Source organism: Mchenga conophoros, linkage group LG9, assembly GCF_057382185.1.
Source record: "Mchenga conophoros isolate Kocher_MC1m ecotype Shallow Benthic linkage group LG9, M_conophoros_male_GT1.1, whole genome shotgun sequence".
Lineage (NCBI taxonomy): Eukaryota > Metazoa > Chordata > Actinopteri > Cichliformes > Cichlidae > Mchenga > Mchenga conophoros.
The window spans coordinates 17,972,265-18,092,598 of NC_140534.1; the positions used below are offsets into that span (position 1 = coordinate 17,972,265).

Below are 120,334 nucleotides of genomic sequence, written 5' to 3' on the forward strand. Positions count from 1 at the left end.
TGGTGATGCTGTTGGAGAAGCACCTGCCCACCCTCACCACCTGAGTTCTGCCAGTGAGGAAGTCCAACACCCATGCACACAGACGGCTGTTAAGTCCCAGATCCCTCAGCTTTGTGAACAGTCTGCAGGGCACTATTGTGTTAAACGCTGAACTGTAATCAACAAACAGCATTCGCACATAGTTACCCTGTTTCTTGTCCACGTGGCTGAGAGTGGTGTGTAGGACGTGGGCGATGGCATCCTCTGTGGATCTGTTGGATCTGTAGGCGAACTGCAGCGGATCTGTGGTGTCTGGGATGGAGGAGGAGATGATGTTCTTCAGCAGCCTCTCAAACACCTTCATTACTACCGAGGTCAGTGCAACTGGCCGGTAATCGTTCAGGGATGAGGGTTTGCTGTTCTTGGGCACAGAGATGATGGTGGATCTTTTGAAGCATGTGGGGACCACAGACTTCGCCAGGGACTCGTTGAAGATGTAAGTGAACACACCTGCTAGCTGGTCAGCACAGCAGCGCAGCAGACGGCCGGTGATGCCGTCTGGCCCCGCCGCTTTCCTTGTGTTCACTCTCCTCAGTGCCGCTCGGACGTCATGCTCCGCGATGCTGGTCACCGGTCTCTCGCTGATGACGTCACTGTCCTCGGTAGTCAGGCGGTAGATAGCATTAGCCGCCTGGCTAACCTCGAAACGGGCGTAGAACCGATTCAGCTCGTTGGTGAATGCAGAGTCGGCGTTGATCGGCGCAGTGTCCCTGGCTTTGTAGTCCATAATGGTGCGTAGTCCGTGCCACATACTCCGTGTGTCGCCCTGGTGGAAGCGGGACTCCACACGTTCCCGGTACCGGCGTTTGCATCTCTCACCGTGCGCCGCACGCCGTATGAGGCCGCTTTGTAGGCGCTCATATCGCCAGTGGCGAGACCCGCGTTGTAGGAGGCAGTCCTGGCGTTTACTGCAGTGCGGATCGATCTGTCCATCCACGGTTTCTGGTTTGGGAATGTGGTGACTCTCGCAGTGGGGATAATCTCCTCCGCTAGCATATTGACGAAGCATACTGCTACTTCCGTAAACTCGTTGATGTTGACTGCGCATGCTCTGAACATGTCCCAGTCTACGTCGTTGAGTGCGTCCTGTAGCGTAGCTTCTGATTGGGCAGTCCACCGTTTTACCTCCCTCTTGGTCACGTCTTCCCTCCGTATGCTTTGTTTATACTGGGAAATGAGGAAGATGGCGTTGTGGTCAGACTTCCCAAAAGCCGGGTGTGAGACAGCTTTGTAGCCCTGCTTGTATGGCGTGTAGCAGTGATCCAAAATCCGATCCCCTCTCGTTGGACACGAGACATGCTGGTAAAAGTTTGGCATGACTTGTCTGAGGTTCGCTTTGTTAAAGTCTCCTGCTACAATGAGGGCTGCGCCCGGGTCCTTGTTTTGAAGCGAGCTCAGCACATCATGTAATTCGGACAAAGCCATACCTGTGTCCGCTTGGGGTGGGATGTAGACCGCCGTGGCGATGACTGAGGTGAACTCACGGGGCAGATAGAAAGGGCGGCACTTAATGCTCAGGAACTCCAGATGTGGCGAGCAGCTGCTGGAGAGAGTAGAAATGCTCCTGGCATCACACCACTTTCTGTTTATCATGAAACACACTCCCCCACCTTTGGTTTTGTTCGACTCTGCCGTTCTGTCCGCGCGGAGCACAAAGAATGAATCCGACGGAGTTACGGCCTGGTCCGGCACGGTGGGGGTCAGCCATGTCTCCGTGAAGCACAGAATGTTGCAGTCCCTCATGTCACGTTGGAAGGTGACCCTTGCTCTTAGGTCATCGAGCTTGTTCTCCATGGATTGTACATTGGCCAGTAGGATACTGGGCAGTGGTACGCGATGCGCCTGCTGTCTCAGTCTGTTCCTAATACCAGCGCGTTTTCCCCGGCGCTTCTTTGTTCTGTGCCTCGGATGAGCGGCCCGTCCTTTGTTGTTCTCCGCGCCGCGTAGAATCTCTGGCGGCCAGGAAGGGTCAGGTTTAAAAGTGTCCAAGATTAGATGTGCAACCTTGGCACCGATGTTTACAAGTGATCCGCTGTCATATACTATAAGACTAGAGGATTTTGGGATGTAAACCAGAGCAAAAAATAGGTAAAAAACAAGAAAAGTGGATAGTCGGAGCGGAGCGGTCAGGAAGGCGTCTGGATGTGGCCGCGCCATCTTGTGTTATTAGGCAGCAGAAACCCAAGAAAGAGGAGGGAGGGAGACGAGGAACCCTACCACTTAAATCACAATAAGAAATGTTTTCGTTGGTTTCTTTGTTTTTTTTAAATCAGTATCAGAGTCAGAATGCTGCTGATTCTGTAGTATCTGCAGCATGTTGGTTCTGTTTGTAAAACTGCTTCTAACATTTTGATGTTTTTTGTTCTAAAAATCCTTTTAAAACTTCTTACTATATCTAAGTGTACTAAAAGAAATTGGAAAAGTTCACTAAATATGTTGCTTCCTGCAGCTACCATTTATTTCACAAAAAAAAAATAAAACTATTAGTGCAGTTGCTTTGCACTGTTGACCTTTTAATTCAATATTCACAGGACTCTATGCAATCCTTAAGTGCCTTCCATGATTCAGTAGCTTGTAGAACTGCCTCTAGCAGCAATATTTTGAAGAATTCATTTTCTGTTTGACTTTATCAGTCTCCAATGTCCTTGTGGAGGAATTTTGGCCCACTCTTCTTTACAATGTTGCTTCATTTCATTGAAGTGTGTCGTTATACAAACCTCAACTCATTGTATTAATAGGAGAGTGGTAAAATGAACTAAAGCATTTTAATTAGGTCTGAGTATAGGCTTTGACTGATCCATTGCAAGACCTTGATTCCTTTCTTTTTTTTACCCATTCTGATGTAAATTTGCTGTTTGGGATCATTGTCCTGCTGGATGCCCCAGTTTCAGCCAAGCTTTAGCTGTCAGACAGATGGCCTCACATTTGACTGTAGAACAGGGGTGCGGAACTCCAGGCCTCAAGGGCCGGTGTCCTGCAGGTTTTAGATGTGTCCTTGATCCAACACAGCTAATTTAGATGGCTAAATTACCTACTCAACATGTCTTGAAGTTTTGCAAAGGCCTGGTAATGAACTACTCATTTGATTCAGGTGTGTTGACCCACAGTGATATCTAAAACCTGCAGGACACCGGCCCTTGAGGCCTGGAGTTCCCCACCTCTGCTCTAGAATATACAGCGGAGTGATATACAGAAGAGTTCATGTTCAAATCGGTGACAGCAAGTTGCCTACGTCCTGTGACCGCAAAACAAATCAACCCTCCACCACCATGTCTGAGAGTTATATTAATAGGGTTCTTTAAAGCTCTTCAAATTTTCATAAATATCTGAGAGTGTTTTTTAAATAGCACATTTGTTATGAGAAAGACTTTTAGTTGTATAACATGTCATGCAGGTTGATAATATCAATGGCTTGTTCAGTTTGGCTATAGGTTCAAAGCTGTAACTGTGCGCTAAATGAAAAAAAAAAATCAATTCTGAGGCTTGTGGAGGAATGTTTTCTTATCTTAAACTGCATCTTCACAACACCTACAGAAAACATTTAATAGTTATATTTATTTGCTCAAGCCATCATTGGAAAAAAAATTATATAAGTCAAGTCAGTTGCAGTATGTTTACATTTTACGAAAACTTAAGTTCGTACCGTAATAGGTATGTTCTTTAGTACTTAAAAAATGTATTACTCTTTACTACTTTCTGAAAATCCCGAAGAAAATTATCCTATCATTGAACATTAGGAGCACTTTCAGATTATAGGAATGGTTGAATACAGCCATTTTGGTACAGCCAGGTTTTCACTTTGATCCGCCTTCTTCCAGTCATCCCAAATACCCACTGCCTTACAGATACAGGACTTGAGGTTCAAGGATACCTGAATTTGGTACAAAGTTGGAAAAATTGATATACCCTATGACATTTGCAGCTAAGTTAATCAATACTTAACTCAGGGTATCTCACGGTATATCTCAATGTATGAGGTAAAAAGTGTGATGCAAGTTGAGATATTGCAATCTAAAGTCCGCAAGCTGCAACATCTCAGATTTACCAATGTTAGTCAAGTTAAAAGCTACAAATTTGAAAAGTAATGCACACCTCTCCCATGTTTAAAAGTACAATTAAAGAAAGGGATAGAGGGCTTAAGAGAACAGAAATAATACATACAGTTTCATTTGTAGTTCTTTCTGCCAAAGGGCCGATAAGCTCATGCCATGGTGAGCCATCCATCTTCCATCCATCCATCCACAATTCACTGGAATCACTTCTCTGCTTTAGTGAAACTTGCAAACAGTGATCACCTAATAGGGCTTCACCCAAACTGTGCTCAAGGCAAAATCTGTCATTTTACAGCAATAACCTGTGAATTATGGTGAACTATGAGTGGTTTTGTTTTTGCAGGTTTATATCGTAGTAACATACCTTTCTGCTAGTAACGAGGATGTCCGAGTACCATGAGTGAATTCGATTTTGGGCTCATGAGCTGCTTCTTTTATGCAAGTTTGCCCTCCTGTTAACGCTGTTGCTAATGTTTAGTTATTTGCTGACAAGCATCATAAACAGGTTTAGCTCCATTTACACCTGTTCACTGAGGGCAAAAGACCACAGCAAAAGACGGGAAGGAAAGTTGCTGCATAGAGTACAGTTTTGTAAGGAGTAAACCCTCACATTAGCCCAAAAATCAGAGTGAATTACATCTCCTTAACTGCAAAAAGATTAACTATTCACTATTAAACACAAGCAGGCTGTCTCAGTTCTTACACTTTAAAATACATAAAAATAATTTGAAAAAATACACAGAGAGACCTGTGTAAAAAAAAAAAGATTTTTCACATCCTTGTAGGATTTTATACCTGCAAATAAAGCACTGCGGGTATGGAATGAATGAAAATGCTATTAAAGTGTTAAGCTGCAACCCTAAGAGAGGCATGGGCCTTTCTTCAGCTGGGGGAAATATGGATGGCCTTTGTAAATTAATAGTGTTTGTTTATATTTTCCCTGAAATTAACAATAAAACATCCAATTAGAAATGAAATGTTTTATCAGTTTCAGTGGTTTCATTTCTCCCTTTACCTTTTCCCACATTGCTACTGTTAGTCTGTTTGTGAAAGCACGTAGGCCACACTTGCACAGCAGCAGTAAAAATTAACCTTCAAATCTAATTAAAACTTCAGATGAGGAGAAAAAAACGGCCCCCTTGGCTGATGTGTGATTAGTTTGTTAAATCTGCAAACAAATTAGCCGAGTGAACCTGTCACGTTTATTTTGCATCCATGGCACTTTTTTTTTTTTTTTTTTAGCAAAGTGGAATATAGAATTTGACAGAATGACATCAGCCAGACAGAAAGGATTCTCATGCATGTATGAATTATATGATGGGAAATGAGAATTTAAGGTTCTTGGAAGTCCTTGCTGAATTTTTGTCATTCAGAAATTGTATTGTTTTATAGTGGTTGTAACAGGATTATAACTGTAATATTATCCTGGTTAAAGCTGGGGGATTTTTATTTCACTTAGAAGCTATAATTAAGATTTGCCTCGGTAATAATAACCTGCCAAATAGCTGTAATAAAACTGCACACTTGCCAACAGGCCATCATCATATCAGAGTTAAAGGTAGTGCAAAGTGATGGGATTATACTGACATCTGGTGGAAGATGGTGGCACTTGAAGAGTTTTTATGGAAAACAAGCTCCCAGAAGATACTTGAATGACTCTTAACACCAACTGATTTTGATTTGTCTTTATTTACATTTAATACTGTCAATGCAAACTCTTCTGCCTGAGGCTGAAGAGCACAAGTGGGTGTATAGAAAACGATACATAAACAGATATGATTTAATGAAATGTACTGAAGCTGAAATTTGCCCATCTATAGAAGTGCTTTAAAATAAAAACTTTATTCTCTGTAGAACATTGTGAGAACACACACCCTATTAGTTTTGACTTTTATTCATTATAGCCAGGGTTCATAAGCCTTAATAAAAGTGCTTTACACCACAATATGCGAATAATTATTGAAACTACGATACTAAGATAGCTTTGTACCATAAGACAAATCTTACCAAGTACCCAAATGGTACCATGACTACATTACCATTAGCAATTACAAATGCCATTAATACAGAAAATATATAAATATAAACGTTTTTATTTATTTAATGATTTATATGTGCACAAATTCATACACATTTTGTTTGGCAATAAAGTATGGCACCTGGCGTGACAGCCTTTTTAGCTTCATTCCATGTGAACCGGAAAGCATTAACTCCTGAGCTCCAGTTTGGAGTTTTCTGCATGTGAGGGTTGAACAGAGACAAAAGACATGACATCAAGGATCTTTAAGACCGCAGTGGAGTCACAAAGTCAAAAATGAAAACATAAAAAGGTAAAACAAAGGTGATAAGGTATAATGGCATTGCATAACATGACTGTCAATACCACAAATAAAGACTGTTTAAACTGCATCAGTATATGCCCTTAAAATTTTGAGTGAACTTAAAATGACTCTAACTAGAAGGCATTTTGAAGAAGCTGGTAAACAAAACATTTGGTTTACAAAAAAACAGTGATTATGATTTCAAGCAGAATTAGGATTGATTGGCATTGGGCATTCAGGATTAAATGTAATTTATGGTATTCATGCTCATCAGTGTAACATCTGTGCCTCCAGCTCTTCATTTTTCTCCCAGCATCTCTCACTCATGGGCTTAACATTAGAGGTCGCCCTGTTCTGAGGTTGGAAATCATGTAAAACTTTTAATAGCTAACTGGTGCCGACCTCTGAGGCTAACCTTGACAGGCTGCAATTGAACTGGCGCTGGGTGGGCGTGAGATGCTCTGCTGAAGGTTACTCAACACGGTGATGAGAGGGTTGTCTGCTGGGATCATAATTGTAGTTTTTTTCCCCCTCCTGTTGAAAGGGTTTGATTAAAGATGTAAAGATGTGGAGTAGATGTGAAAGTCTGATGCAAAAAGAGAGAGAGCAGCTGGGCAGGTAACAAGTTTAAGTTAATTTTTTCTTTTTTATTTCATCTTTCATGGCATGCAAATGGCCTTCCAAGGACATTTAGCAAAATGTGTCCTTGTTAAAAAGGACAGGACATAAATCCCATATTTTGATTGTGCTTCAGTTCGCCACATTAAAATATTTCAAATCTTTTTTCTTTTTCATAAAAAGCATGTCTGAACCAAATTTAAAAAAAAACCTCTATAATGTAGTGAATAATACAATATTTAACACAGAACTGCACCCTTAGATAATCTTGCAGATATCAACTTTTATCTGATATGATCAAGCAGTTGAGTTTGGCATGTGCACATTTTGCATCAATCAACCTTGTCTCTGTAGGTAGCTAAATACATCCAAAGTGCCATTTGACACTGCCAGAATAAACTTAGAATTTGGCAAAGGCACTGAAATGTAGAGTTGAGACTGGAAATTCCGTCATTTGTCTGTTCAAGAAATGAATATAGCCTCAAAGAAATAGCCAGATAATAATCTATACAATACTGACAGCATCTGTTCTCGGCTACCAAGTAAATGCAGTTCAATATAATGTTTCAGTTTCAGTAGTACACCTTATCTCTGCTAACAAGACTCTTTCATTATCTATACTATTAGTGTAGAATTGAAAACATTCTCCACTTTTTGATTTCTTCTTCTCTAAAGGTATTTAGACAAAGGTTTCCTTTGTCCCTGATCCTCTTTAGTCCTTCATCGAACCTTCATTTTTTTGGAACATTAAGGCTTTCTTAAGGAAAACTACTCCTCCAATTTGCATCTTGTAAACTCCCAGAGATCATTTCTTGGAATTGGCTGTAATCACAAAAGAAAGCTCAGGTAGAGTCATTTGGTAGTTTTGCCTTGTTTCAGATTTCCTCTGTGAATCTCGTTGAGGACGACATCATTGTTGGAGCTGTCAGATATCCCGCTGTCCGCGAACACAGAGCCTGCAGGCAATGAGAACAATGTGTTATGAAGAATATATTCAAATATGCGATGTTTGAAAAGGACTATCTGCCACCGCATCACATACCACTGCTATTGGTGCCATAACTGACAACAGAGGAGCTTCGAGAAGTGAACTTTGGATCCAAGGTGATTGCACTGGAGCGAGAGATATTCTTCTTGTTTTGTGTGAATGTTCGACTCCAATCTGTAGAATACATGACTGTTTAACCAAAAATAGGCTGAAAATTGACACGTTTGTTTGCTTTCAAACTATCTGCTTTTTTAAAAGGCAGGGTAATACGACAAGATTTCACTTTGATTTTCCTGTCACATTCTTTAAAATCTCTGCCAAATCTCTTGTTAGGTCAAAGCAACCCAGCAACACTTTTAAGCCATTCATATTTATGCTTATCTAAAGGCTTAAATCTAGAACATTAGCACTAATTAGCAGTTATCTATCAGGTATGTAGCTAATATTTAACAAATGTTTTTTGGCTTTAAAGCAGTCAATCCTCAAAAAATCTGAAAGCCTTCCCAGAAAACAAGAAAACAAACCAAGTACTGCGAAGTACTGTAGGAGTGGTCTACTAGTTTTATGTCAATTCTAGAGTTCAGCAGTTGGTGAGAGGCAAGTTCAACCCATTAGTCGGGGCATTAGTTTCAGAAAGATAGAGAATTCAACTGTAATTAGCTGGTTTATGATAAGCAGTAAACTATGTGGATTTAACAAGTTTAGCTTTGGATTTAAACCTGAGCTCTCCTCACACATGGATGTGAATGACATACTACATCCATATATCATATCTTTATTTAGATTACTTTAAGTTTTTATTTAAATGAGTTCTTATTTTGGTGGAAATTAAGAACAAAATTTGAAGACAAAGGTTCTAAAGCAACCACTGTTTACTCTGTTGTAACCAACTGAACTACTATAAAGTGCTTCTAAAGAAATCTTCGGGAACATTTAGTAATTTCACCTGAGTTCTCAGCCAGTCGCAGTTTTCCACAGCAAAGGTAAGTTCTCCACTGCCTGCGGACATTCTCTTTTATGGCGCAGTGGAAAACAAAGACAAAGAAACCTACACAGGAACAGTAAGGAAGTAGCTTATAGTATACATCCATGCATTTTATAGTGTTATTATTGTGTTATTATATATTTGTGTTATTATGATAAAAAATAATCAATCCTATTTAGAAATTCAAGGTGTTTATACATATGTCACCTTGCAGAGAGTTGAATATAGAAAAAAGGTAAACAAAGGGTAAGTAGAGGGGTCCCCATGCAAACAGAGCAAACCCCCAGGTAAGGCCGAGGATGATGACGAGGCCGGTGACACTGCGCAGATCAGTCATAACACTTCTTTTGGGAGACTGGTTGTGGGGGTTCTGCTTCTTGATACGTGAAAGCTGTCCCATAACAACGATGAAGGCCAGCAGGCACAGGATAAAGATCAGGAGGAAATAGGCCACCACACCCACATAGAAGGCTATGTTATTACTCAGCCAGCAGCTACAGAAAGAAAACAAAGGAGAAATGACCAAGGGAACATTTTAGCTTCAAAACAGTGATAACTTGTTTTCTTTCTCTTCACTTAGGTTGCTTAAAAATTATTAGATGCTGTGGTGACACAACTAAAGCAGTGTGATTAATCAAAGGTTAAGTTCTTTGCTAAGGTGGCTGGACCGTCTAATTTGTTGATGTGTATGGCAAAATCCATTTACAGTAGTTGAACAGACCTTTCCCACAGGGATATTTTGACTCCTCACTTGGAAAAATCACTCTAAAATTCATAATGGCTCTGTTTCAATATGTGCATCAGAATCAATAATCCATGCCATAAAGCAGCCTCATGGAATGTGAGAATCCTGGCAGTTGCATAGTGTTTTTAAATCATCATCTCTGATCAGTGTTGGGAGAATCAAGTTGGGACATTTTTCCACAGTTGCCACTCCTGGGAAATACTTTGGTTTAGGAATGGTGACATTAGTTCAACTGGTTATTGCACAGTTTCATACTCAGAAGCTGAAAAATGGAAATGGCTGATTTCCTGACATTGCACTACACTCTTACGGTCCCACCAGAGCATCTCAGTGGGGATGAGGACTGGACTTTCACTGGGCCAGTTCAGCACCTTAATTCTTTCCTTTGCTACTGTTTTTGGGATCTTTGGGATTTTCATCAAGGTTTAGCTGTGGGACTGATGGACACATATTTGCCTTTAGAATACTAGTATGTATAGGTCCTATGGTTTAAAAACAAGCCTAAATCATCAGCCTTTAATCATTGTGCTTGACAGTTTGTATGCAGTGTTTATGCTGATAAACTGTTTTTTGCCAAAAATAGAGCTGTGCATTTTGTCCAAAGATCTCTGCCTTGGTCTCCTCTATCCAAAGGGAATTGTTCTAAAATTATTGTGTTTTTTCAGTTGTAATTTTGCAAATATAAGCCATGCTGCCATGTCCCTTTGAAGAGAACAGGTTTTCTCCTGGCAGCCCTTCCAAATAAGCTATATTTTCTCTGTCTTTTTCTAATTGTACTTTAATGAACCTAAACATTTAATATGTTACCGCTGACTTCTCTATGATTGCTGCTGATGTCTTTTCTGCTTGGCATTGTGTTAACACACACCTGAATGCTCCAGAGCAGCAAACTGCCAACACTTGCTGATGATTAGTTAATTCAGTGTATTTTATTAAGAGAACCAGGCTGCTGTTTACCCTCTTAATTCTAATGGAAGCAGTAATGGTATACTTAGTTTTTCACATGGTGCTTGTACATTTTGGCTTATTTCTGGTTAAATAATGCCACTGTGTAAAATCGTGTGGTATTTAAATAGATAACCTTTATTATATTTTTTCAAGAAATATGTTTAACCAACATTATGGGAATGCTGCTTACTCTCAAATGCCGTTTAGGAAAAGCACAGACTGCACTTTCCAAAATGTTATTAACCATTCAAAATATTTTACACTACAAGCCTTATTCATCTCATTTACTATTCACATACACGATCAGAATTCAGTATCTTGCCCAAGTAAGTGTTCTATCTACAGTACTTAGCCATAGCTTCTTGGTGAGTTTAATCAAGAAAATGGATCTAAAGCTTTGACATACAAAACAAAATATTAAAAAATAACTCACAAGTTATCTGAAGTGTCATTTGTGTGTTTTCCATAATTAATCAAACCATAGTTGTTTTTGTCCACGGATATCACAATAATTACAATGACAAGAGGAATACCTGCAAAAAACCCAAGGTTAATCAAAGGAAATTTATGAACATATTTAAAATATTGATATAATGAAAAATTAATAATTGATCATCTAGTAAAAGTTTGAAGATTCCTACCCCAACCCGTCAAAGTGAACTTCAGCATGTACTGGCTCAGGTAGGGTGTAAAAACTCGCACAATGCTGAGATACATATGCAGGGCCTCAAGCCCCGCCCATGTAAATGATGTCAGCAGGAAGTAGTGCAGGAAGAAGGCAGTACAAATACAGAGGCCTGTATTGTTGTGGCTCGCCAGCCAGCTGTCCAGCAGGAACACCAAGTTCAGGAAGAGCAGAGATAAACAGAGTTGGACCAAGATCTTGGCTGGTATATCCCTTAGCAATTTTCTACAAAGACAGAGTTTAATAAAGAACGTTAAGAAATTTATAAGACTAAACAGTAATGATTGATGTGCACCAAAATAGATCCTTACGGAAAAGAAAGATACGTCAGCAATGTGATAGCAAGAAAAATAGCAGAGATTCCACAGCCAATGTAGGTGATGAAAGTAAGAATTTGTGTGTTCTTCTGGTCAGGAAGTTCCTGTCTGGACAAATCCTGCATGGAGAAGTGGCATACACAACAAACAGAGAGTGAACACAAACTGAGGCAATTTGTTTCCGTTGCTGGTTGTTATAAATTATACATGAAACAGAAACAGGTGCACAAATTCACACTAACCAGCAGTACTGCAAAGGATGTAAGATGGCTGCAGCTGCAGATTGTATATTCAGGGGTGCTGTTGACCACAAAGCAGCCAACAGAGCTCCAGCCTCCTCCACCACCTGAAAAATAACATCAAGGGCAGGAATATTTACACCTGGGGCTTTCTGGCTCTTCACAGACACTGTTTGAAATGTGCAAACTCACTATTCAGCGTGAAATCCCAAAATGTACATTTGGCTGTGTAGTTTTCCTACAAACCAAAAACAATTTGTTATTACAGTTTATCTTTTTGTGAGCCTATATTGTTTATAATTGCAGTGATATAATGTTATGATCATAAGTGAACAATACAAAACTACTAACGTGCTGCACATGACACTCACATGAACCGGGTTTCTGTTTCGGATGGTGAACTTAATGTTTTCACTCAGGTTGCTAATTGACAGATTAGCCACACTTGAGCCTAGAACTGCGCTGACAAGAGTTTTGTTATCTAATGATGCATCCTGCAAAAATGAAGAAATATACAGAGGTCAGTTACAGGAGAATGAGATTCGCTTTAAATTTAACCCCTTTCATATAGATCATAATCAATTAGATAAATCAAAACAGAAAATAAATAAATACATTCTGATATGACAGTGAGAAAGCACCTTAAAGAATGAATTTTTTGCATAGAAAGTAAACTGGACGCTCTTGGCCTGCTTCTGCTCTTCAGGTCTGATACCAGATGTGAGGGAGGCAGGCAAGTATACAGACGCCAAAGCAGGCTCTGAACTTTTCATGGTCCTTTTTGGGCCACTGAACTGAAAACACGCAATAAATAAAAAATTAAGTGGTAGGTTTGGGTTTAGGTGTGGTTGAGCCCTTAAATATGTTTATTTAAAAAAAGGCTCTCATGTGAGGACCAATGTCTCTTGATGAGCAGATGACTACCTGGACATGATCAGTGTTAAAAACATCAAAAAGGATTGTTGTGAAGTTGCTCCCATTCACTGTTTTCACAGCAACAACTAAGGAACTGGTTGACAGAATTCCATCGCCACCAGTGACAGCCAGTTTAACACCCAGATCATCCACCAAGTGAATCAGCCTGTCGCCAAGAAATACAACACAAACATCAGGGGGAAAAAATCACATTTGCATGTGTATATGTTATTTTCTTTGTTTGTTTTAAGACAGACGTGTGTGTTGAACCTGTTTGCAGATTTAGAGAGTGCCTCAGGGTTACTGTCCATCAAGTTACTGACAACTTTGATTACCACTGATGGTGAAACAGAGGGACTGCCCAGATGCTTCTCCAGCGTCTCAACCAACACTGACACCTTAAAATTCCCAAATGAGACATTAAAATAAACAAACACAGTCGTTATCCATTTAAATGTTAGTTGCACAACAGAGCAGCAGAGTGACATTTACTTGAGAGGCGTTGAGCAGAGATATAGCCTGTGTTTGATTCAACAGGTAGACTGCTTCATCAGTTGTTTGTACATCAGTTGTGGAAGTTCCTGTGTTCTCTACAGGAACAAATCATCAAATCAGTAGATCTATTTTTTTGTTCTGTAGCTTAAAACTAGATAGTAATAACTTTTTAAAAAGGTTAAACTGCAGTATCTACATACCAGCCACTGTGGTGGTTGTAGTAGTTTTGGTGAGCGGTGTTGTATAAGTCAAAGAAACCTCAGCAGTTGTGCCATTTAAATCTTGTGGACCATGACCTGTTATAGTAGTTGCAGTGGTTGCGGGTGAGATAATAACAACAGATGCATTTTCTGTTGTTGTTGTCGTTGTTGTCGTTGTTGTCGTTAAACCGGCCTCTGGTCTGTCATCTGTTTGGACGGTGCTAGCAGCTGTGGTGGACATGGTTTCATTTTTGCTTATTGTTGTGACATGAGTCAAACTCACTGTGGTGAAATTTGCAGTCTGGTTCTTCAGTGGAGCTGAAGTAGGTTTAGTACTGTGAGACACTGCAGCAGTTGTGCTTTTCTCTGTGGTTCCAATAATTGCAGTTGTTTTATTTTGAGATAGAATAGTCGGAGTAATGATCACTGGTGTTGTGTAATTGTTAGAGGCTGTAGTTGTGCTCTTTATCATTGTGTAGTTGGGAGATATTGTTGTTGTACTAACTGTTGTGTTACTGGTTGTCGCCACACCATTGTGTAAAGTTGTGCCAGCTGTTGTTACATTGTACATTGCTGTGTAATTGTTGTCAGCTGTGGTTGCAGCATACACAAGGGTGTAATTACTACCAGATCCAGTTGCATTATAAACTATTGTGTAGTTGTTGTTAGTTGCAGTTACATTAAAATTGTTGCCAGATGTAATTGCATTATACACTACTGTGTAATTGATGACAGCTGTGGATGCATTATACATTGCTGTATAATTATTACCAGGTGTAGTTGCTGTGGAACTATTCATAGTTGTAGCTGTACTAAAGTTGCTGGACACTAATGTGGAATTACTGCCAGGTGTAGTTGCATAATTAAGTGTTGTGTAATTTTGGTTAGTTGTATTTTCATTCAAATTGGTCCCAGATGTAGTGGCATTATGAACTACTGTGTCATTGTTGTTCACTGTGGTTGCATCGTAAACCTTTGTGTAACTGTGCCCACCTGTAGTTGTATAATTATTGCTACCTGAAGTTGTATTTTGTGGGATTATGTAATTGTTACCAGCTGTGGTTGTGCCATCGACTGTTGTATAATTGTTTCTCTCTATAGTAGCACTGTGAACTGTTGTAGAATTATTGTTGGCTGTGGTTGCGTTGTAGCTGTTGCCAGGTTGTCTGTCATTGTTTCTGACCGTAGTTGCATTGTACGCTGTTGTAAAATTATTGCTGGACATAGCTGTATTGTACAATGTTGTAGAATTATTGCTGGCTGTAGTTGTGTTGTAATTGTTTTCTGACATAGCTGAATTGTAGGTTGTTGCGTAAATGTTGCTGGCTGTAGAATTATTGTTGGCTGTAGTTGTATTATAACTGTTGCTAGTTTGTCTGTCATTATTGCCAGAAGTAAATGAATTGTACAGTGATGTATTGTTCAAAGTTGTTAGAAATGGGCTCACTGTTGTGTAATTGTTGTTTGCAGTTGTTGTATTGTAAATATTGCCAGTTTCTATGTAACTGTTACCAGCCGTGGTTTCACTGTACATTGTTGTGTAATTGCTACCATCTATAGTTGTATTATACACTGTACTGTCATTTTTGCTTGTTGTAGTTTGAGTGTATACTGTTGGATAACTGTCGGCAGCTATAGTTGTATTGTATGTTGTGTAATTGTCATCAGTTGTTGTTGCACTGTTGACTGTTGTATAATTGTTTCTGACTGTAGCTGCATTGTGTGCTGTTGTAAGATTATTGCTTGACATATCTGTATTGTACAATGTTGTAGAATTATTGATGGCTGTAGTTGTGTTGTAATTGTTGTCTGACATAGTTGCATTGTACGCTGTTGTATAATTGTTGTTGGACACAGCTGTATTATACACTGTTGTAGAAGAAATGTTGGTTGTAGTTGTGTTGTAATTGTTGTCAGTTTCTCTGTCATTGTTGCCAGATGTAATTGAATTGTACACTGTTGTACTGTTCGGAGTTGTTAAAAATGGGCTCACTGTTGTGTAATTGTTGCTGGCTGTTGTTGTATTGTAAATATTGCCAGTTTCTATGTAACTGTTACCAGCTGTGGTTTCACTGTACACTGTTGTGTAATTTCTACCAGCTACAGTTGCATTATACACTGTACTGTCATTTTTGCTTGATGTAGTTTGAGTGTATGCTGTTGGATGACTGTCGGCAGCTATAGTTGTATTGTATGTTGTGTAAGTGTCACCAGTTGTTGTTGCGCTGTTGACTGTCGTATAATTGTTTCTGGCTGTAGTTGCATTGTATGCTGTTGTAAAATTATTGCTCAACATAGCTGTATTGTACAGTGTTGTAGAATTATTGTTGGCTGTAGTTGTATTGTAACTGTTGCCAGTTTGTCTGTCATTATTGCCAGAAGTAATTGAATTGTACAGTGACAGTGTTGTTGCGCTGTTGACTGTTGTATAATTGTTTCTGACTGTAATTGCATTATTGTCAGAAGTAACTGAATTGTACACTGTTGTACTGTTCAGAGTTGTTAGAAATGGGCTCACTGTTGTAGAATTATTGATGGCTGTAGTTGTGTTATAATTGTTGTCCGACATAGCTGAATTGTAAGTTGTTGCGTAAATGTTGCTGGCTGTAGTTGCATTGTGTGCTGTTGTATAATTATTGCTATCTGTAGTTGGTGGTATTTTGTAATTGTTACCAGCTGTGGTTGTGCCATTGACTGTTGTATAATTGTTTCTCTCTGTAGTTGCACTGTGAACTGTTGTAGAATTATTGTTGGCTGTGGCTGTGTTGTAACTGTTTCCAGGTTGTCTGTCATTGGTGCCAGATGTAAATGAATTGTACACTGTTGTATTGTTTAGAGTTGTTAGAAATGGGCTCATTGTTGTGTTATTGTTGTTTGCTGTAGTTGTATTGTATGCTGTTGTTGAATTTTTGGCACTTGTATTTGCACTGAGCACTGTTGTGTAATTGTCTGTAGTGTAATTGTTGCTGGCTGTAGTTGTATTGTAAATATTACCAGTTTCTATGTAACTGTTACCAGCTGTGGTTTCACTGTACACTGTTGTGTAATTTCTACCATCTATAGTTGTATTATACACTGTAGTGTCATTTTTGCTTGTTGTAGTTTGAGTGTATGCTGTTGGGTGACTGTCGGCAGCTATAGTTGTATTGTATGTTGTGTAATTGTCATCAGTTGTTGTTGCACTGTTGACTGTTGTATAATTGTTTCTGGCTGTAGTTGCATTGTATGCTGTTGTAAAATTATTGCTCAACATAGCTGTATTGTACAGTGTTGTAGAATTATTGTTGGCTGTAGTTGTATTGTAACTGTTGCCAGTTTGTCTGTCATTATTGCCAGAAGTAATTGAATTGTACAGTGACAGTGTTGTTGCGCTGTTGACTGTTGTATAATTGTTTCTGACTGTAATTGCATTATTGTCAGAAGTAACTGAATTGTACACTGTTGTACTGTTCAGAGTTGTTAGAAATGGGCTCACTGTTGTAGAATTATTGATGGCTGTAGTTGTGTTATAATTGTTGTCCGACATAGCTGAATTGTAAGTTGTTGCGTAAATGTTGCTGGCTGTAGTTGCATTGTGTGCTGTTGTATAATTATTGCTATCTGTAGTTGGTGGTATTTTGTAATTGTTACCAGCTGTGGTTGTGCCATTGACTGTTGTATAATTGTTTCTCTCTGTAGTTGCACTGTGAACTGTTGTAGAATTATTGTTGGCTGTGGCTGTGTTGTAACTGTTTCCAGGTTGTCTGTCATTGGTGCCAGATGTAAATGAATTGTACACTGTTGTATTGTTTAGAGTTGTTAGAAATGGGCTCATTGTTGTGTTATTGTTGTTTGCTGTAGTTGCATTGTATGCTGTTGTAAAATTATTGCTCAACATAGCTGTATTGTACAGTGTTGTAGAATTATTGTTGGCTGTAGTTGTATTGTAACTGTTGCCAGTTTGTCTGTCATTATTGCCAGAAGTAATTGAATTGTACAGTGACAGTGTTGTTGCGCTGTTGACTGTTGTATAATTGTTTCTGACTGTAATTGCATTATTGTCAGAAGTAACTGAATTGTACACTGTTGTACTGTTCAGAGTTGTTAGAAATGGGCTCACTGTTGTAGAATTATTGATGGCTGTAGTTGTGTTATAATTGTTGTCCGACATAGCTGAATTGTAAGTTGTTGCGTAAATGTTGCTGGCTGTAGTTGCATTGTGTGCTGTTGTATAATTATTGCTATCTGTAGTTGGTGGTATTTTGTAATTGTTACCAGCTGTGGTTGTGCCATTGACTGTTGTATAATTGTTTCTCTCTGTAGTTGCACTGTGAACTGTTGTAGAATTATTGTTGGCTGTGGCTGTGTTGTAACTGTTTCCAGGTTGTCTGTCATTGGTGCCAGATGTAAATGAATTGTACACTGTTGTATTGTTTAGAGTTGTTAGAAATGGGCTCATTGTTGTGTTATTGTTGTTTGCTGTAGTTGCATTGTATGCTGTTGTAAAATTATTGCTCAACATAGCTGTATTGTACAGTGTTGTAGAATTATTGTTGGCTGTAGTTGTATTGTAACTGTTGCCAGTTTGTCTGTCATTATTGCCAGAAGTAATTGAATTGTACAGTGACAGTGTTGTTGCGCTGTTGACTGTTGTATAATTGTTTCTGACTGTAATTGCATTATTGTCAGAAGTAACTGAATTGTACACTGTTGTACTGTTCAGAGTTGTTAGAAATGGGCTCACTGTTGTAGAATTATTGATGGCTGTAGTTGTGTTATAATTGTTGTCCGACATAGCTGAATTGTAAGTTGTTGCGTAAATGTTGCTGGCTGTAGTTGCATTGTGTGCTGTTGTATAATTATTGCTATCTGTAGTTGGTGGTATTTTGTAATTGTTACCAGCTGTGGTTGTGCCATTGACTGTTGTATAATTGTTTCTCTCTGTAGTTGCACTGTGAACTGTTGTAGAATTATTGTTGGCTGTGGCTGTGTTGTAACTGTTTCCAGGTTGTCTGTCATTGGTGCCAGATGTAAATGAATTGTACACTGTTGTATTGTTTAGAGTTGTTAGAAATGGGCTCATTGTTGTGTTATTGTTGTTTGCTGTAGTTGCATTGTATGCTGTTGTAAAATTATTGCTCAACATAGCTGTATTGTACAGTGTTGTAGAATTATTGTTGGCTGTAGTTGTATTGTAACTGTTGCCAGTTTGTCTGTCATTATTGCCAGAAGTAATTGAATTGTACAGTGACGTATTGCTCAAAGTTGTTAGAAATGGGCTCACTGTTGTGTTATTGTTGTTTGCTGTAGTTGTATTGTATGCTGTTGTTGAATTTTTGGCACTTGTATTTGCACTGAGCACTGTTGTGTAATTGTCTGTAGTGTAATTGTTGCTGGCTGTAGTTGTATTGTAAATATTACCAGTTTCTATGTAACTGTTACCAGCTGTGGTTTCACTGTACACTGTTGTGTAATCGCTACCAGCTACAGTTGCATTATACACTGTACTGTCATTTTTGCTTGTTGTAGTTTGAGTGTATGCTGTTGGATAACTGTCGGCAGCTATAGTTGTATTGTATGTTGTGTAATTGTCACCAGTTGTTGTTGCGCTGTTGACTGTTGTATAATTGTTTCTGACTGTAATTGCATTATTGTCAGAAGTAACTGAATTGTACACTGTTGTACTGTTTAGAGTTGTTAGAAATGGGCTCACTGTTGGGTAATTGTTGTTTGCTGTAGTTGTATTGTATGCTGTTGTTGAATTTTTGGCACTTGTATTTGCACTGTGCACTGTGTAACTGTTATCAGCTGTGGTTTCACTGTACACTGTTGTGTAATTGCTACCAGCTATAGTTGCATTATACGCTGTACTGCCATTTTTGCTTGTTGTAGTTTGATTGTATGCTGTTGAATAACTATCGCCAGCTATAGTTGTATTGTATGTTGTGTGACTGTCACCTGTTAGGGTTGCGCTGTTGACTGTTGTATAATTGTTTCTGGCCGTAGTTGCATTGTACGCTGTTGTAAAATTATTGTTGGACATAGCTGTATTGTACAATGTTGTAGAATTATTGCTGGCTGTGGTTGTGTTGTAATTGTTGTCTGACATAGCTGAATTGTAGGTTGTTGCGTAAATGTTGCTGGCTGTAGTTGCGTTGTAACTGTTGCCAGTTTCTCTGTCACTGGTGCCAGATGTAATTGAATTGTATGGTGTTCTATTGTTCAGAGATGTTAAAAATGGGCTCACTGTTGTGTAATTATTGTTTACTGTAGTTGTATTGTTTGCTTTTGTTACATTTTCTCTGTAACTGTAACCAGCTGTAGTTTCACTGTACACTGTTGTAGAATTATTTTTAGCTGTAGTTGTATTGTAATTATTACCTGATACAACTGAATTGTAGGCTGTTGTGTTAATGTTGCTGGTTTCAGTTTTATTGTAAGCAACTGCATTTGAAATGTACATTGTAGTACTGCTAACTGAACTTTCTGAACTATTATATACTGCCTTGTTTTTGCTTTCTGTGGTTACATTATACACATTGTTTAGAGTCCCTGTTGTGTCATTACTGTCAGATGCTGTTACATTGCTAACAAATGTGTGTTTGCCAGTGGGAGTAAATGCTCCAGTTGTGGTTACATTGTACACTGTTGTGCCACTGGGAGATGGTGTAACCGTTGCAAGACCTGGAGATGTTACATTGTCAGTGGGAAATGGTGTAACTGCAACTACATTGTTCTTTGTTGTATAATCTTTGGCATATGCTGTGGCTGTAGTTACATTGTATATTGTTGTAAGATCTGGAGATGTTGCTGTTGTAGTTGCTTTGTGTACAGTTTGATTAGGAGATGGTGTAGATGCATTTGTTATTTTAGAGAGTGTAGTACTCTTAAGCACTGAATCAGGCATAACAGTTGTGGTGTTGTGTACTGCTATGAAAGTGCTGGTTATGGTGTTGGTTAGTTGGGTTTCATTAGGTAAAGTATTTTGCACTGTTGTTTTATTAAACACAGTTGAAGGAACTATTTGTGAGCTATTCTGAAGAATAGGTTGTGCTAATGGGGACTTTGCACTGGCAGTTGTTTGAAAAAATGTTGTGTTTTCTTTTTTTTGCACTGTATTTTCAATTGTTGCATAAACATCTCCACTTGTATTGGTCAACGATTTGGTGGTATCAGTCAAAGATTGCATAGCTGCAGTAATGCCGTTGGCCAGAGTTGAAAGTTCTGTTGTGGTTGGAACAGCTGAAGTGTCTGAAGGGCAGCTGTCAGTCAGAAGAACAGCAAGTGTCTCACTTGCTTCACTGTGGAAAAAAAATATGATAAATAGGTTAGAAATTATATCCTATTAGAGTCTACTGGACATAAAACATATCTCCTCTAACAGATTGTATACAATTTTGGGAAAAATGAACAACTTTCACAATATAGTAAGTGACATCAACATATGTATAAAAACACTTTCTTACACAGAGCTCTTCTGTCTTAAACAAAAAATAAATAAATAAAAAATAATAAAAAATAATAGTAGATAGGAAAGTAATCTAATATTGAAGGAGAGTAATAAAAATAATTCAGCAAAACTTGTAAATGAAGAATGACAAAATAAAAAACTTATGTAAAAGTGTAAATGATGTTGAAACAAAAAATGTAGTACTTCCTATTATTATCATAAACATACAATGGTTTGGTTATGTTGTATTTGTTATGTCATGTTGAAGAAACAGAGTACATCCCCAATAACCTTGCACTTTTTTGTGTATTTACAGAAAATATGAAAAAAAAACACTCTTAAATTTCCTACTTACAGTTAATGTACATGACTATGAAGCCATGTGGGCATAATTTTCAAAGGCTGCATTTTATATAAGCCTATATTTTATACTCTTGTTACCATGCAAGTCGTGTAGGATCAGGTTGACAAACATCTGAGCTCCGCAGGTCACTGGCAACCCAGGTCAGGTTGGATTCCAACAGTCTCTGGACAGGCAAATCAGGAGCACCACACACCACTGACAAAGCACAGAGTACCATGAGTAACAGTGACAAATTATTATATCATGTAAAGCAGTTGGTAGGAAAATAACAAAATAAGCATGCAAACTAACTCAGGCGAGTAAGGGAACTTTCAGCTGTAAATAAATTGTTGCTCGCAATGATCTGTTGCAAAAGTTTTTTTAAGGAGCAAACATTGATGGGTCCAGACATCTCCAATATCACCATACAGCTGTACAACCTAGAGACCAAAAGACAACAGGGCAAAGAGGAAAAAGTTGGATTGACATTACACTCTGTCAGTGGAATTTCTTTTTTCTTTCTACCATTAGCATACGTGCAGGTAAAATGCAAAAACAAAAACCCAAAACAAAACATGATTACCTCTGGTTTGTCCCATGACATTCTATATGAGCACCCTGAGTAATGAAAGTCAAAACATGATTCACATTATAGAAGTATGATCAATAATTATAGACCTACACAAGAAATCATTATACAAGTTTACAGTAAGGTTTACCTGATATTGCTTTGTAATATTATAATTACTGCACCTGGTAAGAAAGAATTTTTAATATGTGTAAATTATTAACAGATTTTGTTAAAAGCAATCACATTTAACATCCTGGAGACCTTTAAATGACAATTCTTATTCTCTCTATTGTAAAAACAGACAGACAAACCCAGAACCATGTTCCCAGGTAGGCCTTAGTTACACAGGCCCAAAGACCAACGCCATGGCAACAACCGGTTGTCAAAATGTGTATTTCCCAAATGGTTGGTGAGTGGCTTCTTGAGGTGACTGACAGTCACTAGGACTGTCAACCGCTGGTTGGGCAATATAGATTTTTCCCTAACAACCAGAGGTTTGCAGGGGGTCTCTAAGCCTGCATGACTGAGGCAGAAAACCAGGACAGTTTAGTTTAACAGCAGAACTTTTTACTGCTCACTGTTGCTTTGTCTGCTGTTGTGACCAACATACTGATACTAACAAATGCATAGTAAATATCTTTTTTTTTTTTTTTTTTTTTTTTTTTAAATGACATCAGAAACAGCAGTATGCGACATTACGTGATGGCAGAGCTTCAGTTCATCCTTTGTCATTTTTTTTTTTTTTAAATAAATAGGACAGGGGGAATGAATGAGAGAAAGAGGGGGAGAGAAAGAAAGAAAACCAAAGGGGAGAAGAGACGGTGAGAAGGGGGGGGAAGAGAGAGAGAAAAAAAAAAAAAGAACTCCTGGGTCACCTGTATGGAGAAAAAAAACAAAAAAAAAAAAACAAACAAACAGAGGAGACAGCAAACAACAAAGAGCAACATAATAATAGAGAAAACAAAGCACCATCACAATAAACTAGCTAGCCATAGATATTAATATTTACTAAATAATAAACGATATTGTGCAGCACGCAAGATAGACAGCGCACAGTGTGCTTTGAGGCAGCAGCCAAGAAAGCTTTAGTCCGCGTCTGTGAATACCCATGTGTGCATACCTGTGTGGATCAGCATGCTTGCATTCCAAAGGTTTCTCCATGTAATGATCTGCTAGGGAGTGTGGGGGGGCCACAGCCCCGTCCTCCAGGGTGTGAAGCGGGTATGGAGGAGATCAAAACTCCAGACATCCAGAGGCCCCCAGAACACAACAGACCAAGGAAGACCAACAGAGGGGCAGCCGCGCCACTGTTCCAGTAAGAGCTGAGGAGAGTCCCAGATGAGGGCTCGCCCAGCAGCCGCGGAGCAGAAGTCAGGGGGAGTTGCAGTGACGCGCCCGTGAGCTCCGCCGGCCCCCAGCTGCGCCTGAGTGACCGAGCCCCAGGCCGAGAGGCCGGGGGCACCCCACCTCCAAAGGGGCCCGAGCGAGCCCCAGGCCCCAGGCCCCGACAAGCGGCCGCCAAGGAGTGAGCCGGTGTGTACCCGGACGCCCACCCCCAGACACAAAGAACCACCAACACACCGACACCTGAGGGAGTCCGCCACCGGCAGGGGAAGTGGTGGTGGGTGGAGATAGGCCTCCAAACCTTGGAGGGCCTGAGGTGTCCCCAGAGAGGTGGCGTCTGATACCCAACCTGACATATAGACACAGACATACAGGCACACACAGACACAAACATCCATTCCCACCCTCATGCTCTCATATGCACTCACTCCACACTCAACCAACGTGGAGACAGACATAAAGAGACGCTGTACACACGATCACACTCCCCAAGCGTACTCTACAAACCGGGTCTAGGTACCCTTGCCCCTGGAGGGGGGAATTGCACCCAGACCCAGGTGGTGTTACCCTTTTCCCTGCGGTGGGGAGAGGCAGACCACCCCGACTCCGCAGCAGCAGGGAGGCCCCACACCCCAGACCGCAGTCGGACGGCCAACTCCTCCTACTAGCCCTCCCGCTCCAGCAGGCCGGAGAAAATGGGGGTGGGAGAAGACTCCAAACCTCCCTCCACCCGCTCATTGTAGTGTTGATGCATATGTGTTCTAAGGTGCAATTAAAACCCAGGAGGGCATGGAGCTACCTGCCATGGAGCAGCAGGTAAGCGCATAGTCCCTCCTGCTAGCCCTCAATGACTAAGTGTATTTAAAATTGAGAGGTGGGCAACGACGTCAGGGGTGAGGTATACACCCTGATGGTAAATTGGACTCCGTGATTATGCCCACCCCCAAGATCCTATATGTATGTGTAATGAGAGTGTGAATAATGTGAATGTCTAAGTTGTGGGATAAAATTGAGGCAGAGGCAGCCAGAAGGGGACAGGGGGGGGGTAGCCTCCTCTGCACCCTGGTGACATACCCCCACTCCAAGGCCCTGCATGTGTGGGTGGTTGTGGAGGAGCGGGAAGAGGGAGGCAGCTGGAGATGGGGAGGGAAGGAAGGGAGGGGCAGGTAACCCCTCCCTGGGGCCAGCTCCCCCGCTGACCCCAGTAGGCACTCCCACCCTCCGCGACCCGCCAGGGAAGGGGGGCCCAGGCCCATCAGACTGGGGCCCAGTGCAGTAGCGCCCTCCGGCTCCACAGAGCCCTGGACAGTCCACCCAACCCCACCACAGAGAAAACTGCACCCACCCCACCATCCACACATCTTCCAGACTACATAAGACGGTAAACGCCCAGGCTGAGATCTTCCTCCACCTCTCCTGTATCTCCCCCTCCCGCAGAGAGTTCCTGAAGAGAAGAAAGCTCCTGCAAGATGTGACCATCCCCCCCACCAGATGAAGAGCCCCCCAGGCGGCTCGACGCACCGGCGGCACCCTGCTCCAGGGCCGGGCCCCCATGCACCCACCCGCCCACAACCCCGGCAACACACCAACCAGGACCCAAGCCCCCGAGGCCCGGCCCGGGCCCCAGCCCAGAGACGGAGCGCCCCCAGAACCTCACGCCCATCCCGGACCCACCCAGGGGCAGTCAGGTTGCCAGGTCAGTAACCCACGTCCGTCAGCACAGACCCTCCCCTAGCCCCGCTGCACGCAGCTGCGAGGAAACAGTCACCGGAGAGCCAACAGAGCCCCCAACCGGACGTGACCGCTACCCCGGTTTGAGCCCCCCAAGGAAGATGCCTCCGGGGAACCCCCCGACGCCCTAAGCCTGTCCCTACCCCCTCACCAATCACAACAGTGAAGGCGGGACCAAACTATGACCCCCCACCCCCACTAGGTGATGGAGCTGATAAAAGGGGCCCAGAGCAATTGATCTAATGTGGTGGCAGAGGCTGTGTCAAGACTAATGTAATCTAATAGATAATTTCTATATTGGTTAGAATTAAGATTATTTTTATTTTTCCAGTTCATGAGGACTGTTTTCTTGGCTATGCATAGGGCAGTGAAGATCATATGCATAGTAAATATCAACACAATCTACACTTACTGTATGTAATGTAATTGGATCAAGACTTACTGTTGCTTTGTGGGACATGTGAGGAGTGCAGCAGGACTTAGTAACTGTCAAATAGGGTTACAAAGTTACAAAGTTGCATTATATATATATATATAGTAATTATATATTAATGAAGCATACTATAAGCATACAGTGTGGTACATACCAAGCTTTTTAGGTACTGAATGTTAACAGCTTCACTAGTAACATTGATTCTAAAAGCATAAAATTGGCCTGAGAAAGCGATAAAGAAAAGGGATGGTTAGCATGTGGGTGAAGTTTCTGAGACGCCATAAAAATACTTATTAACTGAGAAGTTCTCTTCTCAGATAGCTTGCTTCATAGAAGCAACGTTCTGTTTTCCAAAAGCCTAAATATTTTCTTTAAATTTGAATAACAATGGTGCATTCACTCATCACATATTGCAGCAGCAGCCTGGATTCTAAAAATGTCAATGCAATATTGTGATTATTTTTCTTACGTGTAGAATTACAGAAAGCTGTGCAATCACAGAAGCGAGGCATTTCCCCTGAGGATCAGACAAACATGGTTACAGCAGCAAAACCCTTGATAAACAGGGGTGAATATAAAAAGCATCTGTGTTTGTGATACTCACTGCTACAAGAGTCTGTCTTCAATTTAGGAGCCGGGTTGGAGTTGGGCTCTAAGAGGAAGCTGTAGATTAAACATGTATAAGTTACAGGGTGTACAGACACACATCCAGTGGACATAAAAAAAAGTGTGTTGCTCACCATGTTAGTGGGGAGGATTTATTTAACTGACATATATCGTCAAGAGAAGACGTGGAATTGCATCTCACAAAACCGCCACTAGAGGGCTCTGCATCCTTACACAGATTTCGACCTGATGTGGAGAAAATCCAAAGAGAGTATTGGATCTGTCAATGTCTGATTTTGCACTTATTTTGGTTATTTAATATACTTTTTTCAAGAAAGAGCTGAAAATATCACACACGTACACAATGCAAATTTTCTATGACAGGCACAGATATTATCAGAAATCCTATTTACTGATATACCTGTTAGGTTCATCTGCTTGTTAACAACAAGATCTAAACAGCCAATAGCACGGCAGAAACCCAACAAAGTAAAGCACGTAGCCATGATCAAGACAACCTGCTGGAGTTCAATCTGAGCATCAGAATGGGGAAGAAAGTTTATTTAGGCCTCTGTGATGGGGCTAGATGGCTAGTGTGAGTATTTGAGAAATGACTAATCTAATGGGATTTTCACTCACAGATCATTTCAATTTGAAAAAAAAAAAAAAGAAAACATCCATTGAGCCAGACTATTTCAAGCTGATAAGAAGGCAAGACCAATCGCAATGTCTTGGAACAGGAGATTCACATAGTTGCTGAGTGATGTTGTATGATGGCATCATGCCAATTTGGATCAAAATCTCTGAAGAATGTTTGCAGCACCTTGTTGAATCTGTGCCACAAAGAATTAAGGCCGTTCTGAGCCAAAAAGGGCTCCGACCAAGTGCTAGGTGTACCTATCAAAGTGGACACTGAGTGTAAAAATCTAAAGCAATCTCCAACTCCAAGCTGATGTTCAGCCCATTCCATTGCATTATATCAGAAACTAGTCAGTTCAGAGTTGTTATGAGGAACTCTAATCCAATCTTCTAATCCATCTCCTGTGGTTATAACAATTCTGTTAATCTTGATAAATATCGGTAAGTAAAGTTGAACAGGTATGCCTGAATAGATATGAAAACACAGAGATGAAGATAAATGTATATTTGGTGGGTGAGTGAACAGTGTGAGTCAAAAAGTCCAGTGACGATTAGTGGATTCTGAGAGGTCTGTCAGCCTACTCCTGTTTGCTGTAATATCACTGGTTAAGTTGACTGATTACAACAGGTCTAATATTTCCATGTGTACACTTAATTCAAAAATGAATGCAGGTTGCATGTTTGTAAAAAAAAACTTAGTTAGAAACTTGGAAAAAAATAGTTATATTATTGGGTGTGATTTTTAGGATGGTTCACATGATTCCATTTAATGAGTTAAATATTTGTTTTGATATGATTAATCATCTAGCTGATGATTCACAGCTAGAAGGTCCTGGACTTTAAGCCTTGAAACTGGAGCCTTTCTGTGTGGAATTTGCATGTGCAAATAGTTTAAATGGTGATTCTAAACTGGTCGTAGGTCTGAATGTGAGTGTGAATGTCTGTCACATGGCTAACATGTGACAGACATTCACACTCCACAGTGTACCACACCTCTCAACTTGTTAGGTGGGAAGCACTCCTTTACCATAATTCACTTTTCATTAGCTAGGTCTATTGCTGTATTTTCAGCCTCAAGTATTATCAAGCATAAATTTTACTTAAGTCACACAAGTATTAACAAGAGATTAACAAGGCGATTCTGTTCTCAGACATGTGAAGCTAGAGACACCGGCAACCATAGTCAATTGTCTTCCAGGGGCCAGAGCAGGCGACATTGAAGGAAATTTAAAACTGCTGGCTAAGGGTAAACGTAAATTCAGTAAAATCATAATTCACGTCGGCAGTAATGACACCCGGTTACGCCAATCGGAGGTCACTAAAATCAATATTGAATCGGTGTGCAACTTTGCCAAAACAATGTCGGACTCTGTAGTTTTCTCTGGTCCCCTCCCCAATCAGACCAGGAGTGACATGTTTAGCCGCATGTTCTCCTTAAATTGCTGGCTGTCTGAGTGGTGTCCCAGAAACGATGTGGGCTTCATAGATAATTGGCAAACCTTCTGGAGGAAACCTGGTCTTGTTAGGAGAGACGGCATCCATCCCACTTTGGATGGAGCAGCTCTCATTTCTAGAAATATGGACAAATTTATTAAACCCCCCAAAATATGACTATCCAGAGTTGGGACCAGGAAGCAGAGTTGCAGTCTTACACGCTTCTCTGCAGCTTCTCTCCTCCTGCTACCCCCCCAAAAACCCATCTCCATAGAGACTGTGTCAGCTTCCAAACAGACAAAAAACAAACTAAAAACCAGCAACAAACAACTTAAACATAAACAATCACAAAGAAAGAACAATACAGTATCCACATCTGAACCAAAGAGTAAAACAGTGAAATGTGGATTATTAAATATTAGGTCTCTCTCCTCCAAGTCTCTGTTAGTACATGACTTAATAATTGATCAACAAATTGATTTACTCTGCCTTACAGAAACCTGGTTGCAGCAGGATGATTATGTTAGTTTAAATGAATCAACACCCCCGAGCCATTCTAACTACCAGAAATCTCGAAGCACAGGCCGGGGGGGCGGTGTGGCAGCAATTTTTCACACCAGCCTATTAATTAATGAAAGACCAAGACAGACTTTTAATTCATTTGAAAGCCTGATGCTTAACATTGTCCACCCCAGCTGTGAAACTCAGAAACCAGTCTTACTTGTTATCATCTATCGTCCACCTGGGCCTTACACAGAGTTTCTGTCTGATTTCTCAGACTTTATATCTAATTTAGTTCTGAGCTCAGATAAAATAATTATTGTGGGTGATTTTAACATCCATGTAGATGCTAAAAATGACAGCCTCAACATGGCATTTAGTCTGTTATTAGACTCAATTGGCTTCTCTCAAAATGTAAAAGAACCCACCCACCACTTTAATCACACTCTAGATCTTGTTTTAACATATGGCATCGAACCTGAACATTTAACAGTGTTTCCTGAAAACCCTCTCCTGTCTGATCATTTCCTGATAACATTTACTTTTACAATAATTGATTACACAGCGGTGAAGAGTAGACTTTATCAAAGTAGATGTCTTTCTGAAAGCACTGTAACTAAGTTTAAGAATATAATCCACCCACTGTTATCATCTCCAATGCCCTGTACCAACACAGAGCAAAGCAGCTATCTGAACGCTACCCCAACAGAGGTCGATTATCTTGTTAATAATTTCACCTCCTCACTACGTACGACTCTGGATACTGTAGCTCCTGTGAAAACTAAGGCCTCAAATCAGAAGTACCTGACTCCGTGGTATAATTCTGAAACACGTACCCTAAAGCAGATGACTCGTAATCTGGAGAGGAAATGGCGTGTCACAAATCTAGAGGATCATCATTTAGCCTGGAGAAATAGTTTGCTGCTTTATAAGAAAGCCCTCCGCAAAGCCAGAACATCTTACTATTCATCACTGATTGAAGAAAATAAGAACAACCCTAGGTTTCTCTTCAGCACTGTAGCCAGGCTGACAAAAAGTCAGAGCTCTTTTGAGCCAACCATCCCTTTAACGTTAACTAGTAATGACTTCATGAACTTCTTCACAAATAAAATTTTTATCATTAGAGAAAAAATTACCAATAATCATCCCACAGATGTAATATTATCTACAGCTACTCTTAGTACCATTGATATTAAGTTAGACTCTTTTTCTCCAATTGATCTTTCTGAGTTAACTTCAATAATTACTTCCTCCAAACCATCAACGTGTCTTTTAGACCCCATTCCTACAAAACTGCTCAAAGAAGTCCTGCCATTAATTAATTCTTCGATCTTAAATATGATCAACCTATCTCTAATAATCGGCTATGTACCACAGGCCTTCAAGCTGGCTGTAGTTAAACCTTTACTCAAAAAGCCATCTCTAGACCCAGCAGTCTTAGCTAATTATAGGCCAATCTCCAACCTTCCTTTCATATCAAAAATCCTTGAAAGAGTAGTTGTCAAACAGCTAACAGATCATCTGCAGAGGAATGGTTTATTTGAAGAGTTTCAGTCAGGTTTCAGAGCTCAGCACAGCACAGAAACAGCTTTAGTGAAGGTTACAAATGATCTTCTTATGGCCTCTGACAGTGGACTCATCTCTGTGCTTGTCCTGCTAGACCTCAGTGCAGCGTTCGATACTGTTGATCATAATATCCTATTAGAGCGATTAGAACATGCTGTAGGTATTACAAGTACTGCGCTGCAGTGGTTTGTATCATATCTATCTAACAGACTCCAATTCGTGCATGTAAATGGAGAGTCCTCTTCACACACTGAGGTTAATTATGGAGTTCCACAGGGTTCAGTGCTAGGACCAATTCTGTTTACATTATACATGCTTCCCTTAGGCAGTATCATTAGAAGACATAGCATACATTTTCACTGCTATGCAGATGACACCCAGCTCTATCTGTCCATGAAGCCAGATAACACACACCAATTAGTTAAACTGCAGGAATGTCTTAAAGACATAAAGACCTGGATGGCCGCTAACTTTCTGCTTCTTAATTCAGATAAAACTGAGGTTATTGTACTCGGCCCTGAAAATCTTAGAAATATGGTATCTAATCAGATTCTTACTCTGGATGGCATTACCTTGGCCTCCAGTAACGCTGTGAGGAACCTTGGAGTCATTTTTGACCAGGACATGTCCTTCAACGCACATATTAAACAAATATGTAAGACTGCTTTCTTCCATTTGCGCAACATCTCTAAAATTAGAAATATCCTGTCTCAGAGTGACGCTGAAAAACTAGTTCATGCATTTATTACTTCCAGGCTGGACTACTGTAATTCATTATTATCAGGATGTCCAAAAAACTCACTGAAAAGCCTTCAGCTAATCCAAAATGCTGCAGCAAGAGTCCTGACAGGGACTAGAAAGAGAGAGCATATTTCTCCTGTTTTGGCTTCCCTTCATTGGCTTCCTGTTAAATCCAGAATTGAATTCAAAATCCTGCTCCTCACATACAAGGTCTTAAATAATCAGGCCCCATCTTATCTTAATGACCTTGTAGTACCATATCACCCTATTAGAGCGCTCCGCTCTCGCTCTGCAGGCCTACTTGTTGTTCCTAGAGTATTTAAAAGTAGAATGGGAGGGAGAGCCTTCAGTTTTCAGGCCCCTCTTCTGTGGAACCAGCTTCCAGTTTGGATTCGGGAGACAGACACTATCTCTACTTTTAAGATTAGGCTTAAAACTTTCCTTTTTTCTAAAGCATATAGTTAGGGCTGGACCAGGTGACCCTGAATCCTCCCTTTGTTATGCTGCAATAGATGTAGGCTGCCGGGGGATTCCCATGATGCATTGAGTTTTTCCTTTCCAGTCACCTTTCTCACTCACTATGTATTAATAGACCTCTCTGCATTGAATCATATCTGTTATTAACCTCTGTCTCTCTTCCACAGCATGTCTTTATCCTGTCTTCCTTCTCTCACCCCAACCGGTCGCAGCAGATGGCCGCCCCTCCCTGAGCCTGGTTCTGCCGGAGGTTTCTTCCTGTTAAAAGGGAGTTTTTCCTTCCCACTGTCGCCAAAGTGCTTGCTCATAGGGGGTCATATGATTGTTGGGTTTTTCTCTGTATCTATGAAGCGCCTTGAGGCGACTTTTGTTGTGATTTGGCGCTATATAAATAAAATTGAATTGAATTGAATTGAATCATCTCTTTAACGGGGAGAGAAAATTAGAGCACATATCTCAATGTGTCACCCCTTTGATTTGATACTATTTATTGATTTTCAGTAATGAACTTATACATATTAACTTAAGTCACCACCTGGATTTACCTAAGTAAATAGTGTAAGAGCATTTATTTTAAAATTTGTATTTTTTTAAACTTTTTCTTTCTTTTTTTTTGCTTGGCCGTATATTTTTAACTGGTTGTTCTCTTTGGCATGATACAACTTTGTAAGAAGACACTGGGCAAAGCATCTAAGATGAGCTTTTTATAATCCATCTTCAGGACACTGCGGTTTTCAACACAACAAAGCCACATCAGCAACATTATCAGGAGCTTTGTGCAAGTACTGAATAAGTGCAATCCGATACCCTGGGTACTGTGGTCCTCTTTTCCTTTTAAATCCACACTTTTCCTTGACACCATTATGTTTTCTATCAAGAAGATAGGAAGTCATATTTTGAACTATTTTACTGCAGTTGGGAACAGGGAAGGAAGCAGCACACAAGAAAGAGCAGTTGCCAAAGTAAAACGGGAAGATGGACAAAGAAGACCGGGAAACTAATTCACAGACAAAACAGAGTGAAGCAAATGCAAGGAAACAAGTGCTCACCCACTCTCTCCATCTCTCCTATGATTCTCGCTTGCATTGGTGCTCCAGCTTGCTGCAGTGCAGCGTCTCCAGCTTGTTGAAGTTCACACACTGAGACAGCATGGTTGAGCAGCAGCACCACATTGCAGGCAGTTTGGCTGGAAACAAAAGAGTTTCATGTGAGCGCGCACGATCTGCTGCACATGTAACAGCTGTACAAAGCAGCTCCTCATATCCTTTTTACCTTACATTCCTTTTTGCACTACAGGACACTTCAACTACCTGCAAAGAGAAAAAGGAGAGTTAAAGCCATGAGCCAGGCTTACAGGAGAAATTTGATTCTGTAAAGTATATAAGGTGTTGTCGTTTTCTGTACTGACCTGAAGTTGTCTGTCACCCTGACAGAAATTCAAAGAGCCTGCATCAACACTGTCATTGTGACAACCCAATGCTTTTGACACCTGAGTGATAGATGGAGAGAGGGAAGCAGACAGATAGAGATGTTTGAGGGAGGTGATGGGAGTTTGACGTATAAAGTTTAAGGAAAGTAGCACGTTTTGTTAGTTTCTGCAGTCTTAGACGTCAGGATGAGAGCTATAAAGACCACTCAGGTTTAACTGTAAAAGCACTTTGTTCTTTTATATACATATTATGAAACCATAATGTATTTCAGTCAAATTATAGTTTTTAAATATAGGAATTTAAGCCATTAGAACAATTTGACACAAAGTTTCCATGATGTATAACGAAATATCCCATGGAAACTGTTTTTTGTTTTTTGATTGATCAGATTACAAGTGCCACAGTTATGTATAGTGGCTTCAGTAGGATACAATTTGGATATTGACTCATATGTTTACTGACGCATTCTAGATATGTTAAGCACATGGTCAAACTAAGGATACTGAATCATTTATAGTAGCTTTGTGTATTGGGACTCCTCTGGCTTGAAAGGACTATTTGTCAGCTCAGCCGTGGTAAACAGTGTGTTACTTCCTGGACAAAAACGTATGGGAAAAGAAAGACACAGCTCACTGCTATTCCCGGGATGTTGTTTTGTTCCAAGTGGGACACAACTCATACTCTCCTGGGCAACAAAACTTCAGAGCTGAGACTTTTATCTCTGAGCTGTCAGTGCATCAACACAGCACTATTAGACAGCCTTGCATGAGAATTCACTGAACAACCTTTGCTTACATGCTATTTCCTTGCAATGGACCTTAAAAATATGACTAGATTTGTGTCAAAATGATCAAGCATTAAAAGTGAACCAAAGACTTAATATAGCAGGATTGATTTATGATCCATGTTGAGAATTGTAATGGTTATGTACAAATTTATTCTTCAGTAATATATATTAATAACCATAACAATAATTTAAAAAGAAAGAAATGGTCAAAGGAAGCTGGGACTATGATACCGTATAGTATAATCTCAAGACAAAGCTGGAAGTGGACAGGAAGGGTTAAAGAATCATAACTGGACATTTTATATATTTAAATCAGGTAAGGTTGTTGCTTTTATGGGTAGAAACATAGTGGACAATATCTTGATCACATAACTTTGTTGTTTGGTAATGAGTTTCTTTCTGCAACACAAAGCTGAAGGAGAGGAGAAAAATGGTACAAAGCAAAAAGGGTTATTGGGAGGAAATGACTAGTCGAAATAACTGTGAATATATCTACAGTGTCTAATAATTTGCATATCTATTACTGCTGTTTCCATTACATTTTATTTGTTTTATCATTAGCTTTACTATGCAAAGACAGCTACCAGAGACAGCTAATAATCATGGTCTTTATGTAGAAAGGTCTATCTGACATAGGCTGAGAACTGCATATCAAGTGTCAGTAAGAATATTATGTAGGAAGTGTTCATTTAAGTTAGGAATGATGGGAAAGGAGAAGAGAAGACACTGAAGAAAGCAAAAAAAAGATTAAAGAACCACATTTATAACACAGAGGCAGCAGAATTTGTAAAAGGTCAAAGTAGTAATAAAGCAACAAATATTTGGCGTAAAAAAAATCTAAATTATTTTCAGGTGATTCACAGGGTTGGAATGCGCTGCTCCCACAAACTTACATTGTGCTTACAAGACTTGTTTGTAAAGCATGTGTCAATGACCGGGTGGTAACTGAAAGAAATATGAGAAACGTAACGAGATGGACAAGGGAAATTTGTCATTCTCACCAAATTTTGGACCTCTTCTTCAGTCTTGTTGCCCTCTACACTTATGGGCATCCAATAGTAAGCACCTGCAGAAAGCAATACATCTGTGAGGCCATGCAAATGCAAAAAGGAAATCGGAAAGGACAAGAAGTGAATATTTGCTTACTGTTATTGGAACAGAGTTGACGGACATCACAATGAACTAATCTGGTGGATCCTGAAAGAAAATGTCAACTTTACAAATTGTTTCTTCTCATTACTAACACAAACTGTAAACAGAATCTCCAGTTAAATAAAATGTCGAGTGACTGCATGTTAGCAAAGGCTAACCTGATGTGAATAATCCTCCAGGTGTGCTTTGGCTGGCTGCCGGAGTTGTGACTGAAGGTATGTGGGTGCTTGTTGAGATCTGAATAGCTGAACTGGTGTTCATGGGCAGGATTGAGTTCAGAGGCGAAGCTGTAGTGTCTGTGCGGAGAATGTGATTAGTAGTGACAGGCAAAACTGGTGCTGGGGCTGAAAGACTATTTGTTGAGAATTTGATGGAGGAAACTGAAATACAACAAATATTCAGGTGCCAACTTTTAATTTTTGTCCAGTAGAATACCCTCCATTCCATTATTTGGTCCCATTATCTAGTTGTTTGTGGCGGTTTAGCTTTTTGGGTGTTTTTAGACAGTATCTGTCATTTTTTTTAGGTTTTCTTGATAGCTTTGATACAGTTTTCATATCAGGAATGCATTTTCCCACCCACATTTGCACATGTTGATGCATTTGCTATCTAAATGTTACACCTCTGTAAACAGAACTACAGATCTCTGACTTACCTGGATACTCTCCATCATTGCATTAGCATTTGCAATGAAATCAAAGCAAACTTCTTTCTTTCTAATATGTAAGAAAGAGTAAGGCCGGTCACACGCTGTCAGTAGTAGTAGTGAAATTATGCGTCAACTGAGAGCAAATCTAAACACATGTTCTCAGTCTTGCATCAAGACAAGTGCATGTCATGGAACTGCTAATTACACACAAGCACATACTGTAATTATATGTGTGACTTCACTGTAGCAAAGAGTAGTTGGTGCTGCGTTCTATGTTTTATATATTTTACTGGAGTGGTTTGTGAAGAAGGATAGCAGCAAAAGTGAAAGGAAAGGTTTACAAGACAGTAGTGAGACCTCCTATGTTGTAGGGTTTGGAGACAGTGGTATAGCCGGAAAAACAGGAGACAGAGCTGGAGGTGGAGGCTGATGATTGGTTATGGCGACCCCTAAATAGAACAGCCGAATATAGAATAAGAAGATGAAGATAGTTTCGTGTGTCTGATATGACTTTTTTCAGTTTTAGCAGTCATACTGAGTAAACTGTGGAGTAAATCCTTCACATTTCTTTTTTGTCTCTGAATTCCAACATTTTTGTAGTTCTGGTATTCTTACCAAAGACAGCAAGGTTTTGGTAAAAGTTTAAAAGCTTTAGGTGTCTTAAAGACTTCACATGTTTTGATATATGCAAAAAAGTTTCAAGAATTGTTTTGGTGTCTTTTGCACATATGGGTCTGTGTTGGGATAACTGTTTCCAGAAGTACATTAAGAGTTGAGAGAATGATGTTATTAGTGTGAGAACGGCATGAAAGTGATGACTCCAAAGAAGAACCTGCTTTTGATTTTCCCTCCCCTCTAAAGAACTATCACATGATGGTAAACTACCACATGCACTAATCTCTTGATTAGAGCAGGCGAGGAATTACAAGTCCCTCATCATCAGTGGCATATCAGTGGAGAGAGTGGACAGTTTCTGATACCTGAGTGTCTACATCACTCAGCACCTGTCATGGTCCTGCCACACGTTAAGAAAGACTGCCAGCTTCTCTTCTTCTTCAGAGGACTCAGGGACTTCCATCTGCCACTGAGGGTGCTCAAGAACTTTTACTCTTGCACCATCGAGGGCGTCCTGACGGGAAACATCTGCACCTGCTTTGGGAACAGCACCAAGCAGGAGATACGAGAGCTGCGAAGAGTGGTGCGCTCAGCCAAATGCATCATTCGATCAGAGCTTCCTGACCTGCTGTCCATCTACACCAAGCGGTGCAAGACCAAAGCCAGGAAGATTATGATGGAGCTCTCCCATCGCTTCTGCTCCCTTAAGGCCAAAAAAGAGAGAATGAGGAGGAGCTTCTTCCCCCAGGCTATTCTGGGAACTGAACCAGGCCTAGGACTAGACTCTCTCACACATATCACATCACCACACGCACTCTGGTTTTTCTTCTTGCACACTTCCTATAATTTATAACTTATAATTTCTTTTGACTAATAATCTCTTACGTAAACTGTTTTTTTCTCACATGTTTACTGTAAATTTCTAAGTTAAAGCTGTAAATTTTGTAGTAACCTGTAAATTTGTATATCTTACTGTAAACCTACTGTCATTTAATGGTCGGGCACTGCACAGCTACAAGCATTCCACCTCGTCATACTGTGTATGGTTGTGTGTGTGACAAATTGAATTTGATGACCCATCTGACTTCATTCCACCAATAATGCTTTTCTAGAATTTCAAAGACAGATTGGTGCTGCAGCAGCTATCGTTCAGCCTTCTCTGAAGGGTAGCTGGCCTCTTCCTTAGAGATAGAGATAGGGTGAGGAGTTCAGCCATCCATGAGGGGCTCAGAATATAGCTGCATTCTCCACATTGAAAGTACCCAGTTGTGGTGGTTCAGGCCTCTGACAATGATGCTGCATGGGTGAGGTGTTCTGAGCTTGTTCCACCGGGAGGACACCCCGGGGCAGACCCGGTGGAACATGCTGGGGGAGGTGGCTGGGGAGAGGGAGGTCTGGGTGCCTGATGTGATCACTCTCAGATTCTGCTCTGACATCCAGATAGTGAGGAATCTAGTGTAATAAATCTGGTGCACTCAGCCTTTTATTAACTGATGTGGCTAGTGCAGGGTCGGCACCAGAGAATATAAATTGGATGGCCAACCAAGTTTGACAGTTGGTTCTTGAGCCAAATTCAAATCACACGATGACAAATCAGATGACAGAGATGAGAGACATTAACTCTAGGTGCAGAAGACTGCCAATGACCTCACTACACATTTGGCCAGTTGACTGTGAGCTCACAACATCCTTAACATATTTCCATTTGTTTTCCAAGGGGTCATGCTTTAAAAGTAGCTGCACAAGCTATGAACTCTTTTTTAGTTTCAAAGAGACATGAGGGGTGCTTCCCATAGTCTGATCTGCATAGGCCCATCCACTCAGTGAGTGGCCTCCTCTCTGATGCCGGTTACAATGATTGCTGCAGAAGCACTACACTACTGGACTGCAAAAACTTAGCAGTTATATGGCTGATTATGTGGGTTTTTCCCAAATTGTATGACTTAATGTAACTTGTAGTTAAAGTATATTAGTAGAATTCAGCTGAGGGAGCACAGTAACTTGATTGGATAGCCCTGGACCTCCAAGGCCCGCCCACAGTGTCAAGTAGTAGTAGCAGTAGTAATAATGCTACAATGTGATGTGGGGCATTTTTTCTTGACAAACATTTGGCCCCTACCAACTGAATGTTGTTCAAATGCCACAGCCTACTTGAGTATAATGACTGACCAGGTCTATCTCTTTGTATTCATCCTATTAGGACCACAGCTCAAATGATCTCAAACTGTTTTGTTTTTTTTAAACATGACAGTGAGTTCACTGTACTCAAATGGCTTCTGTGGTTACTATTTCTCAAACCAGTAGAGCGCCTTGATTTGCTGATTGATTCTTATCATAGATGTGCCGCCAACAAATACACAGCAATTGTTATGCTATCATGTCAATATGGACTAAAATCTCTGAGGAATGTTTTCAGCACCTTGCTGAAAGTATGACACAAAGAGTTCAGGCAGTTCTGAAGGCAAATACACTAGCAAGGTGAACCTAATAATGTGGCTGGTGGGTGTATGTAGTAGTATAATAATTTGACCATATCTAACAGCAAATGATTAGCCCAGAAATCAAATTTCAGCCATCTTCTATGATTTCATGTTATTATGACAAACCTGTAATTTATACAAAAGACAGAAATCTTAACTCAAAATCCCACAAAATATCCTTTGATTTCTGTTGTTTTTTCTGATTTGCCTCCAATGTAACAAGACAAACTCACAAATCATTATTACTAGCTAAAATAATGGACCAAAATGAAATATCTTTATACAGATAGTGAAAAAAATATGCAAAGTAGTCATCAACAAGAAGTTTCTGTGGGTTGTTATTAGAGCATATTTTAGTACGTGTCTCAGGGTGATGTTTACCAGATGAAGGCAGCAGGGACCGGCCAGCTCCCAGTGTAGTTGCTGTAAATGTGAAGGAATTCTTTACATTTTTCTCTTTTGCATTGTAAAAGCAAGGTAGATTTCCTCTAGTCTCTTTCTTTGTTGTTTCTGCGCTATTGTGATACAGTTTTTGTTAAGGTACTCCTATCTCTTACACTGCAATAGCATTTCTGAAAAGCATATTTACACAAAAATAGGCCATCTGGTTATGTAAAAATAAAATAATATAATATTTTTTATGTTTTTAGGTGAGAATCCACATTTACACAGTCTTAAATGAACAATAGAAATATCCTCTAATGGACAAACACATATTTAGTCTTTTATATTCATACATTTAGAGAAATAAACACAGCATGCATACTGGTGTCTAAGTCACACTAGTCGCATGGATACACACCATTAGTAATGCTTCTGTAAGCACGAGCCCCACGTTTCAACCGTTTGTGGTCTACAAGACATAAAAACATGCAACACTCAACATTCAACATGCTTGGAGAACATGCACTGCAGTGGTATGGAAACAAGTGACAGGCATAAAGATAACAAAGACAAGTTTTGCATGCAATGTTATTGTTTTAAGCAAATGATATTGGAGAGCCATTCCTGTAGTTTTTGTTTTTGTTGAAAGTTAATTGTCTAAATGTTTGCTCTGCTTTTTTATGATTAAAAATTACTTTGAAAATGTAAAACAATGGAAAAGAAACCTTCCAATTTTCAATAATCACTTTTAGTTTTTGTATTTTTCTCAACTCTTTAAGGAAGACTTGAAAATTAATTTCTGGTGTAAAATCTCTCGTGTGACACCATTTTTCTAAATGAAAAAACTGAAAGCAAAGCTGTAACAACTTCTCTAATGAGGCAGGATCAGATAAATGCTTAATAACATGCTGTTTGGCTAACATTAAGGTCGTTTCTGTGACAGAAAAGACAACCCTGCATTTTATTATGAACGCAGCCACTGTTAGTTTGGCAGTCCATTCATGATTAATATTAATACATCTACTCTAGAACAGTTGCGATCCGTGACAGGTTATTCTTTCATATCTGGCTCACCACACATAAGGCTGGGGTCTATTTGCCTTGCACTGGGACTGGTCACTCCCCAGTATTTGGCATTCCAGCCAATCACAGTGCCGTCCTCGCAGGGCCCATGAGCACCCAAGTCTGCCCACATGCGGAACAAGTACAGCTCCACATTTCCGAGATTAGGTCCTGGGGGTGGATCTCTGGGACGACAGCCCATCCATAGAGAGCCGTAGGAGGGGATGGCCTGAGCGATGACAGTCCTCTCTGCTATAATGTCCCCATCAACCTGGAACAATTAAAAAAGTTAGATGTTTCTATGTCTGTCTTTATTGTTTTTCCTCTTCTAGTTTTTGCTCACATTTGAAGGCAGGCAAACTAAAAAAAAAAAAAAAGACTAGATCAAATTTAGTCACATAACCATAACTAGACCGATTTTATCGATCTTTTTTCATTTATCCGATTCTGGGCGAGAGGCAGAGTACACCCTGTAGAGGTTGCCAAAGTGTTGCCAGGCTAACAGAGAGACAGACAACCATTCATGCTCACATTCATGCCTATGGTCAATTTACTATCCTCATTAACCTAACCACATGCATATTCTGATGGACTACAAGTCTATCCATTCAAGAGACCTAAAGATCCTAAAGATGAAACTGAAGCACACTGAGGACTTCCACACTAGTGGCCAGCAAGCCACACAGTAGGTAAAATGTAAGGCAAAGCAGCACTGAGTTGCACTTTAAACTTAGACCAAGTAGATTGTCCACTAATATACATGGCTGGCTTGCCAAGTCAAGTCTTTATTTGGAAAAGAAATGCTATCAGAACTAGAAATGATGGCCAAAATGTAAATTTATAAGATCAAGTTGTAATAAAGTAATGTTATCCTTTAAATTGCTCTGACAAAGTTTAAAAAGACTTTTATATTTCACAGGCTTAACCTGCTATTTATGGTTTTATAAAACTATCACAGTGTATCTACAAAACAAAAGTACTGAGACAGCAAGGGATTGCAGTCATTAGCATTACCTGGCCTGCCTAAAATAACCAAGCTAATACATATTTCCCTTAGCAGTTCTTTGGAAACTATTTTCATACAACTGTGAGGGCTAAACATAGACTCAGCAACTCAACTTCTTGCAAAACTGTAACTGTGTTTGTCTAAACAGTACCTGCCATTTTTGTTTTGTATTTTATTTCAAATTCCACTCATTATGTGCAGTGTCTTTGCAAGTTTCAGTTATGTAACAGTTTTTCTCTTTTTTTACAAACACTGTTTGTTTTGGGTTTGTGCTAACATGGGAAAATTGTTGTTTTGACTTTTGTGCTGCTTCTTATTGTAACTACTAAATAAATTACACACATATACATACAAATACATCAATTTGTAATAATATTGGGTGTTTTTACAATCTTGCATTGTTACTTTTTATGCAAGTAAAATATCTGAATGCTTTGTCAAACACTTTTCAGTGTTACCTTCAGACTAAAAGTGTTGCCCTTTATATCCCTCCTTAGACACACTCTGTGCCAATGCGTTGGGGACAGCTGGAGAGGAAATCGGTGTCGCACTCCTAGTAGCCATCCATATAGTGCTCTTTCATCTCCCTCCAGGCCTAACTCGGGCCTAGGTGCGAAGGCTGAGCGGTAAGAGAAGGCCACCCAAGCACCAGGGAGGACCACACGAATGTCCACACATATGGTCATCTCATAAAGGAGGGGCACAGCTGTCCTGTCCTGCAGGGTCCAGTGGTCTTTGCAACCATTTAATACTGCTTTAGTGTCTCCCAGGAAATTGCCAAGTGCTGCAAATGGGTAAAAGAAATCCAGACAAAAAGTTTTAATTGCACTTCGACACAGTGGAGACAGATAAAATCTCAGTGGTGGCTTAGAGCCAAATAAAATAGCACACTTAATTTGAAGTTAAGTCAGCAATATGTTGTCAAAGGAGCTTGCAAAGAAAAGCGTCTGGACTTCTTTAAGTTACTTGAAGACGTTTCACCTCTCATCCGAGAAGCTTCTTCAGTTCTAAGGTCAAATGGTGGAGAGTCCCAGATATAAACCTAGTGGGAGTAACCCCCCACAGAGGGACAAAAGGACCCCCTGTGGGGGGTTGTCCCTCTGTGGGACAACTTTTCTTTGCTTTTCTTTGCAAGCTCCTTTGACTACGATGACCTGGATGACTGAGAACCTTCACAGACATATCAGCAATATGTTATGGTGTAAAATATTCCATTAAATAAAACTCAGTATTTCCTTCTTTTTTTTTGTCTTTATGTGAGTAAGTCATTACCTGTAGGAGCAGCTCCCAGCAACACAAGCAAGATGGTGAGAAGAAAATAAGGTTTCCATCTCCACCTCCCCTCTAAGCAAAGGTCAAACATCCTCCTGGAAATATGAGGCAACACACTCCACAGTCAGTTATTCATCCGTTTCTCTCTTTTCATTTTGTTTTGCAAATTTCTACATGTCAATCATGTTATTCAAAGTAAATTTTCAAACTTTTTTTAAACAAGAACAACTTGCGTGCCAGCTTCCTCTTACTGTACTTATGTAATACACCTCGTCTGTGTCTCTCTAAATGTAGATTCGTGTCAGTTTTTGTTTCAGTTGTGGGATTGCATTCAACTTCTCCTTTCCTCTCCTCGTAAACTGACACGATCTTGTATTATATGTGCCTTTGTGTGCACTGAAAGGTTGACAATGGGGCAAGGGTGGACACATAGAGATTGGGTTACACCTTACTACATTCATGCCTTTAAAAGAACCCAGTAGGTTATATTTGTGTGAGTCATTTTGTGGCTAAATTTCAGTTCATGCTTGTAAAATTTAGAAAGAGCACGATATTATATATATATATATATATATATATATATATATATATATATATATATATATATATATATATATATATATATATATAGATAGAGAGAGAGAGAGAGAGAGAGAGAGAGAGAGAGAGAGAGAGACAGAAAACAATAACTAAAAGAATGTTAAATCAATTTTTACTATCACCCCTAAACTTCATTGACTCAACATTGGATTCTGACATTAATTCTTGGTCATTTTTACACCTCGGTTAATATTAAAACAATACTGAGATGATGATCAACTAAAGATCAAAAGGACATGAAGTGGAATTTCAAATGATGTTAAAAAAATGACTTAAAATACTTTAGCATAATATAATTTATTTATCTAATGTTATGGTGTTAGATTTGTATTGTTGATTGTCATTTATGCTTAGAAATATTTACTTATATATGCTTAGAGTTTTGTAATTAGTTGTAGATTGGTAGAGGTTTTGATCCTTGATAGTCTGCAAACTTTGTGTGTATTAGACAGCACTTTGGGAGCATGAGAGGTCATACCGTGTCTTATTATTTTATGGTAGGATTAACGTAGCTACGTCTGTTCTAGTCTAAGTGCTCTTTGTTTAGATGAACTGCAGGACTTCCTCACCGTGTTATCTAGGATGAACCATCTAGGGTGAGGGGGAGGCTACCCTCTTCCTGACCAAGGATGTTTGACCCTTTGATCAGCCCCACACACACACACACACACACACACACACACACACACACACACACACACAGGCAAGGTACTCTTTGTTTGTATGTAGACGTCGTATGTTAATGAACCTATGCATATTCATGTAACTTCAATAAAAAGACAGTGTTACGGGAGGACGGACGAGACCAACTGGAGTCAAGCGGTTGTCCGGTTCTCTCCCGTGCACGAGTAACATGAAGAACTTTGCCTATTTGTGTCTTGCTTAGCAGTGTAATTATATTGTCTTAACGTTCCAGCGAATAGGTTCAAGCTACAAACCTATCAATGGTAAATAATGTAATGATGTTGATTAAAACATTTTGACTGTTGCATTAAACACTGGGTTTTAACATATAAATGACAACAGACAACTTGACATCATTTAAAAAAAAGATTTAATTTATTGAATCACATTAGTTTAAAATACTTTTCGGTGAATTCACTCGTGCAGTGAATGATGTCCTGCCCCGGTCTGGACTGTAATTGTGAACTGCCTGTAGATAAAGGAGAACTTTCAGACTGTCACTTCCTCCATTTGTTGAGTCGCCCAATCTACACCAGAAAACAAAACCAAAAACTGAATAAAGCAAATGAAAAAAATAAGGAATGAGCATACTTTCTTCAGATTTGATGTTTTCTACTCAAGATGTCGCTATCTTTCTCTAATTCATCTTAGCTAACATAATTTGATCATCTAAGTAATCAGTTACATTAGCAAGCTAATTTCAACTGATGACCTTTTTGACAGTCAAACATCTAGAATATGTATCACTGTGAGTGTTCAGCAATATTTTTATATAAATATAACTGATTAAGAACAGATTTGGTAAAATTGAAATATTAGAAAATAAGTGAATGCTTACCTGATGTATTCTCTGTGGTTCAGTGATATCGAACCATAAATCCATGATTTTTAAAAATCATATCCCGGTCTACTATAAATCAGTGACTACTGAACAAATGGGGTGGACCACTGTAAAAGAGGGGTGCGATGGAATTGTCCAAGTAATAATAGCTTTAATTTCCCACTCAACTATAAATCAGTGGCCTTTCAATATAATTTCCCAGTGAACTATAAATCCACCTTTATTAAGTGGGTTAGTATTTTTGCATTGATTCAACATTTATTTAGCATTGAGATTTCAATCTTGACCATAATGATGATTCAGATGAAGAATCAAAATTAATTCAATCTAATCTTGCTATCAGGGATGTAGTACACAAAAAATGGACAAACTGCAAAATGATCTAATATTAGTGATGTGTGTCTCCTCACATAAAAAATAGGCATATTCTTTGTATTCATAATAAAGAAAAAAAGAATCATTTTTGAATCTTTAATAAAATGCAAAATAGAAGTATTTTCCTCCAAACATAATATAAAATCAAATCATTCTGAGGTACATGCAGTGTAGACTAGACAAGAGAACATTTAAGTGAAGAATAACTGATAGAAAATGACTGAGCAAATTTGCAAAACAAACTATCATCTCACATAATTCTGCTTTTTCAAGTCACGCAGGTTTTATTCTCAAATCTTTCCAACGCCTGTAGTTTTTAAATGTGCCATCTGCCTCATCAGCACTTAATGCTCAATGATAATTGCTCAGTATGCTCAAAAAGTACAAATCTTTACCTGTACATGAAAAGCTTTATGTAGTAATCGAGAATTTAAGTAATACAACTGCATCCCAGCCTTTCAGAGATACAAAAGAAGGGTTTACATTCATTACCGGCCATTATTAATTCATTAATTCATTTATTATATACATTTTTTATTTTTGTATTTTTTTGTTTCACACATGGTACAGCAGGAATTCATTTCCTATACACAACCTCCCTTTCAATTAAAGTAACACTGTTTCCGAGCATGAAACAGAGTTACTTTAATTGAAAATGTTAATTACTTGACAATTACTTGATCTACTTGACAGTAGATTTATTTGAGTGGAATAACAAATAACATTGGAAAACCTGCCCCATCATTTATCCAAAGTCAGGTAGCGATGTCGTTGTTACCCATTATTTATCTGAAAATATACACTGTCATCATTTCTTTTAGGCTGTTTCATCCAGTCACCTAACTATTACTACAAATTACTGCCTAATGATTGCTAAAGCAAAGGGAGACATATTTTCTTTGTTGGTGACGAGACACTTTTCTTTTCCTTCTTTAGACAATAGTAAATATTGTTAGTGATTTTGCACTTTCTTTTAGTGTAGCCACTCTTTTTATTATTGCAACCGTCATAACAAATGTTCTTTTATATTAACAGTTATTATCTTCCTTAAAACTAACCCAAACTTTTGTGCTTGATGTGCATTTTGAAAACCCATTGACGTTATGGGCATGTTAGATAAAAAACAACTAAATGGATCTTGTTGTTTTTTTAAATTGTTGATATATATTAGACAAAAGCAACTATGAGTGAGTTATTCCTTTAAAATTTCATACTCGGCCTCAGTGACTAAAGACAAGCAGCTACATGTTTCCAGTAAAACTTCTGTAATCAATTCACAAAAGTCATTACGCTTTACTGTGTTTCATTATAACACAGAATCTGATAAAATAAAAGTTAATCTACAGGGTTTGCTGCATGAAATATGCAGAATGTCAACTGGAGTGTCTGAATAAATTATACATGTAGATGGAGCACAAATAAAATCATCACTTTTTTTGTTCTGAAGAATGGCAACAGCACTATTCCTTGCTTAACCCCTGCTTTTTCCCACATTCTGGCTTTCCTTGAAATCGAAACATGACACATTCTTCTCGTCTTTCATTTAAGAATTTACAGCGCTGTTTTTCATATTGTGTGCATCCTTCACAAGCGTTACACAGGGTATTTTACATTATATTTTAGATTCATTAAATACGTTTTTTGAACTTTAAATGGCTTACCTGATGCTTCTCAAAAGCATCTGTAGAGTCTTTTTATGCTTGTGCGCAATTATATATGTATCCTAGGGTCCTATGGAGACTTGTCCTCTTCATTCTGCTCTGCGCATGTCTCTTCCTTATCCCCATAGTCTCATTCATCCATCTTTCATAAGTCCAAAAATTGCCACAGTTACCGTCTATTTCACAACTTGTTGTTTCTCTTTCCTTTCTGTCCTCAGTTTCTCTTTGCTGTTCCAGTAGCAACCTGTTTCTTACACAGGAGCATCATCTCTGGCATCAGATGGCATAGTTTGCAGGTGTGTTTGTGTTTCAGTATGTGCGTGTGCTAAGGTGCATTCAGGAAATCAGAAATTCTGAAATGCAAGGTTTGCCTCTGGGACGTAATAGACACAATTTTGACACACCCCCACAGAGGAGGGGGAGGGAAGTTCTATCTATCTTTCTGTCTATTTCTTTGTCTCTGCGTGACTCTTGGGTAACAGCTGGGAATACAGGATATGGGGTCAGACAGTTCCTGCAAAGAGTATTATCCTTTATCTGGTATGTGTGTGTTTCTGTGTTTGTGTGCACGCATACATGTTTCTATTTGCCAATGCAAGTGTGTGAGGTGAGCAAAAAATTGAAACAGTCAAAAATTGTATGCTGGGCAGGTTGGCAAACCGGTCAAACATCTCTCTCTCTCTCTCTCTCACACACACACACACACACACACACACACACACACACACACACACACACACACACACACACACACACACACACACACACAATGATGGCAGGGCTTTGAATTTGAGCACTGGCATCTGGCGTCAGCCGTAAAATGAATCCAAACAAGACAAGAGCAGCCTCGGGGCGACACCGTTCTTCAAATCTCAGTGTGTTCTTTCCTGGTCTGCAGTGTGAGGAGGAACCTGCTGTAACACAGCTACCCGTTGACCACAGGAGGGCAATGAAGATATCCACAACTTTATTTTCCACAGTGGATCAAGTGTCAGCTTTTGTTCATTTTTACTGACCGGTAACGAAACAGTATCGGATCAGTGAAGCAGAGCATAACTGCAAAGTGCTGCTGCTCGTCTTCAGTGACGCGGCATTTTTAGGCGAGCTACTTGCAAACGTGAGTGTGAGCACAGACTTCAGGCTTGAGTAAATCTGAATTCCACCAGCAAGCTCTTCTGTTTTCATCTTCTGCTACACTTAATCAATTCCATTTCTTTACCTCTTCAAAGACAACACATGCTCATACCTGGAAGATCACCTGAGCTGCTCAATAATGAGCACGCTTCTGGGCAATGTTTTAGCAAATTTTCAAACTCCAACTGCTTTTCTAGGTAGTTGCTGTAATTTGTATTCAGCCAAGGTAATCAATGTTATATCATTGTAAAAATGTACCTTTTATTGTTGGATGCAAACAACCATAAAATAAAACTGTTTGAGAATGAATTTGATGATTAAAAAGAAGGATGCAAGCCAGCAGAAGATAATTCATCATAAAAACTATTTGGGATTTTTGCCTTAACAATTTCATTGTAAATATACTGAACAAACTATTAGAAGCTCCTGACTGCAATAGAGGCATGGATGCACAGAGAAGTCACAAGATGACTTTAATACTGAAGAAAACAAGAACGTTTAATTATTCTCTAGTAATATCAGTGTCTAAGCTGATTTTTTTGTCTTTATTCCGTGTTAATGAAAGTATTTGGAAGTGTAAGTCATATGGAAAGATGCAAATATGTGTTTTGTGTCTGTGTCATGGAATTTGACTGGTCTTGTATACAAGCTTGCACACCAGTCGAACATAAACTTTGCATCATGTTTCTCTCCCACGCTCCGGAGAAACTTTGCATGTTGTTCTGCTGAATGTTAGCAGCCCGTTCCTGTAAATTTGCAATCTTAGTGCAAAATTCAATTGTAGTGTCAGCACCATCTGATCTGAATTTGATGTGACATTACACGTTTCACCTTCCACCCACAACATAGCAACTCCACCTTTATGCAAGTGATGAATATCATTGATCATGTGAGGCATCAGAGAGTTCAGTCAACGTCCAAAAACAACATATTTATGCTAAAAATGTTCATAATACTAAGTCAAAAGTCATCTCCTGCCTTGAGGTTAAATTACCTACATCATTCTCTATGTTGGAGGATATATAATGATAATATCATATTCCCGTGTTTGTCTCCAGTAGCAGGCTACAGTCAGCAGTGAGACACACCCATGCTTTGGTCATGAAGCAGAAATATCAAATTGACTTAATTAACTTATATTCTTGAATTGAATTGAGTCCTTATCCTTGCTTCTAGGTTAGTACTTTTTGATTTTACAGGTATTGTTGCAGAGTCAAACTATGCTGATAGCTCCAGCTGGCAAGCTTTTTGTGTGAGAGTCAATAAACGTATGCAAGTTCAGTAAATATGATAGATGCAAACTTCATTTAATCCACATGTTTGACTCTGATCTTTGGCTGTAAAGTTTTGTAATTCTGTCTTGCAAAGTTGCAGCCCTATCATTTTAACTAATCTGCCAACTTTGTGATGGAAGCCCCTACAGTTTGTGTCTCCAGGCCCATTTTGCACACTCACACATACCCTCACAAGGTGAAGACAATACCAGCCAGTCTACTGCAACAGGCACTGAAGGCACGGAAGATGTTTTATGGCTGATAGCTCGACAACAAAGCTTTGCCCGGAGGCTGGAAGATAAAATTAGAGCAGGGTATACGGTGTCTGAACTGTTCGAGTCTTAGTGAAAGAGTGTGGTGGAAAATCAAATAAACAATGTTAGAAACCTAGTTAACTACAGGACTAATGAATGCTGAAGTTTAATCCTCAGCTCCGCTGTTTTAACAGTGAATTTAACAGCATCACAGGACGGCTCTGTCCAGCATTTTGGTGTGACTGAAAAACCTGAAGTCTTTTAACTGATGTCTCAATAATTTTATATTATAAAACATTTACAGACACCTTGCACTGCTGATTTACTCTACATAGGTGCTACCTGCAGCCCATTATTTTATACCTAACACAAAACTCCACAGCTCCTACACTGGCCTACTTTACTTGTGAAACTAAGCAGCAACAGCAGCAGTAAACTGCATTTGGACTGACAGCACAAGTGAGCGTAGGAGGTGTTGGCGACCTAATAGAGCCCAGTGTGTTTCTACCCTGAGGGCTCAGTCTTAAAGTTAAATCAACATGCTGTGAGTTTTGTTTTATTTCAGCAGCTTTTAAACACTATACAGTTTATTATTTTTTATTTCAGTATTAGGGCGGCATCAAAGACACACCGTTTTCTAAGAAAAAGCAGTTCACATTTTTCTGGTATTTCAACCGAGCAAGCAGCACATCAGCACGCTTTCAGCATTGATTATTTTTAGAAGGAACACCATCCAGCTCTGTGTGTAAGTGGGACGTTTTACAAAAGATGACGCAGGCATCACAGCTAATGATCCCTCCAGCTTGCGCTCTTGCGAAGGCCAATTGGCAGTGTTCACAGGTGGGAAGCTGGGTTTCGTTGTCTTACTGATGGCTGTGGCACCTGCACAGAGCCTTAACAATACTTTCATTCAAGCAATTATCAGAGAGGATCACGCTTTAACAATAGCAGGTACTCCTACACCCAGAAGTTCAGCTACATCTGTGACTTAAGGAGTAAAACACAAAGAGGCCGTTTCCCTTCAGGAAGGCGGGTTAACAGGATAGAATAATGCTTTGATCCAAACTTGTCAGAAAACACCAGATGAGCATTAGTTTAGGTGCTGACTAAATTCTTCATCCCCAAGGGATCGAGCACATGAAGTAAGTAAAGTTTGTTTCGAGGATTTATTCAGTTCTATTTTATTTAATTTATTCAGCAACAACAGCCACCTCAAGGGGCTTTATATAGTATGGTAACGACGGTACAATAGAGCAAGATTACAGGAAGCTTGAGGATTTTGTCTGTGCACATTTGATAGCTGGCTGACTAATGCTTTCTGACATTTTCTGACAATAGATGCTTCTTGATGACTACTTAATGTCATTGCCGGTGTCTCAATTGCATAATTGTAATAAAAAGAGAGCAAAATGATTGGTATTGGATTTGACCTTTCAAGATATACACTTTTACACTCTGAGCCGCCACTTGATGACAGCTTTACAAAAAAAAAGTCAGTATTATGAACTTTTATCTATTCATTTGTCATCAGTTTTAAAGCCCTATTAAAATTCCTTTTGCCCAAATGTAAAATTTTTGACCCATTTACTGTAGACCTATTATGCTTTGTCTTTTAATAAACAATATATGCATACTACACATACTACTAATATACATTCATGTGAAAAGAAAAGGTTTGCAGTCTTGTGAAAAACCTTGTGATTCAATAGGAAGCATAGGAATTTAGAGGGTAATGTGCAGCCAGGGGCTGGTAATCAAATATACTTCAATGACTGATCATCATGTGGAACAATGTTCTTTGAGCAGATAACACCAAAGCAAAGCTTTTTAGTCATAATTCACACTGCCACATTTGGCAACTGGAAAAAAAGACTTAACAAGTATGACTTGTTCAGAAATGTTGGCAAAAGAAAGTCTCTTCTCTCTACAAAGAACATAACAGCATCTGAACAAATCACAAGATTTCTGGAACTACTGTATGGCTTTTGAGACAGACACGACCACAAAAGAGATGATAAGCCACAATTCACACTTCCATGTTTTGAGAAAGCCAAACACAACATATCAGCACAAACACCTCTTACCAACTGTCAAGCACAGTAGTGGAGTGGTGATGGTTTGGGTTTGTTTTGCAGTCACTCAGTCAACCATGAACTGTCTATACCAAAGTATTCTACTACTTCCACTTCAGGCTTGAGGACAATGGTCCCAAACACAGCAGTAAATCTACAACAACAGAATCATCCAGACTTTAAACTGATTGTAAAGCTGTGTTGGGACCATAAGAGAGCTGTGCTTAAACAAATACCTGCAAGCTTCAATGAACTGAAGCAACATTGTAAAGAAAAGTGAGCCACAATTCCTCCATAACAATGTCAGAGACTGATAAAGTCATACAAAAAACAATTGATTGATGACTGCATATTAAAACCCTTTTTTCACATGACTATATATGTTATACTGTTACAATGGTTGATGCTTAAGTTAAACAAGGCCAAACTCTAAAATAATGAGGTCAGTGTACAAGTGATCCTGATGTGCCACAAGCTCTGCCTTCAGCTGCTCTAAATAGTGTTTCAGACTTTCATTTAAACTCCTTGATCTGTATCATGTCAGTAATCTTGGAGATCCTTCATATGGTTACCCCAGTAACCACTGTTGGGTGTAATGTATTACAAAGTAATGTGATACTGTAATCACATTACGTCTTTCAATAACACACTAATGCAGCGTGTTACTGTACCAAATTCCATAATTCACTAACCTGCAGTACCAACAGAGGGAGATGTTTTATTTCAAGCCAACATTAAAATAATCACAGGAAAGCGCTTAAAGAGACATTGCATTCAGTTCATCATAAACACATTTACATGTAAACACATTTTAGCCACCTAGCTTAATTGTTTGTGACATAGAACAACGCTGGATTGTACTGCTTTAAATATATTATCTTCCTCTTCTGGTACTGCAACTTCTGCATGATTGTCCATTTCATGCTTTGAAGGGGCAAAGCGTGAAATGGACATAGTGGACCAGTGTGTCTATTACATGCTTTGTCATGATATAGGGTTGGTCAAGTATTGAAGTAACATACTGCATTACTTTTAATACATAATTTCTCTTGAGTAATGACCACGACATTGTGGGCTTACAGCTCCACACGGGCAGCCAGTCAAAAGAACGTTGACTTAAATGGAAGGGGATCATACCCAAAATGGCGTGTTGTAGATAAGGGTTGTACAGAGAGGCTGCATTAAAACCCAGAATAAGATAAAATTATTTTGAAAAAGTAGATCATGTGAAGCTACACCAGCAGGAATAGAATTAGAAATTTTGAGCTGAAAATGAACAAATTAGAGTTAAAAAAAAAAGAAGAAGAAAAAACTCCCATACAAGGGGACTTTTGTTAAATGCTAATATTTCCACAAGATGATATATTACAAATCACAATGCTAAGATCTTGATTTTTTTATTTTGTCTTTATTTTTCCAGCAATAAAGTAGAAATACTCGAGTCATACAGATGATTGCCTCATGTCACTGTAGTTGTGCAACTTGATATGGTGAACAGACAGCAGTAGCCAAACAAAGTGACTGAATCTAAAGCAAGTTTTGGTGAAAAGTGTGGCACTTCCTCTGTGATTACATCACAACCTGGATTAAATTTAATGTCTCATTAGCTTTTTAGGAAACACCTCATTCACATGCCACACAGCACTAGCAACAAGCAGGTAACATGTGCACTAGAAACCTGTCTTCCTCTCTTCTCATCCCATGCTCAGACGGTGGTGATCTGGTCGACAACTCTGGTGCTGTCATTCATTTCAACACACTCCACCTCCTGTCTCTGTCCTTCCCCTCCAGGTCCATGGCCCCGGCTCTTGGAGGGGGGCAGGAAGGTGAGGAGTGTGGGCAGGAAAGCCAACGTGTGCAGGGCCGAGCAAGCGGCCGTCAGGGTGAGGCAGCGAAATAGTGTGCGTGTGAGGTTGGAGCGTATGGAGCCAACGGGTACCAGGGCAGCACCGTAACAGATGAGCGTCTGTAAAGAGGGAACACCGTGTCTCTCCAGTGCCACTCTCACCCAGCGAGTCCTGCTTTCACCCCGACCTGCAGCAAAGCCACAGAGGAGGGGGCCGCTGCAGTCTGCTGAGTGCCCCAAAGCTGAAATCAAACATAGCACAGACATACAATCCAGCTCTACACCCCATAAGGTCATGAAGCCCAGGACGCCAAACTGGACAGAGAGCAGTGTGAGGCCCAGCCACACAGACACCAGGGGCTCCACAACAGCCAGAGAGGAGAGACCCAACAGGAAAAGCACCGCCAGCAGTGAGTGTCTAAGTGGGGAGCTGACTGCTGCAGCATAGCGGTCCAGGTAGACGAAAGAAGGGTTGAAGATTAAGAAGCGGACTCGTGAGGTCAGTGACAGGCGTCGCAGCGTGTCCAGCAGCACTGACATCTCTTCGCGCTTGTTCTCCGTTGTTTTGGCAACCAAGAAGATGCGAGAAGCTGCCACATCAGGCTCTTCGCCCTGGCCGCGCTCTGCAAATATAATGTCATCTGCAAAGTGAGCAAACTGCGGCTCACGGAGAAAGGCGTGGCGCAGTGTGCGGGTGAAATTTTCCCGCGGCTGGCTGGTGGACTGGTTGCGATCTGACAGGTAGTTCAGGTAAGCTTCCAGCCAGCTTATTCTCTGGAAGCCTTTGGCATATTCCAGCAGATCCCGCTGCACTGAGGCATTCCAGTAAGGGGCACTTTCATAAATGTAGAATCCAATCACAGGAGAGTATGAGCTGAAGTAACGCTGCTGGGCTCGGGTGTACAATACTGTTGCGGTGTCCATTGCAACCAGTGCGCTAGGGTCAGAACCCTGGGTCACCTGTTGACGACACAAACATTTTTATTACATGCCACAAATAAAGACTTTATAATTCTGTAAAAGAGAAATCACCAGGTGTCTCACCTGTAGGAATCCCATCAATCCAAAAGAGATGTAAACCAGATACAGCAGAACCACAAAGGGTTTAACATAAGTGTTAGTGATCCAGTCTCCATAGCAACGTCGCACACAGCCCAACAAAAGGTGGGAGTCCTGAGGATGAGGGTCCGTGCTTGCTGTGGAATGTGGGTGAGGGTGTGGGTGTGGGTGAGTGGAGTTAGCAACATGAGCATGTCCACGAACAGCGGGGTTGTTAGTTGTATGCGGGTGAGGGTGTGTGTGCGTGTGAGTAAGGTCAGGGTTTGGTGTGTGAGTGTGACCAATCCCTTGTGGAGGATTCGTCACTTGGGTCTCCTCCTGGTAACGAGTGTACATTAAACACCTGTACCAAGCCGGTTTAGAGTCCAGACGGTCTGGTTTGGGGACTCGCCGGCAGAAGCAGCCATGTCTGTACCCGGTCTCCAGGTAGCCTGTAAACACCAGACAGGAACTGTAGAAGGACAACATGTAAACATAGCTGATGGTAACGGCCAGAGCAGCAGTGCGGCAGAAGAGCCGGACGGCTTCCATGTTGGTGAGCGGGGAGGCGGCCAGGCCCAAGGTCATCAGGTGGATCATGGTGGAGCCAGAGAAACGCAACATAACATCCTCGAAGACGCTTGCAACACGCTCTTTCACATGCTGATCCTCACGGGTTCGTCTCCACGATGACAGCATCTCGAAGGAGCCGAAGAGCCCATGACCTGAGGACAAATAGAACAGCAATGAGAATGAATCTTGTATTAGACCAACAAATTTAAAAGAGATTGTAACAGTATCACACTTATTTAGCCAAAAAAAATTACTTTAGCAGAACTTTGTTATTTCTGCTCTATTTGGCTTGTTTCTTATATAGAAACTAGAGAGTAAAACTTTAAATACTGTCAATGACTAAAAACAGTAGTCAGGTATAAACATACAGAAAAAGAAAAGAGATGAGTAAAGAAATATTCAGTGAATCACAGGAAACTGGTAGCTGGTTCCAAAGCTGGCCAGGAAGCTGAAGGCTATGCCTCACTTTTTCTACATTTAAATACCCCAAGAACCACAAGTAAGCCTCCAATCTGATTAGACTGAGACAATTGCAGATAAAAAGCAAATCTGAAAATTAAGAATAAATAATATGTTTTGGTTTTTTTGGGTTTTTTATCTAAATTACACAAATTAGATTCTAATTATTTATTTTAAATAAATTAACTATTTTAGTTTAATTATTTATTTTATTCATTTGCTGCAAATGATGTCTCTTGACTTATCTGAAGAACCTTCACAGTTCACCAGAAGATACTTAGCTCTCTGTTTTCCAAACTCCAACCTCTTTGTTTTTAATTCATGGTTCCCTTAGCAGAAAACCAAGGTAATTTATTGGGATGCAAGACATCACCTGTATTAAAGACAAATGTTTTCTTGTAACTAGGCTTAAAATTAAAGCTCCTCTCTTCTTTACAAGGGGTCAAAACTATATAAGAACCTCCCAGGGATTTGTGTCTCCTCCCAATCTCAAACTGGGGATCTTTCAGCCTTGTTGCTTCAGTTTATTCATTTCATCAAATCCCAGTGTTGCACAAGGTAGTGCAATAGTGCTTCTGAATATTCCCTCTTTGTATGAGGTCACACCAAAATCCCATTTGAAGTGGAGATACATGAAATGACAGATGTAAGACACTGTGAAAATGCCATTTTCTTTTGATTGTAACATGCCCAACGTGAGAAATACCAGAAGCGCCATTGCTCCTGCAGTAGCAACAATAAAGAGACCAATAGTCTTAAAACAACAGCACAATTTTCACATGATAAGTGAAAGGAATGAATCATTGTCGATTCAATAAAGCAAATTAGTGCCCATTTCCATGAATTTGTGCTTGTCCAGTCTCACGTGCTGCACATACACATTGATTTAGGTGCAGCAGATGGTTTTTAAGGGTTTTTTTCCTTCTGTGGTTGCCATAGCATCCGTGAGTCACCAGTAACACATGTACACCCCACCGCTACCACCATCACCCCCCTCTCCAGTGACCTCAGCATGGCGAAACACTTAACACCTAAGCAGAGGCGCATTGTACCGACACTTGAGGCGTGGGCGTGGAGTACAGAGAAAGTCTGCAGATCTGCGACTTGTGAGAGGGAATTAGACAGAGGATGACGGAGAAAAGAGGTGCAGAGGTTAATGTTGCAGAGACAAGATGAGAGCAAAAAAGAGAGGCTGGAGACAGCACTTGTGCAAGGATATTTACCAGCAGGAGACAGGCACACAAGCAGACACACTCACATATATAGAAGCACTTAGAGGAACATAGAAGGATGTTTCTTTTTCCTGAAACTATGTCTGCCCTTGATACGACTACTGTGTTGCAAAATGGGTTTTTTTTTCAGATATTGAAAAGTCTTTGTCAGTTTGTTAACTATGGCAAAAATGGAGCAAACAGGCAGAAGAAAATAAAAAATCTTAACAAGCGATCTTAACAAGTGAAGTATTGCTGCTGATGATCCTTGGGGGATATAATGTATGTATGTAGAGTTGTGTTTGGAAGTTTACTTACACTCATCATAGTCACGAATGTCATGTTGATTTTCAAATCCTAAGAATTAAAACATGAGAATTGGTTGCATAATTTTGGGTTGGTGTTGGATTTTCTCTAATCCACGCAGGGTAAAAAGTATACATACAGGCTCAGATATATGCATGCACGTTTTAATCTTTAAATAAGTGTTACTGCAGATTCTTCAGTGTCTTTTAACCTTGTTTTAGCCAAAGCTTATTAACTTCTCATTAGTGATTATGATTTACCACAACTGGTAGTTTCTCTTTGTCAGCATGATGAATGATTTGACCAATAGTCAAAACAATAGGGAAGTCCAAGGATCTCAGTGAAGATCTAAGAAGGAGAACTGTAGATCTGCATAAATTGCCATGGTCCCTTTGAGACATGGAGGAACAACTGAAGATTTCAAAATAATCAGCTCCAGCAATTGTAGGTAACGACAAGTTAGTTGGATTTATCAACACTTTACCAAGATCTAGAAGAAGATGTAAATTGTTACACCCAGATGAGAGGAAACTGGTTGTTGTTCAGGAACAATCAGGAACCACCAAGACTCAAGCCTGCCATGGCTGCTGGACATCCGTGTCACTGACCACAGTGAAGCACGTTGTCACGCTCCTGGGACGGTGACCCAATGTTTTCTGTTTTGTATTATTTATCCTTGATTTCATGATTTGTCTTTGCTAGTCTCTCGGTTTTGGTTTCTGTCTCAAGTATTCCTAGCTCCTTAGTTCTTTAGTCTTTTCTATGGTAAGTGGTATGTCATCCAGATATGGGTCAGGGCTGGCGCAGATGCCACTGTTTATGTGATAGCATGCCACATCTGGCCAATTGTGGTTTGGTTTATGTGGCCCAGGCTCATAGAAAACAGGTCTTCCCCGGATCCGGCATCAAGCTGGCACTTCTGACTGACTGGTGTCATGGCAGGGTGTATGTCAACCAGATGTGGGCCAGGTCTGTAAATGATGGCACTATTTATGTTCCTATTCTCCTATTTTAGTTAGAAGATCCAAATGCTATGTTAAAATACTATACTGCTATGGTAGCCAATGTTTCAAATGCAGGCTTGACAGGTTTGTGAGTGTACACATTTTGATCCCTGGCTCCTCCAGTCTGAATGAATGTAGTTAGGAAGCACTCAGTTTAGAGAAAGTGTGTGATTGAGTGAATGTGGCATGTTGTATAGAGCACTTCAAGTAATCCGGGAGAGTAGAAAAGTGCTATATAAGAATCAGTCCATTCACTGTCTGAACAGAGTTTCATCATGTTACTTTTGCACTGTTATGTTCCGGCACACGTTGTTATTACATGGCTTGATTAAGGTACACATTAGGCTGACATCTGGGGCCAGAGCTGAAACTGTTCTGGGCCAGCACAGGGCCAGCAGTGTGTCTGCAACTGGCCCGTGGCTGCACATGGCTCACATACCGCAAAAAATGATGGCCCTTTGGCCAGATCAGGTTTGCAGAGAACCACCAGTGTGTCTGCAACTGGCCTTGTGCTGCCCCATGTGTGGATTACATCTGGCAAACCTGATCTGGGCCACCAAAGGGCTGTCTTTTTTTGCGGTATGTGGGCCATGTGTAAGCACATTGTGTGGGCCAGATCCGGGCCATACCAATTTTGGCATGTGGGTAGGTTCTGGTTCTGTGTATTTTAGTCCTGTCTTTCCCTGCTTGTTGTCACGTTGTACCCTCTAGAGTCTGTGTTTCCTTGCTTCTAGTTTTATGTTTTGTTTCCTGCATTTGGTGTTCATGTTTTTCCAGCAAATAAAGCTGCATTTGGGTCCTTCCTCCTGGCTGCCACAAAGTGAACCATGACACAACTTTTACATCACCATGGACTAAGAGGTTACCAAAAAGGAAGAAGCCCTTGCTCCAAAATGTAAACCTTCAACCTCAACTAAAATTTTCAGCCGCCTATATGGACAAGCCAAATGTTTTATAGTCAAATGAGACATACAGTGGAGCACCCCTGATAATTTTCATGATTTTCTTTCATAAATCATTGGTTGTTTGGATTAGCAATTTCATTTAAATATATCATACAGCAGATAAACACAATGATATTTGAGAAGTGAAATGAAATTTATAGGATTTACAGAAAGTGTGCAATAGTTACTTAAACTAAATTAGGCAGGTGCATAAATTTGGGCACCCCAACAGAAAAATGACATCAACATTTAGTAGATCCTCCTTTTCAGAAGTAACAGCCTCCAAACACTTCCTATAGCTTCCAATGAGAGTCTGGATTCTGGTTGAAGGTGTTTTGGACCTTTCGTCTTTACAAAACATCTCCAGTTCAGTCAGGTTTGATGGTTTCCAAGCATGGACAGTCCACTTTAAGTTACATCATAGATTTTCAATAATATTCAAGTCTGGGGACTGAGATGGCCATTCCAGAACGTTGTACTTGTTCCTCTGCATGAAGGCCTAAGTAGATTTTGAGCAGTGTTTAGGGTCATTGTCTTGTTGAAATATCCAGCCCCGGCCCAACTTCAACTTTGTGACTGATTCTTGAGCATTGTTCTCAAGAATCTGCTGATACTGACTGGAATCCATGCAACCCTCAACTTTAACAAGATCAATTTTAGTTTCATCAGTCCACAGCACCTTATTCCAAAATTAAGCTTGCTTGTCCAAATGTGCTTTAGCATACCTCAAACAACTCTGTTTGTGGCATGTGCACGGAAATGGCTTCTTCTGCATTACTCTCCCATTCAGCATCTCCTTGTGCAAAGTGCGCTTAATAGTTGAATGATGCACAGCGACACCATCTGCAGTAAGATGATGTTGCAGGTCTTTGGAGCTGGTCTGTGGGTTGACTATGATTGTTCTCACCATCCTTTGCCTCTGCTTATCTAAGATTTTCCTTGATCTGTCTTAACTAGAACTGTGCCTGTGGTCTTCCATTTCCTCAATATGTTCCTCACAGTGGAAACTGACAGCTGAAATCTCTGAGATCACTTTTTCTATACTTCCCCAAAACCATGATGTTAAACAATCTTTGTTTTCAGGTGTTTGAGAGTTGTTTTGAGGCTCCCATGTAGCCACTCTTGAGAGAAGACGCAAAGAGGAGAAAAACTTGCAAATGGCCACCCTAAATACCCTTTGTCATGACTGGATTCACCTGTGTATGTAGGTCAAGGGTCAATGAGCTTACCAAACAAATTTTATGTTCCAAAAATTGGTGCTAAAGGTATTCTAATCAATAAAACCACAAGGGTGCCCAAATTTATACACCTGCCTAATTTAGCTTAAGTAACTATTGCACACTTTCTGTGCTTCATTTCACTTCTCAAATATCATTGTGTTCATCTGCTACATGATATATTTAACCCTTTAAGACCTACCATAGAACCAAGTCTGCCAGAGCTTATCTTTATATTTTTACATGCTGTAGTGCCATTTTTGGGAGCATTTCAAGTTGCTATACATCAATACAACCGTTATAGCCCAAACTTTAATAATATGTATGCATTAAGTGCATAATAACTACACAAATTGCAAAAAAGTGCAATAAACTACCAAAAAATTTAAAATCATTTTTGGGTTTTTATATATATATATATATATATATATATATATATATATATATATATATATATATATATATATATATATATATATATATATTTCTAGTTAGAGAATTTTAAGAGGTTTATCCCTCAAAACTGTAAACACAAAAAAGGTGCACAAAATATTTTCCAACAACAGGAAATTTATTTTGAGTGTCTTCATAGTTTTATTTTTGAGATACACCAATTTTTATATACTGCAGGAAAAACGGAAAAGAAAATTATAATGCAAATTTGCAAAAAAACCAGCATTTGCATCAAAATAAACTATTTCCAGCAGTGCAATTTGAGTTCTAAGCATCCCAGAAACGATACAGAAAGTCATAAAGTCAAACATGACTTTTGAAAACACCAGTGTAGGCTTATAAAGCCCCGAAGGTTAAAAAAAAAAAAAAAAAAAAGAATCACTTCCGGTTCCAAGCAGGTAATGGCGGACATGCGATAGTTCGCGCTGACGTCTGTTCCAACGTAGGAAGTGTTATGAACAGCTGATCAGATCGGCAAAGCGAGTTTCTGGAATATTATGTTTTTGTTGCTGCAAGTGCTTTTTATGCAGTTTTTGCAAAGCTATATGTGGAAGGAAACCGTGACCTAGGACAAGCTGATGGCATAACATGTAAGTACAACTCTTCCGGTTTCTTATGCAAAAAAATTACTGCGCAAGCTTACGTGGTTGCAGAGCTACAGGGATTTAAAAATAGTTACGCAAAACGGAGCATGCCCGCTCCGACTGGTTTTAAAGGGGAAAATGAAATTGCTGATCCAACCAACCAATGATTTATGAAGGGAAATCATGAAAATTATCAGGGGTGCCCAAACGTTTGCATACCACCGTAAATTAAGCTATTTGGCCACAATGAAAACAGGAATTCGGAATTATTCGGCGGCATAAAGGTGAGGCTTATAAACCTAAGAGCACTGCTAGCTATTAAGCATGGTGATGGGAGCATCATGTTCTGGGGCTGTTTTGCTGGCAGTGATACTGGTACATTGTAGAATGTGGATGGAATAATGAAGCAGGAGGACTACCTGCAAATTGTTCATATCAACAGCTATATGGTTGAACCTTTGACACAACTGGATGTTCCAACTGGACAATGACCCCAAACACATATCTAAACTGGCTTTGAAATTGATAAATCAAGCTAATGGTAAGCTTCTAAAATTGCCTCCCCCAAAGACAGTTTTTAATAACTGTCTAAATAAATATGTGAAAAAACAACTTACAATACTGTAAAACAAATAAAGGTAAACAGATTATCTCATGAGGTGCTTATATGACATTTTCTTAAAAACTAAATGATCCATTAATTTGATTTTTACATATCAATTAATGTGGAATGACTGAATGTGGGGATGACTGTTTTAGTTAAATTACAAAATAAAAATAAATTTGGGGAATTTAAGAGCAGCTTGGTTTTACGAGTTTTCCTGTGAAACAGCAATAATTTCTTTATGACTTTATTAGTCTCCGACATCATTGTGGAGTAATTTATGCCCACTTTTCTCTGCAACAATGCTTCAGTTTATTCGCTCTGGCAGCTCTCTTAAGGTTCTGCCACAGCTTTTCATTAAGGTTGAGGTCTGGATGTTGAATGGACTACTGCAACACCTTGATTCTTTTCTTTTTCAACTATTCTGCTTGGGATCATTGCCCTGGTGCAGGGGTGGCAAACTCCAGACCTCAAGAGCCGGTGTCCTGCAGGTTTTAGATGTGTCCGTGATCCATCACAGCTGATTTAAATAGCTAAATTACCTCCTCAACATTTCTTGAAGTTCTCCAGAGGCCTGGTAATGAACTAATCGTTTGATTCAGGTGTGTTGACCCAGGGTGATATCTAATACCTGCAGGACACCGGCTCTCAAGGCCTGGACTTTGCCACCCCTGCCCTGGTGCCTGACCAAGTTTGCTCTTGCACTGATGACCTCACATTTGACTCTAGAATTCTCTGGAAAACAGATGAGTTCATGGTCAACTGCAAAACCAGGTCAAATCACCATACTGTGCTTGACAATTGATATGAAGTATTTGTCCTACTTGTACTGTACTGCTTTTTCCCTGCATTTTTGTCTGTAAAATAAACAAAACTTTCAACATAGCTGCAGTTATAGTATGTACAGTAGGCCAATATTGGTCTCTTGTACTCGGTGAAGGCAGGAATGGTGGAGCCAAAGTACAGACTTACGGAGATAAAAAGGTACACTCAACACTGACTTATTGCTAAACACAACAAAATAACAAAACAGACTGGCAGACAGAACACACAGTATGAAACGAGAGAAATAGCAACACAGACCAAGGAAAACGCAGGGTTTAAATACACAGAGGGAGCAATCAGGGAATGGGAGACAGGAGGGAAACACAGCTGGGACAAATCAAGCCTAATGAGGCAAGGGAAGCAAAACTAAAAACACTGACATGTGACACGGACTTTCAAAGTAAAACAGGAAACATAACACAGAGACTGTATTATGAGAGCTGTATCCAGTTGACAAGGGGATACAGCTGACAGGGGAAACAGAGCAACTATTGAACACAGACAGAAACCAGAAGACTAAAAACTCTAACATTGAACCCAAAATATTAGAAATGATAAATAATGACAAAATCGAAGTTCAGTAATCATGAAAAACTTCAGCCTCCCAAGTACCCTAACAAGTGGTCAACAAATATATCAGTCAAACTCTTCTATAAAATGCCTGAAATTTTCCTAGAGCTCTAGGAAACATTTTTGTGCATCTGACCAACTGTTCAAACATGAAAAATCCTTAGTTGGCAGGTTTATGAAACAGAAGAAAGCCTGAAATTAAGTCATGAGAAAAGTACAACTGTGATATTTTCTATAAAAAAATGACTAAAATGGTCCATCAGTTATCAGTCCCCCCCCCCCCCCCCCCAAACTGGGGTCCAAATTAATTCACATGGTGATTGGGTCACCAGGAAAATTTGGATTACTGTATTTACTTTCTGCGTTTCTGTTAAAAAATCTCAGTTTTAAACAAGCAGGAAGCTTGCACTTGTCACACTGATGTACTGTGCACTGCACCATTTCTGTTAGGCAGAACTCCCCAAAGCTCCACAACAGAGGTGAAAAGTGCAAAGTTAGCAACACCCACAGAGCCACAGCAGTGACAGTAATGGCAGGCTGAAGCAGACCAGATTGATCCTTTACCGTTAACAATTTACCCTCGTTGCTACACAATCACACACCTGGTGAGTTAATGGCCCAAAGTCATTATCCCATCAATGTGCAACTTTTTAAATTAGCGAGCACAATGTGAAACATCTCTTGTGATTGATTTTAAAAGAGAAAGACACAAATCTCTGTCATTTTTAAGATATTACAAAAATACAGCATTCTTCCTTAATCCAAATCCTATCTTCCCCTGTAACAAAGCTTTCTCTCTCGCCTCACGCTGTCCTCCCACCTTTTTCTGTCTGCCCACTTGCATTCTGAGAAGATCCTTCTCCCTGCCTGCCTGTCTTCCTTCTAACTACAGTTTAACTTCATTTTCTGCTAAGAGAATCCTTATCTCAGCCTGCATTTGGAGTGATATTTCATATTTTATCCTCTCTGCCTGTTTCCCTGTACTTTCTGTTCACTCTGCAGTTGTTCTAAGCCTGACAGCAGCCTTTCCTCGCCCACTTTCTCTTTGTTCCTTCTCTATATCTTATCCCTGCCCAACCAAATAAACAAATTTACTTAATTAATTTAGTGCCAAATGCAACACAAATGAATGCTCAAACACTGATACAACTTTATTGGCCCTTTCCACATGCAAGGTGCTGCATAATTAGGAATGCAGAGACAATCCAATTACGCAGCTGAAATAGTCACTGATCAGTAGCAGAGGTTTGTTAAACTGCTGATTGATTTTTTTCACTTTAGGAAATACACAGTAGGATAAATACTACTGTGCAACCCCATTTACAACAATGTTATGAATGCATGTGGAAAAGTCATCACCAAATCAAAAATATGCTTGTATGTCTTTAATATTTCCAGTTAAACAAAATGTTAATTTTGTTTAATATTAGTTGTTGTTTTTAGCAATACCCCAAAGAAGTATTTATCCTTAAATTATATATATATATTAGGGGTGCAACGATACACAAAATTCACGGTTCGGTTCGGTTCGGTTCGATACTTTGGTGTCACGGTTCGATATTTTTTCGATACAAAAAAAATGTTCATGCCTTTTTAATTTGTCATTTATTAAAATTATAAATATATATTTTAACTCAAAAGTACAGTTTTTAAATTTAACCCTAACCCTTGTGCGCGTTTTTTATTTTGACAGCGAATGCGCACCTGCGGACCACTTATGTGCACTCCTGGTTATTTAGCTCGTCATATTGCAGCCACAGAAATTCTTTTGTCCATGAAACCATAAAGCTGCACTTTCTTTTTGCCTTATAGTCTCATTTGTCATAACTTCTCCGTTTTGTGGTAAGCTTTTCTTTGGCTGTCACTTCTTCACCCCGACCTGTCTTATTTGGCTCAGCAGAACTAAAATATATATACTGCTACTTTTACACACGACTCACATAAGCTCAGCGATTCTCTGCGCGATCAACCTCTCACATGTTTAAGCTGCGGGAGATTTCACTTGTCATGTTTGCATAGTAAGCTAACGATTATTAAGACGATGTCAGAGGAATTGGTGCACAAATTATCATCACTCACAGATCAGTGCTGTCATTGCAAAGTGAAAGCAAAAAAACAAGCGCAAATTCAAACGCGATTTCAATATGTCACATATTGACAGTGGCTCACCGATGCCAATGACATAATTACCCAGCTACATTTCTGAAAGAATGCAAAAGCATTGACATATATTTTTCCTACAATAGCCCGACGGGCAGGGCAGAGAGATTTTTGTAGCCCGACTGGAAAGATCGCTAGCTCCGGGACGTCGGGCTAGCGATTTTGCAAGCCCTGTATCTGATTGAGGAATCACTCATCTTTGGAAAAGAGAGTTTATTACAGAGAAATGTCTCTTTCCAAAATAAAAGCTATACTATCCGCTTCTTCTGGGCTATATTCTCAGCAGCATAAGGAGAATCACGTGCTAACAGCTGTCTAAATGACTCGGCTAAAGTTAGTAGCATGCTTGTTGTTTTTGTCTTTGCACTAGGATGATGTCGGCGTAAATGTGCAGTCATATTCGTTGTGTTCCCACTAGTGCTTTCAGGTTAATCTCGTTGAAATGACCTTAACGCCACAACACGGCAAATCTCCGTTAACAAGCTACCGCCGATCGCCCCGTGCATGGGGCTAGACGGCCAACACGTTAACGAGCTAACTGCGCTAACACACTAATGTAATTAAGCATTGCATGGCACATCCAACATACTGTTTTACTTTAGTCCATGACTCGCTTACCTTCAGGGTCATACGTCACATGAAAACCAAAATAATTCCAAACGCCAGATCTGAATGAGGGTGGGGGAGGTCCATCTTGCAAGGAGAGCTTAACTTCTGTCTCGCTAGCTTGCCCTGTGCTCTTCCTCCTGACTATGCTGTCTGTGTTGAGCGCTCAGTGGATCTGCGCTCGACAGTGCAGCCTAGGCGGAGTAATCGAACGCAGATTCACTGAGCGCTCAACACAGACAGCATCGTCAGAAGGAAAGTTGATAAAATAAATTACAAATGTTGTATTGTTCGATACATATGCGTACCGAACCGAAAGCACTGTATCGAACGGTTCAATATCGATACGAATATCATTGCACCCCTAATATATTGTAACGACTGTGGGTTTGGGGAGCTGACTGGCTAAACTGCTCACTAGCTAAATGGCTAGCGGGGCGCTAGCAGCTATCGCTAAACTTCGCAATGAATGGAGAGCGCTCGTGCCTCGTACACCGCATGACCCCGAGCGTCTCAGCAGCAGACTGGTAATCCCCGAATAATCCAGCAGGAGGCAGTAGTGGTTCACCACAGGCATTTATTCACCATCTTTTTCAACAACAACGTAACACTGCTGACACCGAACCCCTATCACGCTCCCACCACATAGAGTCGCGGTGTCAGCCAACCATGCCAATTCACCCCCCTCCACAGAACACACATCAACTTCACTGTGGCTTACATTAACATAACACTAACACAACATGCAAATCAAACACATATGAACTAGCAGAACGATAGAAAACACAGAGACAACACAATACCCAGAATGCACCTGGCTAACAACCCCAGCCAGGTCATTACACAGCCCCCTCCCAAAAAGGTTTAGTGTCCCCACAACCTTAACTGTCCACACTGTAGTCCAGCAAATGTCCGGGCCGGCGTCGAGTACGCTTCGGCCTCGACTGGGAATCCATGGCGCCCCCATCCGGGCCGGGCGTAGGGGGCGAGGAGTCCCCAGGCTGCACACCAGCCTGCGGGTTGGGGGCAAGCGGATGGTATGGCGCCAGCCGGTCCTTGTGTAGCACCACCCGCCTTCCCCGCCCCGGCATCCGGACTCTGAAGACCACCTCCGACAGCTGTTCCAGGATTTCGCCCGGCCGGGCCTTGCCAGTGGCTCATGAGCTTGGGGGTCAGCCCCCGCTTCCTCTGGGGGCAGAACACCCAGACCCGATCTCCGGCCCCCAGCATAGGACCATGCGCACGGGTATCATACGCCCGTTTCTGGCGGGCCCCGGCTCCCTCCAATGTCCGTCTTGCCAGTTGATGCACCGTGTGCAACCGCTCCCTGAGCCGCCGGAAGTAGTCCATCTCTGGTCCACCAGCAATCTCCGGCTCAGGGGGCGCTCCAAACACCAAGTCCACCGGGGTCCGGAGCTCCCTTCCGAACATCAACGCTGCAGGAGTACACTGACTTGACTCCTGCACTGCTGTTCGATATGCCCACAAAACAAGGGGCAGGTGTTGGTCCCAGTCCCTCTGATGTTGGCTGGTCAGGATGGCCAGCTGGGTGGCCAGCGTGCGGTTGAACCGCTCAACCAGACCATCGCTCTGAGGATGGAGGGGGGTGGTCCTCGTTTTTCTCATCCCCAGCCTCCGACACACTTCTCCCAGCACCTGGCTCTCAAAGTTCCTCCCTTGGTCGCTATGGAGCTCCTCCGGTACACCAAACCGCGTGAACATCTCATCCACCAGAGTCCGCGCCGTCGTCACCGCACTCTGATCCGGCACCGCGTACGCCTCTGGCCACTTTGAGAAATAATCCATCGCGACCAGGACATACCGGTTGCCGGCATCAGTAACAGGGAATGGACCCAGGATATCCACTCCGATCCGCTCCATTGGCGCCCCAACTAGGTATTGCTGCAATGGGGCATGGGAGCGCTGGCTGGGACCTTTCTGCGCCGTGCAGTTGTCACAGCAGTGGACGTGGATCTCCACGTCCTGACGACACCCCGGCCAGTAGAACCGCCGTCTCAGCCGTCGCAACGTCTTGCCATTCCCAAAATGGCCAGTACCTGCAGCCCCATGGACCCAGCGGAGGACCTCAGGCCGCAAGGCCCGGGGAACCAGGAGCTGGAGTATGTCGCCTCCCCCGTCTGGCGCTCGCCACCGCCGGTAGATTACACCGCCATGGAGCTCCAGGCTGTTCCACTGGGAGTACAGCGACTTTGTCTCGGGCCCTTGGGAAGACACGGCGGACCAGTCTGGCCGTGTCCCTGCCTCCATCCAGTCCCTCACCATCTCCAGCGCTGGATCGCTCACCTGGTGCTGCTGTAGCTCCGCCGCGGTGAAAGGTTCCTGCCCTTCATCCACACCCTCAGGTTCTGCTGCTGCCGATGTCGGACCCCGGTCCAGCTCCTCCATGCGCCTGCAGTACCGGCACTCATCCGCAGAACAGGGGCGCCTGGACAGGGCGTCAGCGTTGGCGTGTTGCCGCCCTGGTCGGTGCTGGGCCTCAAAGTCGTACTCTTGTAGTATTTCCAGCCACCGGGCCACCTGACCCTCTGGCTGGCAAAAGTTCAGCATCCAGGTTAGGCTGGCGTGGTCTGTCCTGAGCAGGAACTTAGTGCCCAGGAGGTAAGGTCGGAAGTGACGAACCGCCAGGACCACAGCCAACAGCTCACGCCGGGTAACACAGTAATTCCTCTCGGCCCGGCTGAGGCTGCAGCTGTAGTATGCCACCACTCGCTCCTCAGCCTCTCCCCTCTGGGAGAGCACCGCTCCGACCCCCACGTTGCTGGCGCCGGTGTCCAAAAGGAAAGGCTGGCTGGGGTCAGGATACGCCAAGACCAGGGCACTCACAAGGGCAGTTTTCAGCTGCTCGAAAGCCGTTGCACAGCCCTCCGTCCAACCAAACCGCTGACCCTTGTTTGTCAACTGATGCAAGGGGCTAGCGACGGTGGCAAAGTCTTTTACAAACCTCCTGTAATAGGAGGCCAGCCCCAGGAAGCTTCGTAGCTCGGCGACGTTCGATGGGGTAGGCCAGTCCCCCACAGCAACCACCTTCTCGGGGTCAGTAGCCACCCCCTGTTCGCTCACCACATGTCCCAGGAACTTCACCTGGCGAGCAAGAAGGTTGCACTTGGCCGGGTTCAGCTTTAGTCCGGCCCCGCGGATGGCAGTCAGAACCTCTCGTAGGTTGGCCACGGCCTGTTCAAAGTCCTTAGCATGAGTCAGCAAGTCATCCAAATAGACCACGCAGCGGGCACGGGGAATGTCTTTGAGGACCCTTTCCATTAACCTTTCGAACGTGGCTGGTGCATTGCATAGTCCAAAAGGCATCACCTTAAACTGCCACAGTCCTTGCCCTATGGTGAATGCAGTCTTGGGCTGCGCCTCGGCAGTGAGCTCCACCTGCCAGTACCCACTGCGGAGGTCTAGCAAGCTGAACCAACTGGACCCAGCGATGTAATCCAGTGCGTCATCGATGCGAGGTAACGGGTAAGAGTCCTTGCGGGTGACCGCGTTCAGACGCCTGTAGTCCACACAAGGGCGCCACCCCCCTGTTTTCTTCCGCACCATAACCATAGGTGCGGCCCATGGACTATCCGAGGGTTCAATGACGCCATTAGCTGCCATCTCTTTTATCAGTCCCTCGGCAGCTTGGCGTTTGGCGAGGGGCAGGCGGTGGGGCCGCAGCCGGATTGGAGCAGCTGCTCCAGTGTCTATAGTGTGTTGCACCAGGCCCGTCCTTGTGCAGTCCTCTTCCCTGGCGGCAAAAGTGTCCATAAACTCTGCCAAGAGGCTCTGCAACTGCTGCTGCTGTGTCGCACTGAGGTGCACCCCACTTCGCCGCCCAAGCTCCTCTACTGCCGCGACAGTCTCAGGTGACGGGGAGACTGCCGAGCTAGGCGGCGAATCTGGCTGCGGGATGTTGGCCCTGCTTACGTCCACCCCCTGGGTCCTCTTCCGCACCCTTGCCGCCCTCGGCCCCTGGCTGTGGCATGGAGCTGCGGGGCGTAAGGGCTTTGGGGGTGCTGGTGGGGTGGGGGTCTGTCCCTGGCTACCGCGGCCCACTTGAAGCTGCACGGTCTCAGCACCAAGGTGGATGGCAACTCCCGGTACATCGACCCGTGCCCCCCAGTGGGCCAGCAAGTCCAGTCCAACAATGCACTCGTCTGTTATGTCGGCAAGCCAGAACTCATGGTTCACACTGTTCGTTCCCACCACCACCTGCAGAGTCTTTTTCCCCGGCATCACAGTCTTTTCTCCTGTGACAGTGTACAACGCTGTGTGAGTAGGGGTCCAGTCTTTTGGCAATGAGCCACCCGTCTCCGGGAGCACCCCCCTTCGCAGCAAGCAGATGGTGGACCCCGTGTCTACCAGGGCCCGGCAAGACCGTCCATCAACTATACAGTCCAGGTACAGTCCACGGGTGGACCCACAGCGGCCCACCACGGGATGAGTGTCATGGAGAGGGTTTAACGATTGGGGTGGGGGTTCCCTCACTGTCCCACCCCGTGGCCGTTTCCCGTCGGTGATGTCACTCGGCTCCGAGGACTAGGTGCGGGACAGTTCCGGGCGAGGTGACCAGGTTCCCCGCACCGATAACAGCAGTCCGTCCGGCGCCTCCGACGTGGAACTGCCTCTGATTGGGCTCGTCTGGCCTCCTCCTCCTCATCCGACTGGGACGCGTTCATCTCTCGCTCGACCATCCTGGCCGATCGTCGGGTCCCTGGCTCGACCCGCAGCACCTCCTCAGCCCGCTCAGCCTCCCTCAGTGCCTCCTCCAGGTCTCGGGGGGATGACAGCCGGACATGCTGTCGCAGCCTCTCCGGTGTGAGGCCCCTCAGGAAGGCGTGGAGACCCAGCTCCTCTCGTGCCGCTCCTGGGAATGTCGGGTAGCCCCGTCGGGCATAGAGGCGGACATCCGCAGCAAAGGACCCCAGGCTCTCTCCCTCGCGTCGGCGTCGGCAAGCCAGCTCCTCCCTGCTCTGTTCGGCTGGTGGTCTCTGTCCAAACCGTCTGCCGAGCGCCGTGGTCAAGGCCCGGAGGTCGCGCTGCTCCTCTGGGGGCAGGTCCAGCAGAACCTGGAGCGTTGGGCCCTCCAGTGCAAGCGCCAGGTGGGTGGCAGTCTCTTCTTGACCCCACCCGTTGTGAGTGGCAGCCAGCGTAACTTGGGCCAGATACGGCTCCAGCTGCGTCGCCCCAGTGTAGTGCTGTAGCTTAGCAGCCGTCCTGCCAGGAAGCTGTGGTGCGGCCCCAGGAATCCCCTCCCATCGCAGGGAGAGCAGGGGGTGGCTGTTCCGGGGCGCGCTGTGGCCCTCTGGCCGCCCCAGCTCGGGTCTTCTCCGCTGGGTCTCGGCAGCCATGCTTTCCAGAAGCGAGCTGTTGTCTCGGATTACACGCTCTAATTCGCCTATGGTCGGCTCCATAGTGTCTGCTAGACACTCATGAATCCCACTTCTGACACCAATTGTAACGACTGTGGGTTTGGGGAGCTGACTGGCTAAACTGCTCACTAGCTAAATGGCTAGCGGGGCGCTAGCAGCTATCGCTAAACTTCGCAATGAATGGAGAGCGCTCGTGCCTCGTACACCGCATGACCCCGAGCGTCTCAGCAGCAGACTGGTAATCCCCGAATAATCCAGCAGGAAGCAGTAGTGGTTCACCACAGGCATTTATTCACCATCTTTTTCAACAACAACGTAACACTGCTGACACCGAACCCCTATCACGCTCCCACCACATAGAGTCGCGGTGTCAGCCAACCATGCCAATTCACCCCCCTCCACAGAACACACATCAACTTCACTGTGGCTTACATTAACATAACACTAACACAACATGCAAATCAAACACATATGAACTAGCAGAACGATAGAAAACACAGAGACAACACAATACCCAGAATGCACCTGGCTAACAACCCCAGCCAGGTCATTACAATATATATATATATATATATATATATATATATATATATATATATATATATATATATATATATATATATATATATATAATTACATTGATACCCAAGTTTTATACTACCTGTAAATCAGCATTTTCACTGGCTTCCAAAATCTATTGCATGTTGGGGCTGCCCCCTTAATCAACCTTAAGCTCTTTGGACACTTACAGAGGGTTATAAATTGCACTGAAAGGTTTTTCCTTCCATCACTAGAATGTGATTATTACATTAAGCAGTATTGTTGCACAAACAGTTTTAAAAGTGTCTTCATTTCAGCTGTACTAAATTTGATGCGACATAAACAAAGCACAGCAATGCCTCTTCACAGAATATAAACTTAAATTGTACCAGGTTTAATTACAAAGATGTGATCACCGACTGTTATCCAAAGTGAAGTTGTATTTAAAGGAAAAGCTGGGCATTTTTACCACTGGCTACCTATCCAGGGTGTGCCCCGCCTTTCGCCCTGTGACAGCTGGGATAGGCTCCCGCCCCCCCACGACCCTGAAAAAGGATAAGTGGAAGCGAATGGATGGCTACCATTTTATTCCTTGAAACTAGTCCTAAGTGCAGGGTAGATCTTACTGAGAAACAAAGGACAACTGTGCACTTGTGCAAGGACTTCTCAAGAACACGGCAGGCTCACCCTAAAGCAAACCATATTTTATGATCCTTCTACACACTAATTGATACCATAATTTAGACAACAGACATCTTGTAATAAACAAGACTTGAAATGCTAAAGCATTAATCAGAAAAGTGTTCACTGTGATCGCATATCAAGTGAACAGTAGGGTAGTTTTCCTGTAGACTTCTATGCAACCAGACTTGTTTCTGCAAAAAGAGGGGGCACCTCCTGCTGGCCATTAAAAAAACTGCAGGCTTAAGGCATGGGCTTCAGTTTGAAGATCTGGAAGATAGTCTGTGTACAATGTTATATACAACGTGAGTAAAGTGTTATTACATATGTGTGTATGTATCTGTGTGTGGCTCTGTCAGAACCGGGGTTAGGGAGTAGCAGTCTGTCATGACTGGTTTGGGTGAGTAGAAAAGAAGAGAGCGGAGGAAAAGACACACAAAAGACACACTCTGTAAGACAGCCAGAGTTTATTAACAACTAATGATTGAAAGCAAAGTGGTGAATAAAGACATATATGGTGAGTTAAGTTAATGTTGTTAAAGTCAGAGGTCTTGTTGGCATGTAAAATAACTTCCTGTCCCATCTCACAACTCATTCAAGACTCTGCTTCAGCTGCAACTTAAAACTTTTTTGAACCTTTAGTTTTAGTTTTTGCCACTCGTCAAAAAACATGTTGTTGTTACCATCATCCTCTCTATCAGTAAGTCAAGTTCATGCCCCACCACTTGTCAGTCATTTTGAAGACCTGTCTACTCTGAAATGGCATTCAGCCTTAGGCAGACATCTGAAAAATCTATTACAACAGGTACTGAAAAAGCAGGCTGCGAGGTACAGGCAAGCAAACTGCGAAGGAAAAGCAATGCCAATGTTCTGTGCGGCTCCCACCTGCCATGGATTAGCATCGGTTACTCTTTGAAAACGTCCTATACATACAGGTCAGTTCCAGATAAATGGGAAAATTATTTCATAAACACCCAAAAGGTAAAATATACTTTGTGATATTATTTGTTATTTCTACAGCAAATATATCAGAGTTAAACCTACCAAGCATGACGAAAGGGATCCCCAAGTACGTGGAGTTGTAGGTGGCCCCAGTCAGGTTGAGTATCCCAGCAGCAGTAAGGCCTGATAGAGTGATGGACAGCAGAGCTAGCAGTCCCAGCCAGGGTTTGGACCTCACACAGTCCCTCATGGAGCAGCAAAGGACGACAAGCACCCCACACACTCCCAGGCTGGCCAACAGGGGGCGACGTGCCAGCACTGAGGAGAACTGGAAGTCTGTCCTCAGAGAAGATGAAGTAGAAGGGTAGAAGCCCAACTTTGGGTGCAACTCTGCAAAGTGCTGCAACTCAGCACAGAAGGCCTTTTCCCACTGGCTGGCCACCCGGTCCATCAGGCCGCCTGGGGCTTGGAGGTAGTAGGTGAGCTGCAGCGCCCTGGCAGATCGGACACCTTCTCCCCTCACTCCCATTCCCTGAGCTCGCATCGCCCCCCCAGGACCCCAGCCCTGCACACCACCCATCTGGTGGCCAATGTACGCTTGCCGCCCATCTGCCAGCTGTGTGATGGGGTACCTCAGGACGGGCATGGAGCGATTGGAGTTGCGAGCTGACTGGATCTCCTCCATGGCGCGGATGATGTCATCGATGATGCAGACATTCTTGTCATCAAGAAGGCAAAGGTTGGAGAAGGAGTAGTTGAAACTGTTGAAGCCTGTTGCTGGCACAGTTACCTGCATCTGGTAGATCCGTCTGTGGAGCTGCGAGCAGAGAAAACAAAGAGAGAAAGAGCTTTATTTGCTCAGCTTAACGGTGGCTTTCCTGGATAAACTGTGGGAACAGTGAAAAGTTTCACTACGCAGCACACAAACTGAGTGTCAGCCACTCATTCACCTACTTTGTGTTCCTGTTTGTGCGACTACTAGGGAGAGAAATTTGGGGAAGTGTGTGTGTTTGTGTGTGTGTATGTGTTTATATATTACTCAACAGAGAAATAATAGTTGTCTCAGAGTACTCCTCCATTTCTATGGCGAGAGGACAACTGTGCCAGCATCCACGGTGCTGGTTACTAAGCAACAGGCCTGATGCCAGTCTCTGCCATGGTGAACACGAGAAAAGCTTTCTCCTACCTCAGATTGCTGCATTGGCTTAAGAAAGGGAGTGTGATTCTGCAGGAATGTCTCCTGAAAATTATTATAATTTTGGTTTAAAAGTTACTGTCCTGCAGCAACCTGTCCTAAGATTTATTGTAAAATAAACTTTTACTGCAAATTCTTCCACTCTGTCATCATTATTGTCGACAGCTTCATGGCAGAGACTTAAAATTCCTGCTGTAGGTGCCTCAAGCACGTACACTAACTTCAGATGCCTGCTCTTTAATAGTTGAACACTACAAGTGAACGTTAACTTCACTTCCACTTGCATGCAGTTATCTTTATCAAGAGTAAACCTACCATGCTCTATCAACACAGAGTCGATTGTTTTCTTTTGATTATTCAAGAAGGGTTTTTAGTAATCATCCTCAATATAAAATTCATGAAACAGCTACTGTGTACGTAGGTGTATGAAGTGTGTTTATGCATTATGTCTCCAAGAAAATTTCTCTGTGGGATAATAAAGTCTTATCATGGTTGTTATGTTAAAGAAACTAAAGTGACCCTGTTTTAAAAGGTGGATATTATTTCAGATTTATATTCTCTGTGGATCACTAACTAGCTGGTGGTGAGAGTTAAAGAAAAAATATTCATAAAACAAGACTATAAACAATAATTAATTCTTGTAGATGGCTGGGAATCTTTTATTGTGTTAAAAAATCCAACATCAACATATACGAAGATATTTGATGGGGATAACTTTCCAGCAACATATTTTATGGACTAGTTAGAAACTTTGCAAAACCATCTGTGATGCTACTATATATGATAGGTGTGAGACTGTGTGTTTTGTGCCAACCTATAAAGGGGGTATCTGCTTTTTGCTGTGTGAAAACTGACATATCCTGCAGCCCTCCTGTAAACTTAAAGCCCCAGTCACACAGAACTAGAGACTGGGTGTCAGAAACCAGGTAACCACTGGTCGCTAGGAGAAAGAATGAGTATCCCTAACCTGTTGCAAGTGGTTGTTGTAGGTTGGTAGCAATCCCTTTGAAATTTACTGTTAAAGACCCAATCACGAAGATTTAGAGACCAGTATTCTGAGACCACTTGATGAGTGGTTGCAGGAGGCTGCATGCTATTGTTATGTGACATTGGTACACAAAAAAGGTAAATGCTACTGCATTGAAAATCTCTTTGTGAGTGCTTTGGTTGCTAGCAGAAAGCAGCAGTCACCTAGTTTGCATGGAAGACATCGACTTTTCTGCAAACACTTGCCAATCACTCTCTAAGTAGTTGTGAAACTGTAAAAAGTGTGACCCAAACTGGAAATGGAGACCATTCAACCTCAAAATAAAAGTTGAGCAAGTAAAGCCAGTGCAGCACAACTTTTTCTGCCCGTGGCCATCTCCCTGTACAACTCCTCCATCTAATACACTATAAACACTGCAATAGTTACATCCTTTTTGCACACACTCTTTTCTACTCTGTAATATTCCTGTCAATATTCTTGATATTCATTTATATTCACCTCTGTTAATCCTTGATATTTATCATTGAGTGATTGTATATATATATTAGTGCTATTTCTTAAATTTGTAAATCTGTAACATATTGGATTGTTTTAATAGTTTAGTCTATTACCCTTGGCGTATTGGAGCAACTGTAACCCACATAATTTCCTTAGGGTATGCTATCCTTAATAAAGTATGCTGATTCTGATTACTTTCTCCAAACATTACTACCACTTTATGGTAAGTTAGCAAGTGCTTGCAGTCTTCCATGGAAACTACAGGCAATTCCAGTAATCTGCTAGGGACTAAATCAATCACAAGGAGGTCACGGCGCAGAACCCTCTTTGCAACTGATTTCACTCACTGACATCCAGTAACCACTCGCCAACCAGTCACTGTTTTCCCATAGCGACCAGAGGTTTCCAGGGGATTTCTGACCAGTCTCTAAGAAACTGGATAAACAGTAAAGAAAATGGATACATTGGTTGGGCTCTAAAACCACACTAGAGCCATGTTAGGAGAACTGTAGAGCAGAGATTTGTTCTAAATAATAACATTTGACTTAAACAGAAAATGCCTCGAGAGAAATTCTAATTTTTACTCGATAAATAGAGACTTTAACCTGCTGGTGGAAAAAGATTAAAAAAGAAAAACACAATTAACACAGCGCTGTGTATCCTCTGGGAACCGAGTCTATATCCATAATAATATACTTCCAGTAAACAGTTGTTAAGACATTTCTTGACCATGGTGTTGGCTCACATGTGTGCCCCTGCAGTGAAATGATGCTGTATATTTGCTTTGTCTTTTCAAAAACAACATGCAGTATCACATAACAGTAAAGTACGGGTTGTTTGAACACTGAACATTTTCCCACAAAGGATGAAAACCACCTCAAAAAAGAGCGAGCTGTAGTGAATCAGTTTATTTACCAACTACAGATTAAATACTTCAGTAGATGCAGTCAATGGGTGTGACTCAGAAATCTTACTCTTACTGCAAGTGGAAATCCCGTCTAGTTCTTTCTCTCGCTCTTGCTGATATCGCTCTCTCCACCGACGCATGCTTTAACTTACTACATGCAACAAGTTCAGACCCAGAGGGATGCAAAAAAAGCTTCTGGGAAAATGCAAGAACTCATATGCTGAGGGCAAGCCAAGAGCAAGCAAAGACACAGGAAAAGGAAAATTACAGAGTCTTGAACCTCACGGATGATATGCAACACTGTAAGACTACGTAACAGTGGATTTACCCTTTTACAGCACTCTCTTTTATGCACCAACCTGTTTCTCACTCGCTGCCCGTTGGCAGCAAAAGATGCACAGCTCTGAGCTCTCTAACTGTGGCAGTCCTCTGTGGACCAACGCTGAATTCTGCATGTATGTAAAGTAGGCCACAATAACATTCTTTGATAAACACATACACAGAAAAGCATGCGTGGATGGAGCTCTCACAAACTCAATCTCCTCAGCAGAGCTCGGCGTGTCCAGCATATGAGTCAGCAAGCTCTGATAGCAGCCTAATAACTTCATGAAATCATTAAACTAATTGCTCTAGGGGTGTCAGGCTGATACTCATAACACCATTTAGGTGTACCAACATAGAGACCTCTAAGCTCCAGTTAACGTGTGATTAGGATACCCTGCTTAATAACCTCAAAAGGCTGTCAGGGTGATTTGAAATAAGACTCCAGTTAATGAATATCAGTCACGGAGAGTGAGGAGTGAGGCAGCCTACAGATACTGACCTTCACCTCTTTGTGTTTCTGAATGAGAGCTTGTTTTTAAAGCTGTAGATGCACCTCGTTTTCTGATGTATACACCATGATTTAAAGGGCACAGTAGCTAACTTGTCAAATGCTGTACTTTTCAAGTGCTGTGTGTTTTCGCTTGGCATTTCGCCACAGGTTCCTCGCGGAGTGGGTGGGTAGGCCTATATGTGCTCTCGAACTCTAAAAATGACCATTCAAAGGTTATAGGTCGGCTCACATTCCGTCCATTTCAATCTTGGCACCTACTAGTTGAAGCCTATTTCTTCAGCAGACACCTGTGTACGTGTTTATTTGCTTCGTTGTCATATTTGTTTTTATCATTTCTTTATTAATCGTGAAAATACTTTAAAGATACTTTTACATTTATTTTATTTTATTTTATATATCAGACTGCTTGTCAGCTGAAATTCACAATTACTAAAGAAATGAGTTGAGAGTCTGTGCCATGTGTGCACGTGCGTACCTTTAGTATGGCGTCCAGATGAACCGGATCCATCACGCTCCCCTTTCGGGTGGTGATGATCACGCGCCCATAGCGGCCCGGAGTCTGCAGGTCAGAGTAGAGCGCGTGCTTGGAGCGGTTCACTGGGAACAGACTGTCCACGAGGTTGCCCTCAATCTTGGCCAGGCTGTGCTTGGGCGCGAGCAGGCTCTCCACGTCCTCTTCCACGCGGTACCGGCTAAAGCTGGAACCCAGCAAGATGGAGAGGAGCACGGGCGCGGAGGCGAAGAAGACCGGGTGGCTCGCCACGAACCGACCCAGCGCGTGGAACGAGGTCCTCAGGCCCGCGTGCAACACCTGGCGCAGCATCCTAGCGCGCGGCCGCGGCTCGAGCCTCTCCCACCGACCGGAAAGCCCCGGAGCACTGCCGAGCATCAGGGGCTGCCGGACGCATCGGTGGGCTCCGTGGGTTTTTGTCCGGGGTAGAGGAGGTGATGCCCGGTGGTGGGAGGATTTGTCCCCCGGAGCAGGAGGTCACCAGCCGGGAGAATCCAACCCTCCTCCGGTCACAGGGGCGCCCCTTGGCCGGGGTTCTCTCATCCGCTGGAATAACGCAAAGGACAGAAGGCTGCAAAATGAGCTAGCATTTATCTGCTTTGCGTTCAGAAATTATATCGCCAGCTCTACTTTAAATTTAATAGTCAGTACCCCGCTGCGTTCCGCGCCTTCTGCAAACTGCAGGGCTCTGTGCGCAAGAGAAAAATCGCAGAGCCCAAGTGATCTCATAATTAGACTTGTTAAGCGTCTCCCCTCAAAACTGTCTAGTAGTTCTGTTCGCAGCGCGCGCTGAACACACGTTGTAGTTGCACTATACCAAAGCAAGGCTGTACATACCCAAAGAGGAGAGCGGGGGTACCGACCCGGTGATGACGGAGATCATCTAAGACGCACTCAGACCGAGATATTATCCTGCCGGCTGTCCATGCGTCCAGCTCCACCCTGCATCACCAAGTCAGCACACAGCCGGATGGGTGGTCGAGGTGGGTGGGTGTGTGGGTAGGTGAGAGTCGCAAGATGGGATAAGGTGAGGCGTTGTGCATGCAGTGGGGATGCCGGTATAGCTGCGTGTGAAATCAGCCTAATTTGGGCTTTTTTTCTCTGCGGCAGAAGGCTGTCATCCACCCTCTCCTCTCCGCGTTGCTCCGGTGGTATAGCGGAGCTTCCGTTCATCTGCCACTAATTACCGGCTTTCAAACTGGGGACCGTCTCTCTCTCTTTTTCTCTTTCTCTTTGCTTTCCCCCCTCTTTTGCACCGCCCTCACGACCCGCTCCAAACCCCCTTTTTCGGCCCCGCCTCTCACCGTTCCGCGCCGCTACGATGCAGAGAAACGACGATGTGAGTGGAGAAGGATTTCTAGGAATTCAACATGTTACAAGTGTTTACACAGGTTCTGTGATGTCTTTATATCAGAAAAAGAAGAATTAGAGTTGCTCGGTGCATACTAATATTATGGTACTGCTGTGATTGTTCCCTCAGTTTTGGGATGTTTTCAAGCTTGAATGATTTTTTTATAAGAGAAACGTGCAGCTGTTACAACATATTTGTGTTTTTACTGCAGGGTTAAATAGAACTTCTTTTTTTTTTTTTTTGCGCAGACACAAAGTATCTCTTAGGTTTGCTGTTGTGTAGCTCGTTACCATGGAAACGGAACAATTACTGTGTTGTTTTTTTATATGCTTTCGTTCCTATGGCAATGGTGATGCCACCCATCCCCCCAAACATACACTCACACACACTCACACACACACACGGTCACACACCTGCTGACTCCCAATCTGCTTATGGCGTGGTGGAGGTGTCTGATACAGTGGCATTAAAGCCATAAGAGTGAGGGAGAAAGCATGAGAGAGAGCAAGGAGCAGAGGAGGAAATAATGAGTGCAGACAGACAGAGATCACTCTCTTCTTGTCTGTCTGTGTGTCTTTGTATTTAAAGCCCTGAAATCAAATAGTCAGGCAGGCTCTGCTCTGTCTTTGTGGGACCACTAATGGCTCCCTGTTCTCCCCAGATATCATACATCAAGGCTGTTCGGATTTAACACAGACTCAAAAGACAACACAAAAAAATGAAAAGAAACAAACAACAACAAAAATGCTCTTTACTCACCATGTTTGGATTAAATGAAAAGAAACAGTGCACCGCTTTAAACTAAAGAAAGAAAAAACGTTTGCAGCAAAAGGTTTTGTGCAGTGTGCAAAAGCCAAAGGATTGCTGTTAAACTGTCACTTTGTCTTATTGCATTTTTAAACCTAGTTTGATGTTCAAGTGAAAAAAACAACAAATTTTAGTCAGAAATGTAACATTCTGAGAACCCATAGACCGCTGCCTCTTGGAATAACAGTCAGAACAGTTTTTAAGGCCATCCAGTGTAGTGAAGATATCTGGTTCAAGATGCCAGCCATTGTCCGACTATGAGTGATTTCTTTTGCTCTCCACGTGGACCGCATACAACCTAAGCCTGCTCAAATGTGAGCGGTCAGTAACACTTACAAACTGGAAGGGCAGAAAAGTGAAAGCAGAAACATTTACATTTCATAATCTCTTATAATATGTAGATATCAATTTATGGAGATTGGAAATTTCTATGTTATTTGAGCACTAATAGAAGTCTAGGTTTGCCATCTGTTACACCTGTGATAGATAATTATCTTTTAGTGCCAGTCAGTGCAAACATATATCTCTGTTATGCGTTAGTATCAGCCAGTATAATTAGTTTATTTAATAAAAATGATGCAATTAACCTGTGAAGCATCAATACCTCTAAATGTCTTTTGCTTGTTTTCTCCCAGGATGTCAGAGGTGGTTTGATTATCTGGTATGTTTGATTTGAGGTTATTTAACATCCAAGATGAAATGTCTGGATATCACAAATTTTTCCTGTTAGCACATATAAAGACCCAATTCGTCACACAGTAAACATCGATATGCTGGTAATGTGAGCAACTGATCGGAATCGTGAGGTCTGATGAATGGATGGAAAAGCTCATCTTTCCAAAGGCACCATCAACCCTCAGTTCAAGGAAGGGCCATCTCAGTGTTATACGCTTATGTAGTAGCTTACTAGAAGATCTTGAGCTACTAAAACCACAATTGCTTAAAGGGACAATCTTAAACATTTTAATCTAGTAAAATTAAGCCATACATTTCTTTTTTTTTTATCCTGTTACTTATTTGTGTCCAGTTCGTGGGGGCAGCAGTTAAGCGGAGATGCCCAAACTTTCTGAGGTTCTCTTACACTGAGGCATAATCTCTCCAGCATGTCCTTGGTCTTTCCCAAAATCTCGATATATCTCGCTGAATATATCGAGAACAGCACTCCTGGAGATACCCAGGAGGCATTCCAATCAGATGTTTGGTCCACTTCAGTTGGCTCCTTTGGATCCAGAGGAGCACATCCATGGAGATGCTGTGCCAATCCATCTGTCCGGTTGCTGCCAGACTCTCTCCCCCATTCTTCAACAAGACCCTGATATATTTGAACTGCTCAGCAGCAATAACTCATTCCCAACCCAGAATGGGCAAACCGCATTGTTACAACTGTGATCTGTGACCTTAGACTTGAAGGTGCTAAATATATGGCGGTATCCCTGATCAGGTAACAGTTATGACTAAACCGTTGGCCAAAGTATGTCCATATTGTCAGGTCCAAGTATTTGGATGCAGTTTTTGTCATTTTATTTTTTTGCTTCATTACATTGGATCATGATTCATGAAATGTCAATGGAAATTAAGTAGGCCATAATTAGGTTGGGGGAAACGCGTAGCAGACCCACTAAATGTTTGGAGTGGACAATTTAAAATTTAAAATCTTAAAACAGAAGAAATGCAATACCAAGCTCCACAACACCAAAAAGAACTGGAAGGCTGCTAAGGTGGATGAAGCAATGCTGATTTCTTTTAATTGTGGAAAAAAAAAAACCTTCACCACATGTAGCCAGAAGATTTCTCATTAGAAAAATGTTTGACAAGGACAAAGTACCAGCTGACTTTTTAAAGCAGTCAAATGCAACAGGTTTGTTAGAAAGAGTAAAGCTTACCTCTGTCGTTCAGGGAAAATGCCTCTACAAAGTAGGATAACTGGCCTTTTCAGCATTTTTTGACAATGGATTGGTTTAAAATATTACAAAGAGTAGCTAATGGAAGAATACGGAGCAGTCGACATTAACCATAAGATGAAAGGATGGAAGCAACAGGCCGCACATCTCCAACTTCTCCACAAGGTCACATGTTGTTTTACTGCTGTGCAGAGTGCAACATAAAAACAGATCACCATTTCTAATAAAATGATGGAAAAAAGAATTTTAGTTATACCAGACTACTTTATCACAAAAACAAGAGTTTGTTTGTTTTTCTGTGTCTTTGTTGTTGTTAGGTTTTTTTTTTTTTACCCACAGAATTCTATGTCCTGTAACATGAAATCTTGGTTGCCACTATCACCTAGATCTGAAAGATGAAGCTAATGCTGAGCTGCCATAAACTTCAGTTCCTGAAATTGTGTATTGAAACAGACTCCCATATTGAAATGCTAAACACCATTAAAAAAAAACCCCAACCAAACAAACAAACAAAAAAAAAAAAAACGTATTCACAGCCTGGTGAAAAGATTGGGGCATGGCTGCTTTGACTGACAGGTGCAAAAACAAATGGAGTTAAAGCAATGATCTGCCTGCTGTTACTGTGACATCTTCTGTGCTCACAAGCTGATAATTTAGCACAATATCCTGAAGCTTCACAATGCAAATTCCAAAAATAGTGGGTGATGTCATGAAGGCTATATTTTTAACATACAGTTTGTAGTCAGTCTTTATAGACTGCCATGTTAGAATATCCAATATTATGGTAGAAACCTCTTCTGTGGATGCTGGCCGTCTTTTGTTCAGTTCTTTGTCAAGATGATCCCACAATGCTTCAATAATGTTGAGGTGGAGGCTTTTGGGAGGCCAATCCATGACTGGTATTCCACTCTGTTTTTCTGTCCAGGCATGCCTTTACTGTATGGCATTGTGTTTGGGATTATTGTCATGAAAAAGAAGCCATTTTGAATCAGATGCTTTCCAGATGGTATCACATGGTAGATCAAAATCTGACTGTACTTTCCTGCATTAATAATTACATCAATTTTGAAGCGATCCCTAATACCACTGTATAAAGTGCAGCCCTAACCCATGGCAGAGCCTCCAATGTGTTTTACAGATAATTAAAAAATAGAAGAAAGTCTGATTCCTTGGAAGCAAAATATAGAAAGACATTAGGGGTAGCTCAAGACTTTTGCACATTACTTAAAAAATATGGTTAGCATACAATTACACATCCTGTCAATTCAACCAGGATTTCAATAGTTTTCATGCACATGTAGCTACAGGTAAAGTCTGCTGAGACAAACAGAATGCCATAATTTCTTAGAAAAAGTTCAATAAAACTGAAAAAAACAACTATGTTCATGTCCTAATCCATTATTCAATTAGGCCTCAATTAGCCTTTAATCCCCATTACCAGTCTAGCGAGAGACGAGCAGTGAAGGAATGAATAAGCGTCTCCCCGGGGAGGACGGAAGAGCAGAATAGAAAATGAAGGACTGCGGAGATATAGGGGGCTCGGGGCAGTTTCTGATAACAAAAGTAGTAATTAGTGTTGCTAAAAGATTAATAGAAATCAGAATAGCGTGTGTGAAGGATAGAAAGAGGAAGGTGGAGAGAATGAATGGAATCTTTTGAAAGTATATAGCCCCATTTTGTTGTCAGGCTATTTTCTGCACCTACAGAGTTGAAGGAGGGGGAAATCCTCCAGGGGTTAAAAAGTGCAAGCCAACACATACACCTAAAGCATGCACAAGATGGACAGATGAGGGGAATATGGCACAGGCTGACAAGAGGACAGCACCACTAAGGATTTTACATCTACAGGCTGTTATGTAGTTTGTGTCCATATTTGAAATATGCATTTCATTTTGCCTCATGTTTGCCCATCTGTGACGTCTATCCTCCATTACTAACAAAACCTATATGGACACCGGGCAGATATTCATGAAAGGGCTCCTGTCTGAGTTCGTACTTATCCAAACCCTCCCGTCCTCCTCTTCTTCCACCCCTCCCATCCCCCAGTCCATCTGTTTTGGTGGAGGCCATCCATTAATAAAGAGACTGTCTTTTCGTTTCTATTTCCCATCCTTCTGTATTATTTATTTACTTATCTATCTCCAGTTATGGTGGGAAGATATGCGTGCCAGAATGGGACGCAGCAGATCTACCCACTTCTAAAAACAAATGACTAATCATGTTCAATCTTTTAAACAGCCATAACAGCAATTAGTATAGACTCTGATTGACAGCTCTTTCAATTTACATCTACCAAATCTGCAGATTGTGGGTGTTAACAGGTGCTCGGTGGTGTTCAGATGAATTTTACATTTCAACCCAAAAGAGGCTGGAGATGGTCTGAAAGAAGTAAGTCTAATTAAAGTGTTTTAAAAAATGACTATCTGCAGTTAAAGTCATCTGAAAAATGTTGGCCCACTTTTCTTTAAAATGTTGCTTTTGTTCATCAGGATTTGATTAATTTATGCACAGCTTGACATTTAAGTTGGGTTGAAGTTTGGCTTGAGGTTTGGACTTTGGGTCATTAGAACACATTATGTTTGCTGCTGCTCTTAGGATCAAGACCCAGTCTGGACCAAGCTTTAGCTGTTGGACAGATTGCAACATTGTTCCAGAAGGGTTGTAGTTTTTTGTTGGTTGGTTTGTTTTTAGCTGCAGATTTTTTTCCTGGCAAGCCCTTCAAGAAAGCCAAACTTGTTCAGTCTTTGTTTTAATCGCAATGTTATAAACTTTAACCTATAATACGCTAATTGAGGCTTATAGAGTCTGAGATAGCTCTGGATTTTTCTGCTGTTTCTCTGAGCATTGCAGTCTGACCTTGGGGTGAATTTGCTGTCCGCTCCTGGGAAGATTGGCAGTTATCTTGATTGTTTTCAACTTGTAAATAATCCTTCTCACTGTGGAATGATGGACTTCCGTTTCTCTGGAAATGAACTGATAACCCATCCCAGATGGGCATTAACAATGACTTCTTTAATATCATTTCTGATATTGTTCCTCCTTGACAGAAACCTGAAAAAACTGCCAGAATGTCTGCTTTTATAGAGGTGTTCACACTTGCTGATGATCAGTTAATCAAAGGCATCTGACTAGAAGCACTTAGATGCTACTAATCCTGTGTAAAAAAATATTTTTTTCACATGACTGAAAGTGATCAAACCTATTTTGGTGAACAATCTTCACAATGCAATTTACATGTATTGATTGAGCCCTTTGGGGGACCGTAAAAAGGGGGAACTATTGATAGGTGCCACAAATTCACTGTCCAACCAACCAAATATGCCTCTAGGAACAGACTGTATATGAAAGATGGATGTAGCTTTAGTTTGGTGGGAAGATGACCTTAAACACTACTACAAACAATAAACCCAGATCTCATGAGTTTATGCCCTATGCTGCTTATCCCACATCACATTCAGTATAATATGATGAGCTTATATAAATTATGGTCCTTAATAGAGTAAAAAAGGAGGATAAAGTAGGGTTTTCTTTAGGCCGGGTCAATTGTGTGATTGAGATTGGGTGAAAAATCATCTGCAGACTCATTCTGCAGAGTCATCCTTTGTTAGTCACAGCTAGTTTCAAAACACCACAAAGGGTCCTGTGAAAACACTCAGCTTGAGGCTTCACAACAGGACTTCACTAACCAGTGGGTGATGGCTGCGTCAGTCTCGTGGTTACTCCAGGATAAATAACTAATCTGTTCAAAATTAAACTTCTTGATGCAGAACAAAAGTTTCTGACTCTTTACATTTTAAATAACATTTTAAATTAGAAATCTTCGTGAAAGTGATGTTTAAAATTTTAAGACACCATACTATTAACGGCGGTTTCTGCTCATCAAGCACAGCGTCTCTGTACTCATTTAAATGTCTTCATTTTAATCATTTTCACTATCTCCATCTCCCTCTTTCAATCCATCTTTATCATATCCGCTATTTCTGTCTATCCAGTCGGAGCATCTTCTCGGTGGTCAGCAGCATCTGTAATTTCTAAATGTCATTTGGGCATTAGCTCATGAGGCCAGGCAGGATGCTGTAAATGGGGGTGATGGAAGAGGGAGGTCAAAGGGAGGTGCATGGGTGGAGAAATACAGTAGAGTCGTTTTCATGGCCTCTTAGAGACTCAAAGATTTGATTACAGTTACCGGACAGAAACAGAGAAGATTGATGCAGACGGATGCAGATAAAAGGCGTATCACATGATCACGCTGCTTCTCTTCATGATTGCAGTAGAAAAGGGCAGAACAAAATGATTGAGACAGGTGATCATAAATTTAATAAGAAACACTGGAAGAGGCCCAGTGATTTCAGCAGTGTCTGAAAAAAATCCACTTGGCTCAAAGGTCAGAGCGTAATATCTTAGAAGAGCTATTTTCATCTATCAGAAAGAGAGTTTAATCTGTACATCAAACAAAAAACGGCCCCAGGTTTTCCCTGCCCTCTGCTGGACACGTTTTAGCTCAGCAGGGAAAAAAACTGTCATTTTTGTAACCTTTGCTATCAGTTCCACTTAGGGAGAATGTAGTAAACAACAAAGGGAAGGTGTTTGTTTGCCAGCCTAGACATCAGACCGTGGCTGAGCCTCTGGCAGCAGAAAAGCTGATGTTGTGCTAAGAGACATCCACTCAAAAGCCTTTTGCTGTTCAGTTTGACAAATCAGGAGGGCTGATTACCATGCTCAATAAGAATGGATCAAATCTGCATATTGTGACATAGCAATTTTCTTCAACTTTAGCTGAGAATCTTCAAATTTGAGACAATACTGTTCACATACTATTACTAGAATCTATTCACAATGGGCAAAATGGTACCATAGCTGTATGATGAAACCAACCTCTTCAGAACCATCTAGACGGGAAGGACTGACAGTTATTTTGTACCTGGAGTGCAGGATGAGTCAACAAAATCACTGACTATAATAGGAGCACAGATACATAAACATCAGAGCCCGGCTTTCAGAATGTAAATGTTTATGAGGGCAAATGTTTGACAAAAGGAAGCTAATAATGACATCAAACAAAGCACAGCTGTGCTTTGTTATGAAGGCAATAAATGCATTTTCTGTGGTGAAAAATACACAGGAACTCAATTATCTATCCATTCATTTTCTTCTGCTTATCCAGATCCGGGTTATGGATGGGCTGGAGCCTATCCCAGATGTTCTAGGGACACAGACGTGGTACACACTGGACACGTTGCCAATCTACTGCAGCTTACTGATACAACTTATGCAAACTCAGCATTTCATTAGGACGAGCATAGAACTTAAAAATATTTTAAAAATTATGACATATAAAAATATGTAGAGGTTACAATTTCTTTTTACCTTTCACTTCAATTTTCCTTTACTCTGTGGAACCTGCAGAAGTAAAGAAAATAGAAGTAAAAAATCTTACAAATTAGATGCTTTCATAGACAGTACATTGCCTCTTTTTCAGTGGTTCTTGGGGTCAATGTGTCAGTTGATTTACTCAAGTGTGCAGATTAGTGTGGTAGTGTTTAACAAAGGTAGCCTCCAGGTGACAAATCAGTGGTTTAATCACCCTAGATGTCATTTTTACACTGGCCACTAAAGTAGATTTATCACAAGTCAGTGATGTAATGGCACCAAGTCAGGTATGGGCTTATTACTCATAACTGCTCGACAAACACTGAGAGAGTCAAGCAGGGGTGATTGTGCTCTCTTACGTACTGGATAAAAGCGACCAACAGAGCTCAGAGCTTCTCTAATCACAAATATAGGTAAAACAACTGGAGAATCAAAAACCCAATCTCAAAAATTAGTCTTTGTATAGCTAAGTTTAGTCTAGCTATCATCAAAATATCTATTTGACAGCTAACCTGGGCTTTCTGAGCTGCATAACACAACTCTAACAGTTATCGTGAACACAGCTAATAGTTGAAATCACTTAGCTCTTTGGAGTCCATGTAAGATTTATTTATTAAAAATTAAATACATCAATAAAATCATCTATAACTATCTTATAACAATTAGTCTTATAATTAGGGCAAAGCACCTGAACCTTTTTGTGCAGCCTTGTGAACCATCTGATTGAACAAAATCTTTTCAAGAGGGATACTTACATTTTACACAAGCTGGCAAAAAGTCAGTTAGCTCAGTGTTTCCCAACCACTGTGCCGCGGCACATAGGTGTGCTGTGAGAAATGATCAGGTGTGCCGTGAAAGACTATCGGGTTTCACCTGGCAAAACAATTACATTCTCTTCCACTAGAGGGCAGTGCAATTTCTTGCTCCAATTAAATGGGTTGCCAACTGCCGGTAAAACAGAAGAAGGCGAAAAAGAAATTACATAGTCATGGTGGGAGTGAAACAATGCAGCGCATAATAGCAATATGAAAAGAAAAAGTACTCAATCTGACCTGGGTCCTGGAGAAAATTCCTACCCGGATGAATTTCCTAGCATGAGTAGTAAAAGGTATATTGGGGACAAATCAAGCCAATTCCGCTATGCCTGGTGCATGGGGAAATATTATCAGTAGCCTATGCTTTTTGTGACATTTCTGTTTGTGCCGTGTGATTTTTCTAATGTGAAATAGTTTTGAAGACAAAAGGGAGACAAAAGTTTTCTACTGCTTCACTTTAATGGATTTTGTCATGATGTTTTTCTGTATACAAAAGTTGAGATGTCTTAATCTATAAAATCAACTCAAATGTCGAGTCCAAATACTTGACAGGGCACGAGGAGACAAGCAACAATAAAAGAAATAAAAAGTAAAAATGTCCGTTGTTTGTTCTGATTCTTGTGTAGCACATCGGTAATCGAAACTTCCATTAAGTTAGAAGACAAGAATGTCTGCCAGGTGCTTGATGCATTATATTGCTCGTAAAAGCATCTCACTTACTTCCTACCTTTGTCTCTTAATCATCTAAACACCTCCCAGCACACACACACATGCACATACATACACACACACTAAGAGACAGACTGGAGCAGTGGACTGTTTTTCTAATTGGTGTGAATTGATGAGACTGCCGCTGGTGTTGCCACAGATACAAATCATTAATGTTACCCCCTGCTGGATACCACAAGACTACACAGCACCTCCTGTAACACAGAACAAGTTGCCATGGGAACTGTTGACATAAATGAATGGGATGTGATGTGGTGTAAGTGTGTGTAATAGCGAGTCCGGAGGAAAATCAATAAATGGACATGCTTTCAATCTCTTTATGTCTTTTGTCCACCATCCATCAGCACCCTCCACCCACTGCTCACTACATCACTCTGGCTCTCTCTCTTGTTCGCACACATATTTTTTTTGTCTCTTCTTATCAATCACGGCAAAATTGGAGGTACAGTGTAATGTCTCAGAAGTTTTATTGGAACCTAAAAAACAAAACAAAACTGAAGACCAGAATCAGTGGACCATTATGACGACATACAAATTTATAATTACAATGAAAAGTTTGTCACATATTAACTTACAAAAACATTCGAAGAAAAACAGAAGACATAATAATAATAATGAAAAAAGGAAGACAAAGACCTGTAATGATATACACTGGTTTCAATCTAATCATTTCTACAGTGGATATCGTACTACTAAAATACTGACAGTAAAGTTACAGGACTAGGGCTTGCCCATTGATCACAAATTTCAAATTGATGTTATTTACAAGTTAATCCAGTTTTATATTATTTTGAATTAAGTATCATATTTTTTTCTTTTAGTCCTGATCCTATGAAAAACAGTTTTTTTGTGTGTGTAGTACTCCCTTTCTAACCAATTTAATAGACACTTTAAAAAAAATCTGTAAAAATACAGCACAATGTACTATTTTAAAGTACGAAAATTTATTAGGAATTTAGTCATTCTTTGTTTTACCATTTGTAGTTTACATAAACAAACAAAGAAACAAAGAAAAAACAGACAATGTACTGGCAGAAAATTAACAGCACATTCTTTGTTTTGTTTGTTCTTTATTTACATTTTTTACAGTGTAGAGACCGCCATCAACTGTTCTCCAGATCAGAAATACCAGTTTTTCCCTACTAACCAGTTGTTGGCAGGGAGGATTACCAACAGGTCTCAACAGCTGTATAATTGGCACAGAATCAAACATTAGCACTACTGTTTGGCAGTAACAGTAAAAAAAAGTTTTACAGAAATTTTAAAAACTCAAATAATTAATATTTGTTTCATGATTTTAATCGGTAGATTTAATTCTAGAATGATAAGTGTAATTTCACTACAGATTTCTTTATTAAAAACAAAATGCTAAATAAAGAAAAAGACCAGCAGGCTGATACAAAGTCAACAAATCACAGCCAAATCATTACAACAGATACTTCTTTCCCATTTTCTGACGAAATATTTAAACTATGCATCATACAGTATTCCTGTTATTCCCAAGAAACATCATTTTGTGGTGTGAATGCACCTGAGCGGTACAGTCCACTGACGGAGACACAAAGACAAATGAGAACGCATGCTGCAGTTTGAGTGCTTGTAATTCTGTAAGTTCATTTGCCTCGGGCTGAACTGCAGCGCAATGAATATAAATGTCTGACACAAGATTGAAACAAAGCAAAACAGAAGGCAAGACTGTCAAAGGAAAATCTGGGCCCACACACACACTCACACACACTCAAATTCCAACTCACAGACAAAGTACCTGATCTAGTTTGCTAGATGTTACATTAAGATCACTTTGCTTCTATAATACTGGTTTTCAAAATAAAATAATATTAAGTAACATAACTTTACTTAAAGAGCTAATCTTTGGTGTACAGTGTTCAGAATTTGGGCTGCTGACAAATAAATGCGAGCTGAGCTGATATATCTGTATCCTACAGTCACAAAAAACAACCTGGGATATATTTTTGTAATCAGTAGAAAAGTTCTCATCGTTGTACATTTACATTACATAAATTCTCAGAAGAAATGCAGTTCATGTAAATGCAGTGCTTTTATTTAGCTGCATGTACAGCACATATAGCTGTGTTGTTGTAATGTCACAAAAACAGGTTTGTCTCCAACCCTGTAACTGTGGTCCTTTATAAGAATCTTCAACCTTAATTTATGTGACATAAGGAAGAAAGATGACTGTAAAAAGTTAAATTTTTCTTGTTAGCCAATTGAAAGTGGTTTCAGGTCAAAGATCCACACTAACCCAAACGCTGTGTATGTATTAGTGTGTTTCAGTGAGAACAACTCTACTTCATTTTAATGTTGTTCCCTTATAATGTAAACTATGTTGGATAAATCCAGCATTATCAGCCTTTTCAGGGATATCACGCTGAGGTCGAAGGTTACCACACCCGGCAGGATTGTGCTCCTCTGTTCATAATCGACGACTCGAAACACTTGAATGCTTTCCGAAATTCCTCGTAGTTACTCATCGCTCCAATAACTCTGCAGGACATGAGTGACGATAAAGGTCAGGTTGGAGGGGTTCTTGCTATGTGTGTCCATATGTGTGTCTGTGTGTGGGCTTCACCTGTATTTTGGTGGACTGTGAGCTCCACTTTGGATCTGCTCCCTGGCCGCTTCTGGTCTGTATGTGTTACATCTCACCTGCGCATTACAAACACACCGATTAAATGCTTTGCTAGATACTCAAAATTACGTATGCGTATTCAGAAGTTTCTGACTTAACATGTGCCACTGCATGCAATATTACAATAAAAATCCGAAAGGAAAACTTCTGTCTAGCATTCCATTTGAGGCCATTCCATTTCATTATTTCCACAGACAGGAATGCATTTGAATGCAAAATCACACATGCATGCTTCTATAAATGCAATAATTCTGAGTAGCCAGACATGTTCCACACATGGAAACAGTAAAACACGATGACATCCTGTTTGGCTAGACAGCATGAAAGGGGAACAAATAACTCTAACAGCTCAACAAGAGCAGTACCCAAGATGTGGAACACAGCATGAAAGCCCTGTGATAGATTTTCAAACCTTTCTCATCTCTATGGTTTTGATAGCATTAGAAATAGATATGTTCAACTATATTTTACATTTGTTTCAGTAAATGACAGCGTGAGAGGAGCAACATTGCCTCCTACTGACACTTTTAGGAATTACAAGAACCGACTCTTTAAATTTGCATAAAACTGTAGTTAAGAAATGAAGGACATCAGGGATGTGTCCACAAGGGGGCCATGGGAAATACAATTGGATTCTCCAGCATGGATAGAACCAGCTATAGAAGGTTACTGAGTACATTTACTCAAGTACTTCACTGAAGTACAATTTTAATGTATATACTATTTTTATGTAATCCACTTTAATGGTTTATATGGTTTGGTTTATATTCAACCATTATGTTAAAGTGCCCAAACATTACATTTCCCATAGGAAAATGCCCAAATATTACCTGTCTATCATCACTTTACTATGCAGACCTGCAAATCAACTGAAGGTCTTCAGATCTAACACACACTGGCAGAAAAACTGCATTTAGAGCGTAGTGAAAAACAGTGTGCAAAAGTGTCTTTACATGTGCATAGCTCAAAAAGAACAGTTGGTTGTTGTTCAGTGCAACTCCAGGCAGCAGAGGCTCCTCCACACCACCTCTTCTCTCATCCACCCACCGCCTGTACGCCTACACAAGAACAGTGAAATAAACATTCTCTCATCTGGATTGCTTTACATGACGTCGTTAATTCTTCTTCATCATTTTTGCTAAGGGAACAAATTCCTTTAGGATTAGGAATTTTTTTTAAAAAAACAATAGCTCACAATGTCCGAAGTAGACAGCTCCTGTAGAAAACCATTTCTTAAATCATAGATCATACCCTGAATGCTTCTCTTATTCCTCCATTGTCTGCTATGTTTTCTGCCAGGGTCCTCTTACCCCGCACCTGCAGGGCAAAACATTTACAAAAGAGTAACAAAGGCAGTAATGCATCAGAAACATCTGAACTGAACAACAGTCTTCAGTTATTTCTTGACTTTGATAATTATCCAGTTATACACAGGCATTTTTTAGACAGTTTCTTAGAAAAGTGGTTTAAACTACATCTGCAGTTTTTTCTTCTTTTTTTAAATAAATTTTTGCACATTCAGACTGCTTCCTTACATTTAGGCCCGCCTCCTTCCAGTGATAACCATTATACTGGTTAATCATACACTGGGTCTTCTCATTGAAGGCCTCTATGGACGAGTTGCTCCACCACTGTTCAAGATTGCCATTTTTGTCATACTTGCGACCTGTTCAGACCACATAATTCATTATTATTCAATCGCAAATGTTATATTTTGAAATCATTATTAGCAAACATTATTTACCGTTATTGTCAAAGCCGTGCGTTAGCTCATGTCCAACTATTACCCCGATGGCACCGTAACTTAAAGATCTGTAAATTGAAGGAAAACAACACAGATTTTAGTGTGGCACAAGTCAACGTCTTGTGGAATTTCAAGAGAGGATTAGATTCTATCAGTGGTGCTCGATCAGGGGAAGTATGTAAAAATATTTAAACCAACCTCAAACAGAATTCTGTCATAATTATTCTGGTTTCACTGTATCCATTCTTTAAATGATTGACATCTTGAGGCTGCAGCCTCTGTCTTTGGAAGCACATTTGACTCTGCTTGACTATGATTCCATTGGAATGTGCATTGTGGATAAACCTCTGGTTTTTGATGGGAGACTGAGGGAGACTAGCAATGCTAAACAAGTTGCTGCTGGCTCTGCGTTCAAGGCTCTGAACACAGTTAACAGTTGCAGACTTCACCAATACTTTCAGATTAGCATGCACGAGAGCTGTCTATACTGAGTGTATCATCTTTAGACAGCTGTTTTGTTTAATACGCTACCTTATTTCTTCATTAATAATTTGAATCTTCCTGTAGATCTTGACAGTGCACAGGCCTTTTAATTTAGCTATAATGGTCCTTTAGAACAATTACAAGTATATAATTGAGTACCAAGTAGAATATATTTAAATATTTAAACCAACCTCAAACATAAACAGCAGTAATATTGCTTTTTACCAATCAAATTTACATAACAATACTACAGCTTTATGTACAGTGTGGCATATTAAGTGTGTTATTACTTCTACTAAATGTTCTTAAATGTTCCTCCGGCACAGATCATTGTCACCTAAGAGCAAATATTTTTTTTATGATAACTATAAAAGTAATAACATTTAATAATTCTTCAGCCAGCAAGAAGTGCACAAAGGGGAAGATGACCACACAGAGTGCTGCAAGATGCATAACATGCAACACTAAATCATGAAACGGTTGTTTCATAGTCTGAAACAACAATTTGTCTTGTTAAACAGTGGAAGATAATTTCTTTTTGTTTGTCATTGTCTCTGCTTGAGCTTTTGTAAAAGTCGTCACACACCACTGGATCCTATCATACATAAACTGTGTGCAGTTATTTTTCTATTAGCGGCCAAGCTAAAGAGTATTAAAACTGACAGCTAGCAGGCAGTTAATGAGCTACTTTCTTCATTCAGTAACTTTTAGTTTAATGATGTAAAGTATCACTCAGAGAACAAAACACCAGGAAGAGGAAAGAACACAATAAAAAGAAAGCAATAGAAGCTTTGGAAGCCAGCACCATTCCAGCTGGGCAGATTGTTACATAGCTTGTCATCCAGTCTCAGATATGGTATTAAAAAAAAAAAAAAAAAGAAGAAGAAGCATGGACAAATGTTACTGTGCTGTGGGAAATTGCTTTACAAAATAAAATCAAGCTGTCAAGCCAATGTTTAATATAGGACAGTTTATAGATCTGTTGAGAACAATAATGCTGCCCAGGCTGTGGTTCTCTAATAGGAGGTTTTTCTTTTAAAATAAAGTCAGCTCTTGGGTGGGATGACTCACCTTGGATACTCTTTTCCCCAGAAAAAGGGTTTTTGAAGCTCTCCAGCAGGAAATCCTAAACAAGAAGACCAAAAATAATTTTCTTTTTGTGTATCTTTAGTTCTTTCCAAACAGGATATTTTACTGCATAAGGTCAAGGCTTTTCAATCTTATGTTTGCTAACAAAAATGGAAATCCCAGAATTGGTGCTTTGATCTGTCTGGTAAGGACTTAACTGAGTGATTAAAAAAACAAAATGTAATGAATGTATATCTTACTGATTTGATTTGTGGATGAACTATAGAAGGCGTTCACGGTTGTTGGGTTTGTAAACCACCTGAAACACAAACACACATTAGGCATTAATAAGGACATAAAACCATAGCCTGATTATAAACGATCGCCGGAGCTTCAAGAAAGGCAAGAAAGGAAGTGCCTCCTTCTTTCCAGTGGCCAACAGGGGGCGACTCCTGTTGCTGTATCCCTAATTTCAAGTCTCATTTAATACATCACCATGTCTATTTTATATATTATAATGCCCATTAGAGTCAAAAAGCAGTAAAGCTGCATATACTTTAGGACGGACCTAATGTCAACATGTATCTCCTTATCAAACGGATGATGTCACAGTGCCTAATTAAGTATTCACACTTGCCACTCACTCTGTGCGTGGGACGCTCTTTCGTAGCCAGGAGAGATCGGATTGAGCGATGAACTTCAGTGTCTGCATCACGTTGCCGTAGTAGTCATTCTCTTTTAACTCTAGCTGAAGCAGACACAAACACATTACACATTACTTCTAAATAGCAACATTCCTCCATTTTCAGAATGAAAAGGGAAAAAAACATTGCAGGAACATGATGCTGGTGCTGTGCTAATTTAAACAGACCTGCTTCAAATCTTCATTGAGGTAGGTGTCATTCAAAATAAATTCTGGGTAGCCAACCTTAGCCAGGACTGCATGTGCCTATAGAGAGAGATAAGAGAATTTAAATAAAATCTAAATTAAACATAAAAAGGTGTGTCAGACTCTCAGTCAAACTTAATTGGCAGTGAGTGCAAATATAAGTTTGAATGAGTAAGTTTAAATGATATTAAAGTAATAAAAAGAGAGCACTGTGAGAGTCATAGGCTAAAGTGTCTTCACAGAAACATTGCTGGGCCCCTACAGCAAAATCCTTTTTAATTATGAAGGTCTATATGCTTGCCATAAAGTGGACCCAATTTCTTTAAATGGTTTCAGTATTGTAGCTTGAGCAAAGCTGGTGAATGATAAATAGCTCGGTTCAAGCTGAGAGGCATCAAAAACATTTTAACAGTGAGTGGAGCTGAAAACAATTGTGTTAGCAATAAGATCCTGGACACATTTGAGTCTGACTTTATGAAAACCTAAGATAATGTATTTTCTCTCAATCATTGCAGTTCCAGTGAGAACACATGAAAATTGCAATCAATGAGAATGTGACAATCCCTGTCAGCCAAAAGCTCACGCTGCTCTAAACACTCTTTTTTCACTCAGTTTGATGTCAGCAAGAGAAGATATCCTTTTATGGTCACAGCATAAAAGGCCCCGAACCACAGTTTGGTTGGGGGCAGTCAAGTAGAAGAAAGTTAAAAGTTAATAAAAGGAGACGTGGCTTCTAAGAGGGAAGAGATAAAAGGATGGATTAAAGCATCACTAACAAAGGCTTTTGAGCAGGAAGCAACCCCCCGGAAAGCACTGGTCACTAGGGGAAATTTGTATTCCTTGACTGACTGGTGAGTGGTTTGAGTCGCAAGGTGAAATCAGTCACAAAGAGTGTGCAGCACCAAAAACATCCTTGTAACTGCTTTGGGCACTAACAAATCAATGCTGTTGCCTGTAGGGAAGATGCTGACTTGTCCACAAAGACTTACCAACTGCTCGTTAAGTGGTAAAAATAAAAAATATTGAACATCATATATCTCTTTGTGACAAGTTTCACCTAGTGACTATCAACCACCTCCTTCAACCACTTGCCAACTGCTCAGGCAATAGTCATTTTTCTATGGTATTGCCAGGGGTTTGTCCACGGGTCTCTGGCCCGTATGACTTATGCCTAAGAACCTCACCAAGGCTGACTATAAGATAAATAAGGATTATGGTGGATCACGTAAGAGACACTGTTGTTGGGTTGTTGAGTAAAGGACTTCTTCTTTTTTGCGTATAAATATTCTTTAGTGGTGCCAGTAAATACTAACAGATTTCCCGAACCGATAGAACAATGGTATCTGTTCTAGCTTGGCAGCTGTTTCCAGCTGCTGCAACTACAGTAAGGTCAGACTTTGTTTTAACGGTTAGATGTGACTAACACAGCTGTTCAGAGAGGGTGTTGTTTTCACTATTTAATGCACTGCTGTATTTCATTCAATTTGTTGGGCCAGTTTTGGATTAAACAGTTTGAAATTCACATCACCAATCCAAATATTTTTTAATATTACAGTTTTTTTTTTTTTGTTTTTTTTTGGCCTGCCCCGTTTGGCTCTTTTGCCATCAGAATTGTTGTCTAAAGGCAAAGAAAGATGCCCAACGGATTTACTTTACCAAACTGACCATCCCAGCCTTGCCGTAATGGTCCATTTGATTCACCTTTTATTGTTTATTTTATTTTCACTTACTGAATACGGGACAGACTTGACTGGGGGAAAGAAGGGGAGAAAGAAAGAGGGAAAGAGAAACAGCTGAGAAGAGGGACGGGGGAGAAGGGCAAAAGACAAAAACCTACAGAACGGGCAGAGAGAAAAAAATGCATATATCAATCACCTGGATCACCTGCTGAGAAAGAAAAAAGAAAGCAAGCAGAAGAGAACAAGAGTAACAACATCACAATGATATATGGGAATATGACAGTAAATACTAAATGTTAAACATTATTGTGCAGCACATAAGATCAACAGAACACAGTGTGCTTTGAGGTAGGAGCCAAAAAGGGTGTAGTTTGTGGGTGTGATCACCCGTGTGTACACCTGTGAGCATGGACGCGCTTGTTTTTTCTTTTTTTAAAAGGTTCCTTCATGTAATAATCTGCTAGAGGGTGTGGGGGGGCCACAGCCCTGTCCTCCAGGGCGTGAAGCAGGTGTGGAGGAGATCAAAACTCCAGACATCCAGAGGCCCCCAGAACACAAGAGACCAAGGAAGACCAACAGAGGGGCAGCTGCGCCACTGTCCCAGAAAGAGCTGAGGAGAGTCCCAGATGAGGGCTCACTCAGCAGCCGCGGAGCAGAAGCCAGGGGGAGTTGCAGTGACGCGCCCGTGAGCTCCGCCGGCAGCCAGCTGCGCCTGAGTGACCGAGCCCCAGGCCGAGAGGCCGGGGGCACCCCACCTCCGAAGTGGCCCGAGCGAGCCCCAGGCTCCAGGCCCCGATAAGCGGCCGCCAAGGAGTGAGCCGGTGTGTACCTGGACGCCCATCCCCGGACACAAAGAACCACCAACGCACCGATGTCTGAGGGGGTCCACCACTGGCAGGGGAAGTGGTGGTAGGGGGAGATAGGCCTCCAAACCTTGGAGGGCCTGAGATGTCCCCAGAGAGGTGGCGCCTGACACCCAACCTGACATATAGACACAGACATACAGGCACACACATATACAAACATCCATTCCCACCCTCATGCTCTCATATGCACTTACTCCACACTCAACCAACGTGGAGACAGACATAAAGAGACGCTGTACACACGATCACACTCCCCAAGCGTACTCTACAAACCGGGTCTAGGTGCCCTCGCCCCTGGAGGGGGGAACTGCACCCAGACCCAGGTGGTGTTTACAGTTTAGATTAGAAAAGATGGAATAAACTGTGCCTTTTCCACAGCTCGCTTCTTGGTTAAATCATCCATCCAGTCATTCTCCTTCTCCAGCATGTCGATGAACGCCCAGCGGATGCCGTCGATCAGCTCCTCCATCTAAGAAACAAATCAAGTATGAAACAGAAGTTTAAATGTTCAGATTTTCAGACGCAAACCTAGAACGTTCTCACTTATAGCAAAGTGAGGCTGTTTATAAAAAATGCAAAAAGGCCCAGCATCATTGCCATCTAAACACAGACACACACACCTACAGTGATGCAGACATCACAGCTCAGCACTCATCTGTTACACAGCTACAGAAAACTCAAACAGCTGAGCCAGGCTTTAGGATATGATGGGAACACACACACCAGGTGTTTCTTGTCCTCCTGGAAGTGTGTGTTGACAAAAAGCCGGCCGGTGGCATAAACAAGTGAGTTCTCCACGTAGTTAACACACTTATCCCAGCGCGGGGTCAGAGAGGTGGTTCCTGTGGTTACCTAATGGGGGCGAGAGAGACGGAAATTCAAGGTGACATCGCTCCAAAAAAACAACTTCCACTGACAAGTTTCCATTAACGAGAGTGTTTAAGACCTCACGCTGAGTCACTTTAGTCGGGGAGGGGGGATGATTTGTTTAAAACATTTGAAGCTACCAACTGGTAAAATTAGAAAATCTTTCCCCAACTCACTAAGTACTGTGACAAGAATTTTGCGACCTAAAAACAGAGATTGAGAAAAGCTGAGAAACCTTCAAGTGTAGTTATTTAGGTTTAGGTGTAAAACATTTAAAAAGGGAAAAAAAGTGTACGTTAAGAGAATTATGAGCAGCTGCCGCTGCTAATGAAATGCACCCAATTAACTAATCATCAGCAAGTTTGAGCACCTTTATAAAAGCAGAGATTTTTGGCAGTTTTGTATGTCTGGAAGATTTTAGTGTGTTAGCACAATGGTGTTAGCCAAGGAGCAAGTACATCAGAAATGATCTCAGAGAAGCAACTGTTGGTGCCAGCCAATCTGGGAAGGGTTATAAGGTTATTTTCAAACAATTTAAAGTCTATCATTCTGCAGTGAGAAAGATTATTCACAAGTGGAAGACATTCAAGATAGCAGCCAGACTTCCAAGGAGTGAATGTCCTAATAAATTCACCCCAAGGTCAGACTTTTGCTCTGAGAAACTGTGAAAAACCCAAGAGCTACATCTGAGATTTAACAGGCCTCGGTTAGCACGCTAAATGTTAACATTCAAAATATTGCATTTCTTAAGCTTTTCTAAAATACAGTTGTTTTCAAAACATTCAAAAGTGATCATATATGGACATAGATTTGTGTACCGACCCGAGCGTAGTCAAGGTATCTGTAGAGGAAACGACGGCTCAGAGCGGTTATCCGGGAAAAGACTGTCCTCCACTGGACGTAGTTCGCTACCGTCCTGGAGAGCGAGAGACACGGGGACATTAATTCAATTCCTACATGTAATCTCATTATACACTGTAAAATACTTGCACTGAGCGACAGGTGCCCTCGAGCCCCAGTGTGGGCTCATGTCTGTGCCTGTGTGTTTACATTATATCTGTCCCTTATGAGGACTGGGTTGAGTTTATAGGGGAGTTGAATGTTTATCTCAGGTGCCAATTCTTCAATTTTTTGACACTACGAGAGTAGCTTTGCCTGATATACACTACATAATAATCCTTATTTTTCTTTTACAGAGCCTACTGCGCCCCTCACTGTTTTAGCTGCTCTTTCTTTAAAGCCATCCTGCCATTAAGCCAAGCATCTGAACTCTGAGGCTATGTAGCTTTTGCACCCTTTTATTGCCTATTGCTTGCAGATTTTGCATCTGCATTGCTGATGCACATAAACTGCCCGAGGCAGTTTTCTACACTATTTAGCTCGCATTGGGACCAAACAATTGTATTTATTAATAGGGTGTGTATGAAGAGTGTCTTTAAGCTATTGTGTCAACAAGGCACCACGATAGAAAGGGAGTCTGTACCGGGGATCGGTGGCCTCGATGAGCTTCATAAGTTCCTTGAAGTACTGTGGAACTCTGACGATGACAGGCTCAGAGGAGGAGATGGATCGATCCGGGTCACCTTTAGACTCCACCACAGTTTTTACGAAATTAAGCCAATCGAACTACAGCAATAGAGAGAGAGGGAGAAAGAGCACGAAAGGTCTTTAACACTATATAGAAATATGTAGTATATTCACCAAGCCAGCTACTTCAGTTTCTGTGCATCGCAACACCTGCACGCATTGTATTTTTTCAATTTCAGAGTTCAACTTCAACTTTTGTGAACTACATTTTTGTGCACAGGTAAATACAAAATATCAGCAGTCCTCGTTTCTAATTCGGTTTGTATAGAGGTTAAACATATCATGAAGCTTGTAGTTACATTTCAGACAAATCCAATAAAAGCAGTTTCCTTGACTTGCTGATTGAGTTTCTGCTCTCAGTAGCTACAAATTCACCATCAGAGCGGTACTGATCTTTCTTCTGACCTTGGAAACAAAACAGTCCACAAAAAAACAGGAATGTTTGGTACTATTGAAGAAAGCCCTGCTTGGTAGGAAGACTTCTCAGGAAAAACCGGACAAGGACATCGTGTACAACTTGGTTTTGAACCGGTCTCAACTGATGCTAAGGTTGATTTCTCTCTGGCGGTTTTTCTGCATTGTTTTAAAGTACCTGAGGTATTGAGCGCTGCAGTCGAGAGAGCGTGTATTTGTGGTACATGCTCTCGCTGGTGCGGTTTTCATAGGGAATCAGGATCTGCAGACACAGAGAGCAATTGTCATCAGCATGACTGATCCTAAATTTGTCCAAAAAACGATTTCCTGTTATACTGTTGGCGAAGCTGATGAATCAGCCGCCATATTTCACAGAGAATAATGTAGAGTTTTAATTAGCTTTGGAGCTACAGAGACCTATTTAATAATTTTCATACATTAAGCGGGATTATATTTATCTGACATGACGTCCTTACATGAGCCACTTTGGTCTCAAAGGCGAGAGCCTTTTCCATCTGGGTCAGAGCGTCTTTCTCTGGGGCGCCCAGCATGACGGCCACATCCACCATCAAACTGAGCAGCGCCGCACGATACTGGAGAGAGAGACAGAGAGACTTCATTCTTTCATTGCTCTGAGCTATCAGGCATCATCAGACATCAATCAAGCGCCTGCATCTGCACTCACATACCCTTGTGCTACTGTATCAGTATTCAGTGAAACGTATTTTTTTATTATTACCTTTTTTGAGGGAGAGACACACAGCAGCAGAAAAATCTTCAGTGGTTTAAAGGGACATTTATGTTCACAAATAGCTTCATGGTGACTGAAAAAGGGAATCCAATCTGTGTTGCTCGCTGATGATGTTTATAAAGCATTAGAAAGTTTAAATATTTGTGTGTTAAAGTTAGCAGATCAGATAAACTATTAATAAGAATGTTTCCATTTATCAGTGGTTCAGAAATATTTAAAGCCAGATCAGTACAAAAAAGAAACAATTAGAAACAATTAAAAAAAGAAAGTGATACAAGAGCGGTTTTATCCAAAAAGATTTTGTTATCCTTAAATTACATTTCTGCTATTTTAAGTTTTGCATGAATATCTTGAACTACTCTAAATTCAAAGGCTTGAACAGGTCTTCACTCATAAATGTTTAGATTTGAAGTTATAAGAAGGAATTCACAGTTATAGAGATTCTAAAAAGCCTTATTTGATATCTTCAATTCCATTTAAATTTATAGCTTCTAAAGGTGCTTTATGAGGTCTTTACAATCCCTTTTGAGTGAGAACTCTGTGACTGAGGTGAGGAAGAAATCTTTTTTTTAAAGGAAAACACAGAAGGGGACGTATTGAGTCTGAATAGAAACTCTTGTTCCGAAGAAAAGTCTTTTTTGCTACCACTCATCCAGGACGGAAAGTTTTGGTTAAAAGGTAAGATGGAAAAATGGCAAAGTGGAAACTCACCGCCTGGGCAGAGGAGGTGTTGGTGATGTAGTCTTCCCTGGAAGGCAGAGACAAGGATGCCTGATCGAGCTACATAAAGACAGAAAGTGCTGGTTAGCCTCTGCTGCTTTTTACACTGCTGTCTTTCAAAACAGTTCCAAGAGGTTTCAGATACATTATATTCTAGTGAAGCTAAGCTAGATACATAATAACTCACCTGGCTTTGAAACTTGGATCTGTTCGCATGACTGATTAGCTTTTAAATTCTGGTTGTATGTTCAAAAATATTGCTCTTATTCACTTTTCAATGTCATAATTTGGCACAGGGAGATTTCTTTTAATAAGAATAGCCTGTGCATGTACACATCATTCTTATAAAATAAAATAAAAATGATTGGCCCATTTGAACTGTTTTTGTGCCTTTTGATTGAGCACACGATTATTGATTATTACAAAAATGAAGTAAACAAAAATGAATAACAGCATTATTTTTTAATTTTCTTTGTTGAAAAGGTACTTATCCTGTCTGGTCTCACTTTCCCGTCTGGTCCCACAGTTTTTAACAATGAAAATTTCTAAACCTAAACTTTAAGTCCTTCTACAAAATTGGAACCAAATGCTGTATATAAAAGATGGATATAACACTGACCTTACAAACTGGTTTACAGAAATTGTTTTGGCCGTTGCCAACTTTGCAGGGTGGATCTAACTGAGAAATTGACACATAGTAGACACTTTCCAACCACAAGGACTAAACAGGACTATAACTTAAAAAATAAACATCTGTATAACTTTAGTACCAACTGTGATCATAGAGTATAATTGGGAAAAGATGAGTTTATGACAGATAAACAGAGTCATGTTGTCCTTAACTCATGGATTCTATAAAGAAGGCTTCTTTTTGCCTCGTTCGATTTCTTTTCTTTCTTTCTTTTTAGATGTCCATCTTTTATATACAGTGTATGGGATTGTGGATTTTGTACTTCAGTACAAGCAACTAAAAAAATGGGATTAATGTAATTTGATAGTGAGATGAAATGGACTTCTTGAATCCAACAATGCAAGTGCAATACTATAAAAATGTGCTTTACAGTGGAGTTATGTGATGGGCTATGAAGGAAAAATGTCTGACCTTGATAATGTAGTGAGAGGAGTTTTTGTCATCAGGGGAGACGTACAGGCGAATCAGGACGCTCTTACTGTGCTGATTCCTCATCGCTGCCAGCGTCTTCAGGAGGCTCCACTGACTCTCTGACCACTGATATTCCCCACCGCGCCCGTCACCCACAACAGGCCACCGAAACTCTGGCTGTTTAAGTGTTCTCAGCATTGGTCTGGCATCCAGCTCCTCCAATAGAGCTTTGTACACAGACACACAACAAATGGTATACACAACTTTATTGATTTTTTTGTACTCTTTTTACAGCTCATGTGGCTATTTTTTTAGCTTTGTGCTGCACCCATGTTTCTTATTGCTTTTCCATTACCCCAGATCTGTCGTGTGGATCAATAAAAGCTCATCCTACCTTATTTGTTTTCAGAGTCACTGTGTCTTTGTGTAAATGATTGACTTTGTAAGGACATTTAATTGTAGGGTTTGAATTTTGAGGGTCTCATATAAACAAAATCCCCACAAATCCACAGAGCAAACGTCTGTGTTGTGACTTACTTTCATTCAAACAGGAGCGGTACAGGCTCTTAGCTTTGGTCACTGCTTCAAGTTCGTCAGGGTCAGAAGGAGCTTGCAGTAATTCTGATGGAGCAAATTGGAGTCATCATTCAAAGAAACCTCTAATGCCCAGTCATCATCTCTGCTAGAGGCTAACCGCTCAGGGATACATTACCCGTCACTAGGATAACACACTTAGCCATATAGTCAGGATGCATAATGGCTGATGTTTAATGTAGAATTGAAAAAAAAGAATGTATGGATTAAAATGATGGTAAACCACCATTTACCATTTAAAATGATGACATGCTTGCTGTATTGATCTCCTTTTTTTAAATTTGATGTGAGCTTTGCAGTGTTGTTGGAGCACTATGCTATTTCAGTAGCGTACTCTGAAAGTAAGAGTCCAGTGAATGGAAACACTTAACCTTGTTCATGACCTTTAATGAAATTCCTATTAAGGAAAAAGGTTGCATCATTGTCTACTTCTGCCAGATGTTTCTTCCTGTTAAAAGGCTGTTTTTCCCTCTCACTTTCACCAAGCGCTTGCTCACAAGGAGTCACCTGTTTTCAAGGCACAATATAAAGCACCTTGAGGCAAATGTTGTTGTTTGGTGCTATATAAATAAAATTGCACTGAATTGAATATCTAGCACTATTCCTTTTCTGTTTTGTAATTCCAATATTTTCATTTATTATTATACTGGATCTTATTGTTATCTTCTGTCTGAAATAAGCCATTATAGGTCCTGTCTTGCTAAGCTACCTCTCCCTAAAAGAGCACTTTTTGCTGACTGGCTAACTTCCTGAATGCCGAGCAGCTCTGTGTGTGCTCTGTCTGTACCAGACGACCATATAAAGAAAACTGCAGCAATATCCCAAAAGTAGAAAAAAATTGAAAACTATTCAGAGCAGTCTGCAGCCAAGAATTTAGCTTAAAGGAAATACATTTACATTCAGTACGTGCATTTTACATCTATACTTCATTATTCCAAACTTCTGAAACTTTGTAAGAAAACCAAAATGCTTATTAGGACATCGATGAGGAATTTATTCTCAAACCTTTAAGTTGGATGTCAACATGCTGCCTAAGCCAGGGGTAGATGCCGTAAGAGGACGAATCTTCAGGAATTGGGTTCTCCTTCAGCCACCCACCACAAGAGAAAGCATAAAAATCCTCGCAGGGGTTTACAGATTGATCCATTTTACTTAGAATAGACCCCGCTACAGAGATAAAAAAAAAAAAACCCACCTCCATCAATGACATTTAAGCATAAGGTACTTAGGTCACAATTAAGACAGTCCATATGTAACCCGCTAAACGTACAAGATGGACCGTTTAGCGCCTCTTCTCACCTGCTTCAATGCATTCTGGGGTCAGACAGAACTCCTCCTGACTGGATTTTTGAGACACTGAGGAAGAGGAAAAGAGTTGCTGGTGAAGTTTGAGAACTGAAGACATGCGCACAAACGTCGAACAAGTTCAGCTCTGCATCAGATTGGGGGAAGTTGAGACTTTCACAAGGCCGCACCTTGAGCAAAACCAGTTCTAGGGTCAAAAAATCAACTTTGACTCAAACAGTTATTGTTATTGTGTATTTGATGCATAAATGTCTCTTTGAAATTCTGCCTCATCTCACAAGATATCCTGAATGCAAGGATGAATTATTAGCAAATGTATAAGTTTGAAAATATTGTGCAAACTTGACTTTTCATGCTCTTTGTTGTAATGATATATATCATAAAAAATGCTCTAGAAAATGAACTCAACAGAAAGAAAATTATTATATTCTCAACCGTATAAACATACAGTCTACCCCTCCCTACGGGGGCTGTAAAACTTTGACTGCATGACTTCCACCTTGGAACACTGCACTACTATACTGAAGCATTATTACATATATTTCAGCCTCTGAATACTCCCCCACCAGTGATTATGCAATAATTACCCCAAAATGACAGTACTTATTGGAGAAGGATGTAGTCGAGGACATTTCTACTATCCACTCTTTAGGAAAAAGGGTCAAACCGAGATAAACAAGTAAAGCTGATACAGCTGCAGAGTGCTCAGACAGAGTAAATAGTCATGCTTGCCACACTCTTGAAAGATGCAATAAGTGTGACATTACTCGCTCGCTTTTGCGAAAGGCAATCAAAACACCACAAAACAAACAGAATAGGCACACCATTGTTTAAGCTACTTGCATTGTAACTGGAGGTTTACCCATTCACTTCCCTTCATAGAAGGTGAGCAAAAACCTGCCTTTCCAACCTCCTGGCAGAAACCGCTGTTATGTGATGTGGATCCGTGGACAGATTTAGAAACCAAATCCCCATTGTGAACGGATGAGTGGAGCGTTACGGTGCTGCGCCGCAATGTCTGACCTCTGAGGTCCACCAGCCTTGTTGCCTAGTTAGAGCTGCTTGTTGAGAGTTGTGGCCACTTTCAGAACAGCTTCAACCCTGCATGAACTGCTTGGCCTGGAACAAACTCAACAAGGCGCTCTCTCACCCAGAAGCCCATACACAGGGGTTTAAACACGCACACACACTCGCGACTGAGGCTCCAGTGTCACTGCTAAAACCAAACTTATGTCCATTACTGAGATACCAAACAAGCCACCAACACAAACATGCAGATACACAAGCACACATTTAAGACTCACACTCTTTAAACTCATTAAAAATATCTGGAAAAAAAAAATCAAAGCAGCATTCCTGTGTGTGGTCATTCACATGGATGGGGAAGGGGGGGGGGGGGGGTTCTATTAGTGTGGGTGTGTGGGACTGCATACATGGGCTCGTAATGTAATTACACTTCAATGAAACCACAAGAATTCTGCCTTCCCTCAACAACTAAAAAAAAAAAAAACAATACTTACTCTCGCACCCCTCCCTGCTACAGCATCCTCACAGCCATGCAACACTCACATTACTCAAATGTTCTCCTCAAAATCTTGAAGGCAGAGTTGCACATGAGTGATGCCAATCCAAACTATGAGCATAGCAGAAAGACTGGGAAAAAATGAGCATATAGCTAATCAGGCTCTCTTTAAAGTTCCTCTGGAGCCATGCTGCAATATTTCCTACAATGTAAAAACCACAACTTTCAAACAGCAGATAGACATATTTGTTCACTCCAGACAAAAGCAAGCTAGCTATTTGGTAAATGGGCTGATGTAGCGCACACATCATGCCTAAGTGCTTTTAACAGTCACACACTCACACTCCAGTAGGTGCATTGGGGGCATCTTGAGGTTAAATATCTTGCGGAAAGGTACTTTGAGGATCCGAGGATCAATCCACTTACTGTCTAATTAGTAGGCCACCCATTTTACCTCCTGAGCTACAGCTGCCCAGTATTTTTGCCCACTTCTAATATTTCTAAATATCAGAGTGAGCATGTTCTTATTCTCCAAACTGTTTCTTTTGAGCAAAAATTGAGAATTTGACCATTATAGAAATGCATATAATATAATACATATAAAAATCTATTTTTTTTTTATTATGAGTAGTAACTAATCTTACTGTTGAGAAAGAAGGTCCACATGTTCTGTGCAGAGGGAACTGACTGCATTGTTTCAACAGAAATAAAAAATGAATAAATAATAATGAATTGGAGAACAAACAATTTGGCTACATTCACACTGCAGGCGAAAGCGCATCAAATCAGACTTTTTTGACCCTATACGACCCATATCTGATCATGGTATGACAGTGTGAACGGCACAAATCTGATATTTTCAAATCCAATCTGGGTCACTTTCATATGTGGTACTGAATCCTATACATATCTGATGTTTTAGAAAGCGACTGCTGTTTGAATGGTCATGTCATTAAATCCGTCTTTTACATCACTGACACAAGACAGACGGCAATTATCAGCACCGGAGAAGACATCGCGAACGCTTCCTGGCCATCCAGTGAAACTGTTGGGAAGACTACGTTGGAGAAACGTGAACATTTTATTTGTACTGTATAATCTGCAGATTCTGACAGAAATTTCCAACTATCCTTTTAGGCCATTTGTAAATAACAAAGTAACTTTATAACTTAAAGCAAAATTGGGAAACGTAAAATCCGAAACAAGTCTTTATATTAAGGCCATCAGTCAAACAATACTGTTTGCTCTGGGTCTAAACAGAGCGCGTTGTGTGTGACGTTGTGTGTGACGTCGTCTTTTGCGCATGTGGGCCACTTTGAGGGTTCACACTAGAGCGCGTTTGCTGTCACATTTTATTTGTAGTGTGAACAAGCAGACAAAAAAATCGGATTTGATCAAAAAATCGGAATTGAGCGGTTAACCTTGAGCATTTAAGAGGTTAAGACCTGCAGTGTGAACGTAGTCAGGAGGAAACATCTGGAAAAGTCCAGCTAAGAGTGCATACAGCGCTCTTACACAGTCCCCAGACATGGATTAAACCTACTCCTAGAATAAAAGAACAGTCAAAGAAGCTCTCCAGCTCTAGGATTGTGTTAATCCATGGGGATCCATCAAAATAACAGCCCTCATAGTCAACCCATGTTTACCCACGCTTTATTGTCTTTTTAATTATATTTTATATATTCCCATGCAAGCGACAGGTGTTAAATATATTTGTTTAAACTCATCTTACTCCTTTTTGCCCCCTTTATTGCAGTGTTATGTGGATATGTGTGAGATCTAATCTAAAGCATGCAAATTACTGGTTTAGCACACCTACCAGCACCTACCATCTTTTACAGCACCAGCTTAAATTGATGTAAATAAATAACTTGCAAACCGTTACACATGTCCCTGCTAAAAAATACTACACTCTGCAGGAAGAGCTGTGAAAAACACATTCTTTTCTGTTCCACTAGTGTCCCGATTTGTGTCCCACTGTGCATTACGGAGAGCACAAAGTTGTGCGTGTGCAAGTGGGCGTGTATGAAACCTTACATGAACCTAAAATAGTTCTACACAAGTTACCCGCGAGACCTCCACAAAGACCTTTGCTCCCATTCGCATGGTCATGTGTTATTTACAGTCTGCATGTACTATAATCTGAGGACACCATGCATACATTCTCATATGTTGGATTCCTAACTAATTATAATGTAGGATAAGGAAAATGTGTGCATATATAAATATATGTGTGTGTTTGGGGTGGACTTACCTAGTATGAGAGCAAGAAGCAGAGCGGCGCAGAGTAACACACACATGGCCAGAGCTATCTTGTAGAGACGACTGCTATCCCTCTCGGGTTTAACCCCCCCGCCGCCTAAATGCTCCAGCTCCATGGTTTACTATATCACACACACAAACACACACACACACAGATAAAACACTACTCCTACAGTCTAAAAATCTTGAGAGGTGAAGTAGACATTAATCATCTAAATACTGGCAAAAAATAAATAAAAATCCCAAACTATAGAAAAATAGGCCCCAAAAGTCTAATATCTGGGCAAAAATTAAATGCCCAAAAGTCTTACAAACATCTCTGTAAAATTTCAGAGAATTTAAAATTTCCCTCAATTTAACAGCCCGAACTCGGATCAGTTTCCCAATCTGTCTTGCTCTCTCTGCTGCTCTCTGTCTATCTGCAGCTACTCAAACTTCACTCTGGCTCTTCAGACTGTTCCTCCCTCCATCCCTCCTCCTCTCCTCCAGCACTCCTCCCTGCCTTGCACCCACCCTCCCTTCTGTCCTTCCTCCTTCCCTGCAGAAAACTACAGACCAGTCTTCCCAGTGACATGAACTAAGGTCATATATTAAAACAAAAAAACAAAAACAAAAACAAAATCAATGGCCAGAACCAGGACCTTATCTGTGCATGTGTCTGCACTGGCAGCTGCACTTCTTCTTCATGGCGCACATGTGAAACGTGTGTGCCTAACCTCATGTACAGAACAGCAGGGTGCTCTGCTTGAAACATTTATCAGATCAGACAGCCAGTGAACTAGAACCAAATTATCCTCACAGGACACCGATTATTGCAGATTAATCTGATGATGAAGGTGGTGTTGCTGCTGTCTGTAAAAATACATCACTGTTTTTGTCTACTTTCTCACTCTCTTTGAAGTGCAGATGACCGTGACAACGCAGACTCCTGATTGGCCTTCAACTTCACCCCCTTCACTGTGGTGAGAACTCTTTCTGCACGTGCTCATTAGGGTTTGGGGCGTCGGCCACAAAGCCCTTATATAGTTACGACTTCCTGTGCTGCTAAAAACACCCATTCATCAAACACAGACCACGATGCTATTGTTCACCCCTCTGACTAACAATCACTTGTGTCCTGTTTATATCTCATTGTCTCAATTCTCAACTGGGACCCTACACTCTAAGAAATAAAATGTTGTATTTACTCCACCCAGTTATGTCAACCGGTTCCACACAACTGGGTTAGTGAAATATAAAATGTATGATATATTTAATTTGAACAACAAATTTTAAGTAAATCTGATAAATCTACTCACCCAAAACACGCTCTACTGAAACTATAGGATTAAATCACTTTAACAGAATTGCAACTTATTCTATTTAAGTTTGTAAATTAAAAAAATTGAACACCAGTTTATTCAGTTAACCTAACTTTAATAACACTTTGTGTAAAACTTGTTGAAGCACACTTTGAGCAATTCAAATGCTTCTAGATCTTTTTTCTTAAACAATCTTTACATATATTCAAGTGCATTTTAAGTGCAGGAAGACAAGATAAAGAATGTCATGTTAAACTGAAATGATTAAAACTGTAAAGTGTTGTGATTCCAACATTTTTAACATTAACATGACTTAATGTAAACTTGATTGGGCTACAATGAAAAGCCCACAATACAGCCCTGCAAACAGCTGGTAGAAATTACTTTAGTGTCATTTTTGTCCATATTTAGAAAAATAACCTTTGCTTCAAAACTTAAACTGAAGTCCAAAGTTAGGAGCAGTCTTTTTCAGTGTAGTTGGATGTTGGTAAAGGTTCAAGAACAAAGAACGCAGAAAAGTGAAAGGCCTTGCAGAAGTTCTTGTGGCAATTCAAACTGAACAGTTTATGAAGTGCAAGGAGAAGGGTTCGAGAACCTTAAAGTTCAGTGTCCTCTATAGTTCACTGCAGGCTGTTTCACTCAAGCAGTTTGTTTTTCAGAACCTGCACCTTCATGGATAGGTTGTTCCCATCCAACTCCATCAGCACCTTCTGAAGAAATTCAAATGTGTATTTCAGGTGCTTTGGGTAGCTCAGATTTAGACTGTAGATTAATCCAAGCAGGAGGGCACAACCCTTTGCCACATCACTAAGAGCTTGCAGCACAGTGCATCCTTCTACGATGACACCAATGTCCTCAGGTGTATCTGCAGAGTTTGCTCCTTCATGTCTGAACAACATAGACTCCCAAAGTCAGCTTCTCTGTTTCTCTGCTTGCTCCAAGATCCACATAAATAAAAATAAAAGAAAAAGATAAGTTAATTGCGTACATATACATATGGACAAGTAAGTCCACCTTCCATTTCCAATCCCAAATTAAAAAAAGGAAAATAGCTGATCATTTTCCTTTTTTAACTTACCAAGAATTCCTTGAACAGGTCATCTGGCTTTTCATTTAAGTAGAGACAGACAGCTTTCAGAATGCATTCCCGTCGAACATCAATGCTGGGATTCTGGTGGAGATAAGAACTCAATATGAGGGAAGTTTCCTATTTTGGTTCCTTTCAACCTCTTTACAAAACAAAGTCAAAAATATTAACACATAATCCAGATAAGTGATTAAGCAATGTTTCATAACTCACATCAGTGACGTGCAGTGAGGTTCATGATTGGTAAGGCACTGACTCCTCTGAGTCAGATAAACAAATATATGAACTCAAAAATCGAAGCTTTTCAATTTTGACATTACGTGAAAGCTTTCATTTTTGCTTTAATAAATTCTAGATTGTTCAACAATATATTTAATAATTGTGCCCCTAAAAATATCCAAATTAAATAGAAGATTAGAACTGGGCAATATGGACTTAAAATCCTATCATGACATTTTGTGGTATTTTTTGCGATAACAATAAGTCTGTGAAGGTTCTCAGTCATCCAGGTCATCGTAGTCTAAGGCGCTTGGAAAGAAAAGTGAAGCTTCTTCAGTGAAGAAGCTTCTCGGATGAGAGATGAAACGTCTTCAAGCAACTTAAAGAAGTCCAGACGCTTTTCTTTCCAAGCTTCTTAACAATAAGAGTTACAATAAAAGATCATAATAGTATTTTTGCCTATAAATCTATCAATGCAGCCTCACAAATACAAATACTGCAAATTAAACTTAGCAAATGTGCTATTTAGACAAACCAGCAGTTATTTATCTTGTTGAATTGATAATAAGTTTGACATTAATGGAAGTAATAGTCTCAACTAAATTATCATATTTTTTTTAGAGGTTTGAAAGCAGTCTATCATTTTAATCACATAGGACGTGTTTTATCACAATATTGATAAGCGATGCAATAAGTGCCCAGCCCTACAGAAGATGCATTAAAATTTATTTAGGTTTGGTGTGTCTCATTTTTTGTGTGTAGTAAATAAATTGGTCAAATGACCTGGAAACAATTATAGAAAAATCATTCATTTTACATCAATTTATTAATTTATAAATAGGAGATGCATTAAAATAAAATTGGTGCGTCTCATTGCTTAGGACTGATTTGGTGTCAATTTGTCCTTTGTGAAATTTACTGATGCTCCCTAAGAGTGCTGCTTTATCCACTGTGTCAATGGCGCTCTCAGTGTAATGTGATTACACTGTGAATCCATATACGTGTACCTCTTATACATGTTGCCTTTAGGGTTCAGCACTGCCCTCCATCAGCCTCACTCCATGCATTTTTGCAGCACATTTATGACCAATAACATTAAACATGTAACACAGATTCGTCAAATACATTAGGTAGTCTGCAAGTCATCATCTGTATTACATGTGTAATCAAACATGTACGTTGGCAATTTAGAGAAACAGCAGTGGGATTGCGCATGTGTGTGTCTGTGGTGAGACACAGCATCATCATTGCCTCCTCTCAGCGTTTTACCTTGTATTTGAACAGAAAATCCGTAATGACAGCAATTTTGACCATAAAAATATTGAAATCACACAGAAAGCAAATTTAAAATCTAGTGTACAAATTGAATTTCTCTTTTGTTAGTATTTTACTTCTCATTAAGGTGCCTCACTTGACTGCATGTCACTGATTCACATGTATCTACAAAATATTCAAATTTACACATATTCAGTTGAAAAAAAATTCTGATTAATGACAGACACAGAAGTTGAAGAAGCATTCAAATAATTTCAGAGCTCAATCAAGGTCAACTAAAATACATACCCTATCCATGGCTGCCATGATTAAGTTGATATTGCGTTTAGCTGTTCCCCCCTTCTTTTTGAACACTCTAAGGTGGTCAGCGTAGTGGTCCAGCTTGGCCATGAAAGTCGACAACAAAGGGACCATGGTGATGCGGGCGAACTCCGCAACAACCTGAAACATATTAAAAATTACAACTAGAGAGTATTCTCTATTAATTTGATTAGAGGCCACATGCAAGAATGTTACAACTTTCAGTCAAACATTTTGTATCTTTTAAAATTAACAATTTACAGTACTTTGTTCTTCAAATACAAGTTCTTATGAAAATGACTTCCAATAACAAAGTTAGTAAGAATTACCTCAGTCTCTGAAAACAGGGCAGGCCATCTGTTTTTGACCTCTGCAATGAATGGCATGTCTTTGATGATTTCCTGTCTTCGGTAGCGATGATAGCCAATGGAAACTGATACAAGGAGTTAAATGGATTATATATAACAGTATTACACATTATTCTGCACTTCAATGACAACAGATGAACGCATGTCTTATACTTTACAAATCAAAATGTTAATCGCTTAAATCCCTGCGTTTGACACTAAACCAGAAATCAACATGGAGTCGAATTCTTTCAAACAATGTAGCAAGTTAATTGAGGCACATTTCTAAAATACACTATACATTCATTTCATTCTTCAAACTACAGGATCGCTGGCGCTCCCGGTGGTTATTACTGATGTCAGGGAGCAGGTGCGGTAGATGTTGGGAGTAATTTTAAAACTGTCGGTCTTAGTAGGCAAGTCTCACCTTAACAGGAATCGCAAAAGATTTTGGAAAATTACACCGAAGCAGGTTCAACAATATTTGTTAAATGTCTTCATACTTCTAACACGTGAGAGAGGTATACAAACTAGAGTGTTAAAAAATTTACCAGGCATCATTTGTTTAAAAAAAATGCAAAAGTATTCCCGAAAGTGTCAGATGTTTATCAGTTAGTATACATTAATCAAATTTGTCATCCTTAAATTGTTGTACTTACCAAATAATCCTCAGATGGCGATGGATTCTATCCAGGATACTAAGCATATGCAAGTCTCAGTTGAAAATGGCGGATGATCAAACTTCCACACTGCACATGTGCAAACTTAGAAGTATGGAGAGCCTATTAGGACAATCCTCTTTAGATTAAAGTGCTCTTCATTTTAAATGAACTTTTTACGTTGGATTTAATTTACTGCATTTTGTTGTATTGAAATCTTATGTTGTTAATTAAATTCAAAACAACATACTTGTGTTTAAAGTTAAAAATCAATTGGTGGCATTAGTTTTAACATAAAACATTTACATAATGCTACCAACATCAGTGTGTCATTTCTTAGAGTGTACTCATAGTGTTTTGATTGCCTCTGCTCCGCTTTTAGTCTCTAATTTTTTCAGTTGCTTTACAGATTGGCAATCAAGAGCTGGTTCTGTTGCTCCAGCTATTAAAAAAACAAAACAAAAATCCATTGAAGTCCATTGAATCCATTGAATGTAAAGCCCTTCTCAAGAATGCATTAACCTTCAGTTATCCTTCAGTCTCAAGTTGCATAAATAAGATCAATAACTTAGCAACGTGTAACCTAATTGTGAGGAATACAGATATTCAACAGAAGGTAATAAGAAAACAATAAACTAGCGTAACTTCCAAATATTACAGTTTCAGAGCTGCAGGCTATCTCTCAGTTGTAATGTATGCTTGCCTATTAGCTTGTACAGTTTTTAAGCAGGTATGATCACGATAACATCATCCAAATAGTCACGATAGCAGCAAAAAAGTGAAGAACAGTATATCACTAACAACCAAGCAGCAACCTCTGGAACTAAAAACTGAGGGCAGTTCAGAAGTGACTAAACCCTGTACTTCCTCTAATGGCCACTTGAAGCTGGCCTTAAAAGGAAGTCAAGCAGGAATCCCATTGGCTCCAACATCTAAGAGTATTCACAACCTGCTAATAAAAACAGTTTTGCCTTATATTGATCGTATACCACTTTATAACATATTTTAGCACCATTTGGATACTGGAAAGGCTTAAAGCTACAGTAACTGTGTGACTGCTTTGACTGACAGCTCCTAAACATCTTAAAAGACTTATCTGACAAATAATATGCCTTGTTCTGTAAAATCAACTGACCAAGAAGAACTGGTGTAGGTGTAATTTTAGTATTTTATTAGACTGATATTTATCAGGTTTCCATTTAGCAGGTATCTGTCTGTGAATTGTACCTGTACAAAATATTAATTTCCATTAAATTCTGTTTAATTCATATAGCACTAATGCACAATAACAGTCCCCCCAAGGCACTTTATATTGTAAAGACTGTACAATAGTAAGAAGAAACCCCCCAAATAAGCAAGCACTTGGTGACTGTGGGAAGGAAAAATAACCCTTTTAACAGGAAGAAATCGTTGAAAGAACTGACAACTTGCTAACCACCCAAGCTTTGCTGACAGCACTACAGCACTCAAACCCTCTTGTTCAAGTACTGCACTGTGGATGATCTTCATTGATGGTACCTGATATGTTTATATATTCATAGAGTAGAAAATATCACAAGATATTACTATAAACTAGTGTTATTTTTTGCTAGCACATACCAATCCAGACGTGGTTTAAAAGCCTGCAACATCACTTAAATATAAAGTGTTTCCCAGTGGGTTTGGTGTCTCTTTCCCATTTACTGTTACTGGACTCGAGCCACCACCCTTCCCATTGGTAGTTTATCAGTTACCAAAGATCAAGTTGTGTAGAGAGAACCACGACCACTTCCCTTTAGAGGTCTGTCCTTCCCACAGACCACTTTACTGGTCTCTGATAGCAAACTACAGTCATGAGGCAGCTATACCTCCTTGTTCGGATTGTCCTCTGTTAATCATGCTCTTAAATATAGTCTAACTAAATCCTAAAACCTAGATAAAGGTCATAGAAACAACTATTACCTGATATCCTGGGAGGAGTCCTTCGTGGACAAGAGATATAACAATTACACAACAGTTAAAAAAACTGATATCCAAAAATCCAAAAGATGTACCTCTCAGTACAAGCACACCCGCAAGTAGCCAGTAACGTCCTGTTTCTGTCATCTGAATTTATTCTCAATATTATCTTCACCATCAGTGCTAATAGCAGATGCATATCCTGTGGTTCACATCAATCAGCAATTTGTACACTTAGTGTTGAGTACAAAATCACTAATGCTACTCAGCAGTAACAGTCTGTCTTTAAGGAAAACAGTTTTCCGCTAACTTAGCAAGAAGGAAGATGACAAGTGGATTGTCATCGTTGATTTTCCTGACTCCTGTCCACAAAACATGTCTAAACACAGAATAACAAAAATATAGTTAATAAACAATTAAGAGATCAACATCTTAAAACACACAGTAAAAGAAATGTAGTGTTTTTTGCAAATGTCCAACAACCTTTTGGGTCAAATCTTTTTGACTTAATGTTTCCTAGTTTGAGGGTTGTTGAGAGATTATGAAATTATCATTAAACAGGATTTTTCAGCTGCCACTGTACAGTTTCTACTTTTCACATACAAAACAAACAAATACACATTACTACGTGTCTATTTTGAGGGCAAGTGATCACCAAGGCGAAGTAGTTCGCGGGGTGCAGCCTGTGGTTACTTACTGAAGTCTCCATCTACTCTTACAAACAGAATGTGCAGCCATCTCCAGAAGTGAAACCTGAACCAAGAGTCCTAAATAAACCTAAAGAAAATTCCATTCACAGGTAGGGCTACATCTGTGTATCTGTGTAAGACAGCAGAAATTACATCTAAAGATTTGGACATTTAAAAAGAGCTGTACTCACTTGTGACAAAGATATGTTTTAAATTACTGTAGAAGCTGTCAGAGGCATCACCACTGCGGTGGAGCTGATTTGTCTAACCGATACTTCATGCTCGACATTCCAACCTCCAAAAGTGAAAAAAGACAATGCTAAACTGTCAAAAGAAAAGAAATAAAAATCAGAGTTCTTCTAGATGCAAGTCTCTACACATAGCAGCCAATCCTGAAAAGCCTTTGAGCTGTAATTTGTAACTAATATGAAGAAAAATCTAAATTAACTTAATTAAAATATCATATACAGAATGACCAGTCAAAGCTATATTTTTGCCATCTTTGTGGTCCACAGAGGAGTTGTTTTGAATATTATCAGCTACTTTAAGGAGTGGTGTGAAATCTGATACAGATATTTGTGTTGCCCATAAGATTAAGTTACAACAAATACTGTTAAAAGTGCTGAAAAATCTGGATAGACTAATGTGAGATTTGATTGATATATTAATACTCCCCAGAGCACTTAGTCTACAGATTCTGATTATCAGCTCTCTTTTTCTTCTAGTGTCACCATTAACTGTCTTTATGGGTATTTTTTTAATTTAATTTGAAAAGACTGTCAAGAATTTTAGTTCTGACATTCATCTAGAGCCTGTCTTACCTTTCTTTTAAAGCTACTATAAAATTATTATTTATGGTTTTTCTGCAAAGAGTCATCGTCTGCTGTTTGGATTGTTGTGGAATTGGTTCAGATATTCATGGTCCCCCAACAGATTAAATCACTAAACTAACTGTTACAAAGCACCCTTCAATTGTCTTAGCAGCATAATGCAATTGTATCTTTTTTTGAGTTTTTTGAATAAATGGCCTGTAAATGGCCTGATCCCCTCTGGAGAACACGTGTGTCTACACAAAATATCTTAATGGTTCATCTTGTGGGTGTGTTCATCATCTTGTGTGTGTATAGCGCTTTACTTAGTCCCTAAGGACCCCAAAGCGCTTTACACTACATTCACTCATTCACACATTCACACACTGGTGATGGCAAGCTACATCGTAGCCACAGCTGCCCTGGGGCGCACTGACAGAGGCGAGGCTGCCGGACACTGGCGCCACCGGGCCCTCTGACCACCACCAGTAGCCAACGGATGAAGTGTCTTGCCCAAGGACACAACGACCGAGACTGTCCGAGCTGGGGCTCAAACCGGCAACCTTCCAATTACAAAACAAACTGCCAACTCTTGAGCCACGATCGCCCCACAAGATGAACCATTAAGATATTTTGTGTAGACACGTGTTCCCGAGAGGGTTAAGTTTAAAAACTTAATTTTTTATTAAAAGCACTGCAAAATTGCAATGCAGGGTCTTTCCTCTTGCGTCACTATGAAATGATCAGTCGTGTGTTGCTGTTTTTGTGGTTGTCGTTTCACAGCTACAGGATGAATTATCATTAAATTTAGCACAGATATCAGTGTTCCCCACAGGATTAATAACCTAGCAGCAACATGATGTTGTGTGCATGTTTACATAAACATTGGGACAACTACTGAACAGATTTGGATGGGAGTTGTTACTCATTCAGCCCCCAGAGGTTTTATTCAGTTTGAGACTGTCATTATTTTATAATTTTTTCCCTCTAGTTTAACCATCTAGTGTTCTTTGTGTTTTTATTGGAGAATTTAAACAACCACAGGATAGGTTACAGAGACACTCCACAGATATTTAAGTTTGATCTCACTTTAATGACTTTCTTCTGTTAAAGCCTACAGTTTATAGAGCTGTAGTGGGGGAAAAAACAAAAAAAACAGAACAATGTTATGATAGCTTGTCATGGAATTTGGTGAAGACCATAGAAAATGATTTGTAATAAACACTGGTGATCCATTCATTTTATTCTGTCTCATCATGGGGTCAAATTTTCAACTCGTACAATAATTTGGATCATAGCCAAATACTTAATGGCCCATGACATCCCCATTAGTCGCAGCCACATTTGTATTTAGTGCTATCAAACAAATGTAAGAATAATAACACTAAAATATGACAGCAGCCCTTTATTATAGGTAAATGGGGGAGATTGCAGCATTAAATTAGGGGCAATTTCTCACTATAAACCAGACAGGCAGAACATGCCTCTTTTCTGCCCTCTCCCTCACTACTGTTCATCATCCTCCCATGTCTGTTTACCCAAGCATCCCTGCAGGCTGTCATTAGTGCAAGATAAGCAACAGAAGCACACACACAAGGGCACATAAGCAATCTGTTTGCATAGATTGGCAAAAAAAATAAGCTTCCAATGTGCCTTATCAGAGGACGAATGTATACACGCAAAAGACGCCAAGTCCTCAGACTCATGCGTGCAACATGGTCCGATCTTCCCACAGACATACACTGCACTAATTATTCAGTGATAAGAGTCTCCAAAGTGGCCTCAATGTTGAACCTGCTGACAGAGGTGTCTGCTCATCTTACTAAACACACCTCTGTGGCTAAGCTCAAGGCCAATCAGTATTTACAGTCTGTGGGAAACACCCTTCCAAATTACAATGTGTCAATCCTCTCGCTCACGCACTCAAGAAACATAATCACTGCACGGCTCTGTGAAAACACTGTGGTTTGGCGCTGTTACTAAAAGTGTAGCTTGTGTGCTTTTGTTACAGTATCTGAGGAATACAATGGGCCAATATGCTGGGAACATGCCGGGTATAAAGTTAGAAAGGTGCTCTGCAGCCTCCTGAGAGAAAGATCAGGCGTATGACCTTTAGCAACCCTGACAGACCACAGCGACCACAGCTTTTACTTGTAGCAGAGTACTCCTACACAGTGGTATGGCTGTTTTTACTACAGTAAAAGATCTGAATACTTTATATTCCACTGGCTCCATCAAACTATGTAAGGGGAAGAAAAATGTTTTATT

At 40.7% G+C, this 120,334-nt stretch overlaps 4 protein-coding genes across 7 annotated transcripts; all 4 read right to left on the reverse strand.

The window, feature by feature from the left end:
- Positions 1-5,779: 5,779 nt before the first annotated feature.
- adgrg2a (adhesion G protein-coupled receptor G2a) lies at positions 5,780-46,601 on the reverse strand. The gene is made up of 37 exons (XM_085285845.1): positions 46,361-46,601; positions 42,200-42,294; positions 41,386-41,711; positions 39,913-40,192; positions 38,857-38,898; positions 34,890-35,027; positions 34,726-34,776; positions 34,581-34,645; positions 34,255-34,305; positions 32,771-32,851; positions 32,635-32,672; positions 32,412-32,548; positions 26,139-26,250; positions 26,003-26,061; positions 25,868-25,915; positions 25,553-25,620; positions 25,408-25,451; positions 22,039-22,072; positions 21,903-21,937; positions 21,632-21,759; positions 21,418-21,535; positions 20,412-20,827; positions 13,548-19,088; positions 13,345-13,442; positions 13,123-13,250; positions 12,862-13,018; positions 12,579-12,731; positions 12,309-12,431; positions 12,130-12,175; positions 11,941-12,044; positions 11,693-11,817; positions 11,338-11,606; positions 11,130-11,229; positions 9,211-9,497; positions 8,965-9,066; positions 8,073-8,192; positions 5,780-7,986 (listed from the first exon to the last, which is right to left on the reverse strand). The coding sequence occupies exons 1-37, from the start codon at positions 46,378-46,380 to the stop codon at positions 7,883-7,885; spliced, it is 9,843 nt and encodes a 3,280-aa protein (XP_085141971.1). The 5' UTR covers positions 46,381-46,601; the 3' UTR covers positions 5,780-7,882.
- A 5,881-nt stretch (positions 46,602-52,482) lies between these two features.
- Positions 52,483-79,198, reverse strand: ptchd1 (patched domain containing 1). Of its 2 annotated transcripts, XM_085286720.1 has the most exons (5): positions 78,804-79,198; positions 77,931-78,512; positions 73,135-73,849; positions 53,985-54,703; positions 52,483-53,900 (listed from the first exon to the last, which is right to left on the reverse strand). In XM_085286720.1, exons 2-5 carry the CDS (start codon positions 78,342-78,344, stop codon positions 52,800-52,802), a joined length of 2,949 nt encoding a protein of 982 aa, XP_085142846.1. In that variant the 5' UTR covers positions 78,345-78,512; positions 78,804-79,198; the 3' UTR covers positions 52,483-52,799. The 2 variants fall into 2 exon arrangements, with proteins under 2 accessions (XP_085142846.1, XP_085142847.1); XM_085286721.1 differs by having other exon boundaries at positions 77,931-79,198.
- A 10,191-nt stretch (positions 79,199-89,389) lies between these two features.
- Positions 89,390-110,309, reverse strand: phex (phosphate regulating endopeptidase homolog, X-linked). The gene is made up of 22 exons (XM_085286722.1): positions 109,435-110,309; positions 105,653-105,709; positions 105,359-105,520; positions 104,297-104,380; positions 103,760-103,986; positions 102,649-102,717; positions 101,663-101,779; positions 101,365-101,448; positions 100,669-100,811; positions 100,008-100,101; positions 99,042-99,170; positions 98,686-98,787; positions 95,756-95,833; positions 95,529-95,632; positions 95,145-95,203; positions 94,888-94,942; positions 93,334-93,401; positions 93,125-93,255; positions 92,841-92,906; positions 92,543-92,647; positions 91,530-91,606; positions 89,390-91,444 (listed from the first exon to the last, which is right to left on the reverse strand). The coding sequence occupies exons 1-22, from the start codon at positions 109,556-109,558 to the stop codon at positions 91,342-91,344; spliced, it is 2,238 nt and encodes a 745-aa protein (XP_085142848.1). The 5' UTR covers positions 109,559-110,309; the 3' UTR covers positions 89,390-91,341.
- A 538-nt stretch (positions 110,310-110,847) lies between these two features.
- LOC146567112 (uncharacterized) lies at positions 110,848-114,707 on the reverse strand. 3 transcript variants are annotated; one of them, XM_085285938.1, is made up of 5 exons: positions 114,631-114,707; positions 113,954-114,057; positions 113,613-113,765; positions 111,822-111,914; positions 110,848-111,671 (listed from the first exon to the last, which is right to left on the reverse strand). In XM_085285938.1, the coding sequence occupies exons 2-5, from the start codon at positions 114,008-114,010 to the stop codon at positions 111,579-111,581; spliced, it is 396 nt and encodes a 131-aa protein (XP_085142064.1). In that variant the 5' UTR covers positions 114,011-114,057; positions 114,631-114,707; the 3' UTR covers positions 110,848-111,578. The 3 variants fall into 3 exon arrangements, with proteins under 3 accessions (XP_085142064.1, XP_085142063.1, XP_085142065.1); XM_085285937.1 differs by having other exon boundaries at positions 110,848-111,674; XM_085285939.1 differs by having other exon boundaries at positions 110,848-111,678.
- Between the last annotated feature and the right edge of the window lie 5,627 nt (positions 114,708-120,334).

What these genes read in the sequence shown, in the direction of transcription:
- adgrg2a (XM_085285845.1), bottom strand. Translation starts at nt 46,380, where the DNA reads ATGCTTTTGAGAAGCATCAG. An exon ending in AAATCCTCCCCACTAACATG is followed by an intron (nt 26,062 to 26,138) that starts GTGAGCAACACA and finishes TTTAATCTACAG; the next exon opens with CTTCCTCTTAGAGCCCAACT. An exon ending in CTCTCTAAATCTGCAAACAG is followed by an intron (nt 13,019 to 13,122) that starts GTTCAACACACA and finishes TCTTGGCGACAG; the next exon opens with GCTGATTCACTTGGTGGATG.
- ptchd1 (XM_085286720.1), bottom strand. Translation starts at nt 78,344, where the DNA reads ATGCTCGGCAGTGCTCCGGGGCTTTCCGGTCGGTGGGAGAGGCTCGAG. An exon ending in GATCCCTTTCGTCATGCTTG is followed by an intron (nt 54,704 to 73,134) that starts GTAGGTTTAACT and finishes ATTTGTCCTCAG; the next exon opens with GTCATGGGCTCTTCGGCTCC. An exon ending in GATTGATGGGATTCCTACAG is followed by an intron (nt 53,901 to 53,984) that starts GTGAGACACCTG and finishes TGTCGTCAACAG; the next exon opens with GTGACCCAGGGTTCTGACCC.
- phex (XM_085286722.1), bottom strand. Translation starts at nt 109,558, where the DNA reads ATGGAGCTGGAGCATTTAGGCGGCGGGGGGGTTAAACCCGAGAGGGAT. An exon ending in TTGAGACCAAAGTGGCTCAT is followed by an intron (nt 101,449 to 101,662) that starts GTAAGGACGTCA and finishes CTGTGTCTGCAG; the next exon opens with ATCCTGATTCCCTATGAAAA. An exon ending in GCACGGCTTTGACAATAACG is followed by an intron (nt 93,256 to 93,333) that starts GTAAATAATGTT and finishes TGGTCTGAACAG; the next exon opens with GTCGCAAGTATGACAAAAAT.
- LOC146567112 (XM_085285937.1), bottom strand. Translation starts at nt 114,010, where the DNA reads ATGCCATTCATTGCAGAGGTCAAAAACAGATGGCCTGCCCTGTTTTCA. An exon ending in CCCTGTTTTCAGAGACTGAG is followed by an intron (nt 113,766 to 113,953) that starts GTAATTCTTACT and finishes AATATGTTTCAG; the next exon opens with GTTGTTGCGGAGTTCGCCCG. An exon ending in ACCTGTTCAAGGAATTCTTG is followed by an intron (nt 111,675 to 111,821) that starts GTAAGTTAAAAA and finishes TCTTGGAGCAAG; the next exon opens with CAGAGAAACAGAGAAGCTGA.